We start from the raw sequence: 121,896 nt of genomic DNA, 5'->3' as shown, positions 1-121,896 counted from the left end.
AGGCCTAGGAACTTTACATTGTTTTACAGCCCTGAACAAGTAACCTAGCTAGGGTCCAAAATGCAACACTAATACTCCTGAACTAATATTAGTCCCCAACTCTGCAGTTACTCCCTCACACACGAGCTCAATGGAACTTCTCCTGTGCAAATATTTTCAGGACTCAGGCCACAGTCATTAACTGCCTAACAGCACTGTTGCTGAATTGAGTGAACATGAAGAGCAAACCCAACCTACCTGTCCTGTCAATCCCTGAACGGCTGCCTACCCAGGACTGATGAGGAGAGGAGTAAAGGAACCAGACTGTTAGCCAAAGATGTTCTAATTATTAAAACAAGATGTAACAGCACAGTAAAAGCCACTCACTATTAGCTAACAGCTATATGGCAGAAATGTACCTAGACGGATGTAAATAGTTTCCACTTCAGCTCTGAACATAAATAACACTTTGAACGTTCAAAGATAACTTTTGGTGGTCTATGTAATAGATTTCCATTAGGGAAAAAAACAGTTAGGTACTCTAGCTGCTGTAACATTGCCTCGTTTCTCCTTCGTAGAAGTCAATGGGACTGCTTTCCAAGAAAGCTGCTATTCAACACTGATGTGGTCCTTTGGCATTAGCCACTTCCAGTGCTCTAGTCAATTAGAAAACAAAGTTCCAAGTTAAATTAAAAAGTGGAATTTAATGTTTTAAACCTGAGTTGCTCATGGTAAGAATTCAATTTAAATGTATCAAATCAAGTAAATTAATTTTAAACATAGCATTTACAGCATTATTTCAAGTTAATTTAACCTTGAGAAAGAATTCCCACAAATATTAAATAAGTCCTATGCAACTACAAGTCCTAGAACTATGTTTAAAGAAACTGTAGACATACTGCTCAGTTTTCAAGTCTGACTAATGATTTACTGAGATTTTGTTCACCTTGATCAATTTTACCAGCCTTTTATTTTTTAGTTTGAAAGTGACAAGCATGACATGCTGTATTTCAAACTTTTAAGAACCAATTGAATATTTACAGTTTGTTCCATACTTGAAGCTTTTTCTTACCTTTTCATTCCAAATCCCCTGACTGAAAACAAATCACTCACATCCCTGCTGCAGTTTCGTAAGTTGTAAAGTTTCTAAAAAAAATAAAAAAAACCTCAAAGCCATGGTTTAAAGGAGCCTCAGTCTGCTTTACAAAATATTTATGCAATGCTCCTCAGTTTAAAAAAATAGCATTAATACCTGTGTTTGCTAGAACATCACCCGTTTTAGTCATTACAATTGCATTAGTAAAATTCCATCTTCCTTGATCGACTTGAGTATCTGATGCTTTTTTCACAATTCAGATTCTACTGTTCAATCATTTTTCTGAAGTCTGTTACTTTATACAGTACTAAAATATACAGCTGTGTGAAACAAAATTATTCCCTTTTGCCATGCCCAGTTAATTAGAACAAGTTTACTTTAACTATCCTATAGGTCCTGTCAATTAACTTTCTTTGTGCAAACCAATAGTCTTGATAGAAACTTGTGGAGCTATGATGCCCCGTGTCTCCACACACAAGGCCCCTTCCTACACTTGCTTTCTCTGTGGTTTCAGAGAAAACTGTTGAATGCAACTTAGCCAATAGGACTAAACAATGTTTTAAAACATGTTCTTAGTCTACAGTACACATTAAAATATGCTTTTCTATTCTATATAGGTTCTCATCACTGTAGTATCTGAGCCCCTCTCTTTAGTGAATTAAGCAAGGTGACTAACAGTTCTCATGTGTTTCTCTCCATCTCCCCAAGAGGAGAAGCGTGGGCAGTGGAGTGTCATTTTGGTAGTTATATATAAAATAAATAAATAAATACACACACGCAGAGTGCTGTGTATTTGTTAAGAGAAAGTAAGGTCAAAGAACTATGCTTTGCACTTGGAGTGGAAGGTGGTGAGTTTTTAATGCTTAATGGCAGCATGCTTGCTGGTTGACCAAAGCACATTAAGATCAGTTTTAGCTGGAACTGTATAAACTAACTGGGCTTGATCCTCATTAAGATGAACGCTCATTTACACCACTCTGGTAGTGCAAAGGGACCTATGTGTAAATGAGAATTAAAGTCTAAATTCAAACAGTTGTCTACCATGGGTTAATGTATACAGGGCCTTTATAATGAGGGCTGCAGCTATTAACCTCTTATCTTCCTAGTAATTATGTTGGACAAATTCCACAGAGATGAACAGAAAAAGTAAACATCTGAGTTCAAAATATATTTGCTTTTGAGTTTTTTAGCTTGAAAAGAAACGTGAAGGTGACTATTTGTACAGATTCTTTGTATGCTCTTAATTTTCAAACCTTTTCCTCTTGCATTATATATCTCAACCTCAGACATCTCAAACAATTACGCAAGCAAAAAGCCAAAAAGTGTCCATTAAAGGGAAAAGTTTTGTATCTCTTGCTTCCTTAGGGAATTGTTTAGTTTTATGAAAGTCTGCTTTTAAACGCTCTCCCCGCAACTATACAAGTCAGCAGGCTACGAAGAATAATATAACTCCATCCAGCTTCTGTTTATACTGAAGGTACCTCACCCTATGATCTCCTTCTAGTACACATTAGAGCGACATGGTAGGTGAGATGATATCTTTTATTGGACCAGCTTTCAAGCTACACAGAACTCGTCCTCACCACAGACGAGGACACCAACTCAAAGTGGCACCAGACCGTGCCAGAACAACCGATGCAAAACCTGCAGACATATCTACACTGGTATAATGATCAACACCCTCTCCCCCAAACACACCTTTCAAGATCCATGGTTACACACATGCCTATCACAACATGTGGTCTACCACATCCAGTGCACTAAATGCCCCAACAACAACTATGTGGGTGAAACCAGACAATCATTACACTCTCAAGTGAAAATGATAAAAAGACAAAAACACCACATCACCTGTGGGTGAACACTTTTCACAAAGCAGTCACTCTTTCTGACCTCTGTCCTCATCCTCAAAGGAAACCTGCACAACACTTTCAAAAGACTACCCTTGGAGATTAAATTCATAACTTTGCTAGACACTAAAAATCATGATCTTAATAAACACACTGGATTTATGGCTTATTACAACAATCTGTAGCCCACTACCTCTGGTTTTTGTCCTCATGATTGGGGGTGGGAAGGGGTGTTAATGGGCCACTCCCCCTGAAATGGTCTCTTCGAATATGTATCTACTTATGCTAAAACTATCTGTTCCACTTTATACTTAGCTGTGACACCAAGTACCTTTCCCAGACCTGAGGAAGAGCTCTGTGTGAGCTCAAAAGCTTCTCCCTCTCACCAACAGAAGTTGGTCCAGTTAAAAAAATATTACCTCACCCATCTTGTGTCTCTAATATCCCAGGACCAACACAGCTACAACAACACTGCATACGCACCAGCTCTTAACATACAGGCTTAGAGTGATAACATCTCTAAAAGTTACGCTCTGGGCCTCAAATTTACTCTTACTAAAGTCAGTGGAAGTTTTCCTGCCAATTTCAGTGGGTACAGGTTTGAGTTTAATGTATGTAATGGTGGTATCAGTGTTTATCCATAACTTCTAAATTAAATTTGTAAGGTTTGTGTTCTTTCACATATTAAGTCTTAGTCAGTCTTTTTCTCATTTACTAGGACCATTGGTAAGATGTACCTCAATCATTTTATAACAACTAACAGACCAATAGGAAACTGAGCTAATGGTTCTAAACCTGGGAGGAAAACCTCATGCTGCCTTCTAAACTACTGCAAAATCAGCACACCTGTACCTTGCTTTTGGCACAATTAATATTTTAAAAGAGAAATCCTTGAAGTCTTAATTCACATGGGTTCCTTATTCAGTATTGTCTACAGAAGTCCACAAAAAAGTTAAAATGTTCTTTCAAGGGAACAAAAGATATACAATTGTACACAAAAAGTCTTGAATTTTATTGAAATTTCACGTCTTGTTTCAAACAAAAACTGCTTTCTTCAGACAAAAATATTCTCTCGCTGTCTCCAGACACCAGTAAGTCTAAATTGGTCCTTTAGTGCCTCTTTTTGTTGTCATCATCATCATAAGAAGTTCGCCCTGCTGGGCTGTTCTATAAGGTCTCATTTTTATCGTGTGAAGGAACGTACGTGACGACCTCTTCCACTGCCTCCACTAACAAACTTTCCTCTTGAGCCACCGCTACCACCGCTATTAGCACTCGCCCAAGACGGTCCAATTCCACCCCGGCCTCTGGAAGCACGATCACGAGGACTGGGTCGATAGCCTTAAAGAAAAAAATATATATATATTAACAGTGGTAGTGCCCAGGAATTAGGCCCTGCTGAGCTAGGCGCTGAACAAACATAAGGATACACAGTCCCGACCTTTAATTTATTTTCTAGTCTTTTTTCACTTTTTCATTAGGCAAACATTGTTTTGTTTTAACTAGAGATGCAATTACCAGGGTTGTTAAAACAATTACATTGCAAAAAAGTTAGTATTAATGCAAGATTAAGATTGTAAATTCAAGCACTCAAATCAGAGAGTTTTGTAAATTTATAATGGATTACATTTTAACAAAAGTTTATATTAAAGTGGATTTTGGATTTACCATTAACAAACCATAGTTAATATATATTTAAAGCTTTTACTGTATTTCAACGTGCCAGTAATAAGCTTCATTTGTAAAAAGAAAATGCAACTCTGGGAGCTTTGTACAATTTGACGCCCACTTCCGTGTACTGTAAAAAGAGTACCACATACCTGCAGAACTTAATGGCCTCAATGGTGGCAGGGGACCCCTATTAAAATTGCTTTGACCCCCTCTGCTTTCATTGTAAGTTCCTCGTGGGGTATTTTGTGCACTCCAGCTTGAACCCCGGGCTCCTTCACGACGATTGTAATTTCCTAAACACAGAACAGGTGCTGAATAACACGAAGTTTTCTGCATTTTCATTTCTGCAATGTTTAACTAGTAGTATGCTGCAGTACATGACCAGTCTAGTAGGAATAATTATACTGTAATAGGACAACAAGAATGCATGGACACACAACCCCAATGTTTTAGATGACACAAGGAGCTCAGAGTCCCTATATGCCTATCCAGCACTATCTATGGGGAGACTGATATATTAACCTAGAGATGGCTTGAGCCTACATCATATGCACCAGGGTCGACACAGTGCTGAGACTGTCAAGCCTAAAGGAACAGGATGCACACCGTTACGCTTTGAGATGCAGGGAACTTCCTCAATATACCAAGCTCCAAATGAGCTCTGTACGGATGAGAAACCTTACTGGTTTGATGCAGTCACATCATGAAACTCATTCCAGAGGCCACATATTATACAGTCTGCCTGAATTCTAATACCTGGAACAGTCTCTCACCAATACACAGCCAAACAAGGCTTAAGGCACGGAAGGCCTCAGACTCCAAGAAAAACGTTAAGGGGAAGAGTCGAGTGGCTAAGATTAATTTAGACTACTGTCAGATGCCTCACAGTTAGCAGCAGGGTTGAAACCTATCCTCTGCCACTGCATACTCTTGTGGCAAAGCCCCTTACTTCTGCAGCACACTGAAACTTACCTGGTTTTTAACTTACTGATTCACATATAATGAACAATATGACCAGTACAGTATTTTGACAGTAAATTCACACAAATCTCAATTATGGAATGCTTTATCAATTTAGCACAGCCCAGACCATTTTCACTTTTCCACGTGCCACAGTATTTTTATATCAACTGCATTACAGAAGCTGTAATGGCAAAGCTGGAGGGTTGGCAGCTGGCAAGGGAGTAGAGGTTGAGAGTTTGGTACCCAGAAAGCTGTTGAGGGTTTTGTATCTGGGAAGTGGTTCAATCTCCGCCTCCTTCTCGATAGGGCAGAGGCTACTTGCCCTTTCTTTGTGTGGAGGGGTAGGGGAGGAGAAGTTGGGGTACATATTGATTTTGGATTAGAGCTGAATAAATAACTGATTTTTTAGTTCAGTGGCTTAACCAAAAAAAAAAGTTTGTTTGAACTGAAACTTAAGAATTTTTCACACCAAATGAAAAACTTGAAAAACAATTATTCAAAAACATCAATTCAAAACAGTTTTGGCATTTCTGGGAAAAAAAAATCAGTGGAAACTTCACCAAATTCAAACCAAATTTGCACACAGTTTCAGTGCCCCCCAAAATGCATTTTTTGGCAAATTTGCTATTCACCACAAAAAAAAAGTCTTGCCCAGTTCTAGTTTGAGCACCTGTTGGCGGTAGAAGAGAATGCCTTATGGAGCACTGGAGTGTTATATTAACAGTGCTGTACACAATACAAAGGTGGAAAGGAATGCACATCTATCCCCATAACTTCTCATTGCCATGTTTTTAAGGTTTTGGATGGAATGGATGTATCCCGCTGCAACCTTCACTGTCACAAATATAGGTTTATTTGTCTGCTAATTTAAAGAAAGCCTAAATTCTGCAGCAGAATCTCTAGCCAGAGAATCACTGCAAACATGGGGCCCTGCACATTCTTCTTCTCCTCCTCAAGAAGACAGGGGAGCCTTTCTAATAAAAATGCATTTAAAGTTGATAGTACTGTTATGCTTAATTTGACAAATGCCCATATCATTTCGTAATGAAGCAGTTAATTTTTTTTCTATTACAGCTACAAGCACTCCTGTAGCCATTGCACACAACAGCATGAGACCAAAGAGTGAAGATTTAGCTAAATTCTTTTGCAAAAGTATCACTCAGACCATAACAGAGAACAGTTAAACATAGCTTTGGTTTAACTCCAGCATAGCCTAGAGAAGCATTTTTTATCCTAGACAGTAATCCGTTTACTCCAAATCCTCAGACAAGTAGCAACATACCTTTTGAAGCAGGTGGCGTAAAGAATCTGTTCTGACTGTGAAAAGCTCCCCGTCCTCCACGATTCCCTGAGAACCCACCACGTGAAGATATCTTCTGGGATACTTTTGGTGGCCTTTTAGGTGGTGGTATCCCATCTGGAGGGACCACTTCTTTGCTCTCTGCAGCAACAAAATCGTCCACATGCATAGAAGGTGGTCTGCTTGTATTCTGTTTCCTTTGACGAAAGATATCATGTGGTCGAATACCTTGTCCAAATCCTCCCCGGCCTCTTCCTCTGGGAGGTGGCACAACATGTGCTCTCTTTGCAGGTTCTATGTACTCAGATTTTCCACTATACAGCAAAAAAAAATTAACAGGATTATTTACTGACTTAAGAATTTATTCCATCTGAATGTTGGGTATTCTCTGTATTAGTATTTAGTAGAAGTTTAAATTCATAATTTAAAAACTGTGTAACATAACTGCCAAGATACGATGAAGCTTAATGTTGTAGGCACACTCTCTGCAGAAGTCTTTGCTTCTTCATATTTCTTAAATATGCATCATCCATAATATCTCACTACCTAACTAGATAGCTTTGAATTCACTGCTCAAAAAGCAGCTTTTTCTTAGTACACAATATCAATTGCAATTTTAAATATCTACCTATCCACAGGAAGGTATCTCCCACTCAGCTGGACTGCATTAACTGTATACTGATTCAAAGTCAGCAATACATCTTACCTTGAAGTTATAAAGGTCTCATGCTTGTGTTTGCCAAGTTTGAACCCTTTTGTGGTTTTCGTCCTACCAGGAGATGAAGGTTCTGACAAAAATGATCTCTCCAGTTCTGCTTGCAAGTCAAAGTCACTGCAGCCTTTCTCTGACAGTTCAATTAAGTCTACCTTTACCTGCAATAACAGAATACAGTTACACCACAATAACCACAACCAACAACGCTGGGTAAGACGTCAGTATTTTTGAAACAGGAGAAGTGCAGCAGAGGCAGAAGGAGCTCCAGCAGCAGGACGGGAGGAGCTCAGCTGGGGTTCCATCATGCTCTGGAATCCCCCATAGGAGTACAAAGCCCCAGTCAGCCCCTTTAACCCAAGTCATATTGCCTGAGAGAAAAGACGCAGCACCTGTACAGCCCTGGACCTCAGCAATAGCAGGGCCTAAGGTTCAGATTTTGATTTTGACAGTCTGCTGCGATTAGCACTCCAGCAGGGCCCATATCCTGCCTGGAGAACAGCCTCACAAATTCAGTTGTGTGACTTCTGTACAGGAGGGAGGCATAGGAAGAGACGGTCTGCTGAGGAAAAAGTTTATTTACATAATATCTATCTTTGTGTATTAGCAAGAAGAAAGGAGGGTAAAACTATGAAAAGATGAATGAGAATTAAGTTTGAGATGAGTTATATTGGTAGTTTTCTTTAAGTATGGAAATCTAAGAATCGGTCATTGTTTCCATTACGATCGCCTAACTTCAAAGGCAGTAACTCCCAGGAATAAACTCTGACCTATGATGCTCTCCCAGCATGGATTTTTTTAAATCCAAAATTTGGAGTTCATGTGTAGAAAGACAAATGACGTTTTTACAAATAATTTAGCCTGTAACTATGAACTTTTCTTTAATTTCTTTAGATCGCAAGTTCTTTGGGGAAAAGGACTATCTTTTTTATTATGTGTATACAACTCCTAGCACAGTCCTAATCAGGATTTCTGAATACTATTGCAGTATGAATAGATGAAAAAGAGGAAGAAACTTGGTTTCTCTAGCTAACTTATATACCTGAGTGCCAAAAAGCTCCAAGAAGTGATATAGAAAGAGAACTTAAGAACATAAGAACGGCCATACTGGGTCAGACCAAAGATCCACCTAGCCCAGTATCCTGTCTTCTGACAGTGGCCAATGCAAGATGCTCCAGAGGGAATGAACAGAACAGGTAATCAAGTGATCCATCCCCTATCGCCCATTCCCAGCCTCTGGCAAACAGAGACTGCGAACAGCATCCCTGCCCATCCTGGCTAATAGCCATTGATGGATCTATCCTCCATGAATTTATCTAGTTCTTTTTTTGAACCTTGTTATAGTCTTGGCCTTCACAACATCCTCTGACAAGGAGTTCCACAGGTTGACTGTGCGTTGTATGAAAAAATACTTCCTTTTGTTTTAAACCTGCTGCCTATTAATTTCATTTGATGACCCTGAGTTTGTGTGTTATCAGAAGGCGTAAATAACCTTTCCTTATTTACTTTCTCCACACCAGTGATGATTTTATAGACCTCAATCATATCCCCCCTTAGTCATTTCTTTTCCAACCTGAAAAGTCCCAGACTTATTAATCTCTCCTCATATGGAAGCTGTTCCATGCCCCTAATCATTTTTGTTTACTTTTTCTGAACCTTTTCCAATTCCAATATATCTTTTGTGAGATGGGGTGACCACATCTGCATGCGGTATTCAAGATGTGGGCATACCATGGATTTATATAGAGGCAATATGATATTTTTCTGTTTTATTATCTATCCCTTTTCTTAATGATTCCCAACATTGTTAGCTTTTTTGACTGATGCTGCACATTGAGTGGATGTTTGCAGAGAACGATTCACAATGATTCCAAGATCTTTCTTGAGTGGTAACAGCTAATTTAGACCCCCATCATATATATATGAAATGATGGGGTCTAAATTAGCTGTTACCACTCAAGAAAGATCTTGGAATCATTGTGAATATATAGAGAGAGTTGGGATTATGTTTTCCAATGTGCATTACTTTGCATTTATCAACACTGAATTTATCTGCCATTTTGTTGCCCAGTCATCCAGTTTTGAAATCACTTTGTAACTCTTCGCGTCTGCTTTGGACTAAACTATCTTGGATCATCTGCAAATTTTGCCACTTCACTATTTACCCCTTTTCCCAGATCATTTATGAATGTGTTGAATAGGACTGGTCCCAATACAGCCCCTAGGAGACACCACTATTTACCTCTCTCCATTCTGAAAACTGACCATTTATTCCTACCCTTTGTTTCCTATCTTTTAACCAGTTACCAATCCATGAGAGGACCTTCCCTCTTATCCCATAACTGCTTACTTTGCTTAAGAGACTTTGGTGAGGGACCTGGTCAAAGGCTTTCTGAAAATCTACGGTTATTGTGTATGTACATTAACTATTCTGGAAGTTATTCCAAGGACCTCAGTGATTTTCTATCTGCTTCTGCATACACTTAAATGTGTGCAGTATTAATCTTTAAGGGACGCCAGCCAGTGTCAGATTGTAGGGCAAGGGCAGAAAGAATGAGCCACTCACCTAGATGGCATCATTGATGCCCATTGGCAGCCCTCCTTTTTTAATTATCTCTGTTCTTAAAAAGCCCTGAGGCTGGTCAGGTGGAAGCTGGCCTCTTCTTGTCTACCCTCAGCTGCTTCAAAAATCCTACTCTCTTTCCCCCTTCTTTGTAGAGGCTGTTTAGACACATATTGACAAAGCAATAAAGAAAACTGATATGTCTTATAAACAAATTCCACTCTCAGCTTAACAAGGAATACATTTATGACTTTTTTTCTCAATTTTAATTAAGCCTTTTACCATATCCAGATCAGTGTCAATTTCTTCAGCCTGGAATGGTGAGAACCACATAGATTTCAGCTGGTCATCCATCACATCTGCCAACACATATGTTGTCCTGTAACAATGAATATCAAACGTATTTCTGATTAAAGGCCAATATCTGCTGTAAATGTATTTAGTTATTGTACTGGGGTATCATTGACTCCTGGAGTCACTGCTCTTACAGAAGTGCTCTCTCAAGGGTTTCATTTACATTCAAAGAAATTTAAGTTTGATATTTTGTGGCCAATCAAGAAAGTGCAGATTATAAAACATAAGATTCAGCAAGAGTAGCAAATGTACTATAAACAAGATTAAGCTAATACAGTAATTAGAAAACTGAACTGAAAAAACACTTCAGTAGTAATTGCATCTCATGAAATCATTCAATAGTGTTATATTTAAATTTCACCTCATCTAAGTGCGAGGCTGCCTGAAAAAAACAGGATTCCTTCATTGAATTAGCATGAAAAACCTTTGTAAGAGCTACTGTGGGAGAAATCCTTAACCTTAGCATCATATAAAATTCAATTTGGAGGAGTTATCAAATACCGTTTGTTCCCCTACAGTAAAGATATACTAAATAACAGTAATATATATAAAGCATAAAACCTGGAAAACAAAGGCCTGTATTAAATCCTACACAGAACATACTAATCCATAAATTGTTGCATTTTTAAAAATTAAGCACACTCAACCTCCAACATATTTAATATTTTACCTATTATTAAACAGATTCTGGAGAGAGTCTGGTGCAGAAAGAACAGGTTCTACATCTTGGTCACTCAGAGGACAAGGATCGCCTGCTGATTCCAGCATCTGCCGAAGTCCAGCTACATTGTCCAATAAGGATTCAAGGCTGTCATCTTCCTTAGAACGTTCCTGCATAAGAGACATCACAATCAGACATTTTTTCCAAAGAGGAAAATTTAGAACAGTCAACATTAAGCATTTGCCAGATTGAAAAGAAAATGTTTCACAGACTATTTTCTGCACGCTCTATTCTATCCATCCATATATACTCTAAAGTAAACAGACCCAGAAAAGCAGACAGGACAGCAGAGGGCACCCTAGTACCTTAAAAAAAGAACAAAATAGCAGTCACCACTTCTTTCAGAGTCTAGCCTTTGTTTACCTACCAACTGACTTGCAGTGGCTATTAGAGATGGATGAGGTAATACCTTTTATTGGACCAAGTGCTGTTGGTGAGAGAGACAAGCTTACACAGAGCTCTTCTTCTGCAGGGGTTAGGCAGCTAGTTTAATACACTGGTCCCAGCACACCAATCATCTTACTACCACCTTATGCTCCCTGTCTGTTGTATTCACTTGTTATCTCCGGTCATATATAAAGCTCTCAAGGGAAAGGATTATTGTCTCATATGTCAAAATAGTGTCTTAGCACAAGGGGTTCCCAAACCCTGATTGGAGCCTGTTGGCATTAACACAGTACAAATAATAAATAATAATAAAGCCAGCATACAAACAATTCTGAGCACCACTCAAAATCACTCTTACTCATTTCATTAGCTAGTGCACATCAACATGAGCCCTCGTTACTAATAAGTAGACAAGCATCTATACATACTTGTAAAGCGAGGTCCGCTAAGGACAAAAAATGAACTTGATTATTCAAAAATTGTTTTACCAAAACATGTTTCTCCAGTTCAAGGAGCAAATTTTCTGGAGTTTCTTCTTTGTTCTGTAATAAATGTTTTAACTCTGCAGTAGTAAGACCCAGTGTTCTGGATGGATGGGAACCATCTACTTCCATAAGACTTGCATCATCTCCACAACATCCCTGGGGGGGGGGAAGAAACACATGCGAAAGCTAATTTTTTTTAAAACATCAAAAACTAGATCTTGTGACAGCATTACAAAACCTACAGCTATCCAGACAGACTTTAGCACAGAATACAACAATATGGAAATTCATTGGATTTCCTCCAAAAATAGTTTTTGGTGGATATCTAGTGAAACCATTATCTCCACGCCAGACATGTGTAAACAAAAACAAAAGATAACACTGCAGCTCAACTAATGGAGAGAGAATACACCAAAATCTCAGAGGAAGATTTTTAAAAAAAATTATATATATATTATATTTAGTGATTTAAAATAAAAACCACACAAAATATATCATTAAATAAAGTATACTCAAAAAGGACATGGTTAGCTCATCCCATCAAGAGGTTCCTTTTTTCCCCCCCCATGTACTGTACATTGAAAATAGGTTTGTAGCAGAGCATTAATAATGTTTCAGGTTGTTTCTAGCCAATTGTTAATTTTAGGATTTTTTTTTTTTTTTTTTAACTAAAAACAAAACTCAGAAACACAGCAAATCTCTATCTTGACAAGACTCCAATCCAAAATCTGGATACAATATCACACTGATCACCTCAGAAACCATCCTTAAGGAACTCTGCAGAATCAATTTGCAAAAGGGTCTTATATACTTACATGCCCCTAATATTACAAATTCTGTTTAAGAAACAAACAAAAAAAACTCTCTACTGATAACTTCTCTCCCACAGGTATATTTCACTATCGCCACATTACAGCTACTGTCTCATATTAGTTAAATAACCAAATCTGTAACGTTTCACCCGAAGTATTTTGAAATTGCTCTGACAGGTTATGACAAGCATGCATACATCTGAACGGTGTTTTTTGATTGGGAAATTAATGTAAAAATAAAAGGGAATCTATTTCTAAACTTCAGTAAATTTGCAAGATGAAGAAAACTGCTTATAGAAATACCACAATAGGAACAGAAATATGGGAAAGCAGTCCAAAGAAGCATTCCAAACATTAAGAATATGTAAAATTAATGAAAAAAATATATGAAGGCCAGAAGACTGCATTTTGTCCCTGAGGAATGCAACTAGACTTTCTTCACACGCTGAGAAAAGTTCTACTCTTCATTAACAGACATTCTTTGCAACGTGTAGCAGGTTTTGTTAAGCGATAAAGGATGCACTAAATTATTGATGAAAAAAATTATATCCAAAACTACACAGCCAAATGTCTTCTGAGCTAGCAGTTTTTACTTTTACATCACCTCTGTTATCTGTAACAAAAGCAGTGCTTCTAAAACATTTGAAAAGTGTTCAACATATAATCACTTACCAGTGTGTCGGAGTTTAGAATTTGTCTCATAAAATCCAAAAAAGAAGAGGCCAGTTCACCTGTATCCTTACTAAAGCTACTTATTACTCGCTTTGATACGGTATACAGAGCATGGTTGCGTTTTCTTAGAGAGCTGTTTTCATAATAAAAAAAGGGGGGGGGAGAGAATTACCTAGTGTTTATACCACATCTCGCAATTGCTGCATTTTATTTCATTGTTAAAAAAAAAAGTTGCATATAAGGAAAATAATCGAAGTAACAGAATATTGTGTAGAACAGATTTAACTAAAATTCTCCTATGATGCAGTGTGACAGCCACTGTGTATCCATTCTCACTAAGGAAATATTATTCAAAAACACACCACCACTTGATGACAGAGAACAAAAAGATGCTACTAGCAGCTCAATACCCATCTAGTCAAAGCTCATTATCTCTTAACTGTCCCGCTTGAATTTTTTCCATATTATGGAAAAATTAAGTTTTTCTCAGCATGAAGTCTTTCGGCACAGGAAATAATTAGTATCTTAATATTTTTGGCAACCAAGAAACAAAAATTGCACCGCCACCCCCAAAATGATAACTACAACTAGTTCAGTGACTAGAATGCTCCATTGGGACTCACAATAGCTGAGCTCTATTCCTGGTTCAGTCACTGACCTATTGTGTGGCCTTCATTAAGTCTCTTCACATCTCTGTGCCTCTGATTTTCCTCCCACCTTTTTCTGTCTTACCTATTTAGATTGTAAACTCTATAGAGAAGGAACTACCTTATGTGTTTGCACAGTGGGACTCCAATCATGTTTGGCGCCACTAGACACTATTGTAATACAAATAATATTTCAGAATAAAAATATTCTCTCTCTACATCTTTGTTTCAAAAACTTGATCTGATTTTAAAATTCTAGATGATAAAAGGTCATTCAAAATCACTTATAAAACAGTACCTCTTTAAGTGGTAGAATCCATAATCATGCTCTGTAAGGAACATCATGGTTCTGATACATGTCAGGAGACAATTATAACTGGTCTCTGCATTAGCAAGTGTTTCCATCAGACAGTCACAGATTAAGGACATCAGTTCTTTGCTTGGTAATGAATTGGAGAGCTGTTCTAATTCAGAAACAGATCCCTCTGAGGAACTTGGCAAAATCAGTGCAATGTCCTGTAAAGAGAAACCATGACTACTTTATAACCATTATGTGTAGAGATGGTAAACACTGACCATGCATTTAGACTATTTACTGTAATGTTCATGAAGAAAACAATGGATTTGCTCAGTAGCTACTTAGAAACTTTAAAGTGTATTGGATTTTTAAAAGAATGTATTCAAAATTAAAATACAAATTGTCAGGTTTATTGTTTTACTGGTTGGTAAGCAACACAAGAAATCCAAAATAAAAAAAGAATAGTTTAAGTGATACAAACAATTACTGTTTTGTTAAAAATATATAGGATGAAAATGCTGGCTAAGATATTACTGTAGAGTACTGCTAGAACATTGTTTTAAAATGATTTGTTAAACATCTGCTGCGTTGACTGAGATAGAGCTGCATAACATGAAAGGGCTGTCTAGACAAACATGCACAGGGACACTACACTTTTTTTATATATATAAAAATATATAGATAGATAGATACACACACTTTTATATATTTGTATAAATATTACAAAAAGTATAGTGTATGTATAATTTTCATTCGAGTTGTCCCTCTCTGTCACAAAAAAAGAGTTAAATCAACCATGATGAATAATTTGAGATAAGTCTTAGAATTGCTTATACCTTCTGGAAAGGTTAAAACCATGCTGATTCCTGCATATTGAAGAATTCATGATACACAAAATAAGGTAAGACACATGATGTATAAACACAAATGGATAATTAACCTCTTTACTGACTAAGCATGCACAAAGGCTCCTTTGTACACACAACTCGAGGTGTCTGCACATAAATCACACATGCAAATGTATGCATGTACCTAACTGAAGGTTTGTCCCTAAATGGTCTATTTCTTAAATATGAAGTTTTCAGATTAAATTTCCTATTTTACTGACTATTTTTACCTGACTGATTTTCTTAATGCTGAAATTTTATGCTAACAGCATGTGACTAGTATTTATGTTTGTAAGAGGCTTCAGGCTGACAGCATGGAGGAAGAGATCTATTTATTCATTGATCAGGTAAAGCTAAGTCAGCGTGAGCTTCCCCCTATGCCATTCATGTGCCAAAATCTTCATGTGAAGAGGATAATTCAGTCTCCATGTCCATTCAGTTCTTGGTCTCTACTGATGCCAAACAAGGGTTCTGGTTGCAAAAGTGGTTTTTGTATATGTGGACACCTGTTCACTGAGATCAGCACTGAGAACAAACCCATTTCAAAGAAGCCAGTGAACAGCCATCAATGGTTATTTGCATCATATGATATAAATCTAACTCTCCCCACAAAATTTTAACAGTAATTTTCCCTAACATTTTTTTTGGAAAACAGACACCTAAGTGCAAACGTCACAGAGTTCGCACCCTAAGAAAAACAAAACATGAACATTAGAATGTGCTAAAAAACTAAGGGGCAGTACAAGAACTGATAAAATTATCACAACAGTTCCCATCTGAGAACAGAAATTAAGAATGTCCAAATTATCAGGGCATCAAGATTATATATAACATTCAAGACACTACTGCAAATGTAAAGAAAATCTTTTTCAGTGGCACATAACCACAGCAATCTAGAAGTGTGTACTACTGTTCCCCCCCACACACACACACATACACACCAGATTATTTATAAATACAGTAATTTTTATTTTAACTGTATAAAATACCTGATCACAGAGAGACTGCAAAATGGATGTTACATATTCAGCACATTGCTGATGAATAACATTGTCCCCAGTAGATCTCATTAAAGCCAACAGCTCCTGGAAAACTTCTGCATACTTTTCATCGCCTTTAATAGTTCCATTAACTAGATGCAAAATGGCTAATTTACAAGCTTTGTGTGAAGCCAAGGCATCAAGTAAAGCAAGTAATCGGGTAGTCTGGCCAGTGTACTGTCTCTCTTTATCTTCTGTACTGCTGAAACAATATCAATGCACTTTAAAAGCAGTGTTCCTACATATTAGAAAGTTATTAAATTAACTATATTGTACATCCATCTTCATTTTAGATTTAAAAGTTTGTATTTTAAACAAAAACCATAATTGAAATGTTTAAAATTAATGTAATGTATTTAGAAATGTCTATCTTAATTTATATTTCTGGAAAACTACCACAACTACCTACATTACTTGGATGGTTATATTGCATATAAACTCATTATTATCAATTTAACAAATTATAGTTCACCTAAGCATATATAGATAGATGTTTTTAAATACTACTCATAATTTAGTTTCAATTTCTCCCAAATATTTCCTATAAACATACAATAATGTGAAATTCTTTACATTAAAATAATATATTGTTTGCTTGTTTGGCAACACAGGATACTGTAGCAGACATGGATTGAGGACTCAATCCACATCTGTAATGGACTAAAAATGTATCCAAAATTCAGTGTTCTTCACCTAAGAAAATTACTGCAGAGAACAGGGATGAATTCAACAACTATTAAAAAAAAAATCTTCGTGCAATGGAGAACAAAGATACCTTTGTAGATCTTCTACAACCAGATCCAATACAGTCCTCATAATAAGAAGAGCAGTTGGTGATGCCAAGTCACACAACTGAACACAAATACGCCTCAGCATATGCTGAATAGGCTGGCAAGTTGAACCAGAGAATGATCGAACTATTTCTTGTAGCAATTTGGCTTGAACATGGAGATGCATGCTCCACAGTTTCCTGGTGTTGAGTGCCACCGATATATCATGTGGTTCAATAATCTGTGGAAAAAGTATAAACAGGCTCTTTAAAAGAGTTTTGCTTTACAGAAGAAAATCATTCAGGACCAAATACTGCCCTCCTCAGATACTTGCCCACAAGTCTAGTGATATCAATGAGATTTGCAAGCATGTATCTCAAGACAGAATCTGGCCCAAAACTGCAAATTAAACTAATAGTCATCTCAACAGATTAGGTGTTCCTTTGGGGCCTAGCTTAACCTCACACCAGTGTAAACACAATCACAATGAGGCTGTTTATTTTTATTCTTTTGTTAAACATCAAATATTGAACATTAAAACTCCCACCTCTTCCGGTACTAATGTACACTGAAAAGTCCAAACATCTCTATGCAGCCATTTCAGCTCCTAGTTTTGGATACAAAAGCTGCAAGGTTAATAATTTAAGTAATATAATGGGATACCAGAAAACTAGCTAGTTAAATAAGAGACAAAATCAATGTAAGACTGACTACAAACCTCCACTTATTTGGGAAGTTTAAAATTAACACAAAACATGCACAAATTCATTTCTGATGAACAATTAAATATACCTCAAAACAACCTATTTGATTACAAATCCCTTTTTATAAGTCTCAATCGATGCTTTTATTCACCTCGGTCTTCTCCTCAACAAGAACATGATCTTTAAAGGAAATATGGACATTATTTATTAAATTGCTAATTTAATTAAAATCATACCTGAGTTGTTTGCATGGGCAATGGAAGAGGCAGCAATTCTGAAAGCAGTATAAGTCCAGAGAAAAATCCTTCAGGAATTCTCAAAATTGAAGAGAGGACCTCCTTTAACATTAAAGACCAAGTATTATTGGCCAAAGTTTCTTCTGAGATTGTAAGTTTTTCATTAACTCCCTGGGTAAAGGTCAATAAAATATCAATAATGTCATTCTGAATTTTTTGTTCATCACTATCTAAACGGCCTGAGAGAGGGATAGAACACAGAAGCATATGTAAAGAAACAAGTGCTGAAGGAACACGCATGTCTTTAAATTCAAAAGATCCACCTCTCAGGAGCTCAGTTAACATGGTTTTAAGGAGACTGAGTGTACATCGCGCCATGGAAATGGTAGTAACTCTATGAAGTGTGGTTCCCATGTTGACATGGAGCCTCCAAGGCTGAATAAGAATGCTGTTCAACTTTTGCAGAACACGAATGAAGGTGTCCATTCCTTCAGCAGAAAAGAGCTGAATAACTGCAAGGTTCCATTTAAGATCCTTCTGTTGACCTGTAAAAGGGCGGGGGAGGAACGAAGAATTAACTTTCACACATCTCATACCAATTATATTTAAAATCAGACTTTATCAGGTGTGATTAAATAACAGATACTTAGAAGACTGGGTTTTATGTATCAGGAAGTGATCTGTAATATACCTTCAACAGGAGGTGGCGGGCATGCAACATGACAAAGAACACGGAGTGCAGTAAGAAGACCAACTCCTTCCTGTGTCATCAAACTATCAATATTCTATTAAAAAATAATAAAGAACATATGTTACAATGGACTAATTTTCAACTAAGATATGCTTGATACATTACACTAACCTATTTTACTAATCTACATCATGTCAGAAGACTATTTAGCCATCACAATATAAAAAAAAATTAAAGCGATTATTTGTTATAAAGACAGAAGAGTCAGAACGGCTATGGATCATTAAAGAAAGCTGGATGTTATTGACATTCACTCTTCCAGCTCTTCAAAACCTGGTTCACTCTATGTTCTACTCATGGGCATGAATGAAACTGCCAAATACTGATGCTCTTCAGTTGCAGAAAAAGCCCTGTCAAAATTTACAAACATACACTACTTTAGGAAAACACTTCAAACTGTCGCATTAAATTCCGTATGTCATCTTCCATCAGAGATAACTGCCAGATTGTTAGCAACTTTTAAGACTGCTTCCTCTTACATAATCAGCCTACTCCTTCCTTCTATTTCAATGGCATCACAATCTGCTATGGAAATCACAGACTTTGCAAATGTTGGACTGAGACATCAAGAATGGAAGCACAGATTGATTGCATAGGCAAAAGCTTTTAATATCACATTCCCAAACAAAGAAACATCTGTATCAAAAATTTTACTAACCTGTTTAATATATTCAATGAGATTTGGGATACAATTAATTTCAAATCTAAGATTTTTCAAAGGTTCAAGCCACTTGCAGAGCTCTAAAAAACAAGACAGAATATTTTGGTGAACAGAAAGGTCATAAATTAGAATTGTATTTGTTTTATAAACCCGTGCTTCAATTGATACTGAATATGCTATGCACTTAGATGAAATTTGCTAGGTATGAGCCATAGTAAGAATCATAAGCAGAAGGGATTTTAATGATCTTCATTAATATAATGAGGAAGAAAAAAAAAATCACATTAAGGCAGGACATGCATCTGATTTGAATGCTGTAGTATTCAGCTCATGCAAGTTGGTGCTGAAATGATTTTTTGGCATATGACCGTCTTATGGCTAATCACCTTCTAAATGGAATGAAAGTGAACACCTGGAACAGTGCTAGATTGGCAAGGCATTTTCCCTTTCTAGGAATATTCTTGTGGGGGATGTCCCTAATGAAGAGATTTGTTCTAGAAACAATATCAATACACATTATTATCTGTTAGAAACACTCCTGTCCCTGTTTTCATTACTCCTACTCATACACGTAAACAATTTGTGATCACTTTGTACGTAAAATTAAATTATAAATGCTTTTTTCTTATTTATTTGAAATTAAACACCTCTAAAGAAAACCTCTCATGGACTCTAGGGGCCCCAATTTCCTTTAAAAATACAATGCCAAAGCCATTCAGAACCAAAACAGCAGCACATTCTTTTCACGCAGACAGTCATATAAAATTGGTAATTACAAACCAAATCAAAATCTTCTGCTCCTTAAATGCCCAAATAAACCCCATACCCAGCCACAGGGCGTTCTCCATCAAAGTTCCTCAACTCTGGTGTTCACTTCCCTCTTTGGTCCACAACAACCTGGATTTGTTAACCTGCCAGTCTGGGGGTTCACAGGTGGAATAGCTGGAAGCTGAAGAATCGTTTATGTAGGATTTCATGATATGACTGGGTAGAGTGACATCTGTCTTTGGGCAAGAGACTGGTAACTGGAAAAACTGATGAACTAAAAGTTTTGTATTGAAAATTTTTGGTTTCTAGTGGTGCCTTTTATGTTTGGAGGGGCCCAGAGTTCTGGGCTGGTGGGAGAAAAATTTTAAAAAACAGCCAAAGTAAGAATCAGCCATGACTCCCTATTTTTGCTAAATCTTCCCTTCCTAATTACACCTCTACCCCGATATAACGTGACCCGATATCACATGAATTCAGATACAACACGGTAAAGCAGCGCTCCGGGGGGGGGCGGGGCTGCGCGCTCCGGTGGATCAAAGCAAGTTCGATATAATGCGGTTTCACCTAGAACGCGGTAAGATTTTTTGGCTCCCAAGGAAAGCGTTATATCGGGGTAGAGGTGTATTTCCAACAAAGAGTGCAAATTTCCTGCAGTTATCAGATATTCTTGGTAATGAATATTACATAAAATATAAACTTGGAAGCTATTCAAGTTGAAGAACTCATATTAGTATAACAGAAAAAATTATACATCTTTTCAATGACTCAACCTAATCATACACAGCTAAAAAGGGAACTTCATTATACCCATTGTCAAAACCAGATGATCATGAAGTACTAATTACCAATCTACAAAAAAAATTTCTATACATTCTGAACAATTCACTTGATAATGACACATACTGTACCTTGCAATTTGGTGTTATTTTCATCTGCCTTACAAAGCTTCAATAAAGGCACTGAGTACTGTTCCAGCATTTGGACATCACTGGAAGACTGAACCACCAGCAAAACAAGTATGCATGCATAATTATAGGCAACCGACTTCTTGGACTTGGAGTCACTGAAAGAAGGATATAGGATTTTCCTCTTAAATTCTAGGCTAGCACACGGGATACTTGATAGATTTTTTCACTCCTAAGACTTTATGAATCTGCCTGCAGAACTCTATCTTCATTACAAGTTCACCTACAGAATTTTCATACTGTGGAATAAAAATCACTCTCTCTTTATGGAAGTTTTTGAAAGCTAAAACAATTGGCAAGAGATCAAAATATAATTAATATCTGGTCTGTTTGGTTTTTTTACAGTAATTGCTACTTATATAGTTTATACATTTCTTATGTTTCCCCTTTTGAAATTTCAGTACTCAAAGAAAAGGGAAATGGATAGCATTGGCTATATTCAAGCAAACAGTGAGTATATTTTCTTACGCTGCTTCACTAGTGCTGTTCAAGAAAGGAATAAACAAATCTGCTCCTCAAGTCATAAGTCTCTCCAGAAAAACATAGTGACATTTTCAAGATTTGGGGAAACTTGTGATGTGGGGGGGGGGGGGGGGAATCATCTCTTGTACCATATAGTCTCCAATCAGGAAAGCCAAGGCAAAGAATGAGTTTCAGCTGGCAAGGAATGTTAGACATAACAAGAAGGAGTTCTTCAAATACGTGAGACAAAAAAGAAAGATCAAGGATGGTGTAGGTCCACTGCTCAATGGAGAAGGAGAGCTGATAACAGAAGATGATAGGAAAGCAGAGCTGCTCAGTGTCGACTTTGTTTCAGTCTTCTCACAAAAAATAACGTGACCGGGCAACTAGTGAAATTACCACAGACAATAAACGGTAAGGATGCATATTGGGAAAAGTAAAAATCACGTCAGAGATCTTCTGACCAATCTGAATGAAATCAAATCACCAGGGCCAGATGCTATTCATCCGAGGGTACCGAAGAGGGTGACCAGATGTCCCAATTTTACAGGGACAGTCCCAATATTTGGGGCTTTTTTTTTTTTTTTTTTTTTTTTTTTTTAATATGGCCTCCTATTACCTCCCACCCCCATCCCGATTTTTCACACTTGCTATCTGGTCACCCTAGTATTGAAGGAATTAGCTGAAGAAATCTTGGCGCCACTGGCAATAATATTTAAACTCATGGATGACAGGAGAGGTCCCAGAAGGCTGGAAAAAGGCTAACATAGTGTCCATCTTTAAAAAGTGGGGGAAAGAGGAGTCGGGGATCTATAGACCAGTCAGCCTGACTTTGATTCCTGGGAAGCTAATAGAGCAATGTTTAAAACATTAAATTTGCGAATACCTGGAGAATGAAGGGGTGACCACTAGCAGCCAGCATGGATTTACTAACAACAAATCATGCCAAACCAGCTTGATTTCCTTCTTTGACAAAGTAACTGGTTTGGTGGATAGGGGGAATGTGGTGGACATAATATACCTGGACTTCAGCAAGGCTTTTGACACAGTTCCACATGACATTCTGATAAGTAAACTGAAGAAATGTGGGCTACGTGGAACTACCATTAAGTGGATACATATAACTGGTTAAACAACTGCAAACAAAAAGTAACTATGAATGGAATGATGTGGGTTTGGAGGGAGGTTTCAAGTGGGGTTCCACGGGGATCTGTTCTGGGTCCAGTCTCATTTAACATATTTATTACCTGAATGTAGGAACAGAGAGCATACTGATCAAATCTGCAGATGACAGAAAGCTTGGGGGGTTGCCAAAACTTTGGAGGATAGAGATAAAATTCAGAGGGATCTTGATAAATTGGAGAACTGGGCTATAGACAACACAATGAAACTCAACAAAGACAAATGTACGGTGCTACAGTAAGGGAAGAAAACCTTCATTGCACCATGACCCCCTTCTGACAACAAAAATTACTCCATGACCCAGGGGCAGGGGGGGGAGAAAGAGACTGACGCCTGAGCCCCACTGTCCTGGGTGGGAGGGCCACCCAGCTCTGAAGGCAGTGCAGAAGTAAGGATGGCAATACCGCAGCCTCCCCTAAAATAACCTTGTGATCCCCCTGCAATTCCCTTTTGAGTCAAGACCCCAATTTGAGAAACGCTGGTCTCCACTGAAAAATCTGTAAAGCAGGGGTTCTCACGCTTCATGGCACCATGACCCCCTTCTGACAACAAAAATTACTACATGACCCGGGGATGAAAGGGGAGAAAGAGACTGAAGCCTGAGCCCCACTGCCCTGGGTGGGAGGGCGAAAGCCCAAGCCCCATCATTCTGGAGGGGGCCAAAGCTGAAGCCCAAGGACTTCAACCCCAGTCCGGGGCCTGTAACCTGAGCCCTGCTGCCCAGGACTGAATCCCTCGGGCTTTGACTTCAGCCATGGGCTGTGGGGCTCAGGCTTCAGTTTTGGCCCCAGGCAGTCTAAGACAACCCTGGCGACCCCATTAAAACGGGGTCATGACACACTTTGGGGTCCCAACCCACAGTTTGAGAATCACTGCCATATAGTATAGGCTAAAAGCACATAAAAGACCAGATTTCACAGAGGGATACCAAATTTCATGGTCCGTGATGTGTTTTCATGGATGTGAATTTGGTAGGGCCCTACATATGAGTAAAGGCTGAATGAACTAGGTATGTTTAGTTTGGAAAAGATTAAGGGGGAACATAAAAACAGTCTTCAAATACTTGAAAGACTGCCATAAAAAAAAAAATGGAGAAAAGTTCTTCTCTCTTGCCACAGAAGGCAGGACAAGAGGCAATGGGTTCAAACTACAGCATAGCAGATTTAGATTAAATCTCAGGAAAAACTTCCTAACTGTAAGGACAGTAGGACAAGGAAAGAGACTGCTTAGAGAGGTTGTGGAAGCTCCTTCACTGGAGGTTTTCAAAAGGAAGCTGGATAGCCACCCATCTTGGATAGTTTAGACACAACAAATCCTGCATCTTGGCAGAGGGTTAGACTAGATGACCCTTGCTGTCTCTTCTAACCCTACGATTTTATAACTGGTTTCACAGGCAAACAGTAAGCTTGGATAAAACACTGCCTAATATTTTATAATTTTTTAAAAAACTGACCTATATTGAAACAACCAAACATTTTTCTTGATGACTATATAGTTTCTATGCTAACAGATATTTGATTTCAAAAGATGTCTGCAATTTCTATGCTGTAATTCTATTTTGAATCAATGGTAATTCTGCAAAACCATCAAAGCGTAAGGTTTTCTTTTGTTGTCTTCTACGCCATCTATTTCTTTACAAAGGGGACAGCTGGTTTATTCAAATAAGGAGTAAACACAAAAATACAATTACCCTAAAGCTTCTTTGGAATAGTATTCCATTAAAGTAAGAAGACTTTGGAGGTTCTTCTCAAGGCTGAACACATGAGCTACAGCAGATCTTCCAACAGGGTTAAAAGTAATCAGGTAAAGGTTATGAAGTGTTCCCAAGAGGTCTGAATGGTCAGTTTCCTCACTGGCTGTGCACCGCTGAAAGTGGCAGAATAATTCTGAAATACACTGCAATGTCTGTGTTGAATGCAGGAGCCACAAGGCAAATGCATCATCACTGGCACCATCTGATTGGAGACCCTCTTCTTGATCTGGATCAGAAAACTGACATAGCGCTCTAATCAACAGGTTTGTTGCTTCATACTCAGACAGGAAGAAGAGGAGGCCCTTTTGTGACTGTCCCAGGAACTTCAACACATCTCTGACAGCCTGAAGCACACCAGGATGAGCACTTGTTATTGGAATGGAGAGTAGCAAGGTGATAGATTCCAAGAAATGGTGACTACGAAGGTATCTGCAGAAATGTAAAACAGAAGTATCTGTAACATATGATGATCTGCATACACAGAACATTGACAAAAAATAGATCCTCTGTATCTTATCCTATATTTTGGACCACCAGAATTTATTCTTCTGTATATTATAAGAAAGTATATATTAACCATACTGAACCATGATGAAGTAGCAGAATTCTGAACCTTTTTTCCACAATGTAATTATAACTATGTAATGAGGATTAAATCCCCACTGAAATAAATAATGTATACAATAAAACTACACATTGACCACCACCACCAATGAGCAAAAACTTTAATTTTTGGAACAGTCTAAGTTTTGAGTTCTTGAATGCTCAACCTTAACTTTTTAATACTGCTAGTTCTTGAACTTAATTTCTCTTTAAAAAAAAGGACAACTTCTTTAGGATTCCTTCTCGGTGGTTTTTTGTACATAGAAATGGCCTTTAAAAGGCATCTTTTGCAATATACATACACCCTGCCCATTCAGTCCTTGGTCACTCTGCTGCAGCTGCCAAAGATGACGGTGAAGGATTTTGTGATATGGATGCCTCTCCACAGCAGGAGCTAGTCTGAGACCATCATGTACAAGCTCTTCTGGGGCAGAAATTGTCTTTTTGTTAAGTGTTTGTACAGTACTTTGCACAGTGGACCCTGATCCATGAACGGGGCTCGTAGGTGCTACCACAATACGAGTAATAAGTAGTAAGACGGTAACAACTTTTGGTTAGTATTAACATAGGCTGAACTGGAAACAACAACATAACTGCAATCCCATAAACCATCCAGTCCTCCCAAAATCTTATTAAAGCAATCTGTAAGCCTCCACTAAAGGTATATTAGCAAAGCGAAAAATCTAGCAGTAACGTTAGTCACTGCTTTACTCTATTACGTATGTAGTCCACAAAACATGCGTAGGTACCAAACTGAAAAAAGAACCCAGTTCTGGTACCCAAAGCTGGTATCTAAAGTGAACCACAGCTCTCTCACCTGAAAAGGACTGGATAAGGATCATCCCTTTCTGGTGGTCCTGTAATGCGTGCCATTGTTGGAAAAGATTTTACTGGTGGCTGAATCATTGTATGTGGTGCAGTCTCCATCAAATGAAAGATTTCATCTAAGAGACTAATAAGTTTTTCTACTTCTCCTTCACTGATATTAGAAGATTCCAAAAGATGATCCATATCCATAGGCGCCTCCACATCGTTTTCATATTCTGGGTTGGTTCTCTCAAGTCCAAGGTCTGGTTCCTGCTCAGACTCCGTATGATTAGGAAGGGGAGGAGTGTTCTCTGCTAACTGGTCACCAAGCTTTTTAATGTCTGACAGAATCTCATAAAAATGGCATTTCTGAAGAATTGCAGATCCTGCAGTGACCACTCTCACAGTCTGATCTAATAGTATGAGCTCCAAGAGTTTCTGATAACCACTTTTTTCATGTACCTCTAACCCACCTCTTAAAAACATTTCCATTCCCTCAGTCATGCTGATAACACTATCCAAAGCTTTAAAAGCATTAAGTTTAAGGGAAGATGAAACATGATCTGCAAATAACAGTTCAAATAATGCATTAATAACTCCTGCATGCAAGAGTCCCATGATTCCTTGAGTCCCACATTCTGCTAGTGATGACACCAATTTTGTTCCAGCTTTAAGCTGTCGAACATTCAAAGCAATGGGCTGCCTGAGAGCTACCTGCAAGTTTAAAGCCTGCATTGTCCAGTCTACTAATTGGGTAATATAGTCTTGTTTTGTGTTCTTCACTTGCAAGTAACTTAGTCCTTTTGTTATTAAATTTGGAATTTCTTCTAAAGCTGTGACCCATTTTGCACCCCTTTCTTCCTGATATAATTCCAGGAGTTCAGTTAGCTTAACTGAGGCTTCTACTAGCCCTGAATTTTCCTTGTCTGGATCTTGATCCTTTATCTTACCAACTTCAACCTCAAATATGGTCTTGTAAGGACAGTTAAAGTACAAAAGAGGTCCAAGCTCTCTTTCAAAAGGCTCATATGTCACAGGTGGCACTGAGGCTAGATCCTCAGGAGTATATTCAATATCAAAGCTTGGATACTTAAATGTTTCACGTTCCAGATCAGCAATTCCATCTTCATCACTTGAAATCTGCTCATAGCCATCATCACCTGCAAGAGAGTTTTAAGTTTAATTTAATAAATAAATCAGTTATATCAAGCCCAGTTTATGAACTTCAGAGAACTACTCAGTAACATACAAATTTTTATTTGGAAAATATAAAATATCCAAAACACTAAAAGATTTCTTTCTACTACTATATGTGGAAGTCAAAATTAGTAGACTACTCTTTCTCACAGCGCGGCTGCAGCACATCCATGAATCAGGAAGCAAAGAGCCTGTTTACTAGAGTGAGAAATCCAACCACAAAATGATAGTTCTAGACAACAACATTATGTAACAGCAGCAGCAGCATATATCATAATTACTCTTTTAAACATCTCTGATTATGAAAGGCTGACACGATAAGAAAAATATCTGCTAAAAATCTCTCCCTGATAATTTTATTCAGGCTTAAAAAAAAAAATCTTTCCATAAACCTAGTTGTCTCTTGTCCTTCTCAATGTTCACTGCTTGACTGCTCTTCTCTGCTGGAGTCCCTATGAGCCAACAGAACTCCTTTGTATTCTTTGAAATGCTGACATTCCATTGGAATGTTGGCACATTGGTACAAACCACAGCAGGTTCATGGAGCAGCAATGGAAGGGTGTCTTGCTTCACGCACCTGGCAAGTTAGGCATCAGTGAAGTAGTTAAACAATTTTCAAGGCTGGGAAGCATGGATTATTTTGGGTCAGATAGGCATATATTAATTGGTCACTTTCCTGAGAACACAAGGGGGTTCTTGGGAATTGGTGAATATCAACCTTCCCTTCTCCTTTCTGTATATTTTCACATATCCTTGAAAATTCAGTCTAATTCCTTTCCAAAATATTCAGTCCTCCATCATGTAATTATAAAAGTTTGTCACTGTGGTGTCAGTCATGAGCAGTGGAGTTTGGGCAGGTTTTATTTGTTTTTCAGGGAATATTGGGGAGGTTATATTTTAAGAAAATAAAGATTATTGAGTTGTCATAGCACAGGGTTTAATACCAGCTATTTTTAAAGTTCCTTGTTCATTGAATTAATTTGGATATTTATCAAGTCAAAGGTATAAGATAGTGTTGGTAAAGCACACATACACCTTCACAGTTACTGAGATAGAAGAATCTGAGTGTTTATTAATAAATAATAATTTACATGTATAGTGCCTTTCTTCCACGTTCTTTACACATTGAGAAAAAGACAAGATAAGTGACTTGCCCAAACATCACACAATCAGAGCAGTGGTAGAGCTAGGATAAGAATCAGATCTACTCACTCTGAGTCATCTGCTTTAATCTTTTGACTACACTGCATCAAAAAATTCTATAATCTCAGTCATTTCTATTTGTGTATATTACTCACCTTCACCCTCCTCTTCCTCCTCACCTTCCTCTTCTTCATCTTCCTCCTCCTCCTCCTCCTCCTCGTCTTCTTCCTCAGGAATACTCTCTACTGTATGGCCATCCTCCTCATCCTCTTCCTCATCTTCCTCAACATCCACATCTTCCTCCTCATCCTCCCCTTCTTCTGGCTGCTCCTCCTCTACCTCCCCTTCATCCGAGTACTGACCTTCTTGGTGAACGGATGTTCGATCAGGAGAAATTGGCTCAAAGTAGTCCTCTCTGTGATCAACATCATCTTCCTTTTCCCCAGCCACTGAAAAAGTAAAGGATAAATTTCATTACTAAATCCAGTAGTTAACAATGTTTACAGGTTTTGTGGTGTGAACAGTGAAATTAAAAAAATGTTTTTCAAAAAGCATTCAAATGCTTTTACTTAACATTCACTACAATTATTTACCTCATTAGAATTGTATTTACATAAACAGTTCTATGCACTTTTAATCCATAATAAAAATGCATAGACTACTACTTGGATTCTGTAGTCCTTATGCAGGAAAAAAATTCACTGAAGTCCATGGAAATTTTGCATGGGATATAGAGTGCAGGATCAGGCACTACAGTGGTCTATATTTAATGTTTCAAAAGTTACTCACTTTTACACTGAATACAGTTATTAAAAATGGCACAGCAGAACCAGGGGTTCTCCTACCAGTCCTACATCTGCATTGCTTTTCCTAAAGATGAATATGTCAACATCAATGAAAGCAGAAAGCTCACCTACCATTTTCCCCCCTCAATATCCACTGCTGTGCAGTAGACAGAGAATAAGAATCTACATTAGCTATACCTGTCACAGGCATGGGCTCGTCTTCATCATCGTCAGGAGGTGGAGGGCCTGGAGGAGTCCTTGGTCCCCTGGGCTGTGGTCTTGGAGGGCTCCCATTGAACTGATCTTCTTTCTCCCCATCAACTATATTTTTGTTTTTTGAAAAACAAAAGATTTTATTTTGGGGGAGGAGGATGGAAAATGTAGCACATTTTACAACATGGGTGCCAACCTTGATTATGAAGCACCCTTCATGTAGCATATGCACCTTCATCATCCAACATCTAAGGGGAAAGTTAATTAAATGGAAGGTGCCCTCATGCTGAAACCACCCTTGCTGAAGCACCCATAAAAATTTAAAGCCACTGGGTGAATTAAAAGCTAACAGAAGTCACTGCTTATGAACAAAGATATTTCTTACATAAACACTGAGTTCAAAATTCATTTTAGAGTTTTTTTTAATCATGTTACAGTGCAGATTTGTTTTTACTTAGCCACTTGATTATTTGCTTTGAATGTGTTTAGTAATACTATAAATCTACCATGACTAGTTAAAATTATTTAAAATCCAGCATTAATCTGAAGCTGAATGTTTATAGTACAATAGTTATATTTCTACAGTAAAATGATTAAACATCTGAACAATGCAGTTCTCTCCCTAATTCTGAAACCAGTACGGGGGCAGAAACGGAAACCTGCTTTGTAACTGCTGCACAGGGTCACTCTACTGCTGGCACCATCAATCACTTTTTAGCAACCTGGGAGTCACAAACAGAAGGCTAAGTAAAAGGCTTTCCTTCATGTCCTTTAACTACTACTTTGTTCATTAACCCTCAGTTTTGGAAGCAGTGATTTTAGTCACCGACACTTTGACTTAAAAGTTTAGCTCATGGGAAACACAAATTAATTTACGTCTTCAGCTGCCCCCTTTCATCAAATACCTTGTGATGAATAAAGTTGCTCTCAATAAAAGCATTAGAAAAAGGAGAGGAACTTATTAAAAAATATTCTACCTAAAACCTACAAAGAGATAACATGGAAAGAGACAAAAATTTACAGCTGGATAATTAGATCCAATGAAATCTCAGAATATGAAGATTGCCCTTTAGCCACTGGGATAATTAATTTTAATGAAAGAAAACTTTTGCTGTCTTACTTCAGATAATTCTGACACACTTACCATGTTTTGGGTTTCTTTTCAAACCTGGTTGTTGCTGGGGAGGAGGTGGTGGTGGTGGAGGGGGTGGAGGAGAATCTCTGTCATGACTTATTACCCTATCAACTGATCCATATATTGCTAATGTCAAACAGTTGTACCAGCCTCTTAGGACCAATCCATCCGTGTTAACCTAGTTTGTAAAAGAAAAAGCATCTTTAAAAGACTCAAAGTGAATTTGAGGATTTTTACTTAATTTTAAATTGCTAGTTCTGTATGGGTATATACTTAAAATACACACAAGAAAAACTGCAGATTAATATATTTTATATCTATTCAAGGTTTTAAAAAAATTGACCTACTGATTATACCACATGAATAATTTTACAACCAAAAGAATTCATAACAACACATTGTCAAAGCCACTAAATCCAGTTTATTCAAATATTCATTGGGGCGGATCGCACTGGAATGCATCAGACAAACATAATAGATATGCTCAGATGTAGGCTACAATCATCAATACCAATTCTGCTTTATAACTGTCAACAAATTATTAAATTACTTAAATAAGAGCTCTATGTAGCTCAAAAGCTACTCTCTTGCACCAACAGAAGTTGGTCCAATAAAAGCTGTTACCCTCACCCATCTTGTTTCTCTAACAAATTATTACTGATATGCCTCTGTATTAGTAATAAGTAATCTGAAAGGAAAAAGGTTAAACCCTCTTTATTCTTTACATATTTGTATACTTGTGATGTTTGATTTTAGCGTTTTCCAAATATGCAGACTGAGACCAGTGACTAGACCCAGACATGAAGTGGTTTGGCTCTGTCAAAATGAAGCAACCCTTATCTCAAACCCCTTCCATTTCATCAATCAGGCCAAATTCTGAGGTGAACATTCACCAAGATGGCTGCGATCACCCGGTTCATTTTCATTAGTAAACTTAATAGGAGCTGCTCAGTGATCAACACTTTTGAAAATCAAGGCACTCATTTGGAACATAACTCTAGGCTAATTTTTAAAATCATGGCCCTAGTGTATTATACAATTGAACTGTATGGATTAGCTTCGAATATGAGCTCTCCAGAGTAGGGTCTTCCCCTATAACTGCTTTGCATAGTGCTAAGCACACTAAATAACAGCACCATGGTATTCAAATAATAGCCACACAGGAAGAAGAAAAACATTGAAGCTATAGCATAAATAGGTACAACAATTACCTTTGCATTGGGTCTAAAGATAATTGAAGAGTTCTCATCATATTCAAGGCTGTTAAATAGAACACAAACTTATTTTTCAATGTTTAACAAAAGTCCTTTACACACAAAGTATGGACATTTCTGTACGTGACCCTTTAATAATACCTTATTTTCACCTTAAGTGAAAAAAAGAACGAGACTTCAAGCCAGTATCAAAACACTATACAATATCTATGCTTATCAGTTTAGGAATGTAAAAAGCCCAAAGGACTTTCAATATACATTGACATTAAAGGGACACTGTCAGTTTAAAAATTGCGATTGGGATCTTCTACCCAGACCCTTCAAGCATAGACCTCTCTCCCCTTACACAATGAATGAAGAGGGGGGCAACTAGGGTTCATGCTAGGGAAAGAGTAGAGAGAGAGAGGCAAATATGGAAGCACAGATAGGCAGGACTGGATGTACATGTATCACCTAGTCTCACAGATTTTCAGGAATAGAGAAATTCTAAAGCTGTACTATCTTTTCTACAGAGCCATCTCCCCCCACAGAAATCTTAAGCACATCCACAAACAGGGTCGGGTCATGGTGGAGCAAAAAATGCTTGCAAACACAAAAGTGTGAACTTCTGTTATTAACAGTGTATACAAGTAAGGGTCCAATCCTACAAACACTTATTACGGACCATAATACTTATTAACTTGAGTAGTCCTATTACAGAGAACAGGGCTACTCAATGAAGTAAGTATTATGGCCACTAATCACTATCAGACCCTAAACCTTTATTTTAAAAAATAAACTCCTTTGGAGATTTAACAATACTGTGTTGAATTTCTCATTTCTACACACCAGGAAATGCAGCACATTCTTCTATAGAAAAACTCTTGAATGTATGAAGCACATGAATTCGCAAATTCTTACCTTCCCAGCCTGTCAAAAACAGGGGCACTTGGCTTGCTGACATTGTTGAAAAACAGGTCTAACTGAAATGTATGTGGGGATGTCTCTCTGTTGATAGAACAGAGGGAAAAATTAATCCTGTCAGGCTTCCCTTAACCAAAACAAATAAGACCTGAAATCTCTAACATATTATTGTTTAAAACCTGAAAGAAAATACTAAATATATATATATTGCATATTCAGTGAATACATAAAGCACAGGCTACCTTCCTACATTGCAGTTTTTACTGTGATTCACAAGTCCCAAACAAAATGCAAGGAATGTGCATCTGAATATTTTAGGACTTACCCATAAGCTCTATTGTCAGGCAAACTTGTGTGAGCTTTTACTCCTGGAGGAATGACACGTACTTCATTTATGTAAACCACACATGGAAAACGAACTACATCTATATTGGTACTTTGCTAAAAACAAAGAGTAAACAAAAGTTATAAAGCTTGAAAAATACTATATTGTTTTTATTTTACATTCCAACCTATTTATGTACCCTCTATTTAAAAAAGCACCAATTTAAAAATGTCAATCCTGATAATTTCTTTAACTTATTATTGTGACAATACCTAAGATTAATGTAATTGAAAGGGTTGAGAAAATCTTTTTTTTTTCAGTTTGTACATTTGAAAGTTTCATTGTTTCCCCTCCGGAATTATTTCCCTTTTTATTTGTGAGGACCTTTCAAACAGCAACAAGGAGGAGAAACATTTTGAAAATGATAGTAAACACAAAAATTGGCAGAGGAACTTAAGCTACTTTCAAAATTCACTAATTTTCAAGTGGACAGTGCCCCTTTAAACACTGCCAAGTTTATTATGGTATAAGAAATAAGATGTGCTCCAATTTTAAATATCAGAAGGTAATTTTTTTTTTTTTTTTTTTTTTTTTTTTAAGAGCAGCTCACACTGTTGGAGAGATTAAAGACTACAGCCAGAATTTTGTGAGAGCAACGCAAAGATACTATTTGGTGCTGACTTTTCTACCTCTGCAGCAGCTTTTGAAAACTTTCAGGCACTCCTGACATTTCTGCTGACATCATATAAGTCAGGGATGGCAGAGATCTTTCAGGCCATTCAGACACCAGAACAGAGGAATGTTTGCACAAAGAAAGATATAAACAAAAACAGAGCTGTGATGGCTTCCAATGTATTAGAAACTGAAAAATAATCAGAGTTTACCAAAGTAAAAAACACTGCCTCAGCAAACCACAGACACTGATAATTGAAAGTCTCCTTTCACTAAACTGTATATATCCTCATGAGACACATTTATAAAACAGGAAAAATATATTTATCCGTAAATATCAGACAATGGGCAAGGAATTAAATTGTGTTTCTTACACATGAGCAGTTACTTTCCCTGAAGCTCATGATCACATTTCTCATTAGAACAACTTAATACTATATATCCACTAGCCTGCCAATATATTAATTGCCTATCAACACACTCTAAAAAGTGGAACTGCAGTTAAAAGATTTTAAGAAAACAGGAACAAAGGGAAACTAGATAGCTAATGAGACTGCTTATGGGATACAAAATCTTTCATGATTATGTCATCTGTTCAAATCAAACTCTGGTCATTAGTATCTGCTGACTTTCCAGTAATCAATGTGAAATGAATTCATAGCTTCATTCAAGATTCTGCAGAACAACCACACTGCACAAAACCACCACTATAATTGAATTCCTTGTTGGAAGTCTTAGCAGAAAAGCCAAGGATTAAATGATTATGAACATTTAACTAAATGTCTTACTACTAGGGCCCTATCTACACTGCAGACACTACTGTATTTGGAAACTGTTTATAAAACATTTTCAGACAAACACAACTGTATCATTAATGGGGAAGAGGGAGCTCATATTGTTAAAATGGTTTTTAAGAACTATTTTAGATACAAGAATGATTTTTCTGAGCTGTTTTAACAAAGTCCACACTAACAAACAATGGTGCACTAAGATGACAGTGCAAAGTGCAAGGTCACACACTTAGGGCCAAACAATAATAATTTTTGCTATAAGCTGAAGACTTATCAGTTGGAGGACATGACAGAGGAGGAGAAGGATCTGGGTGTATTGGTCAGTCGCAGGATGATTGTGAGCTGCCAATGTGATGCAGCTGCGAAAAAGGCTAAGGCAGTCCTAGGATGCATCAGGGAACGTATTTCCAGTAAAGATAGGGAAGTGTTGTTACCATTCTACAAGGCACTGATGAGACCTCATCTGGAACACAGTGTCTGCAATTCTGGTTTCCCACATTTAAGAAAAGATTAATTCAAACTGGAACAGATGCAGAGAAGGGCTTCTAAGATGATCAGAGGAATGCAGAACCTACTTTACAAGACGAGACTTAAGGAGTTTGGCTTGTTTAGCATGACAAAACGAAGGCTGAAGGATGATATGACTGCACTCTATAAATACATCAGAGGGATAAACTCCAGGGAAGGGAAGGAAAGGAGTTATTTAACTTAATGGCCAATGTTGGCACAAGAACAAATGGACATAAACTGGAAATAAATAAGCTTAGGCCTGAAATTAGGTGAAGGTTTCTAACTATCAGAGGAGTGATGTTCTGGAACACCCTTCCAAAGGGAGTAGTGGGGGCAAAAAACTTAGCTTGATACATTTATGGAGGAGACGGTATGATGAGATTGCCTACAACAGCATATGGGCCAACCAGGAAGGCTATTAGCAAATATCTCCAACAGCCAGAGATGGGACAACAGATGAGATGGGTTCTGAATTACAACAGAGAATTCTTCCCAGGTGTCTGGCTGGTGTGTCTTGTCCACATATTCAGGGTCTAAGTGATCACTATATTTGGGGTCAGGAAGGAATTTTCTCCCAAGTCAGACAGGCAGAGGCTCTGGGGGTTTTTTGCTTTCCTCTGCAGCCTGGGGCATGGGTTACTTGCTGGTTTGAACTAAAGTAAATGGTGAATCCTGTCACTTGAAGTTTTAAATCAAGATTTGAGATCTCACCCTTGGTCTTAAAATGGAAGTGCTTAGACCAGGGGCGGGCAAACATTTTGGCCTGAGGGCCACATTGGGTTTCCAAAATTGTATGGAGGGCCGGTTAGGGGAGGCTGTGTCTCCCCAGACAGCCAGGCGTGGCCCGGCCCCCGCCTCCTATCCGACCCCACCGCTTCTCACCCCCGACAGCTCCTCCAGGACTCCTCCCCCATCCCAACCCCCCGTCCCCTGATGGCCCCGCCGGGACTCCGGCCCCATCCACCCCCCCCCCCGCTCTCTGTCCCCTGACTGCCCCCCACCACCTCATTCAACCCCCTCCCTCCTGACTGCCCCCCCGAGACCCCTGCCCCATCCAACCCCTGCCCCCTATCCACCCCTCCACCCCGACCACCATGCTGAACTCCCCGGCTCTCTATCCAACGCCCCGTGGCCCCTTACCCCACTGCCTGGAGCACCGGTGGCTGGTGGCACTACAGCCGTGATGCCCAGAGCACCGGGTCAGGCCGCGTCTCTGCAACTGCGCTGCCCAGAGCGATGCACCAGCGGCACGGCGCGCTGAGGCTGCAGGGGAGGGGGAACAACAGGGAGGGGCCGGGGACTAGCCTCCCGGGCCAGAGCTCAAGGGGCCAGGCAGGAGCGTCCTGCGGGCCAGATGTGGCCCGTGGGCCCTAGTTTGCCCACCTCTGGCTTAGACAATCTTAAATATAATCATCACAAGTGCTCCAGCTATAATTTAATGTATGGAGTAAAATAAGTATCAAAACGGTGTGCATGTGAGAGAAAGAAACTCCAATATGCAGATCTACTCTAGTCTCCTCACTCATTTAGGAAGAAGGATCTGTGGAACTTTTTGCCAGAGGATTTTGTGAAGGGCAAGACTATAACAGGGTTCAAAAAAGAACTAGATAAATAGGATAGATCCATCAATGGCTATTAGCCAGGATGGGCAGGGATGGTATCCCTAGCCTCTGTTTGCCAGAAGCTGGGAATGGGTGCCAGGTGATGATTATCTGTTCTTTTCATTCTCTCTGGGGCACTTGGCATTGGTCACTGTCGGAAGACAGGATACTGGGCTAGATAGAGCTTTGGTCTGATCCAGTATGGAAGTTCTTACGTTCCAAACTTCTTCTCCTTGTCCAGATCTATTCTGCCCCCAACAATCTTCTATTCATTGAACTTTTTGAAACTTTGCACTTTTAGAGAGGTAAGGGACTGACCGTATACACAAATTTGCAGAGGGACAATAAAGTTGAGGTCTGTTATTTCTCACCTCTATATATTATTTATTTTAAAACATTTTTGCTGTTAGCAAGCATGTTACCTCTGGAGACACAAATCCAAAGTTTGAGAACTGCAAAACTAAACATCTCTGATGGTATCTTCTAGACTGAGCACTGAGTCCCATTGGGTAGATAGAAAGATTAACCTAAATAATCTATACAGAAGCCTGTGGAACCCCGTAAAATTGGGTCTCTAATCCATAAACTACTGGAACTCATTTACAAAACTTTTCTTAAACATTACATTAATATATTGTCTCATACTATAGAATTAGAATTTATAATCCCTATTCCATGATGAGATAGTTTTAATTAAGATACATTTTAGCTCAAAGATATCTTTAGATAGGTTTTTTCCTCAAAAAGCATTTTATCAAAAAAAATCTGATTTAAATAAAAAAAAATCTGATTTTGTTTTATTTTTTTTAAATCATTGATTTTTATCCACCCTGGTTTTTAATCACCATTTACACATGCCACAAATGTATTCAGTGTTCTAGAAAATGCATGGTTCCATGTTCCTTAGCTTCTAAACTCTTTAGAACAAGAATGGGCTTTTTGTTGTGTGTTTCTACATTGCAATAAGATTGTCCCTAGGCACTACCATAATATTAACAGTAATGATAAATAACAATGAGTAACTAACAACACATTATCAAAAGCATGTGCACCAGACAAACCATCATCTGTACGCAACAAATTTGACAATTTTTTTGCAAGCACAACTATCTGGCTGTATGGACAAAAGGAAAGGGTTTATGAACACAGGGATTGCTACCCCAGATCAAACTTGATCTCTACCTAGTTCAGGATTTTGTCTGACAGTGGCCAGTCCCAGATGCTTTAGAGGAAGGTGTAAGAACCCACAGCAGGTAGATGTGAGGTAATCTGGTCTCATCCTGATCTCTTATAATTAGAGACCTGCTTAATCCCTAAAACAAGTTTTAATATCACTTCCAAAAACTATTAAGTAAGAATGGCCACATACCGGATCAGACTAATGGTCCATCTAGCACAGTATCCTGTCTTCCGACAGCAGACTGTGCCAGATGCCTCAGGGAGAAACAAACAGAACAGGGCCATTTATTCAGTGATCCATCCCCTGTCATCCAGTCCCAGCTTCTGGCAATCAGAGGTTTAGGGACACACAGAGCATGGCGCTGTTTCCCTGGCTACTAACCATTGATGGACGTATCCTCCATGAACTTATCTCATTTGTTTTTCAAGCCATTTATAGTTTTGGCCTTCAAAACGTCCCCTGGCAACGCGTTCCACAGGTTGATTGCACACTGTGTGAAGAAGCATTTCTTTGTTTGTTTTAAACCTGCTGCCTGTTGATTTTGTTGGGTGACCCCTGGTTCATGTGTTACATGAAGGAGTAAATAGCACTTCCTTATTCACTTTCTCCACACCATTCACGATTTTATAGACCTCGATCATACCCTCTCTTAGTCGTCTCTTTTCTAAGACAAACAGTCCCAGTCTTTTTAATCTCTCCTCATATGGAAGCTGTTCCATACCCTTAATCATTTTTGTTGCCCTTCTCTGTACTTTTTCCAATTCTAATATATTTTTAAATGGGCTAACAAGAACTGCAAGCAGTATTCAATATGTTAGCATACCACTGATTTATATAAAAAGACATTATATTTTCTGTCTTACTATCTACCCCTTTCCCAAAGGTTCCTAACATTCTGTTAGCTTTTTTAACTGCCACCACACATTGAGCAGATGTTTTCCGAGAACTATCCACTGTGACACCAAGATATCTTTGAGTGGTAACAGCAAATTTAGACCCCATCATTTGGTACATATATTTAGAACTATGTTTTCCAATGTGCATTACTTTACATTTATCAACACTGAATTTCATCTAGAACATACGACGGGCCATACTGGGTCAGACCAAAGGTCCATCTATCCCAGTATCCCATCTTCCGGCAGTGGTCAATGCCAGATGCGTCAAAGGGAATAAACAGAACAGGTCATCATCAAGCGATTCATCCCATCACCCATTTCAGCATCTGGCAAACAGAGCCTTGGGACACCATCCCTGCCACTTTGTTGCCCAGTCACGCAGTTTTGTGAGATCCATTCGTAACTGTTCACAGTCTGCACTGGACTTATCCATGCTAAGTAATTTTGTATCATCTGCAAACTCACCACCTCACTGTTTACTCCTTTTCCCAGATCATTTATGAATATATTGAACAGCACTGGTCCCAGTACAGATCCTTGGGGAACTCTGCTATTTATCTCTTTCCACTGTGAAAACACTAAACACTTTTATTTTAAGACCAAGGTGACAGCCATACAAATGTCCAATCTCTTTTGAATCTAGTTAAATTCTCAGCCTCAGTGACTTCCTGCAGATCCACTTTTGACAATTTCACTTTTAACATCATGCTTGCTTAAAGATACATCTCTCCCACACAAAGTGTCACCACATCAGGTGACACAATCACTGACAAAATTCTCCGCTACAACAAAAGTATCTTTTTTCAGAGTAGCAGCCATGTTAGTCTGTATTCGCAAAAAGAAAAGGAGTACTTGTGGCGCCTTAGAGACTAACCAATTTATTTGAGCATGAGCTTTCGTGAGCTACAGCTCACTTCATCGGATGCATACTGTGGAAAGTGAGCTGTAGCTCACGAAAGCTCATGCTCAAATAAATTGGTTAGTCTCTAAGGTGCCACAAGTACTCCTTTTCTTTTTGAAAAGTATCTTTGCAACACTGAGCTTCTGTCTCTAGGGTTACCCTCTGAGACTGGGAGCTTGGTACATCCACACTATGCCTACTATGCAATGGGACACACAGGACATATGAGCCTAAATGAATATTCCCCATCTCCTCATTAACTGCTGTAAGGAAGAGATGCACCATAGGCTCCAGAAAAGCACTTTTGCTCCTGACTTCTCCTCTCATCCTCACTCTCATAACTTTATCAAACTGTTCCTTTTATAATTCCTCTCCCATTTCCCCATCACCCACCCCTTCAACTTCCTCCCCTATCGATTCTTCTTTTCTTACTCTGCTACCTCCTCATTAACACCCACCCCATTTCTACACTGCCTGTCACCTGCACGACAAGCCACACAAGCCTTGCTAAAGCTTATGGGGCAAGAAATATTCACCTGTTGTAGCTACAACGCATCAAGCATCTGACCAGGCCGGGGCTTCACGGTGTGATACGAGGGCACTGGGGGTGTCTCCTCTGCATGCTTATGCCTTGATGGCCCCCCTACCCGGATCTGGAACAGGCAGCGTCACCCGCCCAGTCCTTGTCCCTGCCCCTCTACAGCCCACCCCTTGGCTCGCCCCCGCCTGCGCTCTCCCACGAATCCTACCCCCACCCCCAGCCCGCTCCAGCCAGAGTCCCCACGCTCTTCAGCGGGCCAGCCCAAGGGGAGAAGGGAGGATCTCTCTGCCTCCCTCTCTCTTTCTCTGAGGGCAGGTGTGGCTCCGCAAGCCCCGCCCGCCCAGTACCTCCGCACTCTGGTGCTTGAAAGTGTCTAAAAACAGCAGCTCCGTTGCGGTGTCCGCCGCCATCTTTGCTCAGCAGCAGCAGAAGCACTTCCGGGTGAACGCAAGCGCTTCCAGGGTCGCTGGCGGCGCCTGCGCCCTCCTGCCCCTCCCCGGAGGGGGGCTCCCTGGAGCGCGCATGCGCACGCTACCGCGGCTGAGGCCGAGTGAGTGCGTGGATCGCTGCGCGTCGCTGAAGGAAGGAACGCGCGGGCAGAGTCGGCGCAGGAGCGTCCCTAGGCACGCGCAGCTGCCTAGGGCACCATGAAATTTGGGGCACCAAATTGCCCCAAATTTCATGGTGCCCTAGGCAGCTGTGTGCTGCCTACGCGGCAGCACCAGCCCCGGTGCCCCCCCCCCCGCGGGCTGCGCCCAGAGCCGTCTGGGCAGGGCCGTCCCTAAGGGGGTGTGGGGCCCCGGACAACTCCCTCCGCCCCACCTGTTTCCCTGCTCCGCCAGCAGCCCGCCCCCATTCCACCTCCCCCCCCCCCCCCCAGCGACCCCGCGCTCACCGGCAGCGGCGGGAAGCGGAGCATCCCAGCCCCCCGCTCTACTCCACCAGCTCCCAGCCGTGGCGCTCCGCTTCCCGCCGCCGGTGAGGGCGGGGGGGTTGAGGAAGGAATGCCGGCCGCCCCACCGCCCGCACTCACCGGCGGCGGGAAGCGGAGCGCCGCGGCTGGGAGCTGGTGGAGTAGAGCGGGGGGCTGGGATGCTTCGCTTCCCGCCGGTGAATGGGGGGGGGGGAATCCCTTCCTTCAAGCCCTCTCCCCCAAGCGGCACGGCTGGGACCGGAGTGAGGGAAGCGGAGCGGGCCGCTCCAGGCCCCCCGCTACTCCTCTGGGCCTGTGGGGCCCCCAAAAGTGCCCTCCCGCCACAGCTCCTGCTTCCCAGACCACAGGGGGAGGCCTTGGGCCCCACATAGCCCGACCCCCCCAATGGCATAGGACACCCTGAGTCACTGTCTAGTGTAGACGGGGGCCCAGCGCGCAGCAGCAGGTGATAGAGGAAAGCAACGCCTCGAGCGGCGAGCCCCGGGCTCCCTGACGCGGGGCAGACCTGTAGTGGCGGCGAAAATGTGCTGGTTGCGTTCATGCCATGTAGCGGGCCGGGGTCCATCAGCTGTATTTATATTGTGTTCATCACCATAGAATTTCATAGGGGGGTTCATTTAAGGTGAGGGAGACCACTGAACTGGAGCAGAGGGGAATGATCCCATAGTTAGGATTCTCCTTCCAGATGTTGTCATGGTATCGTCTCACACTAGGAAACCTCTCTGGGGGAGGGGGACTCATGTTATTAAGAGACAGGTAATAGTAGTGGGGGACTTGATTATTAGAAATACAGATATTTGAAAAAAGAAAAGGAGTACTAGCGGCACCTTAGAGACTAACCAATTTATTTGAGCATAAGCTTTCGTGAGCTACAGCTCACTTCATCGGATGCATTCAGTGGAGTTTGTGATGACTGGGAGAACCACATTGTGATTTACCTGCTGGATGCATAGGTTGTGGATACCTCAAGATATCTAGACAGACTTATGGGCAGTGATGGGAAAGAGCTGGAGGTCATGGTACATGTAGGTATCAGTAACATAGGGAAAGGCAGGAGGGAGGTCCTGAAGGTCAAATTCAGGCTGCTAGGTAAGAGATTAAAGTCCAGGACCTCTATAGAAACATCCTCTGAATGGATGCTAGGGCCAATGTAGACAGGCAGAACTGCAGGGTTTCCATGCGTGGATGAGACTATGGTGTTTGGAGGAGGGATTTAGACTTATTAGGAACTGGGGAATCTTTTGGGAAAGGAGGAGTACACAAAAGAAGGATACGCTTTACCTAAACCGCAATGGAACCAGATTGCTGGCATGTACAACTAAAAAGGTAGAGGAGTTTGAAACTAAGCACTGGGGGAAAGATGATAGGTGCAGAGAAGCACACATGGGCAGTGGGTATAATAGGCTGGAGGCTGAGCCTCCCTTGGTGCTGCTGCCAGAACCCCGGTTGCTGGGTTTGGGGTGAAGTTTTTGATTTATTATGCCCCATGCAGGTTCCGGAGCAGCTGAGGAGGCAGTATGTGCTATTCAGCTTCCTGAGTTCATCAGTAATCACCCTGGACTCCAGGGAGATTACTGATGAACCCGGAAAGAAGGTGAGTAGCACATACGGCCTCCTCAGCCGCCCGGGAACCTGCTGGGGCATAGCAAAGCTTCTTCCAGAGGAGCTTTGAGGGATGCACACTTTTCTCCAGGTGGCTTGAGGTCTGGGGAAGGGAGGGGAAGTGCGGCAGCAACTGGCCCAGGGCTCTGGGCAGGGGGGCTCGGGGCTTTGACCAGTTGGGGGCTCCTCCAGGCAGGTGGGGGGCCCTCCAGCTGAGGGGGGGTCTTGGGGTTCTGGCCATGGGGGGGAGAAGGCTTCGGCTGGCTCGGGGCTCCTCCAGCCGCTGGGGGGCGGGGAGGGGCTCTGACTGTGGGGAAGAAAGGGGGTCTCGGGGCTCCAACCGGCTCAGGGCTCCTACGGACGAGGGGGGGGCAGAGCCAAGGCTAGCCTCCCCGAAGGGGGGCTCCACCTGCTGCCCATGAGCACACGATTCAGACAGAGACATCCCTTAGAGGAGGATTTATTAACAGGAATTTTCTATATCCTAGTAAAGCGGTGAGGACAAGTTAAAGTACAGGTAAGAGCTGAAGAGAAACAGTCAAATGAAAAAGAGTCCCATTCAATTACGTCACATAAAGGCAGATAGCTAAAAAGTGACAAATTTTATAACTGCTTGCATACAAATGCTAGACATCTAAATATTGAGATGGATGAACTTGAGTGCCTGACATTAAATGAGGATATTGATATAATAAGCATCACAGAAATTTGGTGGAGCGATGATAATCAATGGGACATGGTAATAGCAGGGTACAAAATACATAGGAATGACAGACTCAGTCACGCTGGTGGGGGGAATGGCACCATGTGTGAAAGAAAGCAATGTCAAATATCGTAAAAATCTTAAATTAATCGAACTATACCATACAATCTCTATGGACAGAAATTGAATGCTTGAATAAGAAGAGTATAGCAGTAGGGATATACTACCGACCATCTGAACAGGATGATGATGGTGATTATGAAAATAGAAAACTGAGTAACAATGAGGGATTTCAACTATTCCCATATTGACTGGGTACATGTCACCTCAAGACAGGATGCAGAGATAAAGTTTAAATACACCGTTAATGACTGCTTTTTGGAGCAGCTAATCTCCCACAAGGGGAGAGGCAATTCTTGATTTAGTCCCCAAGTGTCGCACAGGATCTGGTCCAAGAGGTGAATATAGCTGAACCACTCAGTGATAACAACTGTAATGTATATAATTTAACATCCTTGTGCAGATGAGGGGGGAATACCAAATAAACCCACCACACTAGCATTTAACTTCAAAAAGGGGAACTATACAAAAATGAGGAAACTAATTAAACAGAAATTAAATGGAACAGTCACAACAGTGAAATGCCTGCAAGCTGCATGGAAACTTTTTAAAAACACCATAATAGAGGCTCAAATTAAATATATACCCCAAATAAAAAAAAGCAAGAGGACCAAAAAGTATGCCGCCATGGCTAAACAACAGAGTACATGAGATGGTTAAAAGCAAAAAGGAATCTTTTTAAAACTGGAAGTCAAATCCTACTGAGGAAAATAGAAAGGAGCATAAACTCTGGCAAGTCAAGTGTAAACGTACAATTAGGTTAAAGAAGAATGTGAAGAACAACTAGCAAAAGACACAAAAACAAAAGCACATTTTTTTAAGTAGATCAGAAGCAGGAAGCCTGCCAAACAAAGTGCTGAAGGAACATTCAAGGAAGACAAGGCCATTGTGGAGAAGCTGAATGAATTTTTTACTCTTCACTGCATACCATGGAAGGGAGATTCCACATCTGAGTCATTTCTTAGGTGACAAATCTGAGGCATTGTCCTAGACCAAGGTGTCAGTAAAGGAGGTTTTAGAACAAATTGATAAAGAGTCACCAGGACAAGGTGGTTTTCACCCAAGAGTTCTGAAGGAACTGAAATATATGTCCTCTGGAATGGTGGCTGAAGCATGAAGGGACATAAGATTGTTTAGCATACCTGGCATGTAAATACCTTGGAGTGCTGGCTACAAAAGTGCCATGCAATGCCTGTTCTCACTTTCTGGTGACATTGTAAATAAGAAGAGGACAGCATTACCTCCTGTAAATGTAAACAAACTTGTTTGAGCGATTGGCTGAACAAGAAGTAGGACTGAGTGGACTTGTAGGCTCTGAAGTTTTACATTATTTTGTTTTTGAGTGCAGTTATGTAACAAAAAAAAATCTACTTTTGTAAGTTGCACTTTCAGGAAAAAAAGATTGCACTACAGTACTTGTATGAGGTAAATTGAAAAATACTATTTCTTCTCTTTATCATTTTTACAGTGCAAATATTTGTAATCAAAATATATACTTTGATTTCAGTTACAACACAGACTACAAGATATATATGAAAATGTAGAAAAACTTCCAAAATATTTCATAAATTTCAATTGGTATTCTCTTGTTTAACAGTGCAGTTAAAACTGCGATTAATTGCGATAAATTTTTTTGAGTTAATCGCATGAATTAATTGTGATTAATCGACAGCCCTACAAAAAAATATATATTAGAATTGGAAAAGGTACAGAGAATGGTGACAGAAATGATTAGGTGTATGGAACAGCTTCCATATGAGGAGAGATTAAAAAGACTGGGACTGTTCAGTTTGGAAAAGAGACGAGGGGGGATATGATAGAGGTCTATAAAATCATGAATGTTGTAGAGAAAGTGAATAAGGAAATGTTTTTAGCCCCTTCATGTAACAGAGGAAACAGAGGTCGCTTATGAAATTAATAGGCATCAGGTTTAAAACAAACATAAGGAAGTACTTCTTCACACAATGCACAGTCAGCCTGTGGAACTCATTACAAGAGGATGTTCAGAGCACCAGAAGTATAACTAGCTTCAAAAAAGAATTAGGTAAATTCATGGAGAATAGGTCTATCAATGGCTGTTAACCAAGATGGCTAAGCCTCTGACTGCCAGATGCTGGGACTGGACTACAGAGAATGGATGAATCACTCAATTTTCCTGTTTTGTTCATTCCCTCTGAGGCCTATGGTATTGGCTACTGTCAGGAGTCAGGAAACTGGGGCAGACTGATCTGACCCAGTATTGCTGTTTTTAATCATGAGGTGAGAATGACTATGTTGCCCAGTGGTTAGGGCACTATCTTGCGAGATGGGAAACTGCTGTTTAAAACTGTTCTCCACCTTCAGGCAGAGAGCACAGAATTGGATCAGGTTTTCCACATCTGGGATGAGCCTTCTAACCAGTGGGCTAAAAGTATTAAGAGAGGGAGACACCACCATCATCTCCTCCTCATCCAGCATTTCTTGCAAGAAATAACTTGGACACCTAAGCCTCCTGACTCCAGGAGAGAGGCTTCTGGCTGTGGATCACAAGCAGAGATATGTGCCTCCCTCTACAGCCCAGATTTATGTTCCTAACTCTTGAGGGGCGGGATTTAAGATACATCCCTGTGGTCTGCATCTCCCACTGGCAAGCTTAGGTGGCTTCCTGCCCAGCATGCCAGCTTTTGTTGGTCCTATTCTTAGGTGTCTGTCTTTCCCCATGCATTGTATAGGGAGCCTAGATGTGTCTAACACTGGGTTTGCAGATCCCATTGTTGTTTCAATTATTTTCTAGGCACCAAAAAGTTAGGCATTGCAATGCCTATGTCCCTTTGTGGATGTCTATACTACAAGTGCTGCAGTGGCACAGCTGTGTAGACAATTGCTACAGTGATGAAAGGGGGTTATCCATCACTCAAGGAAATCCACCCTCTCTAGAGGCTTTAGCTAGGTTGAATTCTTCCATCCACCTAGCTTTGTTTTAATGGAGCCTACGTCAGCCTACCCACATCTCTCTTGGGTTTGAATTTTTCACACCACTGAGCAAGGTAGTTAGGTCAACCTATGGTTAAGGTGTAGACCAGGCCTAAGAGCCCTTGAAGTCAGTGAAAAGGCCCCCATTGACTTCAGAAGGCTTTGGATCAGGCTACCAAGGAAGGGGACCTTGAAGTCTAGTGCCTTATTAGTACAATGAGAATCAAACTTGAGGACATGGCTCCTCAGACAAGCCATTCTCTGTCCATGCCCTATCCCCTTTTGATACTTGAGCACCTGAACATAAGGGAGCAAATATGCAGAGAGCTTGAGACTTAGCCCATTGGAACTGTTGTGTGTAAATTTCCAACTTTATCTCTTGGTATCTCAGGTTACATATTTTTAAAATGGGTATAATAATACCTAAGTGATTATAGATACTTGTATGAAAGGCACTAGCTGCCTACAGCCATTAGTTCCATTTGGATATTTTTCACTTCCTGTCCCAAACTGTTGTGTAATATTGTTGTGTAACAACTGCAATTTGAAAAAAAACATGGCTGCATTTCAGTGCTGATTAAAATGTTCTGCAGATCTCTTTAAAAAAACCTGTGTGTGTGTGTATGGGGAAGGAAGATTTAATTAATGAATAATTGTAAAGACCTTTCAGATCCTTGGATGAATGTTGCCCAAAAAGGACAAATAAATATCTGCTATGGCTAATTACGAAAAATTTGGAAGTGAGTTTTCTCATAAATGGCCTTTCACAGTAGTCGCATCTCTTCAGTGTGCCCAGCACACATGTCTCTGTGGGAAGGCAGCTGGGTCTCCCGTAGGGATTTGATTGATGGTCTGGAACCACTTTATGAAATGTAGGTCTTGTTTGTGGGGACAGCAGTTAGAGTTGCCAGGTGTCCGACCAGTTGGAGCTGCAGGGGCACCACCTGCGGGCGCGAGGGCAGTGCGCGGACCCTCCCTGGCCACGCATGCGTCTAGGGGCTGCAGGGACCTGGTGTCCACGGAAACCACCACCGGGATCCCACACCTGAACCCCCTGTCCTGACCTGGAGTCCCCTCCTGCACCCAAACTCCCTCCTGGAGCCTACACACCCCTAACACCCCTGCCTCAGCCACCACCTGCACCCCAAAGCCCTCATCCCGGCCCTACCCCAGAGCCCACACTCCCTCCCACACTCCCCACCCCCTGCCCAGCCTGGAGCCCCTTCATAGAATATCAGGGTTGGAAGGGACCTCAGGAGGTCATCTAGTCCAACCCCCTGCTCAAAGCAGGACCAATTCCCAACTAAATCATCCCAGCCAGGGCTTTGTCAAGCCTGACCTTAAAACCCTCCAAGGAAGGAGATTACACCTCCTCCCTAGGTAACCCATTCCAGTGCTTCACCACCCTCCTAATGAAAAAGTTTTTCCTAATATCCAACCTAAACCTCCCCCACTGCAACTTGAGACCATTTCTCCTTGTTCTGTCATTTGGTACCACTGAGAATTGTCTAGATCCATCCTCTTTGGAACCCCCTTTCAGGTAGTTGAAAGCAGCTATCAAATCCCCCCTCATTCTTCTGCAGACTAAACAATCCCAATTCCCTCAGCCTCTCCTCATAAATCATGTGTTCCAGTCCGCTAATCATTTTTGTTGCCCTCTGCTGGACTCTTTCCAATTTTTCTACATCCTTCTTGTAGTGTGGGGCCCAATACTGGACACAGTACTCCAGATGAGGCCTCACCAATGTCTAATAGAGGGGATTGATCACGTCCCTCGATCTGCTGGCAATGCCTCTACTTATACAGCCCAAAATGCCGTTAGCCTTCTTGGCAACAAGGGCACACGGTGGACTCATATCCTTCCTTCATCCCAAACCTCTCATCCTCAGCCCCACCCCAGAGTCCACACCCCCAGCCAGAGACCACACCCCCTCCCACACTCCAAACCCCTAAACCCCAGCCCAGAGCCTCCTCCTGCACCCCAAACCCCTCATCCCTGGTCCCATCCCAGAGCCTGCATCCCCAGACGGAGTCCTCACCCCTGCCACACAGCCCTGCCCTAACCTGGAGCCCCTTCCTTCACCCCAAACCCCTCATCCCTGGCCCCACCCCAGAGTCCACACCCCAACCCCTCCCACACACTCAACCCCTCAACCCCAGCCCCACCCCAGAGCCTGCACCCCCAGCTGGAGTCCTCACCCCCCCCACACACACACCCAACCCCGTCCCAGCCCGAAGCCCTCTCCCTCACCCGAAGGGGCAGGAAGGGTGTTTGGTTTTATGCAATTAGAAAGTTGGCAACCCTAGTACAGACGCCAGACGCGCCACTGAAGTCACCGCACAGCGATGCAGGTCTCTGCCCGAACCACAGGCTGCAGTGCTGCCACGGGGGGCGCAGTGCTGATTTGATGGATGCCTTCTCAGCAGTATTGTTGCCTGCTTCTTACCCTTGAATAAAACGTGGTTAAAGGGATCGGGAGGTGCTGAGAGAGCGAGTAAGGGGGCCTGGGCTGGGCTCACTGCCTTGAATTTGCTGCTAGGATCCTTCCTCTGATCCTGAAAAGGGAGTCAGTGGGGAACTGCCCATCACCCGCTTCGTAACGTGGGCAGGCAGGGCGCGCTGCTGCTTCTGCACAGAACAAGTTCCAGCAAGGCCCGATGAGAGCTCCCTTCCCACACCCACCAGCAGCTCCCCACCCATTCGCCTCCCTTCAGCTCCCAGCCCCACACGCATATCTCTCTGGGGTACCCGTCTGCTGCACATGATCGGCTTTCCTTGTACTCACCTCACCTGCCGGCTCTTCATCATCTCCTTCCTCTCCCCTAGGAGCCTGGCTCCCCATCCCCCGCCCCCACAATCCACCTTCCCTTCTCTGACCCATCGAGCTCCCCAGTTCCAACTTTGAACTTCAAAGCTTCGGCAGAGCCGGTTTCCCTGTCGCGTGGATTTGCCGCGCGCTGGAGTTTCTTCTCCCTCCAGTGGGGTGGGCGGGCGAGCGCGATGTCCCCTGACCCTCCCCCTGCAGGACAAATCAGGAGACCCTCCCTTCTCCTCTCGCAGAGCCCCAGGGGAGAGCGGCATTGGGACTCTCGTGATCACCAAGTGGTGTCATCGCTGTTCACCCTTCTTTGGTTTTACACATCACCCGCAGGGAGGGGAAAGGGCCATTGCAACGACCCTGCAGGGCGAGCGAGGGGCTGGAAGCAGCCAGGTCTCAGCTGAGCTCCCTCCTTTGGGCAGGTTTCAGAGTAGCAGCTGTGTTAGTCTGTATTTGCAAAAAGAAAAGGAGGACTTGTGGCACCTTAGAGACTAACAAATTTATTTGAGCATAAGCTTTCGTGAGCTACAGCTCACTTCGTCGGATGCATTCAGTGGAAAATAAAAGCTCACGAAAGCTTATGCTCAAATAAATTTGTTAGTCTCTAAGGTGCCACAAGTCCTCCTTTTCTCCTTTGGGCACTAGAAGACGCACGTGTTGATCTCATAGAGGCAACTGTGTCATTCGCTAGGAAGTGCCTTCCCCTCCTGCCCCATAATCTTCGGGTTGCGGCTGCCCCTTCTCCGAGCTATTGGCTCCCCTGTCTCCTACTGCCTCTCACCCTCGTATCCCCCAGTTTTTGCTACTCCTTCTGTCGCCTCCTCCTTCTCCTGGGCCCCCTCTGTTTTTCATTCTTCCGGCAGCTGCCCCCTCAACCCCGGTTTGGTATTCCCGCCTCTTTATCTCCCTCCCCCCCTTCCTGCTCCTGCCGTTTCACCCTTTTACTGTTGCTTCCTCCCACTCTGCTAATTGCTACCCCTGCCATCACCTCCAGCTGCTGCGGCTACTACCTACCCCTGGCCGTTGCCTCCTCCCCTCCTGCTGCCACGTCCTTGTTTGAAGGAGCCAATGGGCGGGTTCAGTCAGGTGTCTCTTACCTGCACCACGTGGGGAGGGAGGGTGAGCAGGTAGAGCCACATCCCAAAATAGAGACGCTCGCAGCCATTGCGTGCCTCCTAGGGGCGCAGCCCTCGTTTGTCTTTGAATAGGTTCCCAAGCAGTCAGCTACAAAAGGGGGACGCTGCACACGCCTCCCATCCTGAGCAGGTCTCCGGGGAGTGGTGGTGGGTGGGGGAGAGCTAAGTGGCTGCAGGTGTGCGCTGGGGGGCGGGTTTCTTCCTTTACACTCCAGGGGTGGTGTGTGTGTGTGGCAGGGTCTTCTCGGTAAAATTGGGCAGGAATCTAGTTTCTTGCCCTCCCCCGGCGATCATCATGACTGCGTCTCTTGACTACCTGGTGATCTTGTTCGGGACGACTGCAGGTGCTCAGGGGGCTAAGCTGGGATCCGATGAGAAAGAGCTGGTCCAGCTGCTGTGGAAAGTGGTGGATCTGGCCCGCAAGAAGGTATTTCTCGGGAGCAGGCCCCCCAAAGAGGGGCGGGGAGGCTGCTGGCAGGGATTGCCCCTGCGCGTGCAGCTGGGGGATCCCTGTGCGGGGATTTAACCAGCTGCCAAGTTAGGGCTGGTGTCTGCCAGCGATGAGAAGGCGCCGAGCGGGCTAGGAGAGCAGACGGAGTTAGGCAACAGCTCAGACCACCCCCTTTAGACGGGATTGTGTTCAATCAAACAGCGTCCACCAAGCCCTATGGCGCGCCGGCCCACACAGGCTTTTCCTCAGGGCCTCCAGCTCGCGGGGCAGCCGCCCTACACGCCAGGGGGCGCTGGGCGGGGTAGGTGGGATGCAAAGCCTGGCTTTCCACGAGTCCTGCAGGGGGTTTCTTCCTGGGCGCTGGCTGGGCTTCCTGGGCGCCAAGGCGGGAGCAGAGAGCGCTGACTTCTTTCTCCCTCCGGAGGCGGGGAGCCTGCATGAAGTGCTGGTCAGACCGGAGCACTTGGACCTGACAGAGGAATGCAAAGAAACAACGAAGCTGGAGGTGGAGAGCTTGGCGCGAGCCCCGCAGCTGGAACAAGCCCTGCAACAGGTGAACCCCACCTCTGCTTTCCATGGGGCTTCTCACTCCCCTCTCCAGGGAGTCGAGCCTCCCAGAGAGACACTTCCGACTGCAGGGGGTGTGCGAATAGCCCGCCGGATCCCCGCTCCCACCGGACGGACAGACAGACAAACTCCTTGAGGGTGGTGGGTGGGATAGGTTTACCAGATTGCAAGAGTAAAATATCAGGACACATGGGGGGCGGGGGCAGGCCCACAGCCTCCACCAGAGCCATGGGAGGGGGGGCACAGCGCCCAGTTCTAGCCCCTGTCCCAAGCTATGGGGCAGGAGTGCACTGCCCTGGCTCCAGCTCCAGCCCCTGCCCCCCATGGGCTCCACCCCTGCTTCATGGGCTCCAGTCCCCCCCACCTCCATGGGCTCTGTCCCTCCTGTGCAGTGCTCCCTATGGGCCCCCCGTTTTCACAGTCTCCAGACCTCTTCATTTATGGACTCCAGTGGCCTCCCCACAGGGCTCCCCCCTTCCTGGGCTCCATTTCCCCCTTGCTGGGCCCCTGGGGATCCCTGCCCTGGTTCAGGGGCTCTCTGCTTTTCAGAGGGTCCCCTCTTGGAGCTCTCTTCCCACCCCACCCCCTTTATTCCTCTTCAATCTATTTCTTCCCTTGGACATAGGACATAGGCTGGTGTCGTTGTGAGGCCAGTGGAGCGGGCTGGGGCTCCCTCCAGGAGCTGTCCATCCTTCCTAGCATGTCAGGGAGAGTGTGTGTGTGTGAGGCAATCAGGTGTGGTGGTCGCTGTGTATACCTCCAGAGAGGTGGTGAATCCGGACCCATACAGAACAGCCTGCCTCCTGCATGGCATGCAGTGAGTGGTGGTTTTGTTTGGTTCCTCTCCGCCCCCTACCGTGGCCAGCCTCCAGAGTAGCTCCAGCTCCGGAAGGTCTCCGATGCCCACCATCTGCGTGGCCCCACCTGCCTCCCCAGAGCCAAACTGCCTGGGACCTGTGCAGAAGTGGGGCCAGTCTCCACCAGTGTGGGGGGCTTGCTTGGGCCCTTCCAGGCAACTGGGTCCTGAGGGAGCCTGTCCGGGGCAGAGACAGGCCCTGGCCTAGCTGATCGCGCTGCTCCCAAGGGTAGGGTTGCCATTTTTCTAATCCCACAAAACTGAACATTCTAGCCCTGCCTCTTCCCTGAGGCCCCACCCCCCACTTACTATATTCCCCCTCCCTCAGTGGCTCACTCCCCCCCCCCCCCCCACAAACTCACTTTCACTGGGCTGGGGCAAGGGGTCGTGGTGTGGGAGGAGGTGAGGGCTCTAACTGGGGTGTGGGCTCCGGGATGGGGCCATGAATAAGGGGTTCCAGGTGCAGGAGGGGGTTCTGGGCTAGGGCAGGGAGTTGGGGTGTGGGAGCGGGTGCAGGCTCTGGGATGGTGCCATGGATGAGAGGTTCAGGGTGTGGGAGGGGGCTGCCTGTTGAGGCAGGTGGTATGGGCTCTGGGCTGGGGGGGTGCAGCTTCTGGGGTTAGGCTGGGGATGAGGGGTTTGGGGTGCAGGAGGCTTCTCTGCATTTGGGGGGGCTCAGGGATGGGGCAGGGAGTTGGGACTCGGGGTTGGAGTGTGGGCTTACCTCAGGTGGCTCCCGGTCAGCAGCGCAGTGGGGCTAAGGCAGGGTCCCTGCCTGTTCTGGCTCTACACTGCGCCCTGGAATCGGCCAGCAGGTCTGGCTACTAGGCAAGGGGCCAAGAGGCTCTGCACCCTGCTCTCACCCGCAGGCACAGCCCCCATTGGCTATGGTTCCTGGCCAATGGGAGTGCGGCACCAGTGCTCAGGATGGGGACAGTGTGGAGCCCTGTGGGGGACCCCCACACCTAGGAGCCAGACCTGCTGGTCACTGGGGCACAGTACCAGGACAGATAGGGACTAGTCTGCCTTAGCCCTGCAGCACCAGACTGGACTTTTAATGGCCCAGTCAGCAGTGCTGACCGGAGCCGCCAGGTTCACTTTTCAACCAGGCATTCTGGTTGAAAACCAGACACCTGGCAACCTTACCCAAGGGACTGGAGTGATTCACTGCCCTAGGACCGGCCCTGGCCATGCTGCTGGCTCAGCCCAGCAAACAGACACCTCACCTCCGAGCAGGGCTGGTGAGTGGTGTGGCATGGACCCTTCCCCAACGGGAAGTGTCATGTTGGCAGTACAGAGTCAGGTGGACCAATATGCGTCTGGCCATGCGGTGTATGCCACATTACCTCTGGCCAACCCCCAGCCGCTCGCCTCCTCACCTGAGGGCTGGGTCAGGGGGAAGGGGTCCGGGCAGCGTTTACCTCAGGCGACTCCCGGAAAGCAGCCCACAAGTCCCTCTGCTCCTAGGGTCAGGGGCGGCCAGTGTGCTCTGCCCCCCTCCCCCAGACTCCATCCCTGCAGCTCCCCTTGGCCACAGTTCCTGGCCAATGGGAGTTGCGGAGCTGGTGCTTATGGTGGGCGCAGCATGCGGAGAGACACCCCACCCGGGCCACCCCTCCACCTAAGGGTCCCGCCGGTTGCTTCCTGGAGCCAGGTAGGGAGCCTGCCAGCTAGGTTGATCAGTCCAGCCCTACGCCAAATATCGGGACAAGTGTCGTCCTGATTTCATCTAGTCACCCTAGTGTGGGATACTTGAACCTCTCTTTCTGTAGGGATAGGGAGGACTTCTCTCTCTATGGGTCTATTGCAGATGGTCTAGATGGGAAGACAAACGTGCAAAGAGGAGATGGGCTGGGGCGCAGGGTGGCCCTAGCAAGGCCAGCGGCGGCTGAGCACATTGGGAGAGACCAGCACCTCTAGGGGCCTCCTGGGATTCCCTGAACCTGCTGTATTCTCCTCCCCTTTCAGATTATGGTAGCAGAAGGTTAAGTTCAGAATGACCCAGCCATTGCTCTCTCAGGGCCCTTTCATTGAAGGTGTTTGGGTTTTAGTTCCCTCCTTGAATTTCTTTATTAAACTTACTGAAACTTTATTTCTTCTCTGCATGTGAGCCAGGGTAGAGACAGGCTCCAGCACGACAAAGCACAGGAGTGCTCTCTTCATCTTTCCTAATAACCAGGAGGTCCCATATCTCATTGCTGCAATGTTGCTCACCGTACAGTGAAGAGCTGCAGCTCATTAACTTCCCCCAACTCTCGGCAACTGCCAGGAGCTTCAGTCTAAAGAGTTTAGTGGAAATTTTCAAACTAGGATGCTTAAAGCTAGGCTTGTGATGCCCTGTTGAGGCACCTAAATGCTCTGGGATGACTCAAGAGTGTTGGGCATGTGTAAACCCCGTTAACTCTAATAGGATTTATGATGGCTCAGCAGCTTTGACTATTAGCCCAAAGTATTTAGGTGCCTAAATAAAGCATGGGAATGTGCCCTGGGTCTTATTAAGAGCCTTATATAGAACTGAATATTTCCCTTTTCATGTTCAACAAGTTGTAATGATCTGAAAATTACACTGAACCTTTCATAACAAAGTGTAGTAGTTCATAAATGTGTACTATGTCTATTTTTTTTTCAATTTTCAGTTTAACCAGTCTGTGAGCAATGAACTGAATATTGGTGTAGGTACTTCCTTCTGTCTCTGCACTGATGGACAGCTGCACGTCAGACAGCTTCTGCATCCTGAAGCTTCCAAAAAGGTAAGGTGGCTGCATGCATCAGACATTCCTTAAGACTGATCTACTGTGGTGGTGGTTAGGTTTTAATGTAGAATTGATCAGCTTCTTTTTGCTATATGATGTCCGATAAGAGTCCTATTTCAGCATATTCATAACAGAGAAATCTCTCATCCATCAATAACCTTTTAGACTCTTGGGGCTTGTCTACACTGGAGAACTTTCCAGTTAAAATGATATAGTTAAACTGCTGTGGTTATACCAGTACAACTCTTCATTACTATGTCAGTTTAATAAGACCTTTTTCTGGTTTAGTTTATGCAGTTTTGGAAGTGGCTTAAGCTAAAACAGAAAAAGGACCCTTGTACTGGAATAAGTATGTCCACATCGGTAGTTATATCGGTTTAACTACAGCAGTTTAAATTCACACTCTACCCTATAGTGGTATTTTTCATGTACACAAACCCGTAGGTTGCTATAATGGGTTAATACAGGAACTGATTTGTAGGACTTGTGAAAAATTTACGATTTTAACATTATTGTTGTACATGCTGTTTTGAAACTTTGAAAGTTGACAGATCTAAATATGAGCGTTCAGTCTTTACCGAATATTCAGCTTGCACTCGGATAGTAGTACTTGCCTGTATTTGTAAAGAACCAAACACTGGTCTGATAACATGTCTTTATAGAAAATTTGAGGCAGATGATGAATAATTTGATGATGATGTATTTCCAAAATTACCAGTCACTAATAGACTTGCAAGTCCCTATCTGACTTCTCTATTGCCAGTAGAATTGCAGTGGTGTAGATGGACCTCAGTTATAACATGGTTGTCCCCGCACAGTTCTGTGTTTCAGTACTATTAGGAGCTAACAATGTTTTAAGAATCATGCTACAGATTTATTCCAGTCTCTTGTTTTCACTGATGGTTTTTGAACCATGCGTTTCATTCTTTTCTGTATCTTGTTTCTTTAAATGGTTGAAAGCATAATGCTAGTAAAACAGTAAATCTTACTGCTAATATCAGACTGGGATATCAGATTATTTGTTAATGTAATACTTACTGCTACTATTTCGATTTATCACTCCAAAAAAGTCAGTTTAACAAACAGAGAGAGCTCCTGTATTATGAATCACCTCATACTATCTGATGTGTTCTAAACATGAAAAAATAAACCATATTTTAATAACTCTACTTTTCTCTCCATATGATAGTTATTTCTCTAACTGCTGTACAATTTACCTATTTTATGCAGTTCATCCTCCATGCAATTAGATTAAGTACACAGTGTGTGTAAAAAAAAAAAAAAAAAAAAAAAAAAAAAAAAAAACCCCAGAATCTTTGAAAGTTGATTTTTTGTCATCTTAGTTTGTAAGATTTTGGGGGGGGGGGGGGGCCGGCGGCATGAGGGATTGCCTCTTTTTTCTATGTATTTGTGCAGTGTCTAGAACAATAGACATTCAGTGTTGGCTAGGGTCTTCAGTTGCTATTTCAATACAAATAGCTGGTAATTTGAAATCTGCTCTGTGCTGATTATAGATTAAACCAAACAGACAAGCCAGTGACATTCTGTAGTTTTCTTGTGGATAACAAAATGTTGAGATTAAACCCTAAGTGTAAACTAAAACCAAGACTTGAAAAATCATTAGCTGTTTTTGAGGGCCTCAGTTTTGGGTGTCCAATATGAGCTACTTCCAGGCCCTGACTTTGAGGGGTTGTTATGACATAGGCAGGTAAGGTTTACACTAAATGATTAAGAACAGAGGTTGGGGGGACGGGGGACTGAAGTGTCATGAAACCACAACTGGGAAATACCAAAGTTTGACTATCTGCATAAGAATTTGTGGGGGTGGGGTGACACTTATGAAATAAAAGTTCAGTTTTTACATTTTAAAGTAAGAGAGCCAGAGTAGCAGAAAAGAACCTGCAGTTCGGAACTTCTGTAATAGAGAAAAATGCAGCTACTCTGGCTGTAGAGCTGGGGCTAGGTTTAAGCACCCTAAGCAATTGCTTAGGGCCCCGAGCAGCTCAAGGGGGGCCCACTATTCACTTTTTATTATGCATTTTGGGGGGGGGGGAGGTGGAGGGACAGAATATTCCTGCTTAGGGCCCCAGTGGGCTAGTACCCACTTTGGCTGTAGCAGTCAAGTACACATACAGCAGTGGTTCCCAGACTTGTTCCGCCGCATGTGCAGGGAAAGCCCCTGGCGGGCCGGACCGGTTCATTTACCTGCCGCGTCTGCAGGTTCGGCCGATCACGGCTCCCAGTGGCCGTGGTTTGCTGCTCCAGGCCAATGGGAGCCGCTGGAAGCGGCGTGGGCCAAGGGACATACTGGCAGCCGCTTCAAGCAGCTCCATTGGCCTGGAGCAGCGAACCGCGGCCACTGGGAGCCGCGATCAGCCGAATCTGCAGACGCGGCAGGTAAACAAACCGGCCCGGCCCGCCAGGGGCTTTCACCGCACAAGCGGCGGAACAAGTTTGGGAACCACTGCCATAGATAATAAAAATCATTGATGTGTGGGGCTCTTCCTGCCCTCCCCTGCTGGTGGGGTTGGTACAAGAAAATAACATTCTAACATCTGTGCTGATCTTGCACTTAAATGCAAAATTTCTGAAAATAGATGCAATTTGCATCACTAACATAATACCTATCAATATTCCAAAGCCAAACCCCAACTTCTTAGTGTCTAAAATCCTTCCAACAGCACCTCCTCCCCTGCACACACACATACATACACCCTCTCGTCCCAATACACAATACCCCAAGACACAAATTGGCCACTAAATTGTGGATGCAAGGATCTTGTTTTGCTGACTTTTGGAAAAGAAGCATTATCTCATGAACAGCTGAACTAGACATGGAAGCTCATGGCTGTAGGAAATACTGACTTTTCAGCCGGATACAAATAAGGACTTTTACGTGTGGACACCATTCCATACTAATTAACTCAAGACATTTCCTGTTCCAAAACTTAATAGCTTTCAATGAACTTTAAAAAAAAAAAATTTCTTACAAGGAAGTTCCTAAATATCCATCGTCCTCCACAACTCAAACTCTTCACTTCTGTACTTCTGCCAAACACCATATCCATGCAATCACAATCCTCTAGATACATCTGATTTCAGTTAAACTGTAGCAAACAATACCTTGGAACTTTGAATGAATCAAACATCATAGATACATCTTTAGAAAAGCTACTCCTTTATTATCGAATAGTTGTATTGTTTTTTTTAAAAAAACATCACTGCCATTGCACCCCATTCTCTTATTCAGTCTCTCATGTGTTATAGTTTAAATATGTAATTGGTGATGCTATCCACACAATAGCCTCTATCATGTACCTGTGACAACCTACTTGTGTTCTGCCTGTTACTAATCAGTCTCCTCTAGGATGACTTCAAACTTTCCAAACCTCTAAGAAAGCTGCCTTTTTTTAATCAACCCAATGTTTTTGTGTTTTTTAAAAAAAAGCTTCCTCTTTCCCCCAAATGTGAGATTTCTACACACACACACACACACACACACACACACACACACAAAATTTGCCTGAAGTAAAAGGAGTAGCAATAATCAGTAATGCACCAGTGACAGGTTTCAGGAATCTGACTTCCCCTTCCAAGGCCACCCCCGTTGCTAACCTTAATAGAATCACACAATTAGGAAAAAGGGTTAGAGTGGAATATACAGCATATACTTCTATTCCTGGAAGATTGAGATGTTAAACTTTAAAACATGACACTATGTATTAAAAATACGTTGTAGGTTATTTTTAGAGGTTATCCTGCATTCATTTTCTTTCCCTTTGTGCAGTTGGGTGCCTGCCTTTATACCTTGTACGACAGGATGAAGAATTAAACAAAACTATTTAAGAGTTTGAGTATGTGGCATACATAGTGTTAGGGTATAATGGCTTTTATTGGCACTTACGTGAGATTAGCTGCATACACTCTTGGCTTTGCTACTCATTAGTAATGCATCCATCACAAGCACATGCTGACAAAACCTTTACACCACATCACACTACACGTTGTCTGTATTACAAAATAGCCAAAACAACTATTTGAAGTGTGATTATACTTTGCAAATAGAATCTGTGACTTCCCTTCATTGAATATGCTGTCTATAAAATTAAAATGTCTTCTGCAAGTTTGTTTGGACTCTGTAAATCGAGCCGTGACCCCCTCTGGTTCAATAGGTGTGGTGTTGTAATAGTATCCATTTGCTCTCCCACAGTTGTATTGAATCCATAGTATTAGTAGTAATAATAAAAAGCAGCAATAACCTTCCCTTTTGGCAGTAAAGGAAGCAAATATTCTTGACTATACCAAGGGAACAGACTTACTGAGTAAGAAAGATTCATAACAATATTTAAGTCACTGAAAGAAGAGCCTTGTAAAAATATGTGCTATGATATACTCAGGTGAGTGTGGCTATTTTTTACTTAAACTGTTTGGTTGCAAAGTGTGAAAACTCAAGAGAACATAGACTGGATTCACCTTAGTTTACAGTCACTACTATGTCCTCTTACAGAATATCTTATTGCCTGAATGCTTCTACTCCTTTTTTGACTTGCGGAAAGAGTTCAAGAAATGTTTCCCTGACTCCTCTGATGTTGACAAACTGGACGCTGCTGCCATGACAGAATGTATCCTTTTTTCAAAATCATAACTTGAATTTTATAATAGCAGCCTAGTACTTCTAGAAACACAGCCCAGGAGCATAGGAGTGTTCATAATGCTTGTTTAGAAATGATATAATTTAGTTAATATTATTGAGTCATTAATGGGTTTCCTACTAATGCTTCTGTCTCTGGTAGCTATGCAAAAATTTTTGTGACCTTGCAAAAGCTTTGAACAGTCTATAGAAGATTTTGAAACTGAAGTTTGTCCTTTCTCTCTTCTTTACCTCTGAATTTTGCCATATTAACAATCACTGCCTTAGTGTCTTATTTAATGTCAAGTTTTGATAAACCTTGACTCCTAGTTACTAAAACACTTGAAGGGAAACACTGAGATAAAATTTGCATGTTGATAGTGTGCATTTAAAATGCTTCCAATTTTCATAGCATTTTTTCAGCCTTGTTTGGCAGATTAGATCATGGATGTTGTGGGAGCTCAGTTTTAATTTCTGGAATGTTTATTTCTGAAGCTATTATGGTATTCAACCTTTGAATAGTACATGGGGTTGCTTTCAATACCTGAGGTATCCAAACACATGATGCTTCATGTAAACTCTGTACAGTATACCTTCTAACATGCAACTAGACTAGGAATCCTGTCTCTTCACTGTATTCTCTCCTTCTCTCGTATGGAGTGGGCATCCAATGGCTAAAAAAGCTTTCAGAAACTGTTCTCAAGTAGTCAGTAACCCAGTTAAATATGGCTCTTAAAAAAAATCTTTGCTGCGTTATTCTCAGTCTACACTGGAGACAATCCATAGCAACTGAAACTCGCCTCCAGAAATGTCTGCTGGCTAGACTTTTCCTCCCACCTCCCTGATGGCTAGTGTCTTGTCTCTTAGGTCTGCACACATCCCTGTTTTGTAACTCAGAAGTAGAAAACCCTTGACTCCGCAAATGACACCACCAAAGGGAGCCTGCAAAGGCTGGCTGGCCAGGAGGGATATGAATTTAAAATACTCTTCTCAGTTTTCAAAGCTAAAATAAATATTGGTGAGAAACAGTTGGACTGGGTTACACTCCATATGTAAACACCTGTTGTACATGTACACTGATTACCGTTAAAGCTGGCATCTGCCACACAGTGACATCTGAGATAGTACAGCCTAAATAAAAATAGTAAATAACTGCAGTTTTTTGCATGTGACTATGTAGCAACAGTGCATAAAATAGTTGTTGTGTCAATGTTTTAACTGTGAAATCCAAAGCTTGAAAGTAGCTTCAGATGTCAGAGCAGTGTAACTCCCTTTTCCGCTCAGGGAGATTTGCCTTTTTTATCTCACTACCCTAAAATACGTGTGTGTAGATTTGTTAATATAAGGTATCTCTGCCATTTATTAGGCTCTTCTACACAGTCCAGGAGGGGGTAATGGTGTCTTTTTACTACTGTTGTCTGCAAACATGCAAGGAACTTCTTAGAAAACATAAGAAAAGTCCCTGCTTCAAAGAGCTTACAGTCTAAAGTTTATCTATCGCAGAATCCCTGAACAATAAACTACTTGTATTTTGTACAATGAAAGTGAAAGAGACTGCACTGGTGAGAGATGTTTTATCCATTCAATGGGAAACGAGGTCTGATATACCTCTTTTTCCTCTTATCTCTGGGTAGCAGAGATTCTGACCAACCACAGGAGGGTCAAATGTTCAGTGACTCAAATAGTATAGTACTGACCAATACACAAGGGCATTCTTGGTATTGGGAGGGCAGTGATGAATAATTTCCATGGCCATTGGCCTCTAAATGTCACTTAGACCCACTCTGAGCAGGGTTGGATGGCATGGTGCTTACAACTCCAGTGACTGCCTGAAGCTTAGCTTAGGACTATATGTACCCTACATGCTGTTATGTGCAGATATGTTGCATGCCCCTTAGCATGGGTATAAATAGCAGTGTAGATGGTAAGGCACTTAAGCAAATAGAGTAAAGAAACATCAGAACCTTAGGGTATATACTCTACATGCCCAAGCAGTGCATCCCCTATCTACACTGCTATTTTTAGCACTGTTGTGTCCCACTGTTGGAGCCTTTTCCCTACCACAGTGAAAGGCTCTGGCAGGGATGAGGCAGTGGGGAAAGGTTCCAGCAATGGGAAGCTGCTGGAGCCTTTCCCTACTGTCCCCCACCGGAGCCTTTCTCTGGTGCTGCACGTAGCTACGCCACAGTGCAGGTGCAGCCTGCTTTTCACTGCCGCATCTAGTTACGCATACCCTACATGCCACTGCCAGTGTAGACAAGGTCTATATTGTAGCTCCCATTGCTTCTACCACCAATGGAGCGTCAACAAAATACCCTAGTGTAGATCTGAGTTCTGAACTGGTTAATTGCACTAGTTAACTGCACACCTCTCTGAAAACATATAATTTTAGTGATTGGTTTTATTTGTGGCTTTTTTGTTGTCTTTCTGGTTCCAGATTATTTGACTGATTTGTAGGTCTGTTTACCTTAGTGACTTCTCATTGTAAACCTGTTTGGTTTATGTGAAATGGTTAAAATATTCACTGTCTCTAAGTGTGCTTCATTTGATTGGATAATGGATTTTGTTCTCATGGTGGGTTTTGGTTTGGTTCATGTGGCTTCTTAATTACTGTTACAGAGTGGCTTGTTTCATAGACTGCCAATTTTTGTCAGACTGGGATAGTATTTCTGTATTCTTAAAGTAGTGGTAGAAACTGGTAAAAATGTCGAGCAGATGATCATTTCCTGATGTTGGGGGAAGCACTGTGTAAGTGGCTTGCTTACTTATGACACCAATATCATTAATTGGTGGTCTGTAACAATGTGCAAAATATTTGCAATAAACTATTAAGCTGCTACTTTGTTCGCATTACCAACTTAAACAGTCCCATTTCACTGGAAAAAAATTACTACATTAGGCACTTTCTTTCAAATATGACTGAATTTTGTAGTGACGGTAGGCAGACTCTGAATGAAAGGTAACTCAAACTTGAAATAGGCATTTAAGAGAAAAGTCAGACCTGCAGAGTATGAAGTCACTTGAAAAGAAACTTAAAAAATATTGCATACTCTTGCAGAATTTCAACAGTCCCTCTGCTCTTAAAGCAACTAAGTATCTTCCAAGTCAAGAGGGCACAAGGTCTGAATCTAACCTGAAACAGTGGAACTTCGTGTAAGTCAATTTCTCTGTTGCCTTGTATGCTGACTGCAGAACAGGGAGGTAATATGGCTAATGGATAAACAACTTGCGTGGACTTCAGGAGACCTGGCTTGTATTCCTGGTTCTGCCACTGGCCTGATGGGTGACACTGAGTAAATCATTTTGTCTTTCTGCGCCTCAATTTCCCCGTCTGTAAAATGGGGATAATTCTTCTTTGAGAGGAGATTTGCCATCTGTGGAAGAGAAAAAAAGTAAGAGTGAAGTAGTATTACTATATAAAATGCTACCAAATCAGAAAGTTAATGTTATGCATTCATTCTCACTAGTGTAAGTGACTGTACAAAGTGCAGGATCATGGACAATCTAGCCGTGTGTGTGTGTGAGACCTGTATTGCACATCTGAGCATGTGTGTGTATTTGTTGTCTCTTTTCAGCTAATCATAAGTAGCCCCCAGCACAGAATGTTAAATAACAATATATTATGCTTGATCATGTATTTTGTGCAGGGGGGGCAACCTCTTGTAAAAGAGTACAGCGTTATTAAACTGAATTAATAATTGGGTACCTTATTTTGCTTTTAGAGAGGATTTATAACCAATTTCATCAGCTAAAACTACCTCAATCTATGGTAAGAAAGGGATTCTAGTTTCAAGAATTAGTCCATCCTGTGAAAGCACTCTGCTTTCTCCCGCCACTCCTCCAGTGGAAATCATAAGTAGTGTGTTTGGTTTTGTTTTAAAGGCTGCTGGGATGCTAAAGAAGGGAAATAGTGGTCTAAAAGGTGCCACCTCTAATTTAGGGAATTGAGGAAGAACTTATGCTACCTAACTAAGAATCTTCTTTCTGATGAGAGGTCTCCTCTGCTATCTTTGTTATGGAATCAAGCAATTTTTTTTACTGTTTAAGTTTGTGGCAAACCTTGTTTTCTTGGCATGACCTAAGAGTGAAAGTAACAAGAAAATAATCACCACAGAAAAGCTACTGGAGAAACAAGTACATTCCTGCTAAGAAAAGAGTTGTGGTTATTCAGGAAATTATGTTCAACTCATGTGCAAATATACGGAAGGCTAGGGAGTGTTCATTTTGCACCTCTGTACCTCCCTAATTTACAGCACTTCTTGATTTGCAGAGCTTGCTGAGCCAGTTTTCACTGTTGTGAATGCCCTTAGAGTGGAATGAATAAAGCTCGCATGACTATTACTAGATCAGTCTCTAGAAGACTCATCCTCCTTTCCCTCAAGATCAGGCATGCAGAAGCCATTAAATGGAAAGTAAGCAGAGGATATAATTGGAGCAAGAATAGCTGTCTGTCTGTCTTTCTGGGCTTAGTCGGAGGAGGACTGTCTTAATGAGGAATATATATTGAAGGGTAAACAGTCTAATACCCTGAAGAAAGTACTCCTGATCTTCTGTTGTTGCTCTGTGTGTGTGTGTGTGCGCACTACTCCCCCCCCCCCCCCTCATGAATTGGAACATGCTGAACAGAATCTGGATAGCAAAATGGCAAAAATAGTGTCTATCAGGAAGGATGTAAAAAGCATTACACTGAGCACAACTATAACTCAGCACTCAAAGGTTTTCATCTTAACTTAATCCCCTCACCTATGTAAATTATCTATTATTCATATTTATTTTTGTGGTGCCTAGGAATCACCCAAGATTAGGGCCCCATAGTGCTAGTCAGTCTTTTTCATTTGGCTTAAAATGTTAATGTCCAAGTCTAGGTTGGTGATCCAATTAATTGGTTCCGGTGACATGGAATGGATAGTGGAGACCGTGCCAATTGAAAGAATTTTGGGGTCCTGTGCACTATGGGAATGGAGCCGGGGGCCACCTGCGTGGAGTTGTGACCTGGCATGTGGAGTCGCAGTGCCACTCAGGTTTGGCCTGGCTGCCCTTCTGTCAGGGAGGGAGCAGCTGGGCCAAATTTGAGGGAGTGGTAGTGTGACCTAGTGTGCAGAGTTGCAGCTCCACTCATTTCTGCTATCCTCCCTCCCCCCCCCCCCCACCCCACCCCCTATGATTGGTGGGGCCCCTGGGCTAGTGCCCAGAGAGTACATTGCGTAATCTGGGCTGGGGCAGATGTACCTCTGGAAGATCATTGTGTGTGTGACATTGGTAAGGCATTCCATAGTTGGATGTCTGTTTCTACTGTCACAAATAGTGTCTCAGTCACTGTTCATGGAGAAGGTCAGTACATCTGCCATGTGATATGCAGGAGAGGTTCAAAGTGGACCATGTTTCTGTGGAAGTGAAAAGGGAGGTGTTGGGGGGGGGTGGGGGTTTGTTTGTTTTTTTGAAACACGGGCATCCTTCCACCTTGCTTGCTGTTAGTTTTTGGGGAAACCCTAAATCTTCAAGCTCTTGCACTGCAAGCCAAAGAAGTTTTCTGGAAGTTAAGTTAGAATCTTGATATGTTGTTTAGGTCTTTGTGCATTGAAAGATCCTTGTTCCCTCAAATGTAATGGCTTTTTTTGAAGAACTCTCATGTTGAGACAAATTTGGGGTGGGTGGATATGTGCCAGGATTGAAAGCCATGGGGGGATAAGCTAAGGGAGAAAGGGAATGGGAGGAGGGAGGCCATATGCGGCAAGTGTGGAATGAGACTGGGGGGGGGGGGGGTGGTAGGGAAAGAAACTATCTGTACAAATGGGCCCAAGGTAGAATGCTTGAAGTGACTCTCCCTCAAAGCTACAGAAGGAATTGGTGTTGGAGCTGGGAAGTAAAATTCAGGAGTTCCAGGCTCCCAGTCTTGTACTTACACAATACAACATCTAAGAATATAAATGTACCTATGGTTGGGTTGTAAATAGATCCTATATCTACACAGGTATTGTTTGTAGGATTTAATTATTTTGGACTTCTTTGTGTCCACAGTGAGAAGTCTTAAAACTTTCTTTAAACTTCCTCTTCCTAGTCTATTTCCATAGAAGAGAATATTTCTGTATAACAGTCTGAGAGAAACTAGCCAAATTCACAACATGAAATTATACTCTTGACCTATTCATTTTTTTTTAATTACTGTTTACAAAGTCTTCCCCTGAAAACATTAAAAACTTTTTCTAAAGTAAAAGAAAACAATGCTTGGAAATCACTGCTACATGCAAATAGTCATACATGCTTTTCTGGCTACATCTGAATCTGTTTTTATTCAGAGCAGGGTGGGTGTGTTTTTTGTTTTTTTTTTTTTAAGTTTCCAACAGCCTTTTTAATATGTGCACAGTGATCCATTTCTTTCTTACCCAGGCTTGTAAAAAAACTGCTCTCAGATAAGGAGCAAAAATGAGAGATCCCAATTACTCTCTCTAATGTTGACCACATTTTTCTCTCAACTCCTGCTAATACAAATAAAATGCATAATTTAGCTAAACTGATTCCTTGTGTCTCAACACTTGGTGACAAAGGCTGTGTTGGCTCTTGGAATATTTCCTAAAACAATGTTTGCTTCAACTAAAAAAGCCACTTTGAATTTTTTGTGGGTTTTTTTTTGCCCCCTCCCTCCCCCCCCACACACACACACTGAGGGAGAGTAAAAATGTAAGAGTGTGTGTGGGGGGGGGGGTGGAATTGCTTTGTTCACACTCTAAGTGGAAAGAATTAGTTTGGTTTTTTGTTTTTTTTTTTGTTTGTTTGTTTGTTTGTTTTTTAAATTTTTATTATTTTCCCCCCTCTCTGTTTGGGGAGGGATGGTAGTCTAGATGGGAAACAATCCTGAAGTTAGGCCTAGTACTATAAGGTAATGGTACATGGCACAAAATGAGGTGACATGAGGAATTCTAGAATAAAGAAATAAATATTGGAGAACTCTCTTAAACTGATTTAAAAAAAAAAAAAAAAAAAAAAGCCTTTCCCCAAATAATATAACACTTAAACAGTAAATAAACTTCTAAATTGGACACTTGGATAGAAAAAAGTCTAGAACAATATGTTGAATACAGCTAGCTTGGAAAAAGTGAGTATATTTAATGAGTATTAATTAAAAATTTAATGAAAAATACTCTTCATGAGTGTGGATTTTTTATTTTTCTATTTTAACAAATTTCAATTTCTTTCAAGTTGTAGTGGTCAGGGCCTCATTTTAATCAAAGCCATAACTTCAGCTGATGTGGAGATATTGAAATGTATTGTATATTGTTGTATCAGTTTGTAAATCAGACTATGGTCAAGCAACAAAAAACACCCTTAATAGAGTTAAGCCCTGCATTGCTGTGCCAGTTCCACAGCACTTCCTAAGGGATTGTCTTCACTGCAGAGTTCACTCAAGTTGTAACCTGAGTGTTGTCCTTACTCAAGTCCCATCTTCACACACACACCCTTAATGCAAGAGTGGTGATACGTCAGCCACCCCAAGTTAACAGTACCAGGGGGTGTAAGCTATAGCCTGAGTGAGCACAACTCAATCGCTAACGCAATAGCTCTGCAGCTGAAGTGTTATTTTGCAGGAGACTTTCTGTCTGCGTAGGATCACCACATTCCCAAACAAAGGTATTGATGCTGACAGAAGCTTTTTTCCATTAATATAGCTGCACCTACGCCTGAGATTGTCAGCATAGCTATGTCAGTTAGGGGTGTGTTTTACTTTTGTTTCACGTTCCTGACATATGTAAGTGTAGACCTAGCTGCCTCTTACCTGAGATGAGAGGCATTCACTTGAGTTAATTCTGCAGTGAAGACATACCTAATCCAATTCTGGTACCTCTCTTGAATGTCTGTGCCTTCCTTTAGATCAGTGGCTCTCAACTGTCCAGACTACTCTACTGAGTTGTATCCAAGCAGGAAGTGATATGCTAGATCCAAGGAGAGGAGCAAATTGTGAGAGATGCCATGTAATCTATATTAGGAAGTACTTAGCAACCTCTTTTTTTAGTTTTTATGAGCATCTAGTCGTTGTTTTAATTTGCCTTTTCCCTTCCCGCAGAAAGAGAGGTTTTAATCCATGTGGAGCATTTACCATGGGGATTACAATCGCTATGGTGAGATTTAAGAGAGGACTCCAATCTATTCTGAATGCAAGAAGGTCTTCGACTTTCATTAAATTCTACCAAATAACTTACACTTGTTATGGGAGCTCTTTTAGCATCTCTGCTGTGCTGTCATCAAATGCTTCTTAAAGTGATCTGGTGTTCTGGGAGGTGACAGTGGTTGGGGGAGGGTGTTCGAACTGTCAAGATAACTAAATCATGAACAAGAACATAGATGTACTATTTTAAGTGTAAATTGACTGTGTCAAGGATACCATGAAAGCTTGTTGGCCCATGTGCAGGGTGGGGAATTCTCTGTTCAGTTATAAATTCATTTACTCCATGACTGTTGACTTGACTTCAATTTACAGATTTAAATCTTGAAAAGAGCAGTCCAGCATGGCATTTTGGAGCATCTCAAGTGGAAGATATGGGGAATATTATTTTAACACTAATTTCTGAAGTATACAGTAAGCAACAGTAGTAAACTTGGGTTTGGCTTTTTATTTTATTTCTCCAAAATGTTGGAGAGAAATAATTTCTGCCGTGTTTTGTAGATCACAGATTTGCAGATCCAGAAAGAGTGAACTATAAATTTGAAAGTGGTACCTGGTAAGTGAAGTGTGTGTGTTTATTTTTAAGTGCTGCAGCTAAAGCGTAAGTCCAAAACCTGACCTACACTTAAAATTTCTGTACTTAGCTACACTTGCAAGTGGTCTTTGTATTTTTTTTAATGTCTTCTATTTTGCTGGGAAGTTGCTTTGAAAAAAAATTTAACAGGTTGCTTAACTGATAGGAGGGGTTGTAAAACAGAAGCATATGCTGAGTATCTATCCTATGCTGGACTTGAACGGTATTGGTTAAGAGCTGCTACTATCTCCTGAGTTGTGTTAATAATTATCACTGATGATGGTGAACACACTGTCCTATTAAACAAAGATAAATAAGTTCTTGTTAATAACCCTATTGACTTTTGGCTTTGTTTCAAGCGATGATGGGGGGGGGGGGGGAATATATTTGCTCAATGTAACAATGGCATGGAAATGTATCTTCATGTGTCCAAGACCATATGAAAAGCCATGTAGAATTTTTCTAATAAATTATAAAGAAGTGTCTTTTTTAAAATATGTTTAGTAATGACAGCACAGTTTATGCAATTGCAGTGGTACCAATTATAATGCAAACTTCTTAATCTTGCTCATCTCTTTTTAGCATATAAGATTCTTCTCAATGGTATTACTAGATGCTTTCTAAGCAGTGCCTGCAACAGAGATTAGTGTCAGAATTGGTCTTATTTAGAATCGTCATGAATGATCTGGAAGAGGGAGTAAACAGTGTGGTCACAATAATCACAGGTGCTAATGGTATTTGCAGCTCTTTCTAGCTCAGTAAAGCAAGGGAAATACTATGATCTAAAAAGATCATAAATAATGGCAGAAAATAATAAAATTCATCTAGTAAAATCTATTTAATGGGAGGGAGAAATCTGGACAGCAACAATGAAATCTGGGAATGACAGTGGGCAGCAAGTTAGATAGGAGTTTGCAATGGAATACAAGAGTAAAAGAGTTAATGCAATGTTGAGCTATCTGCATAGAGGCATATTCTTAGAAGGGTTAAGCATTTTGTATTCTGAAATATCAAACTTTGTGCTCTTCCTGTAGACTCCTGCTCATCTTCTAGTCTGTAAAATGGAATTTCCTCTGTGCGCATCAACTTTAAATGAGTTCAGTAAATGGTTGAAATGGACTCCGCAGATCAAAACAGTCTCTTCACAAAATCAAAATTCTACCTATTTTTTGGATCTATAAAATGAGTCTGCCTTGATTGCTGCTGTGTAATGTTTGACTCACATAAGTGCTTGGATGTGATGCACAGGAGTATTAGTGAGTAACAGAGCTATTTCTGGGTCCTAATCACCTGACATGGGCCAGAGTTTCAAAAGATTAAATTAATACCCTGTTGCATGATTCAGATCAGTATTCAATAACTCTGGTATCTATTGAGTTAATAGTTTAATCATAGAATATTAGGGTCTGAATGGACCTCAGGAGATCTACTCCAACCCCCTGCTCAAAGCAGGACCAATTCCCAACTAAATCATCCCAGCCAGGGCTTTGTCAAGCCTGACCTTAAAACCCTCCAAGGAAGGAGATTACACCTCCTCCCTAGGTAACCCATTCCAGTGTTTCACCACCCTCCTAATGAAAAAGTTTTTCCTAATATCCAGCCTAAACCTCCCCCACTGCAACTTGAGACCATTACTCTTTGTTCTGTCATTTGGTACCACTGAGAACTGTCTAGATCCATCCTCTTTGGAACCCCCTTTCAGGTAGTTGAAAGCAGCTATCAAATCCCCCCTCATTCTTCTCTTCTGCAGACTAAACAATCCCAGTTCCCTCAGCCTCTCCTCATAAGTCATGTGCTCCAGCCCCCTAATCACTTTTGTTGCCCTCTGCTGGACTCTTTCCAATTTTTCCACATCCTTCTTCTAGTGTGGGGTCCAAAACTGGACACAGTACTCCAGATGAGGCCTCACCAATGCTGATTAGAGGGGAATGATCATGTCCCTCGATCTGCTGGCAATGCTCCTATTTATACAGCCCAAAATGCCATTAGCCTTCTTGGCAACAAGGGCACACTGACTCATGTCCAGCTTCTTGTCCGCTGTAACCGCAGGTCCTTTTCTGCAGAACTGCTGTCTAGCCGCTCTGGGATGCAGGCTCTGGGAGGGAGTTTGGGTGCTGGAGGGGTTCCGAATTGTGGCAGGGGGTTAAGGCGCGAGAGAAGGCTCGGGGTGCAGATCAGGGGGAAATAGGGTGAGAGACAGAAGAGTGACCATGTTCAGGAGGCTAATTTCCCATAATGAAACATCTCATCCAAAACTAAGCCACATGATGCAATTCTCAAGCCAGCAGCACAACTGTCCATGACTCCTCCAGGAAGCTAAATTATAGCCATGGCAACTGGATTTTTTTGTCATGTCCAGTCAAATATAGAGGATAATTGATGGACTTTATACTCTGTAAATTCACTGCTGTAGAATCTGCTGCAAAATCAGCCCTTTGCTGCAGAACTGTGCTCCAGTAAAATAATCTTTTTTTAACTATACTTTCTCGTCGTTTTGATTACGAGCAAAACTTCCCAACATGAACAATGCAGTGCTGCCTGCCTTAAAGGTGAGAGGACAAGTAAATCTCCAGCCTTAATGCAAAAGTAATCTTAAAAAGGTAAAGAAATGGAAGCCAGCTGATAAGGCTAAAAGTCTCTCACTGACTTATTTCCTGAAAGTCACGTTGATCACGTATCCTTAGATTGGCTTTTGCATCTTGTTTTATGTGGGGCCTTTGTTTGGAGGAGGAAGAGATGACAAATTTATAGCCCTTGACCAATTTATAGCTTCCCTGGGTGTTGCAGACTCCCTGCTGATTACTATCCAGCTGTGTGGGGCTGAGTTAGTCCTGTGCTGAGCCACCATTGTGACCTCTAGCCACAACATGGGTGGTGGCTGAATGACATGTGAGGTAGCATGATAGTGGCCTGAGCAAGGGACTTGAATTCTAAGCTCTTTGGGCAGGAACTGTCTTTGTTCAGTTTGTACAGTGCTGAGCTCAGTGGGGTCCTCCTGGCTCATGACAAGGGTCCCCAGGCGCGACCACAATATAAATAATAATCCCTGTGCAGATACTAACTTCCTCTGTGGTCCTGGACAAGTGGGATATCCTGTTTTTTAATTTTCTCATCTGAAAAATGGGAATAGTACTTCCGCACTGGATGGTGCAATTTAATTTTGTTTGCTCTGGTAGAGAACTGCATAAAAGCAAAGCATTGGGATGGGGTGGGGAGCACCTGGAAAAGACACATACAACTATAATGGAGATGAGACCCTGGGGAGCAAAAGAGACAGACCAAGAGAGGGGGAAGTGGGAAAGAGACTGCTTAATTAGTCCATGCGTTCTGTGTTTCTGCCAACAAAGAATAGGTGTAAAGGTGAAAGAATGAGAGGAAAAGGGAGGGGGAGTAGAGAATAGTAAACAGAAATAAGGGAAAATGGCACTGGGATGGATGGAATGAGCCAGATAAAGGAAAACACACTTATGACTCTTATATTTGCAATCTTCCCACCTGTGTGAACGTCCTCAATCCTTGTCTGACAAACGTTGAACATGAGTTTAAGCTTATGAATAAATTACAGTTCTGCTTGCTGTCTGTGTGGTAGATACTGAGGATGGGGAAACTTCAGTGTGTGTTTGTGCTTTATCTGAAGCAGTAAGATGGAACTCATAGATGATAACACCATAATCAGAGCAAGAGGCTTACCATGGCAGTCATCTGACCAGGACATCGCAAGATTCTTCAAAGGCCTTAATATTGCCAAGTTAGTTACCAGCAATATATACATTTATGGCTTTGCAAGACAGAAACGGTGTGTCCTCTGCTTCAGTGATTCACTCTTGTGCCTCCTTTTTCCTTGTCTTGACTCTTTTTAAGGGGAGGTGCTGCACTTTGTCTCAATGCACAAGGAAGGAGGAATGGGGAAGCTCTCATCAGGTTTGTAAGTGAAGAGCATAGAGATTTAGCACTACAAAGACACAAGCACCACATGGGGAATCGGTACATTGAGGTATGCCGTAGCAATGGTTGTTTTTCTTTTTTTAATCTCTTTGATAGGACTACAATGCCATATATAACTGTGTTCTGTTTTTTTGTTTTGTTTCCCCCTTCTTTCCCTAGGTGTACAAGGCAACAGGTGAAGATTTCCTTAAAATTGCAGGAGGTAATCCACTTTTTCTTGTGGGTAGAGATGGGATTCTGTTCCAATAAACACCTGTAACTTAGTTTCAAATTACAAAGTGTTTCTATTGAACGTGATCTCTGAATTGGCTCATAGAATGCATAGGTAATGGATGTGCTGAGATTGCTACCTACTCTGCTGATCATTACTGTCTTACAATTTACGTTCTTCTTTCCTTCACCCCCACCTTTATGCATATCGATGAATCGCAATAAAAACAGTAAGGTCTCTGGTACAGGGACTGTCTTCATTCTGTGTATACAGTGCTTGGCAATGGGGCTCTGATCTCTGAGGAGCTACTGTGACATAAATTCAATATGTTCTCTTCCTTTCAAGGAGTCAGTTAAGGATCTTACCAGACTTGTTCCTGAATTTCATTTGCTACATAATTTTCCTGGGGGCCATGGCTTCCATGTAATCAATTACTGAAAAACATAACCTGAATTCTTTCAGAACAGTGATATAAATCTGTTCTACTTGTTCTCTGTTGTATACAAATCTCTGTGTGAAAGCAAATGAGTTTCAAAATATAAATTGTAATTATTAGGGATGGGTGAAACTGGTTTTTATTAAACAACTTAAACTTTTCCTGTATCCTAAAATGATCTTCCTTCCAAGGGAAAGTTGATCACCAAATACTGGAAGGGTGCAAAAGTGTTTTGTAAACCCTCACACCATCTTCTTCTCTCTCAGCTCCTCTCTCGCCCACCTGGTCTTAACCGAAGGGGTTGGATAAGGCTCAACAAGCTGCCACCCACATCTGCATTGTTGGGTATCGTTCTCAGGGGCCAGACAAGCTTGGTATAGGAGTGACCTGCTTCTCTATTCCCTGCAGGCTTCAGTAAGCTAGTACTTAGAAGCAGCAGATGCAAATTCTCTGAAACTTTAAAGGCACCCTAGAAGGGGAGTGTGTGGCTGAGAGGGTTGGTGATGGAATGTAGTGGTGCCTTTGACTTCTAGGGGTATGGCTAAACTAAAGAGGTATGGGTGATTGGCATGTGTCTCTCTTCTAAAGTTTGGCTTTAAACATCTTTGTCCTCCCTCCCCCCTTTGTAAATTGGGTCCATCTAGTAACCTACTTTATGTCTAGACCAGGATTAAAAATCTGTTTCTTGATTGACTCTACTGTCCATTTTCCAGAAAACCGCCACTGTGGGCAACTCCAGTAGAGACAAAGGACAGAGTAGGCATGAAAACTGACTCACCTGAACCTTGGTGAGGGTCCCTGGGAGGCAGTGCAGATACACTTGTGCTTTATGCTTGCACTTCACTTCTGTGGCTATTGAGCTAGGTTGAACTTGGGTCTACATGATGGTCAGTCTGGCATATCTTAAACACACAGGCATACACATCCCTAAAATTGGATATGTCAGTGGTTTGCTCAGTGGCCCTCTTCTCCCCAATCCTAGCCGTAGAGGATGGGATTTTCAAAAGCACCTAAATGCATGGGCTGTCAGTGGGGCTTGTGATCCTTAGTCACTTAGGTACTTATGAAAACTCCACCCACAAGGTGTTTGGTTTTTTTTAATAATATTGACAAGCAATGGCAAACAGATGGATCTTGCATTTCACCCTGTGAAAGTGATAAGGTTTGTGGCTATCTGTATGTGCAGCAAAGTATTGTACTAGCTGTTCTGAGGTTGACCGGGGGATGTTGCACAATCTATGACTTGCTTATTTCATAGCTCACTCTGGAGAGCTGACGTGTCTTGGGAAGAGAGAACCAAGTTTTGGGTTAAGAATACAAACTGACACCCTTCCAACTGGCTGTAGATAGGATGTCTTTGATCACTTTACTGATTTTACTCTGGTATTACATTGGAAACCTAAGCAATGTTGATAGACTCCCATCTAGTTACTGAAGGCAAAACTGGCAAGCTTCTAAAGGTGACGATTGTATCAAAGTGGAACAGAAATCCGGAACCTTCCTAAATGCACTTTTTTGCTGGTAGTTCTCAGGCCATTGTCTGGGAGAGTTAGTGTCTGAAACAACATTTCAGAAATATGTATTTAAAAGTAAGTCTTGGAATTCACCGGAAAAGTCATTCCAGGAGCATCTGTGCTACCATGTGAGAGACTAGTGCTTGCTGACTGGGCATAGACTCAATGTTGTAAATACAGCCTTCTTTTCCCCTTGGGTGAGGGTGCATCTCTCATTTTAAGCAATCAAAGGAGTGGCGTTCTAGGCTTCAAAGGGAGGAGTGTCCCATATAATGACATTTCTGGCTTTCCAGGTGGCTTTTGGGTGGGGAGAAGCCATGTGAATTTCAATTCTGCACCCTAGGTGCAAACAATCCATACAGGTAGGGGGTTGCTGTCTCTTACATATCTGTGTGGTGTCTTGACTTGGATTTTGTGGTTTTGTTAAAGGTACTTCCAATGAAGCAGCTCAGTTTTTATCGAAAGAAAATCAGGTGATTGTCCGGATGCGAGGTCTTCCTTTCAATGCAACAACAGAAGAAGTGCTGGCGTTTTTTGGCCAGCACTGCCCTGTAACAGGAGGAAAGGAAGGAATCCTGTTTGTCACATACCCTGACAACAGGCCAACAGGAGATGCCTTTGTGTTGTTTGCTTGTGAGGAATATGCACAAAATGCACTAAAAAAACATAAGGACTTGCTGGGTAAAAGGTACATTGAACTCTTCAGGAGCACGACAGCAGAGGTTCAGCAGGTAGAGTGAAAACTTCCAAATGTCTTGGGCTCTTCTAATCAAAGAACCAGTCAGGAGGACACTGGTTGGGGTCTTGAGGAATTGCTTTGTATCTTGTCGTGGGAGGAGAGGAGTTTGACCTCTAAGAGTGGTCGAGGTCAGAAAATGTTCCTTGTGAAGCCTTTCATAATCAAGAGTTCTGATCCCTGTTTGTATGCATGGTCAATCTGCTCACTCTAGCGACTGTATTTTTATTTAAACTGCTTTTTTTCCTCCTGCTAGCTATGCAGGCAGCATAATTAAAAGAATATCAACAGGACCACTTACTAAGTTCTGACCAGTCATACCTGGGCAAGCCTATTGCACATGCAGGGTTTGCACAGGCCCAGTGGAAGGCCTCATTTGGCTTGCAGAACCTCTACTGGAGGTGATGCACATGGCGGCGCTCAGGCTGATTTCAGGGGGTTGGCAATTACAATAACTTCTAAATTGAGTACACTTGATCTGGAATCACTGGGACACACAAGTAGAGCTTCACAATCCCACTTCTCATCTTTTTTGAGTTGACCTGCATTTGAAGATTGTCTCACGAACCGCTAGGTATCTAACAAATCATGTAAAGTATCATCAGAAGGCTGAGATCCTCTGCTTTCCAGTGCTATATAACATTAATTGGTAGTCCTGGTAAATTTAATCTGGAGTTGACTAAATTCTGGAAAACAAACCACCACCAACCAGTAAAACCCCTTGTTTTCTGAGAGTTCAAATTTTCCATCTTAATTGTTTAACATTAGCTTCTGTCTAACCATGACTAACTTGTTAGAGGCCAGGTCACTGTAACTTATTGCAAGTTGCATGGTTCATTTTGTATTCATAGCAGCATGTTTGTGTCAGCTGCTACCATGCTGCCTAATCATGTTGGTATTAGTACATTCTAGGAAAATCTGGACAACTGTCCTTGGCAGAGCAATCCTTAAAGTAGAGGAAAGAATATTGTGCTTTCTGTTTCCAAAAGTGGTGGAGATTCAGCTCTCCCTCCTGTCCCTGGCTGGGGTAAAAGTAGTTCCGCACCACTCTCCCTCTTTATCTTATACTGTGAGAGCTCCCCCTCTGTTTCAGTCTGCTTTAATCTCTGCAGCGAGACACAGATTGTGAGGACAGCAGTAGAAGGGGGCAATGTACTCTGGGATATCTTGTCACATAAAGACTTGCAAGGAAATAGGACCAGCCAAACCAGTTACAGAAACTGAGTCCTCTCCATGCTGCAAACAGTATGTTGAACTGGCTACCAGCAGTCAATCATGTGCCAGTCTTGGTCACAGAGACTTGTTACACTGGACAATGATGAGGAAACTTTCCACCACTGCACTAGTACACATGCTGCTCAGCTGATTGGTACTAACAGTGGAAATGCTAGTGTAGCCTGACCCTTTGTCATTTCTGCCATCTTGTCTCACACACAAGTTTTGAGCAAACCTGGATTTTTCATAGATCTGGAGTTTGACTCTTTCTATAGAGCCTTGTCAGTGCAAACAGATGAAAACATGCGTAATACTGCTATATGCATAGATGTTTTACATAGATGTGATCAAAGGAAATGATTGAATATTCACATAACTCTGTTAGGCAGGGTTCTTACTGTTTAAACTAGAAACAATAAATCTAAAGTGTAACATGATCTTTTTGGCCAAATATAATTACTTTTAGCTGACAGATGGTGTTGCTGCATGGGCTACTTCTGTCATTAAAATTAAATGATGGCTTACACTGTACCATAGCATGTGAAACACAAATCTTCTAGTTTCAGGACTATTCTCTTCCTCCTCCTTGACAGTGTAGTCTTGTGTCTTGGTTAACAGCTGCCGCTTTTGTCATCTAGGCTGGATGCATTTTATTGGAAACAACTCTTCTATGACCATATAAAGTGCTTTGGGATCCTACAGGATGAAAAGCATTATATAAATATAACTTACATAATTAGTAAGTTGCTGCTCTGATACATCTCCTGGTACAGAGCACTGCAACTTGCAGTCTGGTCAAAAACAAACCAAGATGACATTTTCAAATAAAGCCACCGAAAGACTTCAGACTCATTCAGAACTTATAAATTCAAGCTGTATTTTATCCTTGATTAAAGCCTAGTGCCTAGATGACTTACCTTCTAAGTATTGCACAAGTTGACTATAATTTACAAAAATTCCATCTACGTTCAGTTCAGTAGAACAAGCTTGAGGTCTCACCATTTTTTTGTTTTTGTGCAGGTGCTGAACAGGTACTCTTCTACACCTCTTGTTCCCCTTGCAGCTCCCCCTATCCTTCCTGCGTTACCTCAGCAATTCATGCCTCCGACCAATGTCAGAGACTGCATACGTCTGCGTGGTCTTCCCTATGCTGCCACTATAGAGGACATTTTGGAATTCTTGGGGGAGTTTTCTGCAGATATTCGGACCCATGGGGTTCACATGGTATTAAATCATCAGGTAGGTAGACAACAGGAGAATACAAGTCATGGTTGCCAGTGTGCTACCCACCACATATATAAACATGATCCCCTGCAGGGTTGATTGCTAGTGGAAAAGCAGGGAAGCAGCCTTGATAAAGCCCCTAAATGCACAAAAGTGAGACCGCTACTGATTCTGTCCTCCAAGAGTGTAATGAAAATAATTGATAGTTTTTCACAGAACCTAGCTGCTTCAAGGCATTATATTTTTTTAATACTGGACCCAGTGTAGCCAACCAATTGCTAACAGGATCAACCAAAAACTTGGTATGGTTATCCGTAAATGTATGTAGAATTATTTCCATTGTCTGTAAACAGGTAATGTTGCACATGGGATTTTGAAAGCAGGATGTGTTGGGCTGTATATGGTGAAACATACAACACCACACCTAAAAAGATTAAAAACATTTCAGCTCTTTTCCTTGATGAATGTAGGTGAGGTAGTGGGGGTGAGGAATCTTTTTGTGGGATTGTGATTAAAAAACAAACACATTAATGTAATGTCTCTATCTTGTGGACATAAACACATTATTAAAATCTTTAGAATTTACTTGCCGTTTTCTGCATCACATTCAAGTAACTAAGTATTTTAAATTTAATCTCTCACAACCTACCAAAATCTCATTTAAAATTATTATAAAGGCAAGTTCATATTTGTAACTTGGTTAAAAAGCATAACTGTCACACGCTCATGTAACATCTTTTAATGGGGCACACGCAAAGGGACAAGCATGTGTGTTGCTATTTATTTGGTGATTCTGTTAGGGTATCACATTGTGTACCCTATATATAGGCTTGGCAGAACTCATTTGTTTTTTTAATTTAGATGGATAATATCAATATTCATTTTTAAGCATTATGTCTGTCTATTTAAATTTTCACAGTTGTGGGAAATTATGGGTGGTGTCAGAAGTTCAGAGGGTGTCAGATAATTAATGATAGTCAATATTGATATTCAAAAAGTTAAAGCTTTATAACCGCTAAAACACAATTATCAGTGTCATATGTCAAAACATATGAAGTAAATATCCCTAAATCAAACATTAAATTCTCAAGCAGCATTTTTCTTAATTTGGCGGTCTATAAATTTCTGTTGTAATGATGGAAATATTTTTTGGTCTGTTTGTATGTGTATGGTGAAATAAACACCAATAAAAATCTAATACTTCCAAGCCTACGGATATAATTAGAAATTTGCAAAAAAATATTTCCTCTCTTCCATGGGATTACAGGTTAAACTGTTCCATTTACCCACCAAAATATACAAATTGATACTTAATTCCGTACTTGTACTTCACAGATCTTTAAACTCGTATCAAAATCCTTAGAAACCTGACAACTGACCACTCTGAACTAGCAATCTTAATCTATCAATTGTTCCCATTCTCCCATGGCTTGTGATATGGGTATGGTTAAAATTTCATCACGATTGCTTTTAGTAAGTCACAAACGCATCGTGGACAATGAACGAAAATTCATGGAAGCCCAAGACCTGTCTAACTTTTACTAAAAATAATGAGGGGAGACTGATTGCAGAGGAGGGAGAGGGAATGACTGAAGCCAGAGGGGAGGGGAGGGGAGGATATGAACCTGGGCCCTGCTGAGGAAGGTGGGGAGGGTTCCCACTGCCTCAGCAGCTGACAGCTCTGTGGCTCTGGCTTCAGAGTTCCAGGTGTGTGTGTGTCTCTCTGTCTCTCTCTCTTCCCCCCTGCCCCCATCACCTGCAGCAGCTTGACACTTCAGGAGCCAGCAGCTCTGCATTCTGGGGGCCCCAGCCCTAGGGCTGAAGTGGAAAATGTCACAGAGGTCTCTGAAAGTCACAGAATCCATGACCTCCATGACATAATTTTATCCTTTGATACGGGGTTAATGATATGTTTGACTTAATCCATGAAGGCCTGGTCTACTCTAGACAATTAAGTCAATTTAAATCCACACTCTTTGAGCAGCATAGTTAAGCCAACCTAACCCCCCCAGTGTTGACAGCCCTAGGTCAACAGAACAATTCTTCTGTTGGCCTACTTACCACTTTTCGGGAAGGTGGATTATCTACACCAATGGGACAGCCCCTCCCATTGGTGTAGATAGTGTCTACACTGAAGTGCTGCAACGGCGCAGCTGTGCCGTGTAGCATTTAAAGTGCAGACAGGCCCTAAGTAAAAAACAGCTATTCAACAACAACATGAGTTTCATCTGAAGCTTGTCCCTTCAAACTGTGTGTCTGATGTCTTGTAAATTACTCTGGACATGAACCATAATCTGTTGTTATGACAACACATACACTATCCATGCTCAAATTATCTTGGACTGATGTTTTACCTTGCTTGTCCCATTTCTCTTTGGTTTTCTTCCTGGCCTGTGACATTCTTAAAACTCATTACACTGGGTGCTCTACTAACAAGAAGAAGACAGTCCTTGCACCAAGACTCTTGCAGTCCACTTCAGACACTGACAGTACAGTCTAGATATGTGAGACACATGTTCCAAACTTGAACCACTTGCTCTATGGTGAGTGGCTGAGAGGTGTCACAAAAGTGTGGGGTTTTTAAGGAAGGAGGCAATTGTGCAAATGCAGCCATCTCTTCAGGGACTTTAAACCTGAGACTTTTATCACTCCAGTACAGACCTCTACCACTTGGGCTCAAGGATTAACTAAATTGGCTGGACTGCCAATTCCAAGACTGATTTTAAATGTCCAGAGACGGTCCAGGAATAAATTAAATGCATAATTTGTCAACACAGCATGAGTGCCTGTGGGGAAAATGTTGGTGAAGAGATCTGCTGTCTTGCCATCTGTTGCTCTCCTTGCGTCCAACGCAGCATGTAGTGGTAGACAGGAATCCTGCCACAACTGCAGTGTGGGAGCAGAGCTCCTGCTCCAGTGTAAGGATTTGTCTGTACATTGTCTATTCAGGAATACTCTAGATTTAGACAAGACCTTGAGTGGGCTTAGCTGCCCTAGTGACCCCTTCTGCGGGGGAAGGAGAAAGTTCTTTATTGCAGTACAGCCTGTGGTTATGACCATGGTTCATCTCTACTCTTCCTACATATCACAGAGATAAGCTCTGCGTAGGGCCTGAATTCCCTCCTGTTCAACCTCCCCAAATCCTAGCCCCTGCATAACTGAGCTGCACCCGTTCATTACATGTTGGGCTCTCTACACCTGGTAGGCAGGGTTGACATTTTCCTCTTGCAGAACCTTCCATCTGAGGAGTTGAGCTTCACCAATGCTGGTGAATTCAACTGCACAATACCCATGTTAAGGGTAGCTGATCACCCCGATTATACTGATGGGGGTATTGAATGTGACAGAGGAGATTAAACTTCTTTTCCAAAGTCACTGGTGGTGTCTATCTCTTGGTATGCTCGTATGTTGTGAAGGCCCATGTCTTGTAAGCTTGGCCCTTTGCAATTTAAAAGTAGCAGTAGCTTGCAAAGGCACATATATACTTGCTTCTGCCTCAATAAGTAACAGACACTGGCTCTGTTTGGGAAAATCTTTCTATGATTGCAACCTGATGTAGATTAATGGGTGGTTTTTGCAGTGTTGTAGCCTTGTTAGTCCCAGGATATTAGAGAGAGAGAGAGAAGTTGGTCCAATAAAAGATATTACCTCACCCACCTCGTTTCTCTAATAGATTAAAGGCATCATTCAAAACTGCTGCCACGGTGCACATGAGAGAGGGTAAAGTTTTTTGTCGTGCTTGAATTGTATGGGGGCCTTGTGAAATAATGTTCGCATTTAAATGTCAAGCTAAGCACTGAAATTAATCAATGCCTCACCAACTTGAATACAATCACACCTTTGCTGTCGTCATTGCTTTTTGTCTCCAGGACACTGTTCGTCTTTATATAGGGAAATGTGCTCTCTGAACAGAGGACTAAAGTTCTTAGGCCTTCTCTACTCTGGAAAGGTGTTTTTGTTTTGTTTTTTTCTTTCAGTGTAACCTAAGACATGCGTTTAAACCAATAATTCTACAACTATAAACCATCCCATGCCATACCCTCCTCCCCATTAGGGCACTCTTCTGGTATAAGAGTGGCTTTTTTGGGGTTCAGCTTAGGTCCCTTCCCAAGCAACATAAGCATAAACGGGGAAAAAAAGGCTTATACTGGGATAAGAGGTCTTCTAAATTCTTATTTTTACCAAAGCTATACTTGGAGCTAACATGGCATTTTTATTCTCTATTCTGAGCCATAAAAATAGTCAGGCTATGCTATAGATAACAGCTTTACCTAAATATTCAAAACAAATAACAGTAGAAGGCTGACAAACATTGATGTAATGGACAATGGGCAGATCATGGGCCCAGGCAGTAGTGAGAATGTAAGTGTATTAGAACCGTTGATTGGTGCAGGAGTTGGGGTGGTAATGGCCAAATAGTCTTTGTAAAAGATGCTGCTAACATTGTAAGTGACTCCTGTTTTGGCACCACATGAGTATTTGTATTGGAACTATAGATTTGCTCTTGTTCCTTTTCTTGGTTTTTCAGGGCCGTCCATCAGGAGATGCCTTTATCCAGATGAAATCTGCAGACCGAGCATTTCTGGCTGCACAGAAGTGTCATAAGAAGACCATGAAGGACAGATACATTGAAGTCTTTCAGTGTTCTGCAGAGGAGATGAACTTTGTATTAATGGGGGGCACTTTAAATCGAAATGGCTTGTCCCCACCACCATGTAAGTTACCATGTAAGTTTTGCATGGTTCTTGGCACTACTCTGCGCTGTGTGCTGGTAGGTGTTGGAGCTTCTCTCTCTTCCCAGTTCTTTGTAAGGTATATTAAATGGGGGTGGTAATGCAAGGCTTTTCCATCTGAAATCAGCAGTAGCCTGTGATCGTTTTTCTTTTGGTTGTGGATTACTATGACTGAAGAATTACTTTCAAATTATACTCTTGCTTTTCCACAGACAAACTTGTTTTCTGCAACTTAACTTGCTCTGGACAAGCAATGACTCTGAAAAGAAACTTTGCCACCTAGAGCCCAATAAAAAATTAAATATGAATTAGTTTATCACTGTGTCTGTGGACTCCATGCCCCTCCCTCTCTTTTAAAGGCTAATTCTTGCAACCACTGGTAATGCTTTTTTCTGAGTCTAAACACAAATATTCTACCTGTTGAACAGCTGCTAACCCCTGGACTCTTCCCTGGACATCCAAAATGCACGGTGTTAAGGCTGCTGGTGTGTGAGTGAAATATGTATTTAGACATGCAGCTAAGCTAGCCAAATAGCTTGGTGGATCAGAAAACAGTGCTCTTGCTTCAAGCTGTGCTCCTTACTGGCTATGAATCATTTGGAAAAATGGGATTTTATCTAATATTTGGGAGAAAACAGTTTAAAGGTGCAGGGGTTGACTTAATCTGTTTCAAGTAAAATGACTTTGAACCCATGGGAAAATAATACTTCGCTTCAAAGATCACAGATGGCAGGATAATTGCGGTACGATCCTCCTATTTATTCAGAAGAAATGAAATATTCTAAATCCAGCCAGGTTGGTTATGACCAGTGCTGTTTGTTTACCTGGTGGCTCCTTGGTAGCCCATAGAGCAGGGGTCGGCAACCTATGGCACCGTGGGCCAGCGGCCGGGACCCCGGCAGGCAGCAACTGGGCCATTAAAAATCCTGCCAGCCCTGGCCTGCTCTTCTCTGCCCCTCTTCCCCCTACCCCCCCCCCCCGCCACGGGGGCAGGGTGAAGAAGCTTGGTCTTGCCAGCTGCTGCTGCAGGGCAGGCAAGGTCCCTCCGTCTCTTCCGCGGGTGTGCTGGGTTCCTGCCCCTCCTCCTCTCCCTCCCTGCCACCGATCAGCTGATGGCCCTTGCGAGGGAGGGGGAGAAGTGGAGCCGCAGCATGCGCACTGCTCCAGGGAGGAGGTAGAGAAGAGGTGGGGACAGGGCCTTGAGAAAGGGGGGGTGGAATAAGGGCATATCCTCTCCAGGCCCCCGCTGTGAGCTGCTCTGGACAGGGGGCTGGGAGCAACCCCAGGACCCTAGCCCACACCCCCAGCCCTCTGCCCTGACCCCTGCACACCCCACATTCCAACCCCCTCCATGAGCACCAAACGGGAGCTCCTGTGCGCGCGCACACTCCCATCTGCACTCCTTGCACCAAATGGTAGCTGCCCAGGTAAGCACTCCACACCCAAACCTCCTGCCCCAACCCTGAGCCCCCTCCCTCATTCTAGCTCCTGGCCAGACCCTACACCCCAACCCCCAGCCTGATCCTTCACCCCCAGCCCTGTGCTCAGTGCAGAGAGAGAGGAAGAGAATGGACTAGAACCAGGGAGAAGGTAGTTACCCACTCTATGTGGGAAGGGCCAGGATCCCAGACCAGCAGCGGGCTGAGTGGGGCTGGCAGCCGGGACCTGGGCTGGCAGGAGCCAGCGGACGGAACCCCAGACCAGCAGTGGGCCGGCCCCGCTCAGTCCGCTGCTGGTCTGGGGTCCCAGCCCCCGGCCCCGCTCAGCCTGCTGCCGGCCTAGGTGAACAGAACCCCAGGCTGGCAGTGGGCTGAGTGGGCCAGTGGCATAAGATCAGCATTTTAATTTCATTTAAAATTAAGCTTTTTAAACATTTTGAAAACCTTGTTTACTTTACATATGACAATAGTTTAGTTATATAATATATAGACTTATAGAGAGAGACCTTCTAAAAAACATTAATGTATTACTGGCACGCAAAACCTTAAATTAAAGTGAATAAATGAAGACTCAGCACACCACTTCTGAAAGGTTGCTGACCCCTGCCGTAGAGAGTTGGTCCCAGTCTAGTTTCTAGTGGACAAATACTTGTATCAGAGAAACTACCACCATCATAATAGGTCCCCTTGTCAGCAGAAAGGCAAAGGCCTGAATGGGAATGAGGGATAGACAGTTCACTCTCCCCCAGAAATGGGGCAAGTATACTCTGATTCTTGTTCAGAGACTTCTTTTGTGAAGGTTCCGAGAGTAAACTAATGAACTCTGCTGAAATCAAGGAAAGTTTTTGGATTCCTGAGTTTCACCTTCTTACAGCTATGAGCACAGGTGACTAAAAGTTCAAACAGGCCATTTACCCTTATCTGCTTGTGATGGGGGAAGGGAGGAATTGAGTCATCAGATGGTCTCTTCACAACTGCTGGTCCTTTTTTTTATTATTTTTTTATTTTTTAAAGTGTGATCAGTTTTGCCATTCCTGGACATTTCTAGTCTGTCTAGATTCATCAGAATATGATGTTGAAAAAAGGAGAGAGAGACTACTCTCAAGGGCTTTGGGAAATAGGCCTCCCCTTCCCCGTCCCCGGTTCTTGTATGTGTGCAACTTGTAGAAACACCCTTTGTTTTTAATTTGCATTATCCAGTTAAATGAGGTGGTGACATGGTGGGAAGTATCAAGGAATAATAAATATAATGGGCTAGTTAGGAATGGAGATCTCTTAAATTGAAGGAATGCCCTGTATAATGGGGAAGATTGGACAGATATTATATCAGATGTTGTCAAGCTTTGCTCTTGTCTTTTGAAGAGAGGAGACTTAACTGATAACTGAAACTAGGCCACTAAACCAACTCATCTCTTTGGAAAGAGAATTTGTTCCCACAAATCATAGAATCCTAGAAATGTAGGGCAGGAACGGACTTTGGTAGGTCATCTCATTGAATCCCCTGCACTGAGGCAGGACTAAATATTACCTAGACATCCCTGATCAGTGTTTGTCTAACCTGTTCTTAACCGCCACTGACTGAGATTCCACACCCTCCCTAGGCAATTTGTCCAAGTGCTTAACTGTGCTGATAGTTACGAAGTTTTTCCTGAAGTCTAATCTAAATCTACCTTGCTGCAATTTTATGCCCATTACTACGTGTCCTGTAGTCTGTGATTAAGGAGACCAATTTATCATGTTTCTCCCTATAATAACCTTGAGAGCAAGAAGTGGCTTCTGTATATTGTTACATACCCTTTTTTTTGTTGTTGTTGTGTTGTGATTTCTACACAGATAACTTTATGTAAATTAAAATGTGAGGAAGCTTTTTTCCAGGTTGGAAAGACTCTAGATTTACTTTGAGGCTGTCTTGCTGAATATGCTGGAATTTGGTGAACCATGTTAATCTATCCTCCTTCGGTTCCTTTAGGTCTTTCTCCTCCATCCTACTCACTTCCAGCTCCTGCAGCAATTATTCCAACAGAAGCTGCTCTTTATCAGCCCTCCGTGCTTTTGAATCCACGAACGCTGCAGCCCTCTACAGCATACTATCCAGCAGGCGCTCAGCTCTTCATGAACTACACATACTATCCCAGGTAAGGCAATAAGGAAATGAGGCAGGAACAAAAGTCCTTTTACAGCAAATGCACGAAGCTCTCAAGAGTATTGGCTGCCATGCTGAAGGCTTGTGCTAGAGGGAACAGCCTGCTCAGTATTTGAGCAGGGTAATTATTTCAGAATCCACAGGTGGGGTTCTAGTTTTGGAATGTCTCAGGTGGCAAATTTTAATGTATGTGTAAAATATTGGGCACTTTTCAAAAGTCACATGCTATTCAAGTGACTTAGAAGCACACTTGTTGTTGCCTCTCCGTGGGAATTGTCCTTTTTTCATTAAGGGGCTTTGTGTCAGGTAAAAATCACATAGTTTGCTTCTTAAAATCAGAGGTTTGCACTAATGTCTTTTACCAGAATTTTGCCTCTTCTGACTGATGCCCTCCACCCTCGAGGTAACTGCTTTTCAGTGGCTCTGTACAGTTAAAGGATTTTGTAAACTTTGATTGGGAAAGGCGCTATATAAATATTCCCACGTGCTTCAGTGCAAGTTGACTGACTAATGTTCTTTTCCCCCCCTTTCTCTTCTCTGAGGGCTTTTAGCTTTTCCTGGTTAAAGGAAACAAACACCAGTCTCTTGTGGGTGGGGTATAGTGGGTTTTAATGTATACTTCACAGTCGTAAGGTAACAATCTGTTCTGATTGGAATGCAAAGTACTTCATACTGTCAAGATTGTATATGAGGCCTGGTCTACGCTACAAGGTTAGGTCAACGTAAGCCATCTTGTGTTGACCTAGTTGTGCATGTGTCTGTTTAAACTTGTCTCCCACTGATATAAGCACCACATTACAGCAACACAGTAACACCATCCCCCGTTGAGCCAGGGTCAATGTACTGAGGTCAGTGCAGCACAAGTGTAAACACTGTTGCCTCTGTCAATCGTAACAGTCATCCAGCAGCTGTCCCACAATGCCTGACACTGATAACTCTGCTCACAATGGTAAATGCCCAGCGGTTACAGAAACCGAACGGCCTCCCTTCCCATTAAAGCCTCATGCGTTTTTTGAATGACTTTTCCTGATTGTCCAGCTTGACAAGCACATCTAGCAGCAATCCATTGTTGTGTACAACTGCCCAGCTGACCATGCAGGCTACATGCTCCAGAGGCACTCTGGGATGGAGTAGACAGGAGATATTGCATCTCCTGGGCCAGTAAGGAGAAGAGGCTGTATAGGCCCAGCTATAGATCCGCCAAAGAAAGGTGGACATCTGTGAGCAGATTGCATGGGAGATGCAGGCGAAAGGGTATGACGGGGAGTGGCACCAGTGCCATATGAAAGCAAAGGAACTGCGTCCGGCTAACAGAAGGCCAGCAAGGCCAACAGTTGATCTGGTGCCGAGCTGTAGACCTGCCACTTTTACAAAGAGTTGAACGCTGTACTTGGCGGAGACCCCACCACCACTCCACAGACCATTGTGGATACCACCAAGAAGCCCAAGTCTCAGGCCCCTGGCAAGGATGAGGAAGAGGTGGAGGAGGATGGGGGATGTGGGAGTGGGAGGTCCAGCTACACAGTGAGCCAGAACCTGTTTGAGACCCCACCGCAGTCCAGTCGGTCCTGGCATTTGAGCACAAGCGAGCCTGATGCAGAGGAAGCAACCTTGGGTAAGTGTGTAAATGTATTTCCCATTACAATGATGGCACCCTCAACTTACCAGGACACAGCTGTTGGCTCTTCATTTCTTTACTTGTAGTAGAAGTAGTGTTACAACAAAGAGGTAAAATTTTAGGGGAGCAAGGGAAGGGAGTTCTGAATCTTCACTTTCACTTTCCATTGGGACTATTCTGACAATGGTACCTCTGTGTTGTTTGCATCTGCTGCTGTTGCAGCCTTGAGGGGTTCCACCTCCACACCTGTGGAATGCCCAAGCCAGATAACGAGAAAGAGGACTCAGGATGATACATGCAACACTGTCTTGCAGGATCTTGGTAAATCAGACGGTGAACAAGGGGCCTGGAGGGTGAACACAGCAGGTAGCCTGTAGAAAGGCCCAGGAATTTCAAAAGGAAAAACAGAGTCAGATGCACCAGGACATAACAGGGCTTCTCCGGCAGCAAACAGACGCTGACGACTCTTGTGGAACTACAGGTTCAACAGTCGTGGGCTTGCCACCCTTTGCAGTTCATGGAGAACTCCATTACAGCATTTCCCTACACACCGCGATCAACATTCCACATGGTATCAGGAGGCCGCATCCCTACTCCTACCACTTCACCCCAAAGAACATTAAGGACAACCACACTTCTCATACACTGACCTGAGACAGCCATGGTTGCTGTATGTGTAAGTAAAATGGACATGAATGTTCTTTCCCTTGAAGTTCTGTTCCATTAATTTAAGTTTTTAATGCATTTCCTTTTAAATTGCACAGACTTCTTCTTGGACTGACTTTATTACTGAATAAAATTCTATTTGGAAAAATCATCTTTATTAGTTCACAACATAAACTGCAGAGAGCTTAGCAGTTCTGAAAGGACCTACTTCTTGCTGTACAGCGTGACAGCACATAGGATCAGTGACACAGTGTAATAATCATACATGTACAGCAAAAGCTGCAAAATTAATAAGTGTATTGACTGTTCTGTTCAGATGTACACTAGGCATCACACAATTCCTAACAGAGCACAATCCACCACAATGCATTACTGTGGCTCACTGTTAAAGTGCTCTTTCAAAGCCTCTCTTAGCTGTATAGCTCAGGGCTGAGCTCTTCTAATAGCCTTTGTGTGGCTGTTGAAACTCGGCAGACAGCCACTCCATCTCCCATCTAGCAGCATTTCTTCCCCTTTTGCTACACAGATATTATGCAGGACACAGCAGGCAGCTATAACCATTTATTTATTTTAATTCAAATCCAATCTTGTGACTCAAGGGACACTGGCGTTGTTTAATCTACCAAAAGCTCATTCAGCTGTCATTCTGCACATACTGAGCTGGTGGTTGAACCTTTCCTTGGTGCTGTCAAGGTGGCCAGTGTACAGCTTCGTGAGCAAGGGAAGCAACAGGTAGACTAGGTGTCCCCCAGCATCACTATTGGTATTTCAGCACTGGCAATGATTATCCACCAGGTGGGAAAGTCCCCTGCTTGTAGCTTTCTGAACAGTCCTGTGTTCTTAAAGATCCAAGTATCATGAACCTTCTCTGACCAGCCAACCTTGATGTTTGGTGAAGCATCCCTGGCGATCCACCAACACTTCAGAAAGGACTGTTTTTCTAGAATTATGCACTCTGTGGCAAGGTGGTCTGGTGCCAAAATAAGGATATGCATGCCACCTATTGCTCCACAGCCATTTGGGAACCCCATTTCTGTAAATCCATCCGCTACGTCCTGCACGTTGCTCAGAGTCACAATCCTGCATAGCAGAAGGCAATTCATGGCCCTGCACACTTTCATGACAAAGGGGCCCCACAGTGGATTTTCCATCGCCAGAATGATTTCCCACTGAGTGGTAGCAATCCAGCTCTGCAAGTTTCCACAAGGCGATTGCCACTCACTACTCCACTGTCATGCAGCTCTCATTTTGGTGCCCTCGCACTGGAGGGCTGGGGCAAGCTCAGCACACAGATCCAGCAATATGGCCTTGCACATCCAGAAGTTCTGCAGCCACTGCTTGTCGTCCCAAGCCTGCATTATGATGTCATCCTGCCAGTCGGAGCTCGTTTCTCGGGCCCAGAAGCAGCTCTCCACTATCTGCAGCTGCTCTGTGAACACCACCAACAACGTTAGAATTGATTCACAGTATATCTCACAGCAATCTGTCCTCCAATAAATCCTCATATTCCCCACTGATTCAGTTCTTCTTACAACTCTGCAAATATCGGAGGAATATGCATTCTGTGCTTGCAACACTTATGATAATAGTGCAGAACTGTGCAGGCTCTGTGCTTTTGTCAGAGATGGTGGACAGTAAGGAGGGCCATGTGGATTTGGTTTTTTTTTAAAAAGGTGCAAAAATTATGAGATCTAGATAGTTGCATGCTGACAAGTTGAACCCTTGCTCCCAGTCCCCCTTGTGCAACTCGTTTCTGCCTCACCAGGCATTGTTGAAGCTTCCCCAAAAGACAGTGTGCTGGATGGTGGTGGGTTGTACACTGGGATACCTACCCATGGTGCACTGCACCGTGCATAGACACAAGTGCTCCTGGTGAGTATCTGCAGTGCCAATACAAGGAGCTAAGTATGCATGCACACAAGCAATATATGAACTGTGGTAGCTTTGTTACTTAACTTGCATCAGCCAAAATTTATAGAGTAGATATGGCCTTAGTAAGTGGAATATCAGATGGCTAATCGAAACCTCTTGTGGTGGTCTACTGTTGGTTCCCTAAAAGCCATCTATAGTCTTTTACAGCAGTGCTTCTCAAGCTATGATGTGGGGGACCGGCAATTTTTTTTCCCAACGTGCGCGCAGACCAGCAGCCGATGGCTCGCGGACCGGTGCCGGTCCGCGGTCCACCACTTTGAGTAGCACTGTTTTACAGCCTGAAGTATCCTTTCAGGGACATGCTGTGCATATCCGCCATTGTTTGCTGGAAGCCCAGGGCATACTTCAACAACATATCATGCCGAAACATTCAACCTCCCTAAAAATATCTAAAGGCAAGTTCTCATTAAACCACTCTTCATCTCTGTCTGTACTAAACCAACTGTGTGTTGCATTCCCTTCATCACCAGCCACCCTGCAGTTTCAGAGTAGCAGCCGTGTTAGTCTGTATCCGCAAAAAGAAAAAGGAGGACTTGTGGCACCTTAGAGACTAACCAATTTATTTGAGCATAAGCTTTCGTGAGCTACAGCTCATGCTCAAATAAATTGGTTAGTCTCTAAGGTGCCACAAGTACTCCTTTTCTTTTTGCGAATACAGACTAACACGGCTGCTACTCTGAAACCTTTGAAGAGATTGTGCCATAGGTGCACTCACCGCTGGTGGTGCCTCCTCCTGGCTGTCCTGGGGATTAGATCTCCCCGGTGCAGGGTCTATCCTGTCACACTGTCATCCTGTGGATCCCTCTCGCTCCAAGAACCACAGCCTCCTCTTCATGACTCAGCCCTCTGGCTGGGGTCACTATATGTAGTTTCCCCTTCCAGGGGGGTAACAAAGTCTTTCCAGAACAACTTGTCCTAGGTAGTCCGCTGCCACGTCCCCAGTGGCTGGTAGAGGAACCTGGCCTCACCCTCCACTCTGGGTTCTAACTTGGGTCCTCCAGTCAGCAGCCAACGCCTGCACCATCTTATCTTGCTGTTTTTCCCTTGTGTTGCCAGCTTTCTGGCTTATATAGAACCCTTCAGATGAGTCTTCTTCAAATCAATTCCCTGTTCCTCTTCCAGGTGCAGCCTGTTGAGTTAATTGGCCCACCTGGCCAGATTAACCCCTTCCAGTCCTGTGTGGGGTTGGCACCCAAGCACAGATGAGTTATGTTTTATTGAACCAAGATGGACAGCTCACATTTATCTGCAAAGGGGGCAGGGGGGAAATGTAAAAGTTTTTAGTTTTGGAATTTCCCTATCTTGAAACTTAGGCAAGTGTAGCAAACTTAACTATCATGTCACTTACCAAACTCAACCACTTAATGTAAAAGCAAGGAAATGAATAGGTAAGCACGTAATAAAACTTGCACAGGCCACATAAAACAAACAATCCTTCTCAATAAGATATGCAACCTTAATTCTGACCTAAGTTACTATTCTTTCTTTGAGTCCATAATATATACACAAGAAACAACCCTTTTGGGGAAAAAACAAGAACTGTGACCCTGTAAAACAATTCAAGCAGGCATAAGGGTCTACCTGTGCAGAGCCCCTACACTGCAGTCAAAGGGTCCTACTGCAAGCTGCTCAGGACAGGGCCTGTAGATACACAACAATTTCATATACTGATCAGCCTCAGAAGCAAGTCCAAATATGCCCATAAAGTTATCTTTAATTGACAGTTGTACACTATTCCTAGGAAACTAAATGTGTGATACTATTCCAAAGAAAACCAACTAGAACTACTTTACCTCAAAATTCTACTTTCTTAATACATCAGCTGACTTCTTCCATTTGATAGTCTTATTGCAACTAAACAAGCCACAGACTTTATTAAATAAATTTAAGACTTTTCCTAAATATTAGAAGATATTTAGTTAGTGCACTAACAGAAACTACCCTATGGAAAAATATGAATTTATCTGAGGGGATAAGGACTTACTCCCTTGGGTTTTGTAAATGAAGTACTTTTTTTGGTCTTTGAGTAATCTTAACCTTTTTTTTATGAAGTTTTCTGTAACAGAAAATAATCCAGCAAATGTGAAGTAAGTGCAAGGGGAAGGAGTGGGTCTACTCCCTGCTAAATTATATATTTAAATGCACGTACATGGAAAAGCAATAAGGAGTCAGTAGCTAATGACCAAACATTGGCCCATAAATCTAGTAAGTGAGCATTTATGGAAATAAGGAAAGCCTCTTTGACCTACTACCAAAAGGTTCAACAGCTTGTGTTGACAAGGTCGAGGATTTCTATAATGGCTGATTCTATCGTTGACAGAGTGCTCTACTCCCTTTTTTTTCTTTTCTCTATACCGCCCCCACCTTCCAAGTTTTCTTGTGCTGATCACAAGCCCCTCAGGGAGACAGTTTCAACTATCTTTCTTTCACTGTACTAGTGCAGGGGTTGACAACCTTTGGCACGCGGCCCATCGGCGTAAGCTGCTGGCAGGCTGCAAGACATTTTGTTTACGTTGACCGCCCGCAGGCACGGCCCCTTGCAGCTCCAGTGGCTGGGAATGGCGAACGGCAGCCACTGGGAGCTGCGGGGGGCTGTGCCTGTGGGCGATCAACGTAAACAAAATGTCTCACGGCCCGCCAGCAGAATATGCTGGTGGGCCGTGCGCCGAAAGTTGTCGACCCCTGTACTAGTGCTATAGTTTCTAATAATAAAAAAAGCTTGTCACTGTAAGGGAATGCAGATGTGATATATAAGAGAATCATGTAAGAGTTGAGTTGATTTGTTACATTGATCATAAACTGCTGTAATGACATGGCTTGTGCATGTTCACACAACACACCTTGTGTCAGCGGAACGCATCCACAGTTGGTGCTTTAGCACCGACAGAGAGCAGTGCACTGTGGATAGCTATCCCCCTATGCAAATCATCACCTTGTCCCACTAGGAGTTCTGGGAATGGATTGCAATGCATCATGGGGAAGGATCACTGCCCCCATGATGCAGTTTTCTCCATTCCATAATTCCAAGGGCTTCCAGTTTGCATTTCGTGCCATTTTTCAACTGTATCTGTACACTTTGCACCCACCCTCTCTGCCTGAAAGCATGGATCCTGCACTGCTCACCAGTCTCATGATAAATGTTTTGAACCCAATATGTCTGATCATACAGTATTTCATGAGCTGCGAATCTGAACAGGAATCCGTTCTGCCTGTCCTGCTGCATGCCATGGAAAGAAACCATTTGAGATTGTCATTTGCAGAGAGCTGCACACGGTGGACCGTCACTATTGGGGTTGGGAAACGAGCACTGAGTGGTGGGATCGGATTGCGATGCAGGTCTGGGATGATGAGCAGCGGCTGCAGAACTTTTGTAAGCGCAAAGCCGCCTTTCTTGAACTGCGCGCCGAGCTTTCCCCTGCCCTGTGGCACAAGAACACCAAAATGAGGGCCGCCGTAAGGGTGGAAAAGCGAGTGGTGATCACTGTGAAGAAGCTGGCAATTCCAGACTGCTACTGGTCAGTTGCAAATCAGTTTGGAGTTGTGAAGTCCACCATGAGGATTGTGGTGATGCAAGTATGCAGGGTCATTAATCATCTCCTGCTACGAAGGACTGTGTCTCTGGGCAATGTGCGTGAAATAGTGGATGACTTTGCGACAGTCAGTTTCTCTAACTATGGTGGGGCAGTAGATGGGTGCGCACATCCCAAATTTGGCCCCAGACCATCTTGCGATGGAGTACATCAAGAGAAAAAGGCATCCTCTTTATGGCATTGCAGGCACTGGTGGATCACTGGGCTCATTTCACTGACATCAACGCAGGGTGGTCAGGGAAGGTGCATGATGCATGCATCTTCAGGAACACTGGCCTGTATAGAAAGCTGCATTCAGGGTCTTTATTTCCAGACCAGAAGATTCCAATAGGGGATGTGGAAATGCCCAAAGTGATCCTGGGAGACCCTGTGGCTCATGAAGCCTTACAATGGAAACCTTAACAGCAGTAAGGAGCACTTCAACAACAGACTCAGCAGGTGCAGAATGACCATAGAATGTGCATTTGGCAGATGAAAGCGTTGTTGGCGCTGTCCTTTTGGCAGGTTAGACCTCCGTAAGGAAAATATTCCCATGATCATAGCAGCCTGATGTGTTCTGCGTAACGTTTGTGAAGCCAAGGGGGAAAAGCTTCCCCAGGGGTGGAAGGTTGAGGTGGATCACCTGGCAGCTGATTTTGAACAGCCAGATACCAGGACAATTAGAGGGACACAGCAGGTGCTATTCAAATCAGGGAGGGTTGGAAACATCATTTTGACAATGAGCACCAGGAGTGTGTCTTTCTGTAATGAATTGAGCCAAGCATTGTTTACTTGCCATCTTGAATGACTCTTGTAATGATTCCTGCCTATTAACTGTACTCTGCAAATGTGACGATTGCCACAGTATTTGAATGTCTGTTGCAGCCACACTGTAGGTCACAAATAAAGAATCACTGTCTTTGTAAGTCTACATTTTTTTTTACTGAACAGCAATACACAGATTAACATTTCTTACAGGGACATGACAATTAGCAGCCCTCGCTGAAGTAAGGATCTCACAGCTGTGTGCAAGTCCAGCTGTCATTATGGAAAATCTCCCTGGGGAGAAGTGCAAAGGGTACTGCAATGGGCAGCGAACATGAGAGGAATGTATAGGCAGAGTTTGGGGAGGGCAAGGAATACAGTTCTCTATGGGCTGCATGGGGGGTCGAGCATGCATGTGTTCTGCCTGCAGCGCAATCAGGGACAACAGCATCTCTGGTTGGTCCTCCATGAGCTTTATTATCCACTCCTGACCCGGTCTTCTCTCTTGCCTATCCAGTTGTAGTTTCTCTCTCCATGGTCTGTGCTCACTATCTGCCTGATCTGACAATTGCAGCAATTCCTAAAACCTGTCCTCCTTACTACTCCTCCTCCTCCTCCTCCTCGTTCACCTCCTTATCTGATGGAGGCACTCTGCCAGTGTGTAGGAGCTGGCCCTCAAAGGCAGAAGCAAAAGAAACAATATACAGTCAGTGTTGTGTGTGCACTCAATATTGAATCATAAGTTACATACACCTCTTTCTCACTTGGCAAACATGCAGCATGGCCAGAACATTAACCATGGTGAGTTTGGGCTGTGAGGAAAGAGCGTGCAAGACAAGACAGGGTCTGGGTGGCTTCAGAAGGGCATCAATACAAGCACCTACCGATACTATTCTGAATAGTGGCACAGTTTTACACAGGCAGGGGCGATCGAAGCTGAATTGCACACTGGTGAGGGTAAACGAAGATGCGAGGGTGCATCTCCTGCATGCGTGCACCTTCAGAATGGGTATGTGTGCTGCTTGCCTGTGTGCTGCATTTGTTCCTCCAGAAGTAATCGGCGCTGCAAAGTTTCCTACAGCAGGGGAAGAAACAAAGCAGCTCTGCCAAGAAACCTTCAGCAGAGGATTGCAGAGTATCTCCAGAAAAGCTTCCTAGAGATCTCTGTGGAAGATTCCTGGGAGATTTCAGTGTGTATTAACCAACTTTTCCGCAGGTCTCCCACTGCGTAGCTGCATGGGGGAATGCAAACCAAAATCAAACGGTATCTAGTGGTGTTAATTTCGATCCCTTATCTCCTGTGCATCATGTAACAAAATAAAGGACACCTCTACCTTACGTAACCGTGCTCTTTCAAAGAAAAATGAGTACGTACTGGAGCTCCCCTCTTCTCCTTGAGGCACGCCAGACCTGGACTGTTGGGACTGGCTAGATCCCTCCAGAGTCAAAAAGATGTCCTGGCTCTCCACACCACTAGACAAGCCTATTGCCTGTCCCACATCTTCCTCCAAATCAATGTCCTTGTCCACCACTTCATCCTCAGGATTGACTCCACTGGCTGCTACCACCAATCCAACCGAAATATCCACAGGGCTCTTGGTGGTGGAAGTGGAGTTGCCACCAAGGATGGGATGCAGTTCCTTGTTTTCGGCGCCGCAACTGAGATATGGTTGGCCTCCCTTGCCTTCTGGTACACCTGCCTCAGCTTCTTGATCTTAGTGTGGCACTGCTGTGCGTCCCTTTCATGCCCCTGCTCAACTATGGCAGGAGCAAAGTTCCTATGGCTGGATCAGAGCTGTGACTGCACAGCCTCCTCTCCCTACAGATTCAGCAACTCCGGAGCACTCCATGTACTCATCTTAATCAGACCTACGTTTTAAACACAATTCACTTCTTCTCACACAGTGAGAATAGCTTCTTGCCTTGTAAATTCTTGTGCCACTGACCAAAATAAGAGCAAGTATACCTAGTTGTTTATAACACATTTGTTTCCTGAGTTTAAAATAAATCCCTTTCAAAAAGCTGGATGATGCTTGTAAACTTAAATCTTTTTTCAAATTAGTATAACACAAGCATCCAAGGGCTGTGGTTACTTATTTATGAACATGCTTAATACACTGTTTTGGACAGCATGATGTCTCTCTCTAGTGGTTGGCATCAGAGAGGATAAGAGCCTGTTTTTGTTACTGGAGTTTTCCATTAAATCAAATGCTAGGTGATGAAGGACCAATGTTCAGAGACTGACAAGTCATCAGGAGGGGTAGAAGTCATGAGTTTTTGTTAAACTTCTACTGTCACAATTGGTCGTCTTCAGCTGAAAGTCAGGTTTGCTCTTGGTACTTGTAGATCAGGAAACTGGAATTCATCACAGAATTTCCTGTTAAAGCAGAGCGTGGAAAAAGTATCGTAGCCATGGTGCTCCCTCACTATTGCATTCCTCGGAAGAAGAAACAAATTTATGGGAAGAACTATAGTAGTTAAATGCTTTTGAAGATTATCAGCATCTTAAACTAATACCTTGCAGACCATATCTTATGTTCATATAGCAGCCAGCATGTTGAGACCCTGATCTCAGTTAGTCTGCACACTAGCAAAGCATTAATGATAAAGAACAGCTGTACTTCCAATAGCTAATCATGGAGGAAGGATGCCCTTGTTCTTAAGGAGAAACCCAAGGTTTGCCACTGACTTCTTGTGCGACTTGGGGGTAAATCAATCTCTGCCAATTTTGCTAATCTCTAGAACGTGGCCAATACTAGACTGACTTTGAGGTATAAAGTCTGTAAGTGCAAAGCATATTTATGTTCATCTAAAGGGCATCAGAACCAATCCCCACTTCTAAATATTCAATGGAGAAAAATGACTTGTGAGGAAGACGATAGCAGCTATCTAAATTGCATCATTCAGCATGAGACGGTGGCTGGTTTTGGTTTTTAAAATAGATGCTGCATCTGTCACTTTGTGTGATGTGGTTCCGTAAGAGTGTGAAACTTCCACAACATCTTGCAACAAACATTAAATGTTACGTAGCAATGATGACAACATAAAAGTACTTGTGACTGATATTGGTCGTGGTGTTCATGAAGTTAGACTTAGAAGTTTCTACAATTTTGTACTCGTTTTTTTTGCAAGGTTCAGTTTGAAGATGGCTCTTCCTTCTGCTCTTCTATAGAAATTCCTCTTCACTAACAATCTGTGAACGGTGTTAAGTGAAGATTCCATGTTCCAATGTGTGATCTCCAGTCTCTTTTTCTGATATATTAAGAGAACTCCTGTAGCTGGGGGCGGGAGGGGGGAAGAGTACTGTAACTGGGGGCTAGAAACCCCTCCTGCAGGTTACATGCTTATTGACTAATTTTAGTCTCTAGAGAATGAGACTTTTTTTTTTCCCAATCACAGTTGGATGTACCTTTCAAGAAGCACCCAGCAATACTCACTCTTCCCTAAATATTCCCCAATGGCAGGCTGCTAGGGTTCCAAAAATTATTCAATCAGAGCATTCCCACAATACAGGCAGAGAAGTACTACTGGCTCCATTCCTGTCACTTTTTTTTGTTTTCCAATTCTGTTTATCCTATACAGAGGGATAGTAGTTATGCACTAAGCAATAGTGGGAGATGCAGTGTCCATTAGATATGCCATGACATTTCATTAACTAGAAAATGTTTATAACCAATTTGGATGGTGCATCAGTTTCTAATGACGTCTCTGTGTTTTGGAAGGGCAGTTGGTCTGATCTCAAAATATGGGTTGGTAAGCTAGTGTCAAAAAACATAGGAAGAGGGGCAGCTGTTGTGGAGAATAATTTTGTGTAGGTATCCATGTTTAAAAGGCAGATATGGAAGTCCAGATAGATGGCTGTACAATTTATTGGAAAGAGCTTGATTCCAAAAGCATCACTAGCTCCTGCTCTAGAACTAAATAGCTTTCAAAATCCATTTGTTATATTATTTCTGGTCTATATTGAGGTCAAATCTCTAAGAAATAGTGGCCTAGTATGGCTTGTCATCTTGTGTTGCAGGTAAAACACTAAACTAGATGGTCAACTAATATAGACACTAACGTATGGCCCAATTCTGAAAGTGTTAAATAGCCTGCTTGCAAAGCTGGAGTAATTGTAAAAGGCTTCACAGGGCCATCTTAATCACTGTTCAAAGTAGTCTGTACAGTTTCCTATTAAGTCAACCATCCTTCTGAAATATTGATATAAATGTTCCTGTTTGGATGGAAAAATATATAGTTCTATTCCCTTCTGGTCGTTTAAAGATCTTAGGGCAGGTTTTGTAAGAGTGTAGAGTGCTACCACAAGTGTTCCAGCCAAATGTTAACTTCAGCAATTTCATTATGCCTATATGAAATTCACTGTGTTCTAAGCTGGAAGTGGTGTACTACTGTGCACCACAAACTGTTGATGTAGTTTTGTATGCTTAAAACTGTTACAATGTGTTTTCCTGCCATTGAACTGCATTTCCATACTGAGTGCTTACAGACACTGCACTTTGTTTATACTGCAAGCCAAACGTGCACACGTTGCCACTGGTGCTGTGATATGACAAAACAGCCTGTCCTTGTGTCAACCCAGAGGATAGTTCAAAACCCTTTAGTCCTCTGAAAGCTAGACTTGTCGGTGTTGGAACCCTCTCAAGGAGGTGACTGTTCGAAATTGAAGGAAGCTTGGTAACCCTAAATGGTATATGTAGCTTGAGCTTTGGGGATCGTTGAAGATGGAGTGTTCTGTTATATGTTTGTTAATAATTGAACTGAGCTGGATGCAAAGCCCTGAGGTAAGTGGGATAACAGGAGGAAGCACGAGCAGGAGAGCGCAAGAGGGGAGGAATCCTGCTTCATACTGAGAAAGCAGGACAATCAGCGAGTTATCTTAAGTGCCTATACCCAAAAGCAAGAAGCCTGGGAAACAAGCAGGGAGAACTGGAAGTTCTGGCACAGTCAAGGAATTATGATGTGATTGAAATAACAGACTTGGTGGGATAACTCACATGACTGGAGTACTGTCATAGATGGATATAAACTGTTCAGGAAGGACAGGCAAGGCAGAAAAGGTGGGGGAGTTGCATTGTACATAAGAGAGCAGAATGACTGCTCAGAGCTCCGGTATGAAACTGCAGAAAAACCTGAGAGTCTCTGGATTAAGTTTAGAAGTGTGAGCAACAAGGGTGATGTCATGGTGGGAGTCTGTTATAGACCACCAGACCAGGGGGATGAAGTGGACAAGGCTTTCTTCAGGCAACTAACAAGTTACTGGATTGCAGGCCCTGGTTCTCATGGGGGACTTCAATCATCCCGATATCTGCTGGGAGAGCAATACAGCAGTGCACAGACAATCCAGGAAGTTTTTGGAAAACGTAGGGGACAATTTCCTGATGCAAGTGCTGAGGAACCAACTACGGGCAGAGCTCTTCTTGACCTGCTGCTCGCAAACAGGGAAGAATTAGTAGAGGACGCAGAAGTGGATGGGAACCTGGGAGGCAGTGACCATGAGGTGGTTGAGTTCCAGATCCTGACACAAGGAAGAAAGGAAAGCAGCAGAATATGGACCCTGGACTTCAGAAAAGCAGACTTTGACTCCCTCAGGGAACTGATGGGCAGGATCTTGTGGGAGAATAACATGAGGGGGGAAAGGAGTCCAGGAGAGCTGGCTGTATTTTAAAGAATGCTTATTGAGGTTGCAGGAACAAACCATCCTGATGTGTAGAAAGAATAGTAAATTATGGCAGGCGACCAGCTTGGCTTCACAGTGAAATCCTTGCTGATCTTAAACACAAAAAAGAAGCTTACAAGAATTGGAAGATTGGACAAATGACCAGGGAAGAGTATAAAAATATTGCTCGGGCATGCAGGAGTGAAATCAGGAAGGCCAAATAACACTTGGAGTTACAGCTAGCAAGAGATGTTAAGAGTAACAAGAAGGGTTTCTTCAGGTATGTTAGCAACAAGAGGGTGGTCAAGGAAAGTGTGGGCCCCTTACTGAATGGGGGAGGCAACCTAGTGACAGAGGATGTGGAAAAAGCTAATGTACTCAGTGCTGCTTTTTTTTTTTTTTTTTTTTTTGCCTCTGTCTTCACGAACAAGGTCAGCTCCCAGACTGCTGCACTGGGCAGCACAGTATGGGGAGGAGGTGACCAGCCCTCTGTGGAGAAAGAAGTGGTTCAGGATTATTTAGAAAAGCTGGACGAGCACAAGTCCATGGGGCCGGATGTGGTGCATCCGAGGGTGCTAAAGGAGTTGGCAGCTTGCAGAGCCATTGGCCATTATCTTTGAAAACTCATGGCAATCGGGGGAGGACCCAGATGACTGGAAAAAGTCTAGTGTAGTACCCATCTTTTAAAAAGGGAAGGAGGAGGATCCTGGGAACTACAGGCCAGTCAGCGTCACATCAATCCCTGGAAAAATCATGGAGCAGGTCCTCAAGGAATCAATTCTGAAGCACTTAAAGGAGAGGAAAGTGATCAGGAACAGTCAGCATGGATTCACCAAGGGCAAGTCATGCCTGACTAACCTAATTGCCTTCTATGACAAGATAACAGGCTCTGTGGATGAGCAGAAAGCAGTGGACATGTTGTTGTTCCTTGACTTGAGCAAAGCTTTTGATATGGTCTCCCACAGTATTCTTGCCAGCAAGTTAAAGTAGTATGGGCTGGATGAATGGACTAAAAAGTGGATAGAAAGCTGGCTAGATCGTCGGGCTCAACGGGTAGTGATCAATAGCTCCATGTCTAGTTGGCAGCAAATTTGGTAGACCTGCAGTTTCCCTCTTTGTCCACAGAGCATTATCTGGAGGTCTGCAGAGAGCTGGTTGATCAAATGATGTTGACTGCTCCCTGTTTCCACGTGTTTAAACTAGATTCAAAGACAACTGCAATTATAATAAATACTTTCCTAATCCTCTTTCCATGTGAGCAATTCTGTAGTTGCTAATGGGAGAGGAGGTGGTCCCCTATTAAAATATTTCTATATAAGGAAAATCCACATGATGAAAGTTGGGGAAACCCTTCAGGTATTATCTACCTGATTTGGGCATGTAAATGCGGTCTGCATAGTAAAATCCAGTTTGGGGGCATGTAAAAACTTGGATGTTAACACTTCAGAAATTGCCTCTTAAAAAGGAATCCTGTTTTTGTTTTGGGAATCCTTGTAGATTACTGCAATTTCCAAAACACTGCTGGAAAAGGCTAGTTTAGACACTATTGATTAGAGCCAAGGTGAATGACCTACTCTCACAAGAAAGGATCTGCAGTGGAGATGGTATCCTCTACTCTTCAATTCTGCTATTACTCACCTGAAAAGCATCTTTCTGTTTAAATCAGATTTTTGTGCAAACCTTTAGGAAGATCTCTGTACTGCAGCTTAGTTGATAAGGCGCCTCCTCTCTTATGGCCAAAAGCTAGTCTTAAAATTATATTCTGCAAGAAGGTTTTATGTATATGTCGAGTTGCGGTGTTGCTGCATAACCTTCCTGCCTCCATATAAAACATGCAAGTGCTTGTTCCTCCTGGATGCTGGTACTGTTACATCAGAGGAGAGGGTTCATCCTGACTCGTCTTCAGCATGAGAGTACTGAGATTCTTTAAGATGAGGCTGTTTTGCCTAGGAAATGGTCAACTTTAGGTCCAGCTGAGCTGGCGGTGTGCAGTTAAAACTATTGTTTAGGGCTGACTAAGGACATGTCTGGATGGGAAAATTATACTTTTTTTGTTGAGGTGTGCACGCAGGGAGTTGTACTGGTATAAAACTGTTTTTTAACTGGTAAAACTTTCCCATGTAGACAAGACCTAAACCTGAGCTAAGGTCTTACCTTTCATCCACCGTAAGGCTGTAGATATGTCAACCCTAACCCCTGGTATAGGTCTAGCTAGGTTGACAGAAGAATGCTTCCACTGAAGCAGCTACTGCCGCTTGGGTAGGTGGTGGTCAACAGCAATGCTAAAACCGCTCTGTTGCGGTAAGAAGGACTTAAGCTACTGGCGCTACAGAGGCAGACCTACGGCATGGTAGCAGTGCCACTGCAATGCCTGTAGTATAGAGACAGCCTGAGAAAGAGCTGGCTTAGTTAGCTAAGGTCAACCTACACTCTCCTCTGCTTTTCCTAGTTAAGACCTGGGCTTTGTCTTCACTGCAAAAAAGTGAGAGAGCTATCTCGTTTTAAAATCCTAGTGGAGGCAAACCATAGGTAGTTTTATCTTGACTAGCTATGGCAGTGTAAAAACTATCTGTACTTTGTCCCCAGTAGGATTAGGAATAGAGCTCTTGATGTAAAAAAGCACGCCTCTTTTGCAGCAAAACCATAGCTCAAGGTTTAGTCGTTCTGGTTCCTCCCTGAACTGAACTAGAAAATCTATCATGCTATATGCTATTTTCTGTGAAATCTTAAAGGGGAGAGGAGGAGATGACAGTGTTCTGTTTGTATGCAAGTTCTGCAACGGTGAACGGAATCCTATAGCATAAATAATCTTGTATTACTCCCTTTTTGTGCATTTAAGATAATTTTACAGTTCAGAATAGCAAAAGATTTCACACATTCTTGTAGCTTTTGACCACTCTGGCTAAAGGGATAATGTTAATCAAGGTAGTGCCACTAAGCTATTCAGTTAATAGTTTATGGGAGAAACCCCTTCATTCCATGAGACAATGAGTGTAACCTAATCAGCATAAATCAATAGCGTGCACATGAATGTACCCTGGAATTTCATACATAATATCGGCTACTTTAGTGCATAAAGAATACTGTAGGAATTGCCAAATCAGAACACAAAGATCTGTCAGATGAAATATCCTGTGTCATTAATGGCTCATGCTAAATGCTGGAGAGGAAAGCATAAAGCCACATGATTCTGAAATGTTTTGGTGGAGGGAAGGCAGGATTTCTCTTTACTCCCAGATAAATAGCTTAACTAGGAATACTGGTTTTAAACTTTTCTTTTTAAATAACATTATTCCATCTAAGGTATATAATACTCCTTGAAAGCAGCACCTGACTGCTTGAGCTCGCTTCTTGCTCCCATAAATTTATTGTGACAACATGGAGTGATCCAGCTTGGAGTATTCCACTGAAGCAGGAAACAATAGCTGTGATTTACATAGCACCATACGCACTGGGGGGGAAAAGGTTTTGTCTGCTGAATACCCTGGTTAATCTGATTATTTTTAAACCCCCTCCAGCACACCTCTGTAAAACTAAACACTCGATTTTTGAGAATGGGATTACAAACGAATGTAGGTGCTATATAAAGTATCATTTATTGGTAGATCTGAACAGTAATACTGCTACTATTTATGTAGAATGTGATCTTAAACTGAAATAATTGACCACCTTTATATAACTCTTGTACTGGATTACTAGAACAAAATCGTTCAGATACCTTCTCAGCTGAACTGTTCAGTCAATAGCTCTTTCACTGGACATCAATAACCTGGAAATGGGCTACATCAGAAGGTAGAAGTGCTAAGCGCTGTGCTGAAGAGCTACCAGCTTTCCAGACATGAAGCCATGATATGAATAATTTTTGCAAAAAGCACATTAATCCCTTGGTCATGAGATTAACCTACTTCTTATTATTCATCTTCCAGTCCCTGTATGTTTAATACTCTGAGTTTAACTTCTATTGGTAGATTGCTTGGTGAAACCTCTTGAAGATCCCTCTCCCATAGTGTGACCCTGTACATACATTCTATATTGCTTTATGGATCTTACCTGCTGTTTTAATAATGGTCTAAGTGCCATCCCTGCTGAATAATTCACTTTTAGTGCTACATAGACGAGATGATCAGGTGCCCCTAAAGGAAGAAAAGATTCAAGCAGGTAAAACACTCTGAAGGAATGGGGAAAGAAGGGTAACAATGAGGGAAGTACATGGCTCAATAGACAAGCTTGTGTCTATAATTTGTAGGCTTTGAGTCATGTGTTTCGTTTATATACACTTTAAAAAAAAAAAAAGATTGATAATCCCTGCAAGTAGCTTTACTGTAGGCATCTTGGTAAAAATGAATCTTGAGGAGAGATTTTTTGATGGCGGTCCTGGTAGGTTTTGTGAATTAGTTTGAGGAGGACGTCTTTGCAATAGGAGTAGTGGAAGAAAGTGTGAAGGTACTCGTGGACCTGGCAAAGTGGACAAACTGATGTGAAGTGTTGCTGGCGGAACAGATGAGTGTGGTTGACTTGAGACACAAGCAGATATATAGGGAGGACATTATTGTAAGGTTTTTTCTCTTCGAATTTATATATAGTTTTCCCTAGAGGAGGGAGGTGGGACAAGAAGGTGGTATCTTTAGTTTCACTCAATATAAAGATTTGTTAATGCATGCTACAATAAATTATGGTGGTGAACCGTCTGTAAGGCTCCACCTAGCGGCCAAGTTCTCAACTTTTCCTTTCAGAGAATGTTGCAAACACGTGTACATTGCTGAATCACATATCTGATAACCTGGTGGTGGCTATCCCCTTGTTACATTTGTATTGCATTTGTTGATAGGTAAATGGCTTTCCTAGACAGTCTGTCTTTATTTTCTGAAGATGTTCTCTTGAGATTGTCCAAGCCTTTTATTTGAGACAGGTCCCAACTGACCAACCTTGTTTGACAACCGTTCTGTTTGTTTACCAGTCCTTTAGGTTATTAGATGAAGCTGATTCTTCAGCATCACTGCTGTTGCTGAGTTGTTTTTTGCACTCTGATACCATGGTGACAGGGAGCATTACAAATACTTAGATTTGTAAATCTGTAGTCTGAAACATGCCCTGAGCTTTAACAAAAATTATGTCTGCCTTTTCCTGTTTCAGTTGAAAATTTGTGCCCTGCTTCTGATCATGTACATCTTAACTTGCATTCTAGCATGCAGCAGAGGATGGACTTGTACACACAAATGGCACGGCAAGGACAATGCCCAAAAAATGGATTTTCATTTAAAGGTCCCAGCAGTTAGACTTCCTTAGAAGAGACGGTAAGGATAAAGAACACTAGGATATTACTTGGATGTCCGATTACTATTACTGCCTTTAACTCATTTGTATCGGCACCTTGCCAGCTGTCAATACATTCTCCTCCTTCGAAAACTGTACTCGTTCTGTAATCATCACAGAACACTTAATGTCACTTACTGACTTAAAATGGTCTCTTGGTTCCCTGACAACACTTGCCTATCTAAGGCACTTTTACCCACAACTGGCACTTGCTGCGTAGGCAGCCTACATCCCAGTTCTTCTAAAACCACAGTGCATTGCCAGTGGTGCTGGAGTAAGTAGTCTTCGGAAGAAAGTGAGGGGTGAAGACTTAGGGGAAAGAACCTCTTTAAAGAATCTTATTCCCAAAGTTGCATCTTGGGATAAAACATGAATTTGGCAACGCTGGTCTCAGATGCCAAGTGGGATTTGGGTTTTAAAACTAGATATAGAATCAGGGGGAAAGTGATTATGTTCCATCCCCAACAAATGCAGTTTTTGATCAGCCCTTTCCATGTGCAAAAAGGCGGGGTATCCCCTGGGCATAATTACCTTCTACATGTAAATCTTCACCTGCTGTAGCTTTGCTGCTACAGCATCCGGGTAACTTTTTCTCCTTGCATCTAGCGCAGAATCCACCACAGCCATTTTAAACCAGATGAAACATTTCAGCTAGTTAAGGGTTACCCATACAGATTCATTAGTGGGGTTGCTAAAGCCCAACATGATGATCTGATAACCTAAGGATTGTGCTTTGTTGAATAAACTAGGATTCATATTTTAGTGAAATGTGTCCCTCCCTCTTTGTGTGTGTGTTTAAAAAAAAAAAAAAAAAAAAAAAAAAAAGCTATAGTGTTTGTATGTAAAGTAGTAAATTTGCATGATATGGAGGCTTCCAAAAATTCAGTTTTCACTGTTCGTTACTATTCACTTTATTCAAAGAAATGATAGACTTCATGTTAAGGAAACAATGAATAAGAGCAGAGCAAAACCTATGTTCATAAATAACATTCAAATTCATTGTGTATTTCATGCAGATATCTCCTAGCTTTCTGATGTTTGTGAACAACCACAGCCACACAATTGGAGATCGTTTGATTACATTTCTAGTCCTTCTTTTGGTCAAGCCAGTTGTTCATAAGAAAAATTCACCAGAACCTTGGAAATCATCATATTGACCTGTATCTAATTTTTTAAAAATGAAATACACAATCTCCACAGAGACTTTCCTACACATATTGTCACTGGAAGCACTGAGCCCTTCTCTGAGAGCACAAGTTCAGAGATCACGAGTCCTGATTTTTTTTGTCTATACAGAAAGTATTAAAATGCTTTTCACATGAATAGAATTATAGTTTAGATTAAACTTTCTAGATTCAGGACATTATCTTAATATACAAAAGTATGTTTGAAACATCCAGTAAGCCCAAGTTTTTTATCTAATTTGTACACAGTTTAACGCTTTTAAATATACAAGGACCTTTAATTATGCATTCAACATTTTTATAAAACATTGTTTTCTTGTCTTGTACATATTTGATTGTTCTGTGCAAAAAAACCCTCTGTATACTTTGACAGATTCTAGCCAGGATTACTTTTACACAGTGCAGAAATGGTTATGAATGTAAAATGATTACCTGAAAATTACTGTAACTTTGTGAAATACATGAAGTGTGAAGCGTTAAATGCTTTCTCTCCAACTCTTTCATCTTGTGCATTGCTTATATGTATAATGTATATTTAAGTGAATTTTACATAGAGCATAATGGGAAATATTCTCAAATCAGTCTGCAATAGGAATTAAAGGATGGATGCAGTTGGCCTCAACTGACAGAAGCTAACTGCATCAGTCCCATTTCTGATCTCCCCATCCTACCACCTACCAGATTCTTTGCATGGCGAGTGTTAAATGGCTTTCTGTCCAAGAGAAGTTCTCATGATCCAGTTCAAGACTCCACTTCAGAGGAGTACTAAAATCGATTTGAGAGGCCTGGCTGGCTTAAACTTGCAATGGAAGATGGAAACTCTCTCCTCTAAGTTACCTGTTCTTATCTAGCTCACATAGGTAGTAACTGAAAGGTGAATATGTTCATGCTCTCTGAACAGGTGTCCGTTGGCCAGAAATCACCAACACAACTCACAGTCCTTGCAGGGAGGTCAAGGTTTGAATTCATAGATTGAACTATTCTTAATCTCACTTAAATGGTTGATGATGTCCTTCTGGAACAGACTTGTGGTCTATTAGCAAGACTGTGTAGCAAGCCTGCACTCTCCCTCTGTCTGTGCTGCACCTACCTACTTCACTTCTAGTTCTGTCAAACTAACTTGTTCCATGAGCTTTAAACTATTTTAAAAAAAAAAAAAAGCAAGGAGAAAAAAATCCAATTTTGAATGTGACTAAAAGTGAAAAATATGTTGGACAGTGAGAATTTTGGTGCAATAGAGAGGTCTGTTAAAAGGCATAGATGAGACATCTCCTTCACACCCTGTTCAAAATATTATCAAAGCCCTGGATTTCAAACTGACCTGTACAGCAGTAACCATCTCAAATCTTAAGTGACCCTTGTGAAAATTTAACATAGAATTTCTTCTGGCTTACAAAATCACTGCCAGACAAGATAAAACAGATGATAAATTGATCTGTCCCATGGGAAAAATCTGTTTGGCTATAATTGTAGAGCCTGATGTTGAAACACATTTATCCTCCTGGAATCTTGTTTGCTCAACTTACGTTAGAAAATAGATGTATTCAAAATGTAAAAGTTTCTAAGGGGAGGGGTGTGGAGGAAATGGGAAGCTAAAAATACTCTTATCTGACTGAGACAACTTGTTTTGGGCAAAGGGAGTATTTGGTAAGGAAGAGTCAATTCAAGACCTATAAGAATCAAAAGCTACAATGTAATATTTCCCCCAGCAGTATTTACACTAATGGAGTCAGTGTTTTTAAATGTTAATTTGATTTTATTTTTAACTTCTTGTAAAGACTTCAAATATAGTGAGTAAAGTAGGCAGGATTTTTCACTGTAGCTGATCAAATTAATGCAAAGTAGAAATTGAAAATATAGTTTGTTCTATATCTATGAAGGTGCTCTGCCTTCAGTCATAAAAACAATGAAAAATGTTACTAATGTTTTGCAGTTAAAACTAATTTGTTCACTTATTAAAGCAACACTTAGTACTGCTATAGCTAAATGTTACAGCACTTTCTTCCTTGATCCCTGTTTTCCAGGATTTATAAATAAGATGACCTGAATCTTGATTTAAGTGACCTTTAAGTGTTTGCTTCTGTTTTTTTTAAACAAATATCATACTGTGCAGGAAAAGGGGGAGAATTATTCACCTTCTGGAAACTCCAAGAGTTCAGAAGTGAGCTCCATACTTTCCTTTCCAAGAAACCAGTCTTGAACTGAAATTTCAGTTCAAGCCATTATAATCAAGGTTTAGTTCTGGTTTGATCTAGGTCTGCCTGAGTGAACCAATACTATATTGCTGTCAAAAGGCTGTGCGTTTTAGAAACCAAACATACTAACAATGGTGGGCTGTTGCTATAACTAGACACATTTGCGTTACGCTGTGCTCACTTTTTCCAAGGAATATTGGAGGCCTGGTCTTGCTCCCCTGGATATCAAGGGCAAAACTTAGTAACCTTTGTGGGAGCAGGATCTGGTCCTAATCATTCATGTTATCAGGCAATTTTGAGACTCAGTCATGACACAGGTGGAAGTACGATTTGAAGAACCAACTCTTTTAATGTTAAGATTGTGGGTGGAGTCTGAAAATGTGACTCTGGGTTGTAGACAGACATGTAACTGCTCTGAAGGGAATTATTTGAAATTGATCATCTGGACAGGAACTGTAGAAGGAGCTCTGTTAAGTGCTACAATTTCTTGCCATTCACTCTTTCAAAACTTTATTCCTAGCAAAATCCTAACATTTAATCTGGCAAATTATTTAGATTTAAAATCTAAATTCATGTGGTGCCTAAATATGCCCTACACTAGCTTAAACACTGTTTTTAAACCTGTTTTATCACCACCCTTAAAGTGTATATCAAAGTACATTTAGAATTCAGGCTGACCTCATTTCATGCTTGTTTTCTGAGGAGGAGGAAACAGACGGACATGAGCTAAGGACCTAGGGTGTTCACTTTAACTTTTTAATTTCCCAAGTGTGTGGTTGACTTGTACCTCAAACTAACCATTTGTTCTACTTTGTACTTCATATAGACTGTTTTTGCAAGAGCTGAATTTTAAGATCTTGATCTAGGTTTGTTTGGGTTTTTTTGAAAAAAACATTGCTTGTGCTCACTCTTGTTTAATGTCATAAACTGCATAGTGCAAAGTTGTATTGCCTGGCTATGAATGCTTACGAACTCATAAGCTGCACTGTCTTGTTTTGATGCAATTTATTAACAGTTTCACAGTTTATCATTTTTTAAAAAGTTCTTTGTGAGCTCAAGACTTGGGGTTGGATTTTCAAAGGTACTTAAGGGAGTTTTTGAAAATTCTGCCTTAAATCTTAATTTTGCTATCTCTGGCTTGCAATACAGTCTTCTGTCACAGTATGTAAAAGAAGTGGCTTGGCAAGGAGCAGTCACACCATATCTTGTTGCAGTAAAGCCATTAGACTGTTGTAGCCAAATGTGCATTTTTCCCCCCCGCAGGCTATCTGCATTCAGCAGGCAAGCCTCTCTTTGTGAATCTCAAATTAATATTTTAATGTGAACGTGGCTTCCCGCACGAGGTTACATTCCTCATTGTGTGCTTGTTTTTTCACTATCAAATACATTGGGATTTTTGCAGTTTGCATGCACAAAATGTCATTGCCTTGTACATGTACAAAAATAACATCAATACTAAGGGCCTGATCCTGTGAACACTTACAGGCTTAATTTTAAGTAGATGAATACTCCATTGAAAGTAATGGGACTGTTCACCTGTTTAACTTTAAACAGCTGTGTATGTGTGTGCAAGATGAAGGCCCATATTAATACTCCAACATCTTCAAGATCAAAAATACATCTGCTCCTAATGTGACAGTTTGAATTGCAGCAAAGTACTGTAGTTGTCTAACGAGACTTCATTTTCCATTGTTTCCATTCCATTTTCTGAATGTTACTGGTATCTTAAAAACATCATGCTCTAGAAAGCAATAATTTGTAACTAAAAGTGTGCGTGTGTGTGTGAGAGAGAGAGCGTGTGCACCATACTATGTCACTGGCTTACATTTTATCAAAGCTAACTTGTTAAAATTTAGAGCCGTTGTGGTAGATAAAGAGGGAGGAAACACTAGCACATTACGTTAATTTTGTTACTGATATCTGATTTATTGGACAATGTGTGAATATCTGCTACATAAGTGCAATACGTGACAATATATAGAATATAGCTTTTGTCCAAATTCAAAAGGGGGGGAGGGGAAAAACAGGTCTTAAAATAACTGAGTTACTTCACTGTTTGCTTGAAAGTGAGCGTTTGGCATGTGGAGTTATGCAGATTTCTAGTCAATGCTATTTTTTGTTTAATCATTAACAACTTGAATGGAGAGCCAAACAATTTCTTGGCCCTGCACCCCCCCTTACAGCTTGCCCAAAATTATCCTTTTAAATACAGGGTGTTAGACTGACTACTTGAAAAACAAATGTATTCTGGAGAATAGGTCAGAATAAATAATTAAGAATTCTCTTTTAAATAGCTGTCTTAACATGGCTTGAAAGCTTATGGAAAGGCAGAATGGCACTAATAAGGAAAGAATGAAGCAATGTATGTTTTATTGTGTAGAGCTGACATATTTGGTAATAAAAATGTTTTCCTGACTCTTGAATGTCTTCATTTAAATGGTTGACAGTTTTCTGGTTTAATACATGCCATGTCATAAACTAGGGAAATACAACCTAGATGGAGCTACTATAAGGTGGGTGCATAACTGGTTGGAAAATTGTTCCCAGAGAGTAGCTATCAGTGGTTCACAGTCATGGTGGAAGGGCATAACAAGTGAGGTCCCGCAGGGATCGGTTCTGAGTCCAGTTCTGTTCAATATCTTCATCAATGATTTTAGATAATGGCATAGAGAGTACGCTTACAAAGTTTGCTAATGATACCAAGCTGGGAGGGGTTGCAAGTGCTTTAGAGGATAGGATTAAAATTCAAAATGATCTGGACAAACTGGAGAAATGGTCTGAAGTAAATAGGATGAAATTTAATAAGGACAAATGCAAAGTACTCCATTTAAGAAGGAACAATCAGTTACACACCTACAAAATGGGAAATGACTGCCAAGGAAGGAGTACTGCAGAAAGGGATCTGGGGGTCATAGTGGATCACAAGCTAAATATGAGTCAACAGTGTAATGCTGTTGCAAAAAAAGCAAACGTCATTCTGAGATGTATTAGCAGGAGTATTGGAAGCAAGACACGAGAAGTAATTCTTCCGCTCTACTTCGCACTGCTTAGGCCTCAACTGGAGTATTGTGTCCAGTTCTGGGTGCCACATTTCAGGAAAGAAGTGGACAAATTGGAGAAAGTCCAGAGAACAACAAATTATTAAAGGTCTAGAAAACATGACTTATGAGGGAAGATTGAAAAAATTGGGTTTGTTTAGTCTGGAGAAGAGAAGACGGAGGGGACATAAATTTTCAAGTACATAAAAGGTTGTTACAAGGAGGAGGGAGAAAAAAAATTTCTTAACTCCTAAGGATAGGACAAGAAGCAATGGGCTTAAATTGCCGCAAGGGCAGTTTAGGTTGGACATTAGGAAAAACTTCCTAACTGTCAAAGTGGTTAAGCGCTGGTATAAATTGCCTAGGGAGGTTGTGGAATCTCCATCATTGGGGATTTTTAAGAGCAGGTTGGACAAACACCTGTCAGGGATGGTCAAATAATACTTAGTCCTGCCTTGAGTGCAGGAGACTGGACTAGATGACCTCTCGAGGTCCCTTCGACTTCTATGATTCCACGTTGTGGTGTATAGGATTCCATTATGGGAAGATTTTTTTTCAGTAATGTAGACCTGCAGTGAAATATTTGTGTAAAAGATTAGTTCTACAACAGAACTGAAGTATTGCTACATATGTGGTAGGGACAAGGTGGATGAGATGATATATTTTATTGGACCAATTTCTGATCATGAGAGAGACAAGCTTTCAAGCTTACACAGAGCTTATGCAGACCTGAAGAAGAGCTCCAGGCTCACTGACAGAAATTCCAGGGGCCAGGGCCAGGGTAGTCCCGGGGGGGGCAGGGCCCAGGGCAGAAGTGACTAATCAATCACTTCTGCGACTGCCCATGCTGGGCTGTGGGGCCCCCCAAAGCGCGGGGCCCAGAGTGCTCTCGCATGCCTAGGCACCCTGTGGCCTGCCTGGATGATTTAAAAGGGCCCAGGACTCCTGGCCATTGTCGCTGCGGGTGGTGGCCAGGAGCCCCTGGGTCCCTGGACAATTGCCCCCTTTGCCCCCCTGTCAGTGGGCCTGAAGAGCTCTGTGTAAGCTCAAAAGCTTCTCTCTCTCACCTACAGAAGTTTGGTCCAATAAAAGATATTGCCTTCCCCACCTTGTCTTTTTAATATCCTGGGACCAACACAGCTACAACAATGCTGCATACACGTGGTAATAAGATAAGTTAAAATGGCAGCAAAGACACAGCAATGTAGCTTGTTTATTAGTTTGGGTTAAAGCCTATAAAGGAGCCTGTCTTTGAACTCAGGCTGCTACCCCAAGTTCAAAGTTGAGTTGCTGTGTCTTCACTGATGATGTACTATGGTTTAGCTAACCCAAGTTAAGAACACACCATGGCAGTGAAGCTTACCCTAGAACTAAGATTTTAATGGGGTTATTTTAGCACAGGTTCAAATACACCTTTTTCCAAAGTGAAGACAAGGCTAAGGAGTTCACAATCTCTATGTGGGCCAATATGGGAGAAACTCTTCCAATTTGATAAATGGGAACTAAGGCAGTAAAAACTCAAAAGGAAATTTTGTGGCAAAGCCAGGAACTGATCATTTCCTAACTACCAGTCACCACAAGTCTTTATTTTCTTAATCTTTACACTCACTTTTTCCAGCCTGGGGGGAGACTCAGTACCAGTTGCAGGCAAATTGTACAGGTGTACATCCCTAGCCCATAAGCAGGGGCTATGTATGCTATGCTATGCTTTACCGAGGTGGGCATAATTTGTCTTCTCCCTACCTTCTTCAGGTAGGAGGAGAAATGCTGATGATTCTCCTCTAGGACTTCAACTTGCCTGCATGAGCAGGGGAGCATTGTGCCAATGAGTGAGTAACATCACTCAGGAGATGGGACTGTCCTTCTCATCTCTGAGAGACTACACCCTTCACCACCCACTCAGTGGTCTCTAGAAAGAGGGACTCAAGGGCAGAATTGGTGCAGTGGCAGACTGGGCTTGTGACTAAGGTAAGCAGCCATTGCATCACTTGCAAGAGCTGGGTGACCTTTCAGGGCCTTGAGCTGAGCACCACATGTAATCAAAGAGTCGGGCAGTTCCAGGATTGGAATGCTAGAGTTTCTAGCACCCAGTTGCTCCTAGAATGACCTCTAACATACATGCTACCTAGGAAAGTATTTTAATATCAAGTTGTCTCAGTGTGGGTCTTGACTGCAGAATTAACTTGGGTAACTGTCCTACTGTTAGCCTAGCATGAATGTTAGCCAAACTGCAAAGCAATGGCCATGTTATGTCCTCATTGGTGCTACATGCAGCTGTGTGTGTCATTAGGACTTGTGTGGCCACACTAGAAGTTTCTTTGTGATGCAGTAAGCTAAGAGGCTCTGATTCTTTCCCAGTGAGTGATGGGAGAACTTAGGTACAGGGGAAATTACAAGAAGGTATTGAAGGATTATCAATATGTGACTGATTTAGTTTGTCCTCCTTGCAGTGTGGGCAGATAGCCTGGGTGTAAAGTACCACTTAATTTGGGTGAGAGGGTTTGCATGTGTGAACAGGAAGGGGGGGATTAGGAGCAACATGTGAAGAGCCCAAGGTAACTCTGCAGTGAAGACAGCCTGAGTAGTTAAAATTGTTTCTGGAAAAAAATGAAGTATACAAATGCTCCACAAACATCTTTAGCTACAACCATGATATATGCATTAAATTGTCCTTTTTTGTGGAGGGAGAGAACATGACAGCCTTGCATTCCTTACGGTACCATTATAGTACTGTATTAATTAAGTAGACCTTGCTTAAAAAAAGGCTAATGCTTATATGGACAGGTGATTAGATAATACAATCCTGTTGTGTAAAATCTGAGGACAGCATTGTGGTGTATAACTTCAGATACATGTACAGTTTAGAACATAAAGGCTTTATGCTTTACCTACCACTGAAGTTGATGGCAAAACTTTCATTGACTTTGGGGCCTAAATGCTAACAAAATCCTGAACCTCAAAGATAGAAAACAGGTTGTCTAGATGTTTAGATTGTCTAGTCTATCCCTGCCAGAAATAAGTCTACACACACTAACTTTACATTCTCAATTGTTTTGTCCCTTACACTTTAATTCTTGCAATGGAGTTTCAATACCATCTTTGCCTAATTCAGCAATGGTTAAATTATTTTTGATAAACCAAAATTATCCTGCATAGATTTTTTTTTTCAAATTATTGTTCTTCCCACCTTATCCACAAATATGGTAGTGCATATATAATTTTCTGTGGATATTCTCAACCCAGTGAACAAACATGGTAATTTAGCATATAGGCAATGCTGAGATTTAAATTCTGATTCTTGAATATTTTGCATCTTCTGCAACCTGCAGGCCTCCACAGCAAATCCAGTTTCCAGACTACTCTCACTGCAATGCAGACTGTCAGAGACAGGCCCTTTCCAATTAATCTTCCTTCACTTTAAGTTCACTTAAATAAATCCAATCACTGAAAGCTTTATTTAAAGCAGATGTATAGCTTTTAAAAAAAAAAACTGATTGTCAGCATAGACAGGATTGGGGATAGAAATCAAGGGAGGTGTTCTTTGGGGCAAGAATATGGTAGTGCCATGCTTAAAAAAAAAAAAAAAAGAAGAAATAATCTCCAGAAACATGAAGAAAATTAAGGAATATTTAGTGAGTATAATCTGCCCATACATAATACTGTATGTTTGGATCTGTAGAGAGAATGAATATGATATCTATGTAAAAATATAGAGCACTTTTAGTTTGTCAGTGCATTCTTAGAACTACACTGTGAGATCCTGGATACCAGATATTCTGTATCCAGTGCAACTTGGGGAGCGGAGACCACAAAAGTTGCTATAAACCACCTTTATGGTTCTGACACTTGTGCTATTGGCCACTGGTCCAGTTTCAATAAGCAAGTCAGAGCAGTCTGAGGGCTGTTCTAACTTGTATGATTTGCACTGGTCTCCAAGGCAGTTCTGGCAGTTGAGGATTGCTGTAGTACAAAGAAACTCTAGCATCCCCCGCCGCCCCTCTTTGTCCAAGCTACACTCCTCTCCTTTCTTTAAGAGCAGAGAGGGATGATATAGGCATATCACTCCTCTTTGCTGAGGAGTCCCCAGATGGCTTGTTAAGCTAGCTTTCAGCAGTGGAGTATGTGCCAGGTTCTGACACACACAAGCTGTATGAAGTAGTCACAGGTGGAGTATCACTGTGCTGTTTGGAGCACAGCTTGTGGCTTTCAGGGCACTGTACACATCCCAAACAATGTGCCAGGAAAAGTCATTTTTTGAGACGTTTCAGCTGGTAGGGTTTTGCCTCCAGTGCTGACAGGACATAGTGTGACTCAAATGCTTTATAAACCATCAGCCTTGCATGAACAGAACTGTGATGTGGCTTTGGTTATATAGTACCGAGCATGTTGGGGAACAAATCCTGAAACTGGGTCTTCGGGCACTACTATGCTGTAAATATTAAATAAGATGTAAAAAAAATGTTTTTGCCAGCTGAAATCTCTACTAGAAAACATGACCCCCAAACAGCTGGAAACTGAAAATGTCTGTTTCCAGTTGGTATTTAAAGTGCAGTATTAGTCTGAAAAGCAACTATAAAAATAGCGTTATGAAGTTCTATATTTATTATGTCTGAGTGGCTTCAGATCAAAAATTCTCCACTTACAAGTAAACAAATATTCTAGCCCTTCAAATTCAACCCACTCTCTGAGAGTGAAATTAGGTTATTTTCCTTTTCATGCATTATCACCAGTAATAAATGTTCTGCAGACTAAATAATGTCCTCAGTGACAGCTGTCTAGGCCTATTGGCTTCAGATTATGTCCTTAGTTATCCCTGTATAACTTTGTTGTGGTTAAAGTGTTACACAGGTGTAATTGATTGCCCTGTAATTGGAACTTAGTGAACAATTAATGCACAAAAAGGAACAGAATGCAGCTCACTGTCTTACACAAATTAATGCTGCAGTACTAACAGGAGTTAATAGACAGTAAAAACTACAGTAACTCCTCACTTAACGTTGTAGTTATGTTTGTGAAAAATGTGACTTTAAGTGAAACGATGTTAAGCGAATCCAATTTCTCCATAAGAATTAATGTAAATGGGGGGCAGGGGGTTAGGTTCCAGGGGAAAAAAAATTTGCCAGACAAAAGGCATTGTATACATTTTAAACAAGCAATTTAATACTACAATCATCATGGCGGAGTATGAAGCTTGGTTGAGGTGGTAGAGTCAGAGAGTGGAAGAGGGTGGATTGTCCCGCTGATCCTCTTGCTGAACTTTCTGAATGTTGTTTTGCTTTCCTTTTTTTTCTTGGTAAATTTCTTTATAGCAAGTCATTAGATGACCAACTCACCTAATCACTTTGGAGCTGCGTTCCCTGTCAGGATCGTCATCACTCAGGATTTGCAAGCCAGCTTCACTCATTTGTTGGGAGGTGCCCCTGCCTTACCCTATACAGGCACAGCCTGCTGGCACTGGAGATGAGGCTGAAGGTGCTGTAGGCTAAGAGAAGCATGTTGCACAGTGTCAGCTTCGCCTACTCTGCAAGCATCAGGGGTGGGGGGGGCTCAACCCTCAGCCCATCCACTCCACCCCTTTCCAAGTCCCCACCCTTGACCCGCCTCTTCTACCCCCCCACCTCCTCCCCCTTTACTTCAGACGCTACGTCCTCACTCCTCCCCCATCCCTCCTGCCTCCTAAAGGCTGCAAGCCAGCTGATTGCAGCGGGCAGGGGAGGGAGGGGAGAGGTGCGCAGAGTCCTTGCTCCTCTCCCTCCTGCCTGGGGCAATCAGCTGCCTTGTGGCATTTAGGAGGCAGCGGGGAGGAGTGAGGACTTGGCATGCAGGCTTCTTCCTGCCCAGGGCAATCGGCTGGTTTGCAGTGTTCAGGAGGGAGGGGGAGCCTGCGCGCCATGTCCTCGCTCCTCCCCGCTCCCTCCCGCCTCCTAAATGCAGCAAGCCAGCTGATTGCCGCGGGCAGGAGGCAAGGGGAGGATGGGGAAGGCGCTGATCCGCGGGGTCTGCCAGTGGGCAGGAGGTGCTGTGGGGACGTGGGGGGTGTAGGGAGGCTGCTAGCTGTGCAGAAAGCAGGCAGCCAAACAACGTAATAGTGGAGCATTGCACAACTTTAAATGAGCATGTTCCCTAATTGATCAGCAATGTAATAACGTTAACCGGGATGACTTTAAGTGAGGAGTTACTATGTATGAGTGTAAGCCAACAAAAAGCAGATCTACCGGGTAAAACCGTACTGTGTTTTTTTAAATCACTTCTCAGATTTGAACTACGCTTTATCACTAGTATGAATGAGAAAGTGGTCTTTGGAAAGACTTGTGCGGCTTTGGTACAGATACCTGGTCTGTATAGAAATATTTACTTTTGTGTAGGAGCAGATCTTGGGAGACAGCTAAGAGAGCTTCCAAGGCAATGCATTACAAGTGGAAAGGACCCATAGCCAAGAAGATGCAACAACGGAATCTGAGGTAAATGCTGCTTCTTTTTGGCCTGCTGCACAAGTGAGTTTTTATCCAAATATGATCTCTCCATATTTCTTCTTGGTTACAACACTTCTGAGGACTTGACTAGTGATCAGTTTTCTGGGTATCATGTAGAGGCAGTTCCTGAAAATGAAGATGTTAGAATATTCCCGTTCCATTTTAGGAAATAACAACCTAGAACTAAGCTGGCAGATGCAGTAGTGGGTGTGTTAGCCCTGCTCTGCGCTGGGCGGGGGAGAATCGATCTAAGCCCTGGTCTACGCTAGGAGTTCAGGTTGAATTTAGCAGCGCTAAATTGATTTAACCCTGCACCCATCCACACAACGAAGCCCTTTTTTCAACTTAAAGGGCTCTTAAAATCGATTTCCTTATTCCACCCCCGACAAGAGGATTAGCGTTGAAATCGGCCTTGCTGGGTTGAATTTGGGGTACTGTGGACACAATTAGACGGTATTGGCCTCCATGAGCTATCCCAGAGTGCTCCATTGTGACCGCTCTGGACAGCACTCTCAACTCAGATGCACTGGCCAGGTAGACAGGAAAAGGCCCATGAACTTTTGAATTTCAATTTCCTGTTTGGCCAGCATGGCAAGCTGCAGGTGACCATGCAGAGATCATCAGCAGAGGTGACCATGATGGAGTCCCAGAATCGCCAAAGAGCTCCAGCATGGACCGAACGGGAGGTACGGGATCTGATCGCTGTGTGGGGAGAGGAATCCGTGCTATCAGAACTACATTCCAGTTTTTGAAATGCCAAAACATTTGTCAGTCTCCCAGGGCATGAAGGACAGAGGCCATAACAGGGACCGGAAGCAGTGCCGCATGAAACTTAAGGAGCTGAGGCAAGCCTACCAGAAAACCAGAGAGGCGAACGGCTGCTCCGGGTCAGAGCCCAAAACATGCTGCTTCTATGATGAGCTGCATGCCATTTTAGGGGGTTCAGTCACCACTACCCCAGCTGTGTTGTTTGACTCCTTCAATGGAGATGGAGGCAACACAGAAGCAGGTTTTGGGGATGATGATGATGAGGTTGTAGATAGCTCACAGCAAGCAAGCGGAGAAACCGGTTTTCCCGACAGCCAGGAACAGTTTCTCACCCTGGACCTGGAGCCAGTACCCCTCGAACCCACCCAAGGCTGCCTCCTAGACCCGCCAGGAGGAGTAGGGACCTCTGGTGAATGTACCTTTTTAAAATACTATACATGGTTTAAAAGCAAGCATGTTCAATGATTGATTTTCCCTGGCATTCACGGCTCTCCTGGATGTACTCCCAAAGCCTTTGCAAAAGGTTTCTGGTGAGGGCAGCCTTATTCCATCCACCATAGTAGGACACTTTACCACTCCAGGCCAGTAGTAAGTACTCAGGAATCATTGTAGAATAAAGCATTGCAATGTATGTTTGCTGGCGTTCAAACAACATCCGTTCTTTATCTCTGTGTTATCCTCAGGAGAGTGACATCATTCATGGTCACCTGGTTGAAATAGGGTGCTTTTCTTAAGGGGACATTCAGAGGTGCCCATTCCTGCTGGGCTGTTTGCCTGTGGTTGAACAGAAATGTTCCCCACTGTTAGCCACGGGGAGGCAGGAGGGTGGAGGTGCTAGCCACGCTCTGCAGGGAGGCAAAATGTGACCTTGGAACGAAAGCACATGTGCTATGTATGTAATGTTAACAGCAAGGTTTACCGTGAAAGAGTGTACCCATTGTTCTATAAAATGTGTCTCTTTAAATACCACTGTCCCTTTTTTTTTCTCCGCCAGCTGCATGTGTTTCAAGGATCACAGGATCTTCTCCTTCCCAGAGGCTAGCAAAGATCAGAAAGCGAAAAAAACACTCTCGTGATGAAATGTTCTCTGAGCTCATGCTGTTCTCCCACACTGACAGAGCACAGACGAATGCGTGGAGGCAGACAATGTCAGAGTGCAGGAAAGCACAAAATGACCGGGAGGAGAGGTGGCGGGCTGAAGAGAGGGCTGAAACTGAAAGGTGGCGGCAGCGTGATGAGGAGGCAGGACTCAATGCTGAGGCTGCTGGAGGATCAAACTAATATGCTCCAGCATATGATTGAGCTGCAGAAAAGGCAGCAGGAGCACAGATCGCCACTACAGCCCCTGTGTAACCAACCGCCCTCCTCCCCAGGTTCCATAGCCTCCTCACCCTGACACCCAAGAACGTGGTGGGAGGGGCCTCTGGCCACCCAACCACTCCACCCCAGAGGATTGCCCAAGCAACAGAAGGCTGGCATTCAATAAGTTTTAAAGTTTTAAACTTTTAAAGTGCTGTGTGGCCTTGTCCTTCCCTCCTCCACCACCCCTACTGGTGCTTCTCTCTACACCACAACCCCTCCTGGGCTACCTTGGTAGTTATCCCCCTATTTGTGTGATGAATTAATAAAGAATGCATGAATGTGAAGCAACAATGACTTTATTGCCTCTGCAAGCGGTGATCGAAGGGAGGAGGGGAGGGTGGTTAGCTTACAGGGAAGTAGAATGAACCAAGGGGCGGGGGGTTTCATCAAGGAGAAACAACCAGAATTTTCACACCGTAGCCTGGCCAGACATGAAACTGGTTTTCTAAGCTTCTCTGATGCGCGCCGTGCCCTCCTGTGCTCTTCTAACCGCCCTGGTATCTGGCTGTGTGTAACCAGCAGCCAGGCGATTTGCCTTAACCTCCCACCGCGCCATAAATATCTCCCCCTTACTCTCACAGAGATTGTGGAGCTCACAGCAAGCAGTAATAACAGTGGGAATATTGGTTTTGCTGAGGTCTAACCGAGTCAGTAAACTGCGCCAGTGCGCTTTTAAACATCCAAATGCACATTCTACCACCATTCTGCACTTGCTCAGCTTGTAGTTGAACAGCTCCTGACTACTGTCCAGGCTGCCTGTGTACGGCTTCATGAGCCATGGCATTAAGGGGTAGGCTGGGTCCCCAAGGATAACTATAGGCATTTCAACATCCCCAATGGTTATTTTCTGGTCTGGGAATAAAATCCCTTCCTGCAGCTTTTGAAACAGACCAGAGTTCCTGAAGATACAAGCGTCATGTACCTTTCCCGGCCATCCCACGTTGATGTTGGTGAAACGTCCCTTGTGATCCACCAGTGCTTACAGCACCATTGAAAAGTATCCCTTGCAGTTTATGGACTCGCCGGCTTGGTGCTCCAGTGCTAAGATAGGGATATGGGTTCCGTCTATGGCCCCACCACAGTTAGGGAATCCCATTGCAGCAAAGCCATCCACAATGACCTGCACATTTCCCAGGGTCACTACCCTTGATATCAGCAGATCTTTGATTGCATTGGCTACTTGCATCACAGCAGCCCCCACAGTAGATTTGCCCACGCCAAATTGATTCCCGACTGACCGGTAGCTGTCTGGCGTTGTAAGCTTCCACAGGGCTATTGCCACTCAGTTCTCAACTGTGAGGGCTGCTCTCATCTTGGTATTATTGCGCCTCCAGGGCAGGGGAAAGCAAGTCACAAAGTTCCATGAAAGTGCCCTTACGCATGTGAAAGTTTTG

At 42.4% G+C, this 121,896-nt stretch overlaps 2 protein-coding genes across 4 annotated transcripts; one reads left to right on the top strand and one right to left on the bottom strand.

The window, feature by feature from the left end:
• Positions 1–854: 854 nt before the first annotated feature.
• VIRMA (vir like m6A methyltransferase associated) lies at positions 855–40,709 on the bottom strand. 3 transcript variants are annotated; one of them, XM_074944088.1, is made up of 25 exons: positions 40,457–40,709; positions 33,015–33,130; positions 32,687–32,773; positions 31,784–31,832; positions 30,582–30,750; positions 29,423–29,545; positions 28,595–28,888; positions 26,110–27,259; positions 24,627–25,118; positions 21,236–21,390; positions 19,557–19,639; positions 18,839–18,932; positions 18,148–18,692; positions 17,755–17,814; positions 17,213–17,448; positions 16,387–16,639; positions 14,511–14,728; positions 13,566–13,698; positions 12,085–12,237; positions 11,159–11,319; positions 10,417–10,513; positions 7,566–7,732; positions 6,842–7,173; positions 4,746–4,889; positions 855–4,266 (listed from the first exon to the last, which is right to left on the bottom strand). In XM_074944088.1, exons 1-25 carry the CDS (start codon positions 40,517–40,519, stop codon positions 4,109–4,111), a joined length of 5,532 nt encoding a protein of 1,843 aa, XP_074800189.1. In that variant the 5' UTR covers positions 40,520–40,709; the 3' UTR covers positions 855–4,108. The 3 variants fall into 3 exon arrangements, with proteins under 3 accessions (XP_074800189.1, XP_074800188.1, XP_074800187.1); XM_074944087.1 differs by lacking the exon at positions 17,755–17,814 and having other exon boundaries at positions 857–4,266; positions 16,387–16,636; positions 40,457–40,708; XM_074944086.1 differs by lacking the exon at positions 17,755–17,814 and having other exon boundaries at positions 858–4,266; positions 40,457–40,708.
• Positions 40,710–50,668: 9,959 nt separating this feature from the next.
• ESRP1 (epithelial splicing regulatory protein 1) lies at positions 50,669–107,042 on the top strand. Its single transcript, XM_074943005.1, has 15 exons — positions 50,669–50,802; positions 51,251–51,379; positions 54,886–54,999; positions 59,510–59,624; positions 68,106–68,204; positions 68,292–68,346; positions 72,002–72,112; positions 72,226–72,358; positions 72,469–72,511; positions 74,900–75,201; positions 77,442–77,660; positions 82,174–82,360; positions 85,787–85,952; positions 105,355–105,463; positions 106,499–107,042. Exons 1-14 carry the CDS (start codon positions 50,671–50,673, stop codon positions 105,443–105,445), a joined length of 1,896 nt encoding a protein of 631 aa, XP_074799106.1. The 5' UTR covers positions 50,669–50,670; the 3' UTR covers positions 105,446–105,463; positions 106,499–107,042.
• Positions 107,043–121,896: the final 14,854 nt, after the last annotated feature.

This window comes from Natator depressus, chromosome 2 (genome assembly GCF_965152275.1).
Source record: "Natator depressus isolate rNatDep1 chromosome 2, rNatDep2.hap1, whole genome shotgun sequence".
In the NCBI taxonomy this organism is placed as follows: Eukaryota; Metazoa; Chordata; order Testudines; family Cheloniidae; genus Natator; species Natator depressus.
The sequence above is the reverse complement of the archived record's forward strand: the minus strand, read 5'-3'. Positions and strand labels throughout refer to the sequence as shown.

Excerpts from the sequence above, each read along its gene's own strand:
- ESRP1 (XM_074943005.1), top strand. The coding sequence starts at position 50,671 with ATGACTGCGTCTCTTGACTACCTGGTGATCTTGTTCGGGACGACTGCA. Across the intron at positions 68,347-72,001 it reads AAATTTGAAAGTGGTACCTG|CAGTAAGATGGAACTCATAG; the intron begins GTAAGTGAAGTG and ends CTTTATCTGAAG. Across the intron at positions 85,953-105,354 it reads AACTACACATACTATCCCAG|CATGCAGCAGAGGATGGACT; the intron begins GTAAGGCAATAA and ends CTTGCATTCTAG.
- VIRMA (XM_074944088.1), bottom strand. The coding sequence starts at position 40,519 with ATGGCGGCGGACACCGCAACGGAGCTGCTGTTTTTAGACACTTTCAAG. Across the intron at positions 12,238-13,565 it reads TTCTAAACTCCGACACACTG|GGATGTTGTGGAGATGATGC; the intron begins GTAAGTGATTAT and ends CCCCCCCCCCAG. Across the intron at positions 10,514-11,158 it reads CAGAATCTGTTTAATAATAG|GACAACATATGTGTTGGCAG; the intron begins GTAAAATATTAA and ends TCATTGTTACAG.